Consider the following 121,896-nt stretch of genomic DNA (forward strand, 5'->3'; position numbering starts at 1 on the left):
TTTGGATTTATTCATACATCTTGTTTTTTTATACCAGTCATATCTCAACATTCTTCCATAAAACCCTTGCTTGTCACAAAGAAATACAGCTAAAGAAAAACCAACCAAAATAATGACTTGCATCGACCAGCATTTGTGACATTCCATTACCCATAGTTCCCCACCCCTCTACAAAGAGGCAGGAAGTGTGTTTCATCAGCAGCCTTCTGAAACCAGTATTCCATCATCATATTTAATCTGATTTCAGCTGCCTTTTGGTGCTGTTTTCATTTGCGCTTCTTGTCGTCCTCATAAATATTGTTTCTCTTGGTTCTACTGACTTCAGTCTTCACTTTGTATGTCTTCCCCCCATTTCTCTAAATTTCTCATATTCATCTTTTTAGACGTATCCCATTACGTTCATGTAAGACAAGTTGTTCAGCCATTCCCAAATGAGTCCCCATTTTGTTTCTATTTTATTTCCACCCTCGAAAAAAGGACTTCTGTAACATTTCAGTCAGTTTGTCAAGAAATATTTCTTAAATGGCTTGCTATGAGCCAGACCCTTGTGCTAAGTGTTGGTGGCATGAAGAAAGGTAAAAACCAGTCCCTACCCCTCAAGGAGTTCATGGTCTAAGGGGGAGATAATAGCAAACAACTATGTACAAACAAGATGTAGACAGGACAAACTGGAGATAATCAGTAGAGGAAAGGCATTAAAATGAAGAAGGCTCGGAAAGGCTTCCTATAGAGGTTGATGGGCAGCTGGGTAGCACAAGCGGGTACAGAACCAGGCCTAGAGTCAGGAAGGCCTGAATTGAATTTGGCCTTAGACACTTACTAACTGTGCTACCCTGAGCAAGTCACCTAACCCTGTTGGCCTCAGTTCTCTCCAATGTCAAATGTCTTTGCCAAGGAAAACTCCAAATGGGGACACAGACAGTCAGACTCAACTGAATAATAACAGCAGAAGGTGAGACGCTGGATGGCACTTAGCCATGGAAAACAGGAGGCAGAGTTGATAACAGAGAATTTCATCATAGGTGGATGTTTCTTTTCTGTATTTGACCTCTTGAAATGGGTGTATTGCCTAGTAGTAGGGTGGTTGGTCAAGGGGTATGAACACTGGCTTTTCTCACATAATTCCCCATTGCTTTTTCAGAAAGGTTAGACACATTCACAGCTCCACCAGCAGTGTATGAATGTGCTTATCTTCCTATAAGTCTACCCAACACAGACTTTCCATCTTTTTGTAACTTTGTTCCATTTTAAGTGTATGAAGTAGGGGCAGCTAGGTGGCACAGTGGATAAAGCACTGGCCCTGGATTCAGGATGGACCTGAGTTCAAATCTGGATTCAGACACTTGACACTTACTGTGTGACCTTGGGCAAGTCACTTAACCCCCATTCCCCCCCCCAAAAAAAAAGAAGTGTAATGAAGTAAAATATCAGAGTTATTGTAATTTGCATTTTTCTCATTTGTGATTTGGAAGCATTTTTTCATGGGGTTGTTTGACAATTTGAATTTATTTTGAGAACTGTTCAGATCCTTTGACCAATACTGGGAACACCGCTCCTGTCTCAGTTTCCTCATCTGGAAAGTGAAGCAATTGGACTTAAGGGACCTTTAAAGTCCCTTCGGAATCAAATCCACTACCCTATGAGCCTTTGTGCTTATTTTTCTGCCCTAGATCCCATCCCCTTCCATTGCCTACCAAAATCACAGAATTGGAAGGAACCCCAGGGATAGGTAGCTTGTTGTTGTTCAGTCATTTCAGTGGTTTCCAACTCTTTGTGACCCCATCTGGAATCTCGTTTTTGTTTGTTTTTTGCAGGGCATTGAGGGTTAAGTGACTTGCCCAGGTCACACAGCTATTAAGTATCAAGTGTCTGAGGCCAGATTTGAACTCAGGTCCTCCTGAATCCAGTTCCAGTGCTCTATGCACTGTGCCACCTAGCTGCCCCCTAAATTTTTTCTTATTGCTTTTTTTTTTTTTGGTGAGGCAATTGGGATTAAGTGGACTGGCCCAGGGTCACACAGCTAGTAAGTGTCAAGGGTCTGAGGCTGATTGAACTCAGGTCCTCCTGAATCCAGGGCCAGTGTTCTATCCACTGAGCCACCTAGCTGTCCCCATTTGGGATTCTCTTGGCAGAAGAGACCAGAGTGGTTTGCCATTTTCCTTCTCCAGCTCATTTTACAGATGAGAAAACTGAGGCTATACAGGGTGAAGTGAGCTTGCCCAGAGTCACACAGCTAGGAAGTATTGAGGTCAGATTTAAACTCAGGAAAATGAGTCTTCCTGACTTGAGGGCCAGCACTCTATCCACTGTGCCACCTAGCTGCCCCCATAAGAAGCTTAATTGATCCCAAACCTGAAGAAGAGTTCGTTAACTAGAGGGAGGAGACAAGCATTCTATAAAGCATCCACTATATGCCAAGCTCTTTACAAATATGACTTCATTTGATCCTCACAACAATCCTGGGAGGTAGGTGCTATTATCATCGACATTTTACATTTGATGAAACTGAGGCAAACAGAGGTTGAGTGAATTACCCAGGTCAACAGCTATTAATCATCTGAAGCTGGATTTGAATTCAAGGTCTTCCTGACTCCAAGCCCAATGCTTTATTCACTGGGCCACCTAGCTCCTTCTAGGAGGCAGCACAAAATAGTGAATAAAGTACTGGCCTTGGAATCAGGAGACCCAAGGTTCAAATCCCACCTCTATGATCCTGGGCAGGTCTCAGTTTGCACATCTATAAATAGGAATTATGATAACGCCCATCACATTGGAGTTTTTCTGAAGATCAAATGAGATGATATGTAAAGTGCTTCGATTTAGTAATGCTTAGATAACTGCTGAAATTCATTTTGAATGTTTTAGTTTGAGGCTGCTCTTGTGAATGCCAGTGAATTGAGATCATTTGCTAGTAAATGAACACATTCAAACACACAATCTATATCTAATTAAGTGATGGGTGAGACCTGCCTTTCTCTTAAAATTAGGAACCCTGTACCATTGAAGTTTTTCTCTAATCTTTTCAGTGAATGACTCTGATAAAGTCTGACTGTTATTCAAGATATATAGGGAATTGCCTGCTACACTCTTATAAGAATAAGAGTCATTCCCCACTAGATAAGGGTTTACAGTTTTCAAAAGAAATGCAAGCTATAAGCACATTCAATATATACATTAATATATGTGTATATATATATATATATACTAATTATATATAATATATATATATATAGAGAGAGAGAGAGAGAGAGAGAGAGAGAGAGAGAGAGAGAGAGAGAGAGAGAGAGAGAGAGAGAGAGAGGAAAGACTGGCTCCAAATCAGTAATAATAAGAGAAATGCAGATTGAATGATTTGACCTCACACTCATCAGATAACCCCAGAAGCCAAAAGCCAAAAGTGAAAAATGCCCGATGCTGGAGGGGCTGTGGAAAGACTAGTACATTAATGTATTCTTTTTTTTTTTTTTTTTGGTGAGGCAATTGGGGTTAAGTGACTTGCCCAGGGTCACACAGCTAGTAAGTGTTAAGTGTCTGAGGCCGGATTTGAACTCAGGTACTCCTGAATCTGGTGCTCTATCCACTGCACCACCTAGCTGCCCCCATTAATGTATCCTTGGTGTCATTATATTATAAATTGGCTGAGCTGTTAGAACTGTGACTTTGACATAAAGCTCCCACTCCTGGGAACATACCCCCAAGGAGGTCAAAAACAGAGGGAAAGGGCAGCTAGGTGGCACAGTGGATAAAGCACTGGCCCTGGATTCAGGAGGACCTGAGTTCAAATCCGGCCTCAGACACTTAACACTTACTAGCTGTATGACCCTGGGCAAGTCACTTAACCCCAATTGCCTCACTAAAAAAAAAATAAATAAAAGAAAGAACCAATATGCTTATCCATTTTGCTTGACTGTGCTTTTGTTACAGGGTGTGTTTTCTTGGGAAAAATCAACAAAACATTTAAAAAAGAAAAAAATCACTGTGGTTAGCATTTCAATTTTGAACTGCCCTGAATGTGGACATTGGAGCTTGAGCTAAGTGTAGGAGGGGAGCTGAACTAGATGGAAGGTTGGATATTTACCCATTAATAGAATCAGAGGTTGGGGGGTCTGGGGAAGAGTGGGAGGTAATTAACTTGTGATTACACTCAGGCTGGGTAGCTAGTGGCACCATAGTGCATAGAGCACTGGGCCTGGAGTCAGGAAGACCTGAATTCAAATCTGGCCTCAGACACTTACTAGCTGTGTGACCCTGAGCAAGTCACTTCACCCTGTTTGCCTCAGTTTCCCTGTCTGTCAAAAGAGCTGGGGAGGGAAATGGCAAACCTCTCCAGCATCTCTCCCAAGAAAATCCCAAATGGGGTCATAAAGAATTGGACAAGACTAAACAACAACACTGATTCTGCTTTGACTGAGGCTCCTTTTCCAGTTTTTTCTACTAAGCAGACAGTAGGCTGATTGCTCCTCCATGGCATGTAGAACCAAGGAAGAAATCAGAACACATGAGGATGAAAGGGCTACCCCAGAATACCATCATCCACTGGGACATCCAAGAAAGGAAATGTTATGGCCTGTCCTCTGGGACCTCCCAGACATCATGTCCTGCCATGAAGAGGATTCAACTAAGAAAACTTCACTAACTACAGAGAGCAAAAGGAGCCAAGGATGTGGCTTAAGTTGGCCGTTGCCCCCCGCCCCGGGCAAAGATGACCTCTGTCTCAGGGGTAAGGTCCAGGCTTTAAAAGCCCAAGGGTGGCTTATCTTACTGTGGCCCTAACTACAGCCCAGGAGTCCTGCTGGTCATGCTGAATATTCAATGCAAAACTTGAGAGTTTGTTTAGTTCCTGTGCCCACATTTCGAGCCTTGGTAGAGTGTAGACAGAGCCCTAGGGAACTGGAGTGTGGTCATTTGGGAAGATATAGCTTCAGGACTGGGGAGAAGACTGGAAAACTTCCTACTTCTGGGACCTTGGGCAAGTTTGTTAACTTCCCTGTGCCTCAGTGCCTTAGTACTTCCGTCTGTAAAATGGGAGGGCGGGCGGCAGGGGTTTGGACTAAATGACCTTTTGTGATCCTGCTCAGCCCTCATCTTTCGATACTGCCTCTTTTTTGCTCCCTTCCAGAGGACAGAAGAGGGGGGCAGAGGAAGAAGGGGAAAGGGAAGAAGAAAGAGGAAAATGAAGAAAGAGGAGGAAGAAAAAAGAGGGAGGAGAGGAGAAAAGCAGCAACAGAGAGGAGAGGGAAGGAGAAATTATCATTACCATCATCATCACATCTGGCATTAAATAGGATTTTAAGTACTTTCACCAACAATTCTTTTTTTTTTTTTAAGTGAGGCAATTGAGGTTAAGTGACTTGCCCAGGGTCACACAGCTAGTAAGTGTCAAGTGTCTGAGGCTGGATTTGAACTCAGGTACTCCTGAATCCAGGGCCGGTGCTTTACCACTGTGCCGTCTAGCTGCCCCTATTATATTCATTTTTACAGATGAGGAAACTGAGGCAAACAGAGATTGTGATTTGCCCAGGGTCACTCATCTAGTAATTGAGGCTAGATTTGAACTGAGGTCTATCTGACTCCAGATCCATTGCTCCATCCAATGCGCCACCTAGCACAAAAAGGGGAAGGAAGAGGGAAGATGGAGCATGGAGAAAGGAGAGAAGGATGAAAGGGAGAAGAGGAAGGCTTTACCTCCTACATGAGGTCTTTCTTTTCCTTACACACACAGCTGCTAGTGCTTCCCCTGTGCTGCCCCCAAAAAATTCCTACTTCTACCTCTACAACATATACCAATATACATGTATACGGTGTCTCTCTCACAGAATACATGTCCTTTGAGGGCTAGAACCATTTCATTTTTTCCTTTGACTCTCCAGGGGCCCAGCACATTGCCTGACATATTGGAGGCTATTGTTACTGTTTGTCCTTCATTCTTTTTTTTTAAGGCAATGAGGTTTAAGTGACTTGCCCAGGGACACACAGATAGTAAGTGTCAAGTGTCTGAGGCTGGATTTTAACTCAAGTCCTCTTGGATCTAGGGCTGGTGCTCTATCCACTGCGCCACCTCGCTGCCCCCTTGTCCTTCATTCTTGAAGAGGACTGAGACATCAGGGTGATGTCAATGTCATAACTTGCACTGAATTGCATTTAAATGAGGGAGTGCTGTGAAAAGTCAGTAACCTCACTCTCTCTTCCAGAGCTATCTGGGGTCCAGTGGCAAGATATGTGTGTGTGTGTGTGTGTGTGTGTGTATGTATCAGGACAACTGAAGAGGGCCCTGGATGTTGAAGACAATTAGGGTTTAGTGACTTGTCCAGGGTCACACAGCAAGTAAGTGTCTGAGGTCAGATTTTAACTCAGGTACTCCCAATTTCAGGGCCAGTGCTCTATCCACTATGCCACCTAGCTCCCACTCATATTGGAGCCACTTAAATGGAGGGATTAACGAAAAAAATACATTTCCTAATGCTTAGCACTTATATGCAAAACACTGGGGTTACCAAAAGAAAAACAAGGCAGTGACTGCTTCCATGGAACACCCGTTCTAATAGGAGGAGACAACTCAGAGAGGAGGTTTCATCTCCTAGTTACATGGAAAGGCTCTGGTGTCCTTAGGGTGCAATGACAAAGCAGATGGTAATGCATTTTCTCTAATACCCTTTCCATAGGTAGAATCCTATTGATATCTGCTGTTGAACCATTGGACAGCTCCTAGGCCCTTGTTGGTGGGATCTTTCTATTCTAGGTCCTTAGGAGCTGTGGATGCTAAGGAAATGGGGGCTGCAGAGACAATGGACAGGTTGCGCCTCCCCAAGGGCAGCTTTCCTTGAATGTGACTGTGAGGCCAGGCTGGAGTTGGGACCCAAGGGTGGGGGGGAGGGAAAGGGACAGGATGGGGCTGCTTTAGCCAGGGTTCTTGGGCTCTGGGACTTTGGGATATCTCCACCAGCGACTGAAGGGAGGTGGTGGTCAAGGAGGCTTGACCTGTGTAGCGCATGCCCTCTCCTACTGTGCCTTGTTGCTTCAGCAAGACTGGCTTGCCTGCCTCATGGCAGTTGGTAAGCAGTTGATAGTGGTCAAGATGCTAAGTCCCTTCCCCAGGGATGCTCCCCTGGATGATGGGTTGTGGGGAACTTGTTGGTTGACTTAGATGGAAAATGGGTACGGAGAGGAAAGAGAGAAGGAAGAAGCGGACAGATGCGGGACGATAGAAGAAGTGAAGGAGCAGGGTAGGAGGAGGGGAGACTTGAAAAGGGAGGAGGGGGAAAAGAGGAGAGAGAGGAAGAACAGGATATGGAAGGAACAGGAGGAAGGAGGGAGGGTTAGAAAGGGGAGGAATCCAGAGGGAGTAGAGGGAGGAGGAAAGGGAGGAGGAAGACTGGAAAAGGGAGGAGGGTGTTAAAAGAGACTGAGGAAAGCAGCAGGAGGGAGGGGTAAAAAGGGAAAGAATCCATAGGGAGAAGGGGAGGAAGGAGTGAGGGGAGGCAGGAGGAAGAAGAGGCAGAAGGAGGGAGCAGGAGACAGGATGAAGGAGGAGTACATAGGGGAAGAATCCAGGGGAAGAAATGAAGAGAGATTGAGGGAGCAGGAGATGCGCTTTCCGATCTCGTGCTCTCATTGGCCAATGGTTCCCATGGAAACTGCATGGGCTCCCTTCCCAAGGGAAAAGTAGCGATGCACTGAGGCGCAAGCGCAGTGTAGAGCAGTCGCTCCTGCAATGTCTCGCTGTCCTCACTCCCTTTCCTCGGGAATTAAAGGTTAGAGCGCCCCCCTACACTTCATTGGCCTCCTGTCCTGTTTCTTCCACCACCAACAACCCCCACCCGCTTCATTAGGTTGCTCTCTGAGGGCTTTGCGCCTGCGCGGGAGTGCGGGGGTGGATGCGTGTCCTTAGCGCTAGGGCAGTGTAAGAAGCCAGGGGGGAGCCCTGCGCCTGCGCAAAAAGAGGAAGATGGACCCTCCCACCCCAGGGAGGTAGGGGAGGGAACGGAGGAAGGAGCTCCTGCGCCTGCGCAATAGGTCGGGTCTGTAGTGGCCCAAGACCCACCCCAGGCGGGGGTTCAAGAGAGAAGGGTGAACTTCTGCGCCTGCGCCTGCGAGAGGAGAAGGCGCTGGTGGAGCGCTACCTTGTGCGCCTGCGCTGAGGACCCAGCGAGGGCGGCGTGTGCGTGACCGCGAGGGGGCGACGGGGCGCTAGCCCGGCGGGGCGGGGCGGGGCCGGGCGGGGCGGGCAGGGGGAGGGGCCGGCGGGGTAACTGCGGCGGCGGCGGCGGCGGCGGAGCGGGCGGCCTGGGAGGGAGCTGCTGCTGCAGGAGCGCCCGGAGCCCTGGCCAGGGCGGGGGCCGGTGAGTCACCCCCCAGCGCCCCAAACTCTGGGGGGCACCCCACCACGGACCCCGCGCCCCTCGTGTCCCGAACTGCGGGTGCGCCCCCAGCCATGGGCCCCAGGTCCCGCACCCGTCCCTAGTGCCCCAGACGCTGCTGCTGTACCCCACCATGGCCCCCATGCCCCGCACCCCTAGTGTCCCAAACTCTGGGGTGCACCCCACCGCGGAGCCCATGCCCGCACCCCCTGCAGTGTGGATGCACCCGCCATGGAGTCCAGGCCTTCACACCCCCTGTACCCCACCATGGCCCCCATACCCTGTATACCTTAATGCCCCCAGACACCACCATAGAGCCCATGCCCCCCTAGTACCCCAAACTCTGGGGTGTGCCCCACCCAGCCCCCAAACCCTGTATTCCTACTGCCTAGGACTGGAGGACCCTGCTGCGCCCCCCACCCATAGCCTTCATCACCACCCAAACCCCGGGGGTACATCCCTATCTGTGGCTCCAGGGACCCCATGCACCCTGCCCAGGATGGGGGAGAAGACCCTGCTGCACTCCACCCAAGATCCACATGCCTCACAACCATAGTGCCCAGGACTAGAGGGGACCCCACTGTAGCCTGTACTCCCTAGTGCCCCGGACTGGAGGGATCCCACTATATCCCTACCCATGATCCTCAGGACTCCATACCCCACGTACCTCCCAAATTCTCTATACCCCTTAGTACTCAGGACTGGGGGGACTCCTCTGTACCCCCACTCATAGCCTCCAGGACTCCTCAAACCTTTATACCCCCTAGTGCCCCACACTCTGAGAAGACACCTTCTCCCATGGCCCCCAGGATCCCATGTACTCTGCAACCCTCAGTGCCCAGGATGGGGGGAGAGGACCCCAATGCATCCCTTCCTGTGGCCCCCCAGGACCCCACAAACCCTGTACCCCCCTTAGCACTAAAGACTCTAGGGGTAGACCCTCACCCATGGCTCCCAGGATTCCATACCCCTTGTACCCCTACATTTCCCTAGTGACCACAACCCCAGTATTCACCCCTAACCATAGTCCCTAGAACCCCTGGACACCCTTAGTTCCTAGAAGGGGGGGCCCTGCTGCACTCCCCTCTGCGGTCCCTAGGGAGCTGGGAGCTTGAGGGGGCACAGTAGAGTTTTGGGGATTACAAGGGTGCCCCCTCAAGCTCCCAATCCCCTTTACTCTCCAGCACTCTTCCCACCCTGAGACCTGACTAGAGCTTCCCTTAATACTCAACTCCCCTGATCCCCAGGCCCCCTGCTGGGGTGCCAGCTACAGCACCCCCCCCCCCGTACCCACATTCCCTTAGGAGCCATTCTCCTTCAATCCCAGGACTGCTGCGGTACCAGCTATACCCCACCTTAGTACCTGGTCCCCAAGATACCCTTTAGTTCCCCAGGACCCCCTTCTCAGGTAACCCACTACTTATCCCCCTTAGTTCCCATCTCCTTCCCCTTCCCAGGATTCCTTTTCTGGCATCCTCTACCTCCCGTAGTCCCCAGACCCCTCTCCCCCAGGATCCCTCCTTCATGTTCTTACTGCCCCCCTTATTCCACAGGCCCCTTCCCAATACTGCTATCTCCCCCCACCAGGTTCTCCACACTCCCCTCTTCTCCTGTGCCCTCCAGGGTCCCCCGGGCCCCCCCCCCCCCCCCGCCGGCCGGCCGGCCTCCCACTAGGCTCCCACAGCTCTCTCCTGCACCTCCCCTGGGTCTCAGTTTCCTGATCTTGCCATTCCAGTCTCCCCATGATGCCCCCCAGTCTTCCCCACAGGATCCCCTGTGTCTTCCAGCCTCCCCTCTGCCTTCCCAGCCAGTCTCATGTGACTCAGCCCCATCCCCCCAGGCCTCTTCCCAGTGCCCTCCCGGCCCTGGTCCTTCAGTCTTACTCATTCAATTCAACCATGATCACCCCAGTATTTAAGGCGCAAGATCAGCCCTTTCTTACGGTTCCCCTCCTGTTTCTCCTTGGGTTTTCCCCACCTCCCTCCAGGGCTTGACCAGTCTCTGCCAGAGACTCAACCCCACCCCCCCTCGACCTTCCAGCTCCATTCCCACCTTTGTCCCCAAGTTGTCCCAGTTTCCTCTGCGTGTCCCCACTGTGCCCCCTGATCTTCCCAAGGGTCTCCTGGGGTCCCCTCTGTGCCCTGATCACCCATGCGGGGGAAGGCCCCAGGCATCAGACCTAGTATCCATCCCCTCTATGCCAGGCCCTTTAAGGGCATCTCTGCCCTGGTCCGGAGCAGTGAGGTGCTTCCCCAGCAGCCTCTGCTCATGGCCCCACATGCTGGGGAGCAAGCCCCGAGGAGGGGAGACCGAGGAGGGCTGGACACAGGGTCTGGGCTGCCAGAGAGGTCACATGGGGAAGGGAAGGCGGCCAGATACAGAGGAGGCTGCATGGAGTGGGGAGGGTGGGCTAGTTCATCACCTGTGAATAGGTGCCTCTCCCTCCCATCTTCTGCAGGCTCCCCCCAGTGTCCTGGAGGAGGAAGAGGTGGGGGTGGAGTGGAGGGTAACAGTCAAATGAGAAAGAAGATATCAGCACATGGGCCGAGGAGGGGAATTGTGGGACACGGGGCTTGGGATCTGATTTCAAAGTCGGCTTCAAGGGTGGAGAGATGGTTGGACAAGGGAAGATATAGGGACCATGGTGGGGGGCAGGGGTGGAAATGGTCTGATATCTAGGATGAGGTGATGATCCACTGTCGGGGAACTGGAGGGAACTAGGCAGGGGAAGACAGAATGTGGTGGGGGGAGATCCACAGGGAGCTGGTGGGACACAGAAGGGAGATGACATCATTGGATGGGAAGGGGACACCCAGGGAGGAGGGCTGAGCTGGATGAGGGTGGTCTAGAGCGGAGTGGGGAATGAGATGGACACACTGGAAGATGTTGGGCTGATGAGAAGGGGGATATTGCAAGGGAGGGAAGGGGGCCCGTCAGACATCAGGCCATCCGATGAAGGGAACGGATCCTTCCATTGTGGGATGAAGAGAAGGGGCCCATTAGGTCATAGGGGCTGGAGGTGGCCTCTGCCCCTGGGTCACTCCCTCCTGTGTCTTTTTCCCTGGCAGCCCCCAATGCAGGAAGAGGCCCCAGACCGGGCGGGGGCCCCAGCAGCAGCAGCAGCATGGCAGGCGAGGTGGAGGAGATCACCCGCCTTCGAAAGCCACGCTTCTCCTATGAGGAGAACCAGATCCTGATCCAGGAGGTGCGGGCCAACTATTCCCAGCTCTACGGCACCCAGAGCCGCCGGGTCACGGTGGCTGAGCGCAGGCGGGTGTGGGAGGGCATCGCCGCCAAAATCAACGGTATCACCAGCTGGAAGCGCACGGGCCAGGAAGTGCAGAAGCGGTGGAATGACTTCAAGCGGAGGACCAAGGAGAAGCTAGCCAGGGTCCCCCACTCCACGCAGGGCAGCGGGGTCGGACCTGGAGCCTCAGAAGATGGCTTCTCTGCAGAAGAAGAGACCATCTTTGCCATCCTGGGGCCCGGGGTGATGGGGGGGCCCGAGCTCCATGCTGGCCCCTCGACCTCCTGCCACCCACCTCCCCCGACGGGCCCCTTCCCTCATCGCTACCTGCTGGGGGCAGAGCAGCGCCCGGCTGGTGAGTTAGAGCGGGCGGAAGGGCCGAGCTTCATCGCCCGCATCCTGGCTGATATCTGTCTGGAACGTTAAGCTTTATAATGGGGGGAGAGGTGGGCCCACGTGAATACCCTGGCTAGATGTAGGTGCAGAATCTCACTGGGCCCTCTGAGGCAGGTGAGATCACCACCATTTGACACATGAGGAACCTGAATGCACTGCATTGGAACTCAGGTTTTCTAAGAGTCGAAAGGAGCCATAGAACATGGGATGTCAGAGCTTGGAAGGACCTTGGGATGCAGTGTTCCAATGCAGGTCAGCTGCTTACTTGTCACTTAGATGAAGGGTGGCTAGGTGTCCTAGTGGATAGAGCACTGGGCCTGGAGTTAGGAGGACTTGAGTTCAAATCCAGCCTCAGACTCTTACTAGCTGAGTGACCTTGGTCAAGTCACTTCACCTATTTGCCTCGGTTTCCTCATGTGTCAAATGATCTGGAGAAGGAAATGGCAAACCACTCCAGGATCTTGGCCAAGAAAACCTCAAATGGGGTCACGGAGAGTGGGACACGACTGAACAACAACACCCTCACTTAGATGAGCCCTGTCCCCTCTCAATGGCTCCACATATCAGAGGGTGGGCCACTCTCTAAGGTACCTCCCCCTGCAGAAAGGCCTTAGCTCAGAGCTTATCTTAGAGGTTCCCTAGTCTCCCACAAGTGGGTAGGTTGGAACTCACAGGAGAGCACTGATTGTTGGGATCCCAGGACCCTGGCCCATCAGAGAGGCCTCCCTGTCATATAGCTGAGCCCAGAGAGGGGAGGGAGTTTGCCCACGGTACCACAGTGATTCAGGTGCTTCCCAGTCCTGATACTGGGCAATTCTTCCCCTCACGGGCACTTCCAAGACAAGCCTAAGGGGGCAGCTAGCTGGCACAGTGGATAAAGCACGGGCCCTGGAGTCAGGGGTACCTGAGTTCAAATCCGGCCTCAGACACTTGACACTTACTAGCTGTGTGACCCTGGGCAAGTCACTTAACCCCCATTGCCCCGTAAAAAAAAAAAAATAGGCCTAGGCTTTGGGGTCTGAGGGCTCTGAGCGAGGCAGGAACACCCAATGGCTTTGGCTAAATTAGGTGTCCTTTGCCTTGGACTGGGGTGCCGCACCTCCAGTGGCCTGCTGGGAAGGAGGAGGGGAGTGGGCCCTGGTGATGGGCCAGAGGGGGCTTCAGAAGCCACACCTGGCCAGCTCATTTTAGGAAGGCACTTGCCCCAGGTCGTGCCACAATTCCTCAGCTCACTCGAGGCCTGACGAGAGGTTGTGGGAAAGCAGCGCAGTTCCTGGCACTGTCCATGGTTCACACAACTTTCTTTCTGCAGAAACCTCTGTCCGGAGTAAGGCTTGCAGCAGCCCGGAGCCATCGGCCCGACCTCCCTGCTACCCCTTGGACGGCATTCTCCTTCGTCCCAAAGAACGGGACTCCCCAGCCCCGACTCCTGCCCCCGCCCCAGACCAGGCAGCTCTGCAGATTGTCCGGCTCCCTCGGCTAGCACCGTCGCCACCCCCTCGTCCCCAGTGTCCCGGCCCCTCTCCTTCCAGCCTCCTGCCACCCACCCTAGACCCATCACTGGACTTCCTCCGCGCCCAGCGGGAGACGGCTGAGGCCATCCGTGAATTGGAAGGCACTTTGCGGCAGGGACTGGCCAAGCTGAGTGATGTCCTCAGCGCCCTCCTGCCCCTCTTGGCTGGCCCCGAGCCACCCGTGCCGCTGCCTGCTGCCGGGCTGGCCCCGGCCCACCCCAAGGTGGAGACCTCCCCCGAGCCGGCGGCGTTAGCCGTTGAGGAGGGAGCGGAAGCAGCCATAGTGGGGACCCCCCCAGGGGAGGAGGAGGGCACCCGGCCTCCTCTTCCCAGAGATTCACCTCCCGTGAAGAGGAGAAAAGGTTTCCCAACACGAAAACGGAGGGGAAGGTGGAAGAATATGTGATCTCCGCTGGGGATGAATCCCCAGCCCTTATCCTGCTGCCTGCACCCGGTCTCCCGACACCCCCTGCCCTGCTTGGCCCACTTCAGGGGGGAGGGGATGACTCAACACTGCTTGTAACCGATTCCAGTGGGCTCCAGCCCCTTCAGCTGCTCCATCCCGTCGCTCTCCGGTCCCACCACTCTCTCTGGGGCTGTGCCACCCACAATCCCTGTCTAGTGCCTGATCTTCTTTAGCGTTAGTCACAGGTTTCATAGAATTTGGAGACCGAGTGGACTCTGTAGTCCCTCTAGCCCCGCCCCCTCATTTTAGAGAGGAGGCAGATGAAGCCCAGAGAGATGGAGAACCTTGCCCAAGGGCCCCCCTAGAGTCCAAGTGGCTGCTCAGGCTCCATAGGCAGAGTTCTTTCCCACAATTCCATGCTGCCTCCCCTAGACAGACACAAGCTTCCCCAAGTATCACAGCCTTAGAAGAATCCCTGTCTTTGACACAAAGCCGTCAGTTTAACCTAATTTATTATTGTTCTGTGGGAGGTGGGGTTGGAGGGTGTGTGACCCCCTCATCCACCAGTTGGTACTCCCACCCGCTCCTCCCAGTTTGTGGGGGCCCAGAAGCTAGGTGCTGGCTTCCACCACCACTGTGCCTGGACGGCAGCCGAAGCCCAGGTTCAGAAGCCCACGGGCAAGACATGGGGACAGCAAGACCTCCTAGCACACCAGAGGGGCTGAGGCCCCCAGGGCCTCCGGGCCTCAGGCCTTCCTGCTACCACTCGTGCCCGCCTGCCTCCCCCCCCACGAGAACAAGATATCAATAAACTATTTTTTAATACAGAGCCTGTGCCTGTGGCCTCAGAGGACCTGCAATAACACGACCAGACCAGTGATGCCCTAATGTTTCCAAAGGGCCTTCTGGTCCCTTATGAGGAGCCACGCGTAGCCCTCTTCCCCACACAAGCTTTTATAGGCCGGGGAACGGAAGCGTAGATCGGGGTTGGTCATAGGCTAGAAGCAGCAGTGGCACTATTCGAACCCAGGTCTCCCTGATTGGCATCAGTCACATCCCGGGTTTATGGGACAGCCTAGTTCGAACACTGGTATTTAGGGATCTGGGATGATTCTTGCCCGAGGTTACTCGGCACTTGGGATCGCTGTCTTGTCCAACTGCCTCATTTTCTAAATTAAGAAATGGGCTCAGAGGGGCAGCTAGGTGGCGCAGTGGATAGAGCACCGGCCCTGGAGTCAGGAGTACCTGAGTTCAAATCCGACCTCAGACACTTAACACTTACTAGCTGTGTGACCCTGGGCAAGTCACTTAACCCCAGTTGCCTAAAAAAGAAAAAAGAAATGGGCTCAGAGAGCACGGGGCTGGTGTTTCTCCCTGCGCTCGGAAGGAGGAAAGGGGTGTCGGCTATCGAGTCCTACATGCCGTCTAGTAGTTCACCCGCATTTTACGGAGGAAACTGGGGCCAGTTTAGGAGGCTCGTCCGAGGGGGAAGGGCACGAGCATTTGTTAAGCGCCTACTATATGCCAAGCGCTTGGCATTTACTTGCTCGTTTGATCCAAGGGCACAACGGGGTAAAGAGCCAGCATTTAGATCCAGGTCCTAAACTCCACGCTTTCACGGGAGAGGGAGGCAGGCTTCCAGCTCTCCGGCCTTCTTCGTCTCCTGGGGACGGGCGGGAGGAGAGAGAGGGGCCCTCGCTTTCCTGGTCTGGGGCTAAGAGATTAATCAGCACTCAAGGGGGCAAAGCAGAACTGGAGAGAACAGAATTATGGGTAGGAGGGGAATGGGGGGGGGGGGACAGGAAATCCATCACCTTCCCCTCAAACCACGGAGCATTCTGGGAGTTGTAGTGAGGCTGGCGGGGAAGCCGCGTAGCTGAGAAAATTAACCCGTTAGGGCCTAAGAGGAACTGGAAAGAGTTCCCCAAACCAGGATCCCATAATCTGGAAGGGGAGAGGCTGTCTCAGAGGGACTTGGCACGGACCTGGTCCTCCCCCAGTCCGTGGTCCCACAGGATGATAGAAAGTCAGGACTGGAAAGAACATTGAAGCATCTGGTTTCAAATCTCCCTCTGCGTGACCTTCGGCAGGCACATAACCTCCTTGGGCCTCAGTTTACCCATCTGTAAAATAAGGGAGTTAAGCGTAGATGACCTCCAAGGTCCCTTCCAGCTTTTTGCTCCTAAGGCCAGCCTCCCGCCCACTCACCCCCTTCGCTGTACAGAGGGGGACACGAAGGCTGATGGGGAGGTCACCAGCTCCCGGGATGCAGCCCAGCCCTCGTCCCGAGTGTCCAGCCTCCCGTCTAGCCATCTTTCCAAGACACCACGCCCTTCTGAGTGCCTCCAGGGTCAGGAGGGAGACCTTGGGGCGATTCACGTCCCTTCTCTCTGGCTTTCCCTTCTGGAAAACGAAGGGGCCTGGCTTCCACGAAGGCCAAGGGGTTTCCAGCTCTAAATCCTAGCACCCCTGACCCCCCCACACTCCCCTGCAGGCTCTCCCGGCATGAAGCGGCCCATTCACTAGGGGAATATCCCTACACAGTTCGTTCTCAGGATCTGCGCCCTCCGTTCTACCATTCCTGACCTATCTGGGGCCACGTGCCGGCTGCTCAGACGGGCCTCTACCCTGTCCCGGCCCCCAGGAAACAGCCCAGGGACCGGGTGACCAGGCCAGGGCGGCAGAGAGCGAGGGCTGCGCCGTGCTTGGCTGAGCCTCTCTGCTCTGCACTCCCTCCGCCCGTCCCCGGCTGGGCCGGGGAAAGGGACTACATCCCCCAGAAGGCTTTGCCCGGCTGCGTTATGTAAGTTTCCCTGCGAAGCGGCTGCTGGGGCAGAGGAAGGCGGGCGGCCGCGGCAGCGGAGAGAGCGGACTGCGACGGCCACGGCGGGCTGCAGCGGCGGGTAGGGGCGGCGCCGCAGCGAGGCCCGGCCCGGGCACTGGAACCACCGCGCGCAGGAGCCACGCCAGCGCGGCCCGGAGCCGCCGAGCCTGCCTCCGGAGCGGCGCGGAGCGTTGCGGGGCGGGGCGGGCCCTCCGGACGGACGTAGCGCCCGGGAGCGCCCCCTCCTTGGAGCTGCGCAGCTCTGCGCGAGGGAGGAAGGCGGGACAGCGGGACGGACGGACGGAGGAGGGAGGGAGGGACTGGCCGAGGGAGGGACGGACACAGCAGACGGGCGGCAGCCCTCGGCATCGAGGTGCAGCGGCGGCGGCAGCGGCGGCCACGACCCCGAGCCAACCAGTCGGGCCGTTGGCCTGAGCCCCGGGCGCCATGGCGTCCGTGCAAGCTTCTCGTCGCCAGTGGTGCTACCTGTGCGACCTGCCCAAGATGCCCTGGGCCATGGTGTGGGACTTCAGCGAGGCCGTGTGCAGGGGATGCGTGAACTTCGAGGGCGCCGACCGCATTGAGCTGCTCATCGAAGCGGCCCGGCAGCTCAAGCGGAGCCACTCGCTGCCTGAGGGCCGCTCCCCAGGGCCCCCTGCCCTCAAGCCCCCCTCCACCACCGGCAAGGAGACTGTAGGTGCCCAATCCCAAGACCGCTACGACCGGGCATCGTCGTCGTCCTCCTCCTCGTCATCGTCGTCCATCGCCACTGCTGCAGCCTCCTCCGGGCAGACCTCCCGCATGCCCCTGGCACCGGCCACCCTGGACTTTGGGTTAGGGGCCCGTCTGGCCAACGGAGAAACAGATGGGGCCCGGAGGGCTCTGCTGGGGGCCATGCCTGGCCTGGTCTCTCCTGGGCTGCTAGCAGCTGCCGTGTCTGGGCTGGGCAGCCGGGGGATGGCACTGGGGGCCCGCCCAGGCTTCGGGCCCGATTTCGAGAAGGAGAAGGCAGTGGCCGGGGTTGGTGCTGGGGGGGTTGTGGGCAGCCAGCCTCCGAGGGCAGCAGACTGCCTGGCAGAGCTGAATGAGGCCATGCGTGGCCGAGCGGAGGAGTGGCATGGGCGACCCAAGGCAGTTCGGGACCAGCTGCTGGCGCTTTCGGCCTGTGCCCCTTTCAATGTCAGATTCAAGAAGGACCATGGGTTGGTGGGGCGAGTGTTTGCCTTTGATGCAACTGCCCGCCCCCCAGGCTATGAGTTTGAGCTAAAGCTCTTTACAGAATACCCCTGTGGCTCTGGGAACGTCTATGCTGGCGTCCTAGCCGTGGCCAGACAGATGTTCCATGATGCCCTGCGGGAGCCGGGCAAAGCCCTGGCCTCTTCGGGCTTTAAGTACCTGGAGTATGAAAAGCGGCATGGTTCTGGTGAGTGGCGGCAGTTGGCCGAGCTGCTCACCGACGGTGTCCGCACTTTCCGGGAGCCTGCTCCTGCCGAGGCCCTGCCCCTGCAGTCCCCCGATGGCGCCTCTGCCCGCCCTGCACGGACCCCCGGCCCGGTCCCCCGGAGGCGCAAAGCCTCACCTGAGCCAGAGGGAGAGGCAGCTGGGAAGCTGACCAGTGAGGAGCAGCAGCAGCAGCAGCAACAGCAGCAGCAGCAGCAGCAGCGCCACTGGGGAGCAGCCCCCTATGCGGGTGAGCCAACAGTAGCAGCAGCTGGGGCTCCCTCGCCCATTGCAGCCCTGAAAACAGTGGCTGAGGGGCTAGGTCAGTCTCCCAAGGAGGGAGGTGGGGGGGGCCCCGGGAGGGCTGGAGGAGCCAGTCCAGCGGGTTCATCCCCCGCAGCTCCTCAGAGGCTGGTGGCCCGCAATGGAGAGGCTGAGGGGGAGGCCGGGAGCGGTGGGGTGGCAGGGGCAGGCGGAGGGACCAGTGGGGCTGGGGCTCCCCTGTGCTGCACTCTGTGCCGGGAGAGGCTGGAGGACACCCACTTTGTCCAGTGCCCGTCAGTGCCAGGCCACAAATTCTGCTTCCCCTGTTCGAGGGAGTTTATCAAGACCATGGGCCCTGCTGGTGAGGTCTACTGCCCCAGTGGGGACAAGTGTCCACTAGTGGGGTCCAGCGTGCCCTGGGCCTTCATGCAGGGGGAGATTGCCACCATCCTGGCAGGAGACATCAAGGTGAAGAAGGAGAGGGATCCCTAGGCTTGGCTCTCCCTCCTTCCCACATCCCTTCCTAGGCCCTGGGTTCCTGAGCCTGTAGCCTGCAGCTAAATTATTCCCTCTGAGCGGCCCCTGCCCCCACACCTTGCCCTTACCCACAGCTTTCCTAGAGCTGATTCTGAGGGAGACAGCCTTGAGGACACCCCCAGAGCTCTTAGTCAAGCCCTGCCAAGCTCCTGGTCCCCGGCCCCCAGGCTGAGCTTCCCCAGCACAGGCGCCCCAGCTTTGGGGGGCAGATGGGGCCAGAATACCCCCAAAGCCCAGGGGGGAAACCCTGCTATCTGGCTTGTGAGGACAAAACTCGGGAACTGCTGCCCCCTGATTTCCGATGATGGGAGATGGAGCCAAGGACATCACAGAGCCCGCAACACCTAGGCCCGCTCTCCTGCTCTCTTCTTCGTGCTGAACTTCTTTGCAGTGGGCGACTGCTGTTTGAGGGGACGAGAAGGGCTCAAGTACTGTCCCCAAGCTCAGAGCTGAGGGCCCTGGCCCCTGGATTTCATGGGACCCCAAAGCTCAGAGCTGAACTCAGATGTCTGGGACCCTCACTTTAGACAAAAAAAAAAAACCTAACAAATCTGGAACCATTGCCTCCAATTCCAAGGGGAGAGATGGATTTAAAGAAGTCCCCAAACCCCAGGGCCAGGACCATGGACATACTGGGGGTCCTTGCCCTTCTTTAGCGCTTCCTGGGAACAGTCACCTCTGCTTCGAGGGGGAGACTGCTTCGAGCACACTTCCAAAGCCTAGTGTCAGGGACCCTGGACTCTTGGGTCCCAACTTCAAACAGAGCTTCCCTAGAGCAGTTGATCTCCAAGTGTGACAGGTCCAGGGGTGAATCCCAAGGCCTGTTGGGCACCTTGCTCTTGGAGGCTTTCTGGAACACCCAACCCCCCCCCAACTCCCTCCCACCTCCGTTGGGAGTGTGTGTGTATGTGATGGTTTTAAGGACAGCATTGAAGGCCTCACTCACTGGCTCCTGGTCTTTCTTAAGAGCTTCCCTGAGGGGCAGGGTCTTACCTCCCCATAGGCACCTGGGTGCCCACGCTTCCTCAAGTCTTTCCCCAAATCTGGGGGGTTGGGGTTGATACCAGAGCACTGGTCTTAGCTGGTGGGTCCCCACCCCCCACCCCTGCCCAAGCCCAGTCCCCCATCCTAGGAACAGTCAGCTCACCATCTATGGGGAAAGGTATGGATGGAGCCATAGACTTCCTTTGCTGGGGCCCTCAATACTTGGGGGAGGGGGGAGGGGGAAGAGGGGTAGTTTTGAGGCCTGTGACTCCCCCCACCCCCATAGGGGGGTGTAGTAGTCCCCTCCCCCACTTTAGTGCTTGGCTTTTCTGCTGCTTGTAATGGGGGGGAGGGGGAAAGGGCCCCAATCTGCCCTTTCAGAAAGAACACATCTGGATTAAGATACTCCTTTGGGGGGGGCAGGGGATCCTCCTTCAATAAAGCGAAGTTTTGGGTGTTTTTCCCAGTGGTGCCGAGTCCTCTTTGCGTCTGCTCTTTTATTGTCTTTCTTGGTCCTGCTCCAGAAGGTTTCATTAAGGGGCAGATCCATCTTATCCCTCAGGCCCAGGACATCCAGATGACCCCGCCCCCCCCATGGGGTGTTGGGGTCACACCCTGGCTCACTAGGCCATCCCCTCTTGGGGATCTGTGAAGTCCCAAGGTGCCTCCCAGCCTTAGTATTTTCCATCAAGCACCCTAAAAAAGAGGTTGGCCAAGCCAGGGATCTGCTGGCTGCCTCGTCTGCTAGACCGAGAAAGGCCCTTGTAGCACTGAAGACCAGAGCTTGAAATCCCAACTGTGCCCCTGGCTCCCTGGTGGGTATGAACTTCCGGTTCCTGTTTTGTTCTGTGCAGAGGGTTTCCCAACCTAGGGCATGCTTACCTCCGGAGAGAACAAGAAGTATGTCAGGGGCTTACGGGGAATATTTGGCTTAATAGCTGTGTCATCCTATACTGATCAATTACTCAAGTTCTTAGATACATAAGCAAGAAAAGCTCAAATTTACATCCTTCTATATTTAATAAGGCAGCTGGGTGACTCAGCAGATGGAGCACTGGACTTGGAGTCAGAAAGACCCGAGTTCAAATCTAGCTTCATATGCTTACTAGCCATGCGACCCTGGGCAAGTCACTTAACTTCTGTTTGCCTTGATCCACTGCAGAAAGAAATGGCAAACCACTTCAGAATCCTTGCCAAGAAAACCCAGGAACAGTATGGTCCTCTGGGTCAAGAAGGGACACAACTGAACAACTAAACAACAAAATATTTAATGAGGGATATGGGAAGGCTTGCTGGGAACCAAGGGATACGGAGCAGGGGAATATCCTGACACTCCTGGTAGCTCATAAGGCACTAAGAGTAAGTGAGGCGGGGGACGGCTAGGTGGCGCAGTAGATAAAGCACTGGCCCTGGATTCAGGAGTACCTGAGTTCAAATCCAGCCTCAGACACTTGACACTTACTAGCTGTGTGACCCTGGGCAAGTCACTTAACCCCCATTGCCCCGCAAAAAAAAAAAAAAAAAAGAGTAAGTGAGGCAACTAGTACAGCAATGGGTGAAGCACTAGGCCTGGGGTGGGCAAGTCTTGAGTTCAAATGTGAAGTAGCTATGTCACTCTGGGTAAGTCACTTCACCACTATTTGCCTCAGTTTCCCTATCTGTAAACTGGGGGCAATAATAATAGGCCCTGCTCCCCAGGGTGCCTGTGAGGACCAAATGAAGCATGCAGTGCACTTAGTGGGGTGCTTGGCACACCGTAAGCACTACATCTAGGTGTCAAGTCTTGGCTTTCTCTCCTGGCCCCCGACCCTTTCTCCATCCCATCCTGCCCTGGCTTTGCAGCAGCTGACCCCACCCCTAACTCGCTGCCTGACATTAGGCAAAGCCTTCCTCTTCCTCCTGGACCATCATCATCCACAACTCACCTGGGTGTAGGTGTGCCACCACCCAGGGCTCCACCCCTCTCAGCTGTCTGGTCGGCTCCCATGAGCAGCTGGTTCCCAACTCTCCATCCCAAGCCTTCATCTCCTAAGCCCTGCTGGGCCTGCATCTCACAATGTCTCATGAATGTCCAAAACAATACTCGGCACCGTGGTACAAGTCAGGAAGACCCGAATTCAAATCCAACCAGAGACATTTCCTGGCTGAATGACCCTGGGCAAGTCATTTAACCTTTGGGCCTCAGTTTCTTCAACTGTAAAGTGAGGGTGATAACGATAATAGCACCCATCTCCCAGGGCGGTTGTGAGGTTCAAATGAGATATTTTTCAAACACTGTAGGGACTTAGGGAGGATTTGGGCCTCAAGCCATAGTTCCAAGACCCTTGCTCAACCAATTCCTAAATGCCCTGAATCTGTTGAGGTCTCCAGCATTTTCCCAGCAACCCAAAGAACCATTTGCTCTCTCAATTTGATTATGCCATCCCCGGCCAAGGGTCAGCTCTCAGTCATTCCTTCTCCATTATCTGTCTCACATCTTTACTCACACCCTTCTAGGCCCCCATCCGTAGCCAACCCAGTCATTGCACTGGGGTTCTCTCCTCTTCTGCCGACCAGGCCTCCTTCTGGACACCCAGCTGATATACCTAAAGCAGAAGGCTGGACAGGAAGGACTTTCAAGAAGTTTCAATGGCTCTCAGTTGCTCTCAGCTTTAAATACAAACTCACATGGGGGCAGCTAGGTGGTGCAGTGGATAAAGCACCAGCCCTGGATTGAGGAGGACCTGAGTTCAAATCCAGGCTCAGACACTTGAGACTAGCTGTGTGACCCCGGGCAAGTCGCTTAACCCTCATTGCCCTGCTAAATAAATGAATAAATACAGATTCATCTGATTGCAGGATATTGCCCTTGTTCCTCTATTACATGCTAGCTTAATTGCTCTTTTCTTCAAAGGATATCCCATCATCTCCAGCCTCCCTGCCTTTGCATAAGCTACCCCATATGCCCCTACTGCCAGGCCTGGGATGCTTTCACTCTCCTATCTCCTGGAACCCCTAGCTTCCCTGAAGGCTCTGATCAAATGCACTCCTTCAAAAGGCCTTTCCAGATTCCCACTCGTGTCACTGTGTATTTATTTTATCTGTAAATTCCTTAAGATCAGGACCTGCTCACTCAGCACCTGGCATATATGGTGATTGATTGGACCTCAGTTTCACCCCATAAAATGAAAGGGTTAGACCAAATGACCCATTGTCCCAAGCCTGATTTCTGTGGTCCTGTGGTCACTTCCCAAATCTTGTTCCGTTGGGCCCGTCTCTAGAATCCGCGTCCCCTCCCCATAGTTCATCCTGAGACCGCCAGGTGTCGCTCGAGAGCCACGCGCACCCCCGAAAGAGGCACCGCTGGACTCCAGCCTCCAGGGAAGCCGGGTGTCCTCTCCTATAGTCCCCAACGATCACTGGCTGCAGCTCCCTGGGGATGGGGATGAGGGCGTCTTTCCTCCTGAACTCCGTGGAGATGGGAACCCCGAAAGGGGCACCGTGTGCCTCCAGGGAAGCCGGGTGTCCTCCCCAAGGGACACCGGCCCCAACTCTCTAGGGTCGTGTCTCTTCCTCCTGAACTCGGTGGAGATGGGAAGCCCTTCAGACACCCAGACCCCTAACCTCTGGGAATATCTTTTCATTGCTCAGCCACTGCCTACTCTGTGGACCCTCACGTCCCGTTTGCTAACACCACTGAGGGACAAACGCAGACTTTGCGTCCCCCAACCTAGAGATTCAAGCTTCCTGCCCCTGAGCCCGTGTCCTGGATGGAAGACTGAGACACCGGCTTCCCCTCTACCTAGCCAACCTGAGCCCTGCGTTAAAAGAACACATCTAGCCTCTGAGAGCACCCCTGCCCGGCAACACGTCAAGCAAGGGTTAATCTGGGAAGGATTCCTGGAAAGGGGGAAGGGAGAGGACTGTAGGCAAAAGAGGCCTCAAAGGTAGCCTCGTTCATTTCATGGATGGGGAAACTGAGGCCAGGGCGGACCAGAACTAGCTCGAGGATGAGAAGCTGCAGGCTACTGTATTAGGAACTTGGGCTCTTGGCCCCTTGAGCGGGAGGAGATAAAAAAGAAAGGGGTACTTCCCGAAGTGGGGGAGGGGGCACCCAGGGGTGGGCCGGGCCAGGCTCCCAGCCGTGGCTTCTTATCTTGGCGGCCTTGTCCCGCACCTGCCCCAAGGAACTAATAATTAACCAGGACTTCCTGCTTATGACGTCACAGAGGCGGACAGGCCGAGGGGTGGGGGGGGAGAGGTGGGGCGGGGCCACAGTCTGCTGGTGGACAAGGGGTTAAAGATGGGACACCCCCCCCCGCCAGGAGTCTCACGAACCCAATGGGAAGAAGATGGAGGGTTTAGCCCAGCAAGAAAAAGAACACATAGAGAAAACAAGAGGAGAATCGAATTACAGGCGGGAAGGGACTCGGTGTACCCCACCCCCCAGCCCCACCCCAAAGTCCCGTTCTCCATTCCTCCGGGAAGTTCGATCTCACTTCCCTGAGGCCCCTCCTAGGAATCCTGCCTCCTAGCTGCCTACAACTAGACGTGGTCCCCCTCCCACGTACCTTGGAATCCAAGCCCCACGTAGGGACCACAGACGCTCTACTCCCGAGACCCAGGTCCCCCAGTCACCCTGCACTTAGGTCCCCCACTCCATTCCGTCTACAGGCATCAGTTCTCAGCAGCCCAGGTATCCAGTCTGCTCTGGCAAGGAACCCAGGCATCCAATCCCCACAAACCCAGATGTCTCATTCCTCTGGTTCCCAGAGGCTCACTCCCCCAAAACTGTTCCCAGGCCTCCAACCCCCCCCACTCCCAAGGTGTCTAGGCCCTCTGCTTGGGGACACCCAAGCGTTTGGGGATCTGGCACCGCAGCCCAGGTGCCAGGGCAGGGCTGGGAAACCCGCCCCCTGGACAAACAGGCACAGGCGATAAGGCTAAGGGAAGGTGGGGAACAGTCTGGGGGGGGGGATGGGACTGAAAGGGAGATTTGGGTTTCTAAACCTTCTCGGTTTTGAGAAGGGTGGTGAGGCCTGGGGAGAAGGGGGAGGGGACAGGCATATCCTGCTCCTTTAGGAACAGCTGTCATCCTTGGGGGGGGGGTGTCACACTATCCCTTCCCCCTCTAGAGAACACACCTGATGCATGTTCAGATAGAGCCCCCAGCCTTGTTACCCATTAACCAACCCTGGGCAGGGGGAGGCTAGGAGAGACAGGAAGAGTCAGACCCAGAAATCCCAAGGAACCCAGGGACTGAAAGAGATAGAGTAAAAAAGTCTGAAACACACACACACACACACACACAGAGATACAGACATACACACCACACACTTAGACACACATGTATACTACACACACACTACATCCGCACCACATGCACAGCACACACCCAGACACATGAACATCCACACACCACACACTCTCACACACACACTAAGCACACTCAGACACACCACACAGATACCACACACTCACACAGACACCACACACACACACAATGCCTTCTACCTCCTTTGGGGTACACTAGACTGAGAGAGCCTTCCCAGTCCCTCAGACAAGGACCCCCCCCCACCCTGCCCCACCAGCCTGCCCAAGTAGGTGTAAGTGAATGTTTGTGGACTGAATAGAACACCCGAATGAGTCAGTGAGGCAGATGCAGAGGTAGCTGATGCTGAGATCCGGAGAGGACACACACTAGGGACACGGGTGGGGGGGGGGGGGGAAGGAGGCTGGCGGGCTGAAAAGGAAGCAAGTGCACACCTGAGCCACAGAGACACAGACACAGAAGGGGAGAAATGGCAAAAACACAGGGAGATGGCTCAGAGAGAGGTGCCAGAGCGCTGAGGGCCCCAGGCCAGGCAGAGGATTCTCGGGTCCCTGCCTGGCCCCTGCCTCCCTCAGAAAGAAAAAAGAAAAAATTCCATCAGGACTGGAAAGCTCCACACCCCCGCCCCCTGGCAGCCCCCACCCAGTCCGTGCTGTTGGTGGGTCGCTGGCGTCTGTGCCTGGGCCTGTTCCGGGGGCCTCTGGCCGCCTGGGCCTTACACCGCGGGGCTCACACCTCTGGCCGGCAGGCAGGCGGGGGGACAGGAAGCTGGCAGCCCCACAGGACCGTCTCTGTGCCGGGAGGGAAGAAGGGAGGGCCGCAGAGAGAGGGAGGGAGAGGCCGGGCAGGACGGGCCAGAGGAGGAGAGGAGGACACAAAGGCCCCAGTGTTTGGCCGGGCTGCTGCCGCCGGCCACAGATATATATACCCGGCCCAGAACTTGCGGGAGGGGTGTGGAGGGGAGGGGAGTCTCGGGGAGGCGAGGCGGGCTGGGGACCCCATCCCTGGGGGAGGGAGAATCTGGCCAAGGAAGAGAACCGAAGACCCAGAGACAGAGTCCGAGTCCCAAACAGCCAAGGAGAGGGGGAGGGGGCCCCGATGAAGGGTGTGGGGAGGGCCTTCCCCATCCCAGTCTGGTAGTCCCCAAATCCTTCCGCGAGAGCCAGCTAAGGGGGTCGGGGGAAAGGAGACATGGGGTCAGAAGGCCCTTGGGTGGCCACAGACCCCACGGAGGGTGGGGTGGGGTGGGGGTGTGCGCTGCTAGAGACACACCTCTTCACACATAAAACGTAGCTTTGGAGTCCAGAGCCCTGAGGTCTGCCACTGACAGATGCTGTGGGGCCTTGGACCAGTCCTTTCCCTTCTCTGGGCCCTGTTTCCTCCCTGGGAGTTGGCCTGGAGGAGCGCTAAGGTCCCTGCCTGCTCTCCACTGGGGATCCCCCCAGCTTCCAGGACAGAGGCGCTCCCTGGGCACAGTGGGCCTTTGATGCCCTTGGCCGACTGCGACTGAAGGTACACCTGAAATTCAGACCGCACCTCCCCTTGTCCTCCTGTCTGTGTGGCCATGCATCCCTGTGTCCCGGTGTCCCCCTGGGTCCCTAGCCAGTGTACTTTTCCGCTTTGGGCGTGGGCCTCAGGGCGGGTGGGGGATGGCACGCCAGGCCGGCCCAGTCCAGCCAGACACCCAGCCCCCAGCCGGCTGCCCTGGGCCCCTGGGCCCCGGAGACCCCCAGCTCCTGGGGGTCGCAGCCCTCTGCAGCAGGGCTGATGAGGCTTGGAATCCCCAGCGAGTCCCCGGGGGTCTCGGGCCAGAGCTGGATTGGGCCCCCGCTTCCAGCCCCGGCTTCTTCCTCCTCCCCCCCCCCTCCCCCGGAGGAGGAGGATAAAAAAGACTTTTCAGCTGGAGGCTGCAGCGGCGGCTCCTTCGCTCGCTCGCGTGGAATAATATTTGGGCTGTTGGCCGGGGTGGGGGCCAGATCCGGGGGCCTCTGGGGAGCGGCTAAACCGCAGCCTCCGGCCTCAGCCTCGGCCCCGCCTGGCCCCCGGCCCCCTCGCTCCGGGAGAGACCCCGAGGTCCGCGGAGGGCGGGGGAGGGAGCCCAGGGAGAGACTGAGCCCCTGTCTACTGCTGCTCCCAGTTGTTTTTTCCAGGAAGCCGGAGGAATTCCCCGGGCAGGCTCCGGAGGACGGAGGGACAGACTGGGAGCCAGGCACGGACTGGGAGGCGGGAAGGAAGGGGGGTGGGGTGGGGGAGGAATGAGGATCCAGGACTCTGGAGGGACAGTGGCAGGGCTGGGAAGACAGGAGCCCACAAACACACCGGGAGAGCCCGAGGGTCAGAGAAGAGAAATGGACCCAAGGGGGCTGACTCTCTCTCACTGTCTCTTCCTCTAAGAGGAGGAAGGAGAGGCAGGGATAGAAACAGACACAGGGAGAGATCAGGAAAGCCTGGTGTGTATACACACACACACACACACACACACACACACACACACACACACACAGGGACTAGGATATAGGGTCTGAGACAAAGGGACATGGAACACAGAGAGGTAGAGAAAAATCTACAAAATGTAGTTTTAAAAACAGGTGGAAAGAAATAGTTCTAGTCCTAGAGATTAAAAGGCAGCAACAGGCTGAGACAGACCCAGAAACAGGAAGATGAACATCTGGAGACAGGCAAGGATCTGGAGACAGAGACAGGGATGGGAACAAGTTACACAGAGGAAGAGACAGCTAGGAAGGGAGTGGAGAATACTGGAGACTCCAGGCCCAGAGAACATGTTTTCCCCAAACAGATAGACAGAGGGGCACTCACATGACCACCCTCCCCCAACCAGGATTTGGCTCTCCTCCAGCATGGCCAAGGTTGGGGACCCTCCAGATGTGTGTGTTTGGGGGGGGAGGGTCCTGAGGTAGAGAAACTGCCTCCCCCTCCCTCTTTCCTGAGCCAGACTGGCGCGGGTGGCTCTGGTGAACAAACTGTTCTGGGGTCAGGGACACCAGTGGGGGGAGGTGGGGAGCAAAGGTCAGGCCCTCACCTGCCTTCCCCACCCCCTCCCCAGCTCCAGCACTAGAGGACCCAGAGGTCCAGTACTGCCAAAGCCAAGCCTCTGCACACCTCCCATCACTTTATCAGTGGAAGTCCTAGGGTAGATTGTAGGGTGGAGAGAGCCTCACATTTGAAGTCACAGAGTCATCAGGGCTGGAAGAGACCCCACCACCTCATTTTACAGATGAGAAAACTGAGACCTGGAGGAGAGAGGAAGTGACTTCCCCAAGGTTACCCCAATACTGGGGTGCAAACCTAGGGCCTCTGGCTCCAAATTCAGCATTCTTTAAACTGCATCTTGAGTCCATGGAGCTGACTCAAATTCCCAGTTAAGTCATTTATTAATTGTGTGACCCTGGGCAAGTCATTACTTCTCTGGGTCTCGAACAGAAAATGAAAAGGTTGGATTATGGGCTCTCCAAGGTCCCCTCCACCTCTCACTCCCACCTCCTTGTTATCACCACCATCATCAATATTGCTATTATTTGGGGTCAGGAAGATTAGAGGGTCCATGAACTCCACTGACCAAGAGGGTACCTGGGAATCTGCCCTCTCTCACCAATAACCACAGCTCTGGGGGAAAGAGGGACCCAAGCATCAGAGTTCCTTCCCATCCTGACGCAGGTGAAAAGAGGCAGCCGGGATGCAGGCTGAGAGGGGAGAGAAAAGCTTTAATGTCCAAGCTCAAAAGCCATGGAAAAGGGGTAACCCTTTCCTGGCCACAGTCCCCTCACTACTCTTGACGGCCCAGTTAAGGGAAGGGTTCAAGGGGAGCAGCTCCAACTGAACCCCCAATCTCCACTGACTCTTAAACCAATCACAATTTAGATTATTGTAACATGGAGGGGGAAATGGCAGCCAATGAGATAAACCAAGACACCAACTAAAATGGTGGCCAGAAAGAGGTGAGGATGAGAACCATCATGATGACCGATGGGATCAATTGAAACGCCAGCCAAGACAGCAGTTGTTTCTGACAGACACAGGAGTGGGGCCAGTCCCTGCAGATGATGGCTGCATCTCACCCTGACATCCCAGGCCCACCCCTTCCTCTCCACTCCACTCTCTGTTCCCCATGGCTAGGATGCGTTGAGCAGAGAGCGGGTATACAGGCCCTGGTAGTAGACGCCAGCCTCACCAAGTCCACCCCCGCTCTCTGCCCCATAGGCAGGGAAGCCCACGTCCAGCTTGGGAGCTGCCTGTGGCAGCGGGGTCGGCCCCGCCTGCTCCGACATTAGGTTACTAATAGAGAAGGGGTGGTTGAAGTTATAGGGGACATCCAGCTTCAGCTCCCCAGGGAGCTCCAAGCCAGAAAAATAGGGCCCCCCAGAGGGTGGGGGCGAACTGCAGTTCAGGGTCCCTGCCGTTCCCTCCCCCCCACCCGGGGCCTCTGCCTCCTGAGGAGGGGGCCCAGGTGGTGGAGGTGGGGAGGAAGACAAGGAGGCCGAGGCTGCCCCGGCTGCTCCTCGGCCCCCCGACCCCCCAGCCCCCCCGTCAGCCTTCTTGACCTTCTCCTCCAACTTGAAGCGTTTCTGTCGTCGCAGATAGCAGCCGTTCTCAAACATGTTGCCAGATCCGGGGTGGAGGGCCCAGTAAGAGCCTTTGCCAGGCTTGTCCGGGGAGCGGGCTACCTTGACAAAGCAATCGTTGAAGGAGAGCGAGTGGCGGATGGAGTTTTGCCATCGCTGCTGGTTCTCTCGGTAGTAAGGGAAAAGGTCCATGATCCACTGGTAGATCTCATTCAGGGTGAGCATCTTGCCGGGGGCCTGCTGGATGGCCATGGTGATAAGGGAAATGTAGGAATAGGGGGGTTTGGCATGGGCCAGAGGACGGCGGTACCCGCTCTTCGGGGCCTCCTTCGGCCGGCCCAACACAGGTCCCGGGCCAGAATACCCAGGGCCCCCTCCGCTGCCTCCGCTGGGACCCAGGCCTGGGAACGGAGGCCCCAAGGGCGCTGGGGGCGCTGCTGGGGCCAGGGGACCAGCCGGAAGGGGGGAGGCTGGGAGGCCAGGAGGTGGGTATGGGGGGCTTAGGGGGCTCAGGGTCATGTAGGAGTTGAGTGGGGTCATTGTGCTCATCGGTGTCACTGGTGGGTAGACCTGCAGAGGAACAGGGAGGGAACAGGAGAGAAAGGCTTACGGTGAGTGAAGCACTGGAAGGTGTTCTCTCTATCTCCATGTAGCTGTAGCCAGCTATCTCCTGTCTCTTTCTCATCCATTGTCTCTGTTTAGAATTTCAGAAAAGAGGCTATTTGACCTCTCCCTGTCTCCCTGTCTCCCTGGCCTCATTTCCCTCCCTCCACACCTTTGTCTGCACTGTTTCTGTGTCTGGTCTGCCCCGCCTGCCTCCCCCTTCCTCCACCTCTCTCTCTCCTCCCCATCTCTCACTCTCCCCCTATGTCTATCTCTTTTCCCTTTGCCTGTCTCCTCCACTGTCTGTTTCCCTCTGGGTGGGTGGGGATGTCTCAGCTGGGAAGGCGCTGGGCTCCTATATCCAGGATGGAGGAGCAGGGATGATTCCAAGGTGTGTGTGTGTGGGGGGGGGGGGCGGCCACAATAGTCAATGCTTTGGGATGCACAGGGTGGCACTTCGGTGAGGAAGAGTACAGGGGCCAAAGTCCTCTAGACTTTAACCTCCACAACTCCCAAATTCACCATCAGTTCTGGGACTCAGTCGGTCTCCACCCCATTCCAGGTGAGGCAGAACCAGCAGTCCTGCCCCATCTAGCCTTGAACCACCCCGCTCCCCTAATCCTTTAGGCTTTCTCACGCCCCAGGGCTGAGAGATGAACCCCTGGTGTCCGGGTCTGAGCCGGATCTCTCTCCCAGGGTGGGGCACTGGGGGAGGGGCTTGGGAAGGGGGACCCACCCTCCTCACAGGCCGGAACTTCTTCCTGCTCCTCTCTCTGAGGGCTGGGGCAGGGAGAAGGAAGAAGAGGCCTGAACCTACGGGTCATCGTCGGGGTTCTTGAGAGCTCTGGAGGAAAAAGGGACCTAGCTGACTCATAGATCCTCAGGGCTGAGTTTAAGAGAACAGTTTGAGGAAGGGGAAACTGAGGCCCAGGGAGGGAAAGCTCATAAGAGATGGATTTAGAGCTGGGAGAGACTTTAGTGGGCATCTAGTAAAACCTCTTATTTTTTACAGAAGAGGAAACTGAGGTTCCAAGAAGTCACTTGAGCAGGGTCAGGTGGGACAGGGCTCATGCTATTTGAGCCCAGGTCCCTACTGCACCCCCCCTTTTCCTTGTGGGGAGAGGAGGCATGGTGGTTCTGACATGGATGAGGACCATGGGTTCTCTGTTCTCTACCACCTAAGTGCAGAAATGTGTGCATGCCTGGAGGGGCACCTGAGCAGCCAGTGGATATGGGTGCCCAATCACTCATGAAGAGAGGGGCTGGGTTGTCATGACAACAGCATCCCAGTCCAAAGACTTAGGGGTGAAATCCTGGCTCTTCTAATTGTTGGCTGCATGTCCTTGGGCAGATCATTTAATCTCTCTGGGCCTCAGTTTCCCCACTTTTTCCTACTGGGGTTTGATTTTCAGGGACCTAGTTTCACAACCTTGGAGCCACCTTTGACTCTCAATCAGATACCAGGTCTTGTTGATTCTGCTCAAAAAACATCTCGTGTCACACAGCCACTATCCACTCCCCTCCTCACACATTTTCAGTGGTTCCCTATTCCCTCTAGGATCAAACACAGATTCCTCAGCCTGGCATTGAAAGCCCTCCACCACCTGGCTGCTTTTTACCTTTCCAATCTAATTTCCTCGAAGTCCCCTCCACAAATTCTCTGTTCTAATACTAGGGAGCTGTGGCTATCTCTCATACCCAGAAACCTTTCCCTGCTCTCTTCCTCCATTCTGAAGATACTGCCTCCTATGAGAAACCCTTTCTAAGAAGCTCCTTGAGAACAAGGGGCGGTTTTGATGTTTTCATCTTTATGTTCCCAGCAAACTGGTACACAGTAGGTGCTTAATTATTGCTGGATGAAGTGGATTGAATCAGTGCTTCTGACTGTTGGCGATCATTGGATTAATTCACGTTGCCTTGTATATATTTGGAATCTAAGAGCTTGTGTGTATATCACCCTCAATAGAATGTAAGCTCCCGGAGGGGCAAGGACTGTTTTGTTTCTGTTTTTTTTTGTTTCCTGAGGAACTATTATTGCCTGGCACAAAGTAGGAACTTAATAATTGTTGGTTGGATTTAAGTTGTAAAATAAAAAAGATCGGTCTAGACCTGGAGTTCTTGTGTCATGGACCTAGGTGTATGCTGGAGCCAGCTCTAACCAGCATCCAAGAGCTGATTGTCAGTTTCAGGGGTGAACACATACTCCAGAATCAGAAAATGCTACAAATCAAGGATTGATTTATTGTTTTCATGATTGTTTAGACTTAAGAAAGTGATAGAGAAAATAATAATGAAGATTAAGCGTATCCTGAATATACACATGTATGTGTATATGTATGTATGTGTGAGAAATACATATGGAAATATATACATGTATATCTGTATGGAAAGCTGGTAGTAAAACATTTACCATCACATCCTGCATTGATCTCTTTGGCTGTCTGGTGAAACCTGTGGGCCCCTTATGGGAATCATGTTTTTAAATAACTAAAGGAAATTCTAAATTTCAATTAAAGATGAGTAAAAATGAAGGTGTCTTTTTAAATTTAACCATCCAAGTTAATCTATCCATGAAACCCTTTGGGGGTGCACAGGCACCCATATTAAGAACTTCTGGTATAGATGATAAGTAAGGTCCTTTTCATAAGAATGGTCCATGATTCTAAGTGTTCTATCACTGTAGCAAGTCATTCCTTTTCCTCTTCAACTCTAAAAAATACAGTTGGACCCTTGAAACCCCATTCCAGCTCAAGATCTCATACCTTCCATTGTCCTATCATGCTTTGTCACCTTGTGTAAGTCCCTCCTGGGCTAAGTGACTCTTTCCTCATCTGAAAGATGAGGGTGTTGGCCTTAATGAAGGGCCCTCTAACTCTTGAGCCAAAAAAATGTTTTCATTAGATCACAGCCTCATCCTATGGGAGAGAATACAGAGACTGGGTGCTTCTGCCCCTTGGGCAGGTGAGGATGAATCTTCCATCTTACCCAGACTCCCACTTATACCCCGACCTGACAGGTACAGTTAGGTACCCAGCTCAGAACTGTTAAGCCTGTGTCCCTCCAGGTCCCATAGCGTCCTCCCAAACAAAGCACAGTTGGAAACACAAACACCTTCCCCAACCCTCCCTCCTCCCTCTGCCCTCAAGCCAGTAGATGGTCACTGGAGGTGGGGGACCTCAGGAGAGATGCCTCCCTGTCTGCCCTCTTCCTCCCCAGCTTGGTACAGTAGAAAGAACCCTGGGCAGGGATTCAGGCTGGCCTCACTTTGTAGCCTAAGGTAATCTCCTTTCCTCTCTTTCTCAACCAGTTTCCCCATCTGTGAAATGGGAAGGTAGAGCAGACTAAGCGGTTTCTCTAGAAATGTCTCCTGGGTCCCTTCCAGCTCTGACCTCCTACGGTGTATCTTACCTTCTATGTTCTAAGGGCTATTCTAGCTGACCCAACTCAGCTCTGGCATTCTAAATTCTAGGCATGGTGTAATCACCTAACTGCTTTCTGCCTCAGTTTCCTCATCTGTAAAATAAGTGGATGACTTATTACAGATACCTTATAGCTTTAAAATCTATGATCCTATGATTCTCAAGGGGCCCTCCCATTCTCAGTTCTAAGGTCCAGTTCAGATCGGACATTCTGTGTTCTAAGCTCCCTCCCTAGCATGATATTCTCTGTTTTCTGTTCTAAGTTACCTCCCAGCTTTGACCTGCTCTGTTCTCAGAATGGGAGGCCCAGGTGCTGGGCAAGCAGTGGGGGTGGGGGGTGTTTGTCCAGCTCGGGCGGGTCCCTAGGTCGATAAGGGGCCAGATAAGGGCCCCTATCCCCACCCCCTCTGCGCCACATTGCTGGAGCCCAGGTGTGGCCTACCCTATCCTAGTCTGGCCTGGCGGTCCGGAGCCCAACCCAGCCAAGTCTGGGCAGCTGAGAGCCAGATACACCCCTTCTCCCCACCCCCCCTCACCAGGTCAGGTCTTCCTAGGGTCTCCCCAGTAAGAGTCCTGGCTTTGGGTCACAAACTATGTCCTCTCTGGGTGACAGCCTTGAGGTTCCTTCCAAATATGAGCTTCTGTGGTTATCCTGAACCCCCTCCCCCCATCCAGGACATTATGTCCTCTCTGGGTCCTTGATCTACTCCAAATTATCTCCCCAAAGCTCTATCCAAAATAATACCCCCCTAGATAATATCCTTTGTTCCCCCAAAAAACTGTATCCTCCCTCACAATGCCGCAATAGTACCTTCTCAATACATGACCCTTCCAGTAAAGTCTGCCTTAAACTGGCCCCCAAACTGACCATACTACCTCAAATTCTGTCCTTCTAAGACATCTTCTAAACTTTGTGCTTCTTTCCAAACTGCTTCCCCTGGGTGGCATTGCTGGGCCTTATCCCCCCCAAACCGTGGCTTCCTCAAATAGTATCTCTTCAAAATATGACACCATCCAGCAATCTCTCCTAGATGAATCCTTTCCATCCCCTAAGTCCTCAAACTTTCCCCCCAAAATACTCCTGATGATTTCTGTCCACTGTCCAAACTCTGTTCCCCTAAACCGAGTAGCATTCCCTTATCTTCACGTCTCTCCCAGTTGTGGTCACCCCAGAAAAGAAGGGACCTGTCTCCCATAAACCAAATCCCCCAATGATATCGTCTCTAGATCAATCCATGAAGCCCCCAAATAGCACCATCTCTCTGGTGATCCCCAACAAGAGGATCCCCTGAGATCCATACATCTCACTGTTTTCTCCTCAACCACATCCCCTGTTCATTCGTATAGCTTAGATCCTTCCTTACATTTTGTCCCTGAAGCAGGCTCCCCTCAGCTCCATATCCCTCTAAACTGTGATTCCCCAAACCATTTTCTCCTAGGGAGCACTCCTAAGAAAACATCCCTATGATAACGTCTCCCCAAATTCTATTTCTCATCAATATCTTCTCAGGTTCCTGTTTCCCCAAGCTATAGCTTCCTCAAAACTCTGATTTCCCTAAATTACAACTTCCCAAGAATATTAACCCTCTTGCAAAAATAATAATAATAATAATAATAAAAATAAATAAAAACACCAAATCCCTTAGAATAGTGGTTCTTGAACTTTTTGGTCTCCAGACATCTTTACACCCTGAAAAATTATTGAGGACCCCCCACAAAGAGCTTTTATTCATGTAGGTCATATCTTTCTACCAATATTTACCATATTAGAAATGAGAAGATCTTAACATCGTTTAAAAATATTTTTAAACTTATGGACCCAGACTCCCTGTCCTGAAGACCCTCAGGGGTCCCTGGACCACATTTTGAGAATCATTGCCTTGGAGGGTAAAGTTTAAATTCAAAATGCATTCTAGAGTTCATTCCCAAGCTCCCTCCCCACAACAGTATCCCTTTGGACCTGTGTCCCCCTAACGACACTTTACATGTGGAATTTATCCCTTGAAATCTGTATCCCAAACTGTCTACCCCAATTCCGACACTTCATGAAGTATCCCCTCAATTCTATGTCAATTGCTGCCCCACCACTACACACCCTCAGAAGGGATCTATTCAAAAAACTTCTTTCCCCGAACTACCTTGCCTATTTCCTAAAGCGTAAAGATCCTAAAAGGAGAAGGGGAAGGGGATGGGGAAGGGGAAGAGGAAGGGGATAGGGATAGAGAGGGGAAGGGAAAAGGGGAGGGGAAGGGGAAATGGAAGGGGGAGGAAAAGGCGAAGGGAAAAGGGAAGCTTCCTGTTCCACCTCCTTACTCCCCTTTGCTAACGTTAACTCCCAGGGAAAGGGAGGAAGACCTAGTCTCCTGAACACCCTGAGCTCCAGGGAAGGCGACTCCCGGTCCCACTCCCGGTTCCCCTCCCCCACCGCTGACGGCAGGGGAAGAAGGATCAGGGAACTTGTCTCCTTCATACTTATCAAGTTGAAAAGTTTAGAACTAAGCACAAGCTCCCAGCCACGTTCCAACTCTGAACCTTAGGGAACAGATGGGGGGTTGGGGAGCGCAATACCTGGGACTCCTGTGAAAGGAGAGCCAGCCTGCAGGCACCAGATGCTGGGATATTCCCACCAAAGGCCAAGGGGGAGTCCTCCTCCTTCAGGCTGGGCACCCGCCCCCCCTCCAGCCACAGGGGCCGCCCAGAAAAAAAATCAATAACACAGCGGGCTTTCATTGGGAGCCACCCTCCTGCTCAGCCCCCTCCATCCCTGCCTGACGATTGGGGCTTGGCTCAGCTTTTCCAACATCCCCCCCCCCATACACACACACATATACCACCTTAGCCTCCCTTTTCCCTTGGGAAGGAAGACCCCCACATCCTGACTCCAGCCCTCTTCCCTCCTCCAGGCCTCTCTCCTGAACTGGAGAGCTGGCCATCGGAGTCCCCCTCCTCACAGATGTATAAACATCCGCTCCCACTTTTCGAGATCGGTGTCCCTTGATCCAGATGTCTCAAACGCCAAGCCCCCCCTTCCACCAACCTCGCTGACCTGTTCCCCGTGGCTCCAAGCGAGCCCTTCTCATTCCAAAGCCCTTTAGATCAGAGACTCTGGCTTCCAAGCGTCTTGTACCCATTGAGGTTGGTTCTCCAGGTGAGCAGCCCAGGCCCCGAGCTTTGCCTGGTCCCTAGCCTCTGGGGCCCAGAGCCCCATCTGACTCCCTCCCTTACATCTCACCATCTCACTCTCCTACCAGAGGGAACTGAGAGTCCAGGTTCACCCACTAGTAGCATAAGCAAGACATGAGGGACCCACGTCTGCCCCACCCCAGGCCCCTGGTTCTCCCCATCCCTCACTACTCTCCTTCCAATTGAGGGACCCAATAATCCCACCTACCCACCAGACCCTTCCAGGAAGAAATCAACCCACTAATTTTGTTTTTGATCCCCTTCCTTGTGGCAGGCAGGATAGGAGTTAGACTTTGGGAAGAATGTCCAGGCTGGAATGTGCAGGCCAGAATCGGAGGCTGGATGGGACTGGGATGACTCCTCTCCCCACTGGGGCTGCCTCCCAAGTAAGACGTTCTGAATAGGTTCTTGAGAACAGATAGGGATGGGGGAAGGAGGGACGCCTCGAAGCCTCGGATCGCTAAGTACCATTATGTCATGGAAGGCGCAGAGACCCTACCTATCTGGGCTCCCTGCTGTCTGTATCTGTAGCCTCCCCCTTCCCCCCCCCCCCCCATCCCCCGGGCTCTGCTCTCTACCTGTCTCTCAGCCCTCTCTGTGGATGTCACTTTCCTCAGGTCTGAGCCCCGAATTCTGAAGTCTCCCTGAAGCCTCTGCTCCCTCAGCCCCATTACTCTGTTCTCCAGGCACCCCCCCCCATTTCATCCCCGAAATCCCTAAGACCAGCTGTCCAAGATTAAGTGAGAACATTTGTAAAGCGCCTAGAGCTGTGTCTGGCACACAGTCGGCAGTTAATAAATGCTTGTGCTTCCCTTCCCTCTCTCCCCGCCGGTGATCTCCGATCACTCCTCGTGGCTGGTCAGTCCAGGTCTCTGGATCCCTAGCCCCGGCCCCCGCCTCCCCACCCACCGGGCTCCCACCTCTGAAGCCTCTGGAAAGTAGCTCCATTCGCTCAGCTCGTGCGCCTCCATCTTCACGGAGGGGGCGGCGCCCAGCATCCCCCGGGGGGCGGCTTCGGGCAAGCCCACCCCCCGCACCACCGGACCTCAGAGCCCCCGGGGGTCTGGGTCTGTGCCTGTGCCGGGGATCTCAAAGCGCAGAGGCTTTGGGTGTGCGCGCCACGCTGCGCTGCCTGCCTGGCCGGCGCCGGCCCGCGCGCTCCCCCGGACTTTATAGCCAGGTAGCCTCCGCCCCCGGCGGGGCTCGGCCCGGCTCATTCCCTCCCCACCTCTACCCCCCGGGGAGGGGGGGGTGAAGCGGGGGGGATGCTGCAGGGCTCAGCGCGCCCCCTGCGGGCCGGTGCGGGCGAACCCAGGTGTCCGGGTTTCCCACCTAGGAGCCGTGGGGAAATTAGCCCAGGCGTCCGGCACCCAGCAGGAGCCCTCTGGTGGCCGCGCAGGGTTGGGTCGCGTGGAAGAGGAAGGAAAGTTACGGAACCACTCTAGGTAGAAGTAGAAGTGGAATAAGCCTCACCAACTCCCTCATTTTATAAATGAGGAAAGTGAGGCCCGGGGAAGCTTGCCCAAGGTCCCCCGGTCAATGGCACCAGCTCCAGCTCGCTGTCCGTGGCACGCACCCAGGGACCAGAAGATTCCCTTGTGCAATTCTCTTGTGCACTCCTGTCTTGGGGCATCCCAGAATCCCACACATACTGAGTTGGAAACGGGCTGTTGTACCGAGCCCCTAAGTCTGGCAGGCAGGAAAAAGGGGGGGGGTTAGGCGTATCCAAAGTCAGGGATCCTAGAAAAACAGCATACCAAAGGTGCAGACTCAGAAACAGGGATGGGGGCTCAGACAAGGTTGGAGGTTTGAACTTTCATGCCTTTTTTTTTTCCTTTTCATGCCTTTTACATCTGCTCTACAAGGGCTTAGCCTCCTGAACCCTGTCCCTGAACCCTGAATTCCCCCGTTCCTGAACGGGCCATCTTCTCTTTTCTCTTCACGACCTCATCAGCTACTATCATCTCTGTGCTGAGAGATGACGCTCAAATCTCCATATGCAGCCTTCATCTCTCTCCTGAGTTCCACTTCCAGCTGCCTCATTGGACATCTCCTCCTAGATGTCCTATAGCCACCCTTTATTTTTTAATTTTTCAAAAGAATTTTTTTTTTTGCACGGCAATAAGGGTTAAGTGACTTGCCCAGGGTCACACAGCTAGTAAGTGTCAAGTGTCTCAGGCCGGATTTGAACTCAGGTCTTCCTGAATTCTGGGCCAGTGCTTTATCCACTACGCCACCTAGCTGCCTCCACCCTTTATTTTTTTTAAGTAATAAACATTTTCATTTATGGTTTGGAGTTCCAATTTTTATCCCTCCCTCTCCTCCCCCCTCCCTGAGGCAGCAATCAATCAGATATGGGTTATACATGTGCGATTATGTAAAACATAATTATCATATTAGTCATTTTGTACAAGAAAACTTGAATAAAAGAAAAAACGAAAGAAAGGGAAAAATAGCATGCTTCAGTCTGTTCCATCAATATCAGTTCTTTCTTCAGAGGTGGATAGTATGTTTCATCAATAGTCCTTTGGGATTGTCTTGGATCGTTGTATTGCTGAGAACAATTAAGTCATTCACAGTTCTTCATCAAACTATTGCTATCCTGTCTCTGTGCACGACATTGTCTTGGTTCTGCTCACTTCACTATACACCAGTTCATATAAGTCTTTCCAGGTTATTCTGAAATCATCCTGCTTATAATTTCTTCTAGCACAATAATATTCCATCACCATCATATACCACAGCTCATTTAGCCATTCCCCAATGGATGGGTGTCCCTTTGATTTCCAATTATTAACCACCACAAAAAAGAGCTGCTAGAAATCTTTCTGTACAAATAGGGCTTTCTCTTAGGGGGCAGTCAGTTGATGCAGTGGATAAAGCACCAGCCCTGGATTCAGGAGGACCTGATTTCAAATCCTGCCTCAGACGCTTGACACTTACTAGCTGTGTGACCCTGGGCAAGTCACTTAACCCTCATTGCCCCACAAAAAAATAATTAATTAAAAAAGAACAAATAGAGCTTTCTTTCTTTTTGCTATAGCCACCATTTAAATGTTCCCTACAATATTCCCAACTGGGACTCATTTTCTTCTCCCTAATCCACCAGTCTTCCTAACTTGTATGTTTCTATAAAGGTTACTGACACCATCTTGACCAGTCATTCTCCCTCACCCCCATATCCAGTCAGCTGTGTTGGCCGGTCTATTCTATTTCATTTGTCCCCTTCTCTCCACTCACACACCCACCACCCCACCACCCCAGTTCAAACCCTCCTCACCTCTCCTTTGGATTACTCAAGAGCTTCCTTGTTCTCCAGGCATCTCCCTTAAGCAATTCACACATCATATGGCTGCCAAATTGATATTCCCAAGGAGCAGAGTTAATTGTGTCACCCCCTTGTTCAAGAAGCCTGTCTCTAGGATAAATTAAAATTCTCTTATTAGGTTTTTTTTTCCTTTTTTGTGGGGCAATGAGGGTTAAATGACTTGCCCAAGGTCACACAGCTAGTAAGTGTCAAGTGTCTCAGGTTACATTTGAACTCAGGTCCTCCTGAATTCAGGGCCAGTGCTTTATCCACTGCACCACCTAGCTTTCCCCCTCCCCGGTTACTTTTGAGGTCACCACCATCTCCTGTTCACCCACGGCTCACAACTTCAGTGTTATTCTTGACTCTTCATTCACTCCTTTTTTTTGTTTTTTGTTTTGGCAAGGCAATTGGGGTTAAGTGACTTGCCCAGGGTCACACAGCTAGTAAGTGTCAAGTGTCTGAATCTGGATTTGAACTCAGGTCCTCCTGACTCCAGGGCTGGTGCTCTATCCACTGCGCCACCTAGCTGCCCCTCTTCATTCACTCCTAACCTGTAAATACAACCCATTGTCAAATCTTATATTTCTATCACCCATCACAATATCCGTCCAATAACATCGATTCCTCATTGCCCCCCCCCAAAAAAAAAGCAAAAAACAAGAGCAAATATATAATCATCAGGCATTCCAAGTTCTCCATAACTTGTACCCTTCCTGCCTTTCCAGGCTTCTGATACTCAGTTCTTCTCCATGGACTTCCCAACACTGGTTTCCTTGAAATTCCCAGCACCATGTTCCTTTTCACGGCTACGTGCTCTGTGTCCAATGGGTTCTCCTTTCTCACTTCCACCTTCTGGCTTTCCTACTCAGATCCAATCCCACCTTCTGCTAAGAGGCCATGGCTGGTCTGTGCCCCCTTTACCACCCATACCTTACATCAGAGGTTATCTCCAATCTATACGGTAATAGAGCGACCACAACTTTCTAGTTGTGTGACCCTGGGCAAGTCACTTCACCCTGTTTGCCTCAGTGCCCTCATCTGTCAAATAAGCTGGAGAAGGAAATGGCCAATCCCACCAGAATCTTTGCCAAGAAAAACCCAAATAGGGTCATGCAGAGTCGGACATGACTAAAACGACTGAACCACAACAAAAGAGGGACCGCGCTTAGGTCTGCACTTTCTGCTGGATTGGACAGAGCATTCACAGACTTTTTTTCCCTGGTTCCAATCCAACATGTGGAGGCCTTTTTCTGCCCATGAATGGCTGAATGTAGTTGCTCCTCTATGATGTCAAAAAGTCTTTCAATTAACTTCAGTCCCTGTAGAACTGATGATTCACAAGGTGCTGAACCGGAATTAAGTATACACACAAAAGGTAACATCCGCCTCTACCTTGCTCTCTTTTCCTTCCCGGCAGTGAGGGGGGATTATTTGGAGCCGCCAGGTTGGGGAGGGGCAGCTGGTCACACCTTACTTGGCACGTGTCCATGATCTTATGACATGTCTATTTCTTTTTTTATTCTTTCTGGATCTTGGGTGAACTCGTGTTCCAGGATGGGAGTTCCCGGCTGATCTGATAAATTTAGGAATTCCAGAGGTCACACTGAAGGTCCTGTAAGGTGACCCACAGTGGTAGCAGTAAGCACCAGAATTAGTAAGTTATAGTTTACTCATTGATAACTGTGAGCACATTGGTGGGGGTTCAGGAGCTACAATAACAGACACCCTGACTTCTCAAAATGATCCCTAGGTCCCTGAGGGAAATAGTCATTTCCATCTGGGGTCTCAACTTGCCAGTGGCAATGGGAGTAGCCCCAGAGTGCGTGCTATATAAGTGAATATAAGCTATATTAAAAGTCAATACAGGGGGGCGGCTAGGTGGCGCAGTGGATAAAGCACCAGCCTTGGATTCAGGAGGACCTGAGTTCAAATCCGGCCTCAGACACTTGACACTTACTAGCTGCGTGACCCTGGGCAAGTCACTTAACCCCCGTTGCCCAGCCACAAAAAAAAAAAAAAGTCAATACAAAATAATCAGGGGAGAGAAACCAGGGGCAGCCCTTGGGGAAGGGGTCATGGGAGGCTTCATGGGAGGCTTCATGTAGGAGGTGGCATGAGCTGAGCATGGGAGGGAACTAGAGATTCTATGACACAGGAATAAGGATGGACTGCATCACTGGCATGAGGGACCAGAGATGAAATATCCTTCATGAGGAACGACAGTGGATTGTTTAATCCATCTACCTTTTTAAAAAAAATTTTTAATTTTTTTTGCGGGGCAATGGGGGTTAAGTGACTTGCCCAGGGTCACACAGCTAGTTAAATGTTAAGTGTCTGAGGCCCGATTTGAACTCAGGTACTCCTGAATCCAGGGCCAGTGCTTTATCCACTGAACCACCTAGCTGCCCCCTAATCCATCTACCTTTAAAGTGACAACAAATTTCTGTTTTCTTCCATTTCTGTCTCCAGTATTGCTTTTTTCTGAATTAGGATGTTTTTTTGTCTCATGTGTCCTATTTCACCTCCCACCTCCATACCTTTGCATGTAGTTGGACCACACTCACTCCTCCCTTCTCCCTCTTCCCTCAAGGCACAATTCAGGTGTCACCTCCTACATGAAGCACTGTCTGATACCTCCAGTTATCAACATTCTCTTCCTCTTGAAATCACTTGGCGCCATTTACTAATTTGTGTGTCTAGTATCCCTTTACCCCAAGCAGAACGTGAGGTATGTGAGAGAGAACTATTTAATCTTTGTCACCTTATAAATCTTGGATTGAATGGGAAAACTGGGATGGGTACTCGGAGAAAGAGATGAGGAAACTGGAGACAGATACAAGACATCAGAGATAGAGATGTGGGCTTAGGGTCAGAGAAGGGGGCTCACAGACAGAAGCTCAGAGACAGAAAGAGAAATTCCTAGATTGGAAGGAGTCCTTACACACAGGGAGAGAAACAGGGGTTAGAAGACAAAGGAGGAAAGATGGTAATGGGGTGGAATCTTAGATATAGGTATGGACATTTGGAGATGGAGATGGGGTTTCAGTGACATGGGCTCAGGGTCAGAAATTGGGAGTCTGCAGTAAGAGATTGAATTTAGCTTAGAAATGGGGCCTAGGGGAGCAGCTAGATGGCGCAACAGATAAAGCACCGGCCCTGGATTCAGGAGGACCTGAGTTCAAATCTGGCCTCAGACAGTTGACACTTACTAGCTGCGTGACCCTGGGCAAGTCACTTAACCCTCCTTGCCCTGCAAAAACAAAACTAAACTAAAAAACAAAGAAATGGGGGCTGAGACTCAGAAACAGTTAGGTTACCCCAGCGATGGAAACTCAGAGATGGAGATGAAAGTCCAGATATGGGAATGGGGACTCTGAAGTGAGGATGGGGGCTCAGTTATAGAAACAGGCCCTCAGAAACAGGAATGAGGATGAGAGTTGGGAGCATAAACTCAGAGGCAGAGGTGTAGAATTCATGGATGGGGGTTGGGGCAGAGGTTCAGAGAGAGGTTTGGGTCAAAATAATTTGAGAGATGGTTCAGTAAATTTCTAGATAGAGCCTCAGAGGGAAAGATCAGGACTCAGGAGTAGGAATGAGGGGTCAGAGATGGGGATGGAGCTCAGAAAGAGATTCGGGCTCAGAAATTCAAACGGGGACTTTTGTATTAGCCTTGTCTTACTTCTGATTTCTCTTTTCATGGTGACAAAATCCTAAAAGCACAGATTTGCCTAGGCTACTCCCCTACTCAAGAATCTTCAATGGCTCCCTCTTACTTCTAACAACATACAAACTCCTCAGCTCAGCACATTCACAATCTAAATGCAGCCCACCTTTCCAGACTTTTCTTCACATTACTCCCTGTCAGTTATTCTCCGTTCCAACCAGACTGGCTCATTTACTACTCCCCCTCTCACCTCTGGGGCCTTTGCAGTGAGAATGCGGCATTCCTGGGGCAGAGAGCATGCCATGCCTGAAACAGACTCCCTCTTCACCTCACATAAATTCCTTTCTAAGCTTTGTGACTCTGGGCAAATCATGTCATCTCTGATTACCTCAGTTTCCTTCACCAGTAAAAGGGAATAATAACAGCTCTTATCTCCCAGGATTGTTGGGAGGAGCAAATGAGGTAATATGTGTAAAGCACAGGTCCTGACATACAATAGTTGCTTAATCGATGCTTATTCCCTCATCCTTTCAAGGCCCAGCTCAGATAAATGCTTTGCTTGGCCCCACCTCGCTCTGTACTCAAAGTACTTTTTTTGGTCTGGTTCAGTGCTTTCCTTTAGGTCAGGACTCTTTCAACTTTCTTCACTCTCTACCCCAGATATATAAGTATATAAAATAGGTAGATGTAACCTTTTATTGTTGCCAGATTTTTCACGACCCCCCACATTGTTACATGACCCGAAGTTTAAGAAGCTAGGCTCTGGGCATAGAATTCCAGGTTGGGGAATCCCTTCCCCTGATGTATATCTGCAACTTGCCTGTAACTATTATTTTTGTATTTCCTGGGAGCACTGAACAGTTAAGTCCTTTGCCTTTGCTGAAGCTGCTAGCATATATGTCAGAGGTAGGAACCCCGGCATTCCCGAGAGCAAAGGTGGCGGTGCCATCCTGCATCTCCCTGAAAATCCATCCATTGTAATCGCGGCCAATAGTTGAAGTTTCCCAAGCCCTTCTCCTATCTTCTCTCATTTGTTCTTTCCAACATCCCTGTGATGTGGGTCCCATTTTACAGATGAGGAGACTGAGGCTGGGAGAGGCCTTGTAAAGGGTCACTCAGCCAGGAAGTGTGTGAGAAGGCCTGTGAACCCACATCTTCCCCATTGCCAAGTCTATTTCCCTATGAACTAACATCATGCTGCAACCCTCTTAGAATATAGACTTCTTGAGGGCAGAGACTGTCATTTTTCTTTCTGTATCTCCAGCTCCTAGAAAAGGGTCTTTTAATCAGCAAGAGGGCAGGGCCTGGAGTCAAGAAGACTCATCAAATCAGGCCTCAGACACTGACTAGCTGTGTGATCCTGGACAAGTCACTTCACTGCTGTCTGCCTCGGTTTCTTCAACTGTAAAATGATGATAACTATAGGAAATATCTCAAAGTAGGGGTCAGATGAGAAATGTGCAAAGGACTTGGCACAGTGCCCAGCACATAGTAGGCACTTTAAAAGTGCTTCCTCCTTTCCCCTTTACCCTCACTGGAAGCAGCGCTGGCTTTACAAAGGCCCTGAGTTCACATACTCCCTCCCTCTGCCACTTAATCCTTGCAGGACCCTCTTCTGTCTGTATCTAGTCCCAGTGCCTGGGGCATGGGAATGACCACCAGAGGGGTTCATGGTCATCTGAGGCCTTTGTGAACTGTCTCCCCCCATCAGAAGCCAATCAAAAAGCATTAAAAATTCCCCACCCACAAGGAAGAGCCTCATCTTTCCCCCCTCCCAAGAAAAACAAAACCCCTCAACAAATAGGGAGGGTAGAGCAAAAGGAATTCCCCTCATCTGTGCCGAGCCCCCCTTCTTCCCTGATGGGCATGGCTTGTGGGCCATCAGCACTTATTAAGTACCTGTATGGGGCAGCTAGGTGGCGCAGTGGACAGAGCACCGGCCCTGGAGTCAGGAGTACCTGAGTTCAAATCCGGCCTCAGACACTTAACACTGACTAGCTGTGTGACCCTGGGCAAGTCACTTAACCCAATTGCCTCACCAAAAAAAAAAAAAGTACCTGCTGTGTAGGCCTGGGAATTCTGAGTAAAATTAGCTCCTGCATTGGGGGGGCGCTACACATAATAGTAAATAACTGGGGGCAAGGGCAAAAGGCTGGCTAGCAGGGAGTAGTCCCGAGCTCTCTAAGGCCAGGGTGGTGAGGGAGTGCACTGAGGGCGCTGGGCACAGCCTGGAAGGGAGAAGCGCGGGCCAAGGACGAGGCATGAGTGGGACGGTTTGGCCATCATAACGAGTCTGTGGAAGGGGATGAACTCGGGCTGACGGGCTGGCATGGGGCCGGGAAGGCCTCTAAGACGTCACTGTCATCATATCCAGCGGCCCTGGGGAGCCATCGCGGGTTAGGGAGCACGGGAGTGAGCCGCTCGGGCTCGCGCTTTGGGAAAATCCCTTTATGGGCGGGAGGAGGGAGGAGCGGTCCGGGACGGCCGCGGACGGCTCCCCGCCTCCCGCCCTTTCCCAGGGCCCGGCTCTCTCCCGCCTCAGATTCCCCGCCTCCCTGACAGCAGCTGCCACGAGGAGGACAGGAGCGCCACCCCCAGGCTCTCTTCCGCCCCATCGCCCTCCTTCCGGAGAACCCTCGGAACGGGGAGAACTACATTTCCCACAATCCTCCGAGAGCGCTCCGGAGCTCCTCGGCGCAGTGGCTACGTTTTCGTAGAGCCGCCTTCCGGCCTTGGGGCGTCAGGAGCGAGTCTCCCTGGGAGAGGAGGCTTCCCTGGACTCCATTTCCCGGCGTTCCTAGTCCTTTCCCTGCCTCCGTTTCCTCCTTGGGGGCGCGCACCCTTCCGAAAACTCCATTTCCCGGCGGGCCTCGCGGAGGCGCGCTTGCGCAGAAAGGCATCGGCAGTCGGCCCGAAGATGGCGGCGGCTGTGAGGAGGAGGCGCTGCCGAGGGCGGCGTGAGGGGGAAGGAGGAAAAGAGAGGGGGAGAGGACAGGGGGCGAAGAGGGAGAGTAGAAGAGGAAGGGAGGAGGGCGGCCGCCGCAGGACTCGGACCCCTGGGGGAAAGGAAACCATGACGGGGGGGGGGGGCGCAGAACCTTGTGGAGGAGGAGCTCATGGGGAAGAGGGGAGCAATGGACGAGACCATCATGCGTGGGGGGGGGAGCGAAGGGACAGAACACTGCGAGGGGGCAGAATATGTGTGTGTGAATCCCAAGGAGGATGGAACCCTGGGCAGGCAGAGACCATTAGAGAGAGGGGCGCGATGGGAGAGACCATCATGCGGGCGGGGCGGGGGAGGGCGCGGAATGCTAGTGAACCCTGATGAGAGACCATGGAGGTGGGGCATATCAGGCAGATCGAACACGGAGGGAGAGGGGGATATGAGAACTCTGGCAACGATGGGAGAGACCATCGTTCGTGGGGAGGAATGCGTGAGTGGAACCTGAGCAGAGGCTGTGGGGGAATGGAAACACAGGACTGGTGTGTGAGTGTGTGTGAGAGAGAGAGAGAGAACCATGAGGACAGACCCTGGGGTGGTAGAGGCCCCTGGGGAGAAGAAAATCCTGGGGAGGAAGGGAGTTTGGGGAGAATGGGGGGGGGGAGAGATGAGAATCCCTGGGTGGTAGAGACCACTGGGGAGAATGGGGGTGGGAGAAGAAAACCCTGGGGTGGTAGAAACCATGGGGAGAATGGGGGAGAGAACCTGGGGTAGTACAAACCATTGGGGAGAACGGGGGAGAGAAGAGAAGGGTGGTAAAGACCATTGGGAGAATGGGGTAGGAAGAAATTCCTTGGGAGGTAGAAACCACTGGGGAGAATGGAGGGGAGAGAATCCTTGGGGAGAATGGGGGGGGGGACTCTGGGGTGGTAGAGACCATTAGGGTAGGGGAATATGATACTGGAGAGGAAGAGACCATTAGGGAGGATGGGGGGACTAGTGAGGAGGGGACAACTTTGGAGTAGAAGAGCCCATTTGGGAAATTGGAAGGGGAGAACCCATGGGTAGCAGAAATCATTGGAGAGAGTAGGGGGAGGATGGGGGAGGTGGGGTGAAGATGCAGATGCCATTGGGGGGGAGCCTTGGAAGACTCGGTTGTGGGGGGCAGGGGGTGGATTGGGAATGAAGGCAGAGGGAGATGGAGAGAACACCCTGAGGAGGAGGGGACCATTTTGTTAGACTGTCAGAGAGCACTCTGGGGGAGCACTATTGTGGGGATAACCCTAGGGGATAGAGAACTTGAGGTCAGGGAGAGAGAGGGCCCTTGGGGAGGGGCAAGAGGTGTTAGAGATCTATGGTGGGGGGGGGGAAGGGAAGAAGCATTTAATGGGGAGGGCCCTGAGAGCCTAAGTGGGGTGACCCTGGGAAAGTCACTGAATCTTCTTCAGCCTCACTTTTCTCATTTATGAAATGGGGATCATAGTGCCCATAGCCCCCACCTCCTAGGGTGGTTGTGAGGACCACATGAGATAATATATGTAAATTTGCAAAGGCTTTAGATGGCAGCCATTACTAGGTTTTGGAGGAGGAAAAAGGGAGACACTGTTGGAGGGAAGATCAGGCCCTAGAGTGGGGAGAGATGGAGAAGTCAGGAAGGATCATGGTGGGCAGGTGGGTGGGACCTTTTATAAAATGGTTCAGTCGCCAGTTCAGTGACCACTATGTGCCCAATGCTTTAGGTTACACAGGTGAAAGAGACCCTGTTCTGCAGGTAGCTTAGGGTGCCCACTGCCCAGCAGCTCCATAAAGACTGCAACAGGATTAGTGTTGGAGGGATGGAGTGGGAAGGGATCAGAAGAGGGGGACAGGATGGTCTTCGAGGTCCCTTTGCAGCTCTCCATTCTCTGGAAAGCTTTAAAGTGCTTTGTACATGGGAGCACTGTTGTTCCTCTGAGGGACTTTCCAGCTCTGAATTTGGACCTTCTGAGGGTTCTTCTAGTCTTGATGTCCAGGGAAACTAGGGGAGGCTGGTCTTGGCTAGCAATCCGTCCTCTCAGATGGGAGGGCAGCAATGGAGCAGTCTGTTGTCCCCAAGCCTGTGGAGAAGGGAAACAAATGAGGTCATCGATTTAGTGTATGTTTCAAGGCCTTGACTTGGCCATGGGCCTCTGATTTGTCCTCTGAGTCCCATGGGACCAAGAGATTCCTACCTCCCCACCCCCCCACCCCCAAGCTGAAAGAGAGCAGCTCAGGCAGTCCCAGACTCCTCTGAGCTCCCAGGCAAGCAGCCCATTCTGGAAATTTGGCTTGAGAACCCTTCTTCCTAGATTCATGGAGTCTCAGTTGTCTGGGCCAACTCCTCCTAGAGGCCCCAGAGAGAATAGTGGGAAGCATCTTAGATTTGGGGTCTGAGGACTTGGTTTGAATCCTGGCTCAGCCACTCACTCCACTGTGCAGAGGCAGCTGTGGGCCTGGAGTCAAGAGGATCTGAGTTAAAATTCAGCCTTATGCTTACTGTGTGACCCTGGGCAAGTCACCTAACTTCTGTTTGCCTCAGTTTCCTTAACTAGAATGGGGATGGTAACAGCACCTCCCTCTCAAGGACCAAATGAGATCATTTATGTAAAAGTTGGCATAGAATGAGTGTTAGTAAACACTTATTCCTACCATAGCCTTCTGTCCACTATTTCAAGAGGTTATCACCCACCACCCACCCCCTCCAGTGACCAGGATCTTATCACCAGCCTTTTGGACTGGGCCTCCGGGCCAAGGCAACAAGTAGGGTTCAAGGACTTCCTCTGAGACAGACTCTGGTCAAGTCCCCTCATTTCTCAGTGGCCTAAGCCCCTCTAAATTAAGAGTTGCCAAGAAAATGCTGACCTACAAACATTGGTGGGGAGACTCTCCATGAAGGGGCTCCCTCCCTCTTTCTCAGCCACCCTAATAGTGCTGAGTTTTTCTTTAGCTTGAGCCAAATCGGCCTCTGCAGCTTTTCTCTTGTTCTCCACAATAGGCCCTTAGGGAAGTGTGAGGATGTTGGGGGCCCAGTACTTTGGGAGGCCACCCTGGCCTCCCCCGATAGACAAAAACAGGATCTGGCTTGGGGGGCTGTGGGCCTCCTGAAGTTCACTGACGTTGGCCCCAGAGTCCAGGGTGGAGGCCTAATGTTCTTGGTTAGGTTCGTGGGGTCATAGATTTAGAGCTGGGGGGAGGGGGGAGCTTGGAAGGCCATCTAGGCTCATCCCCTCCTTTTAAAGGTGAGGGACCAGGCCCAAGGTGACTGAGGGGAAAGGGCAGGATTTGAACCCAGGGCCTCTGACTAAATCCAAAACCACATTGCACCTTGCTGGCTGTGCAGGATGTTTGATAAGATCTGACAGATGTGTCAGAATTACAACTGGCTTAAAGATGGACTGATGAATTGCAAAGGCCTGAATCCAGGGAATCCCGGCTCTTTTGCTTCAGAGGGCTGGCCGGGAAGTACTGCTTTGGCCAGCTACTGGGCGACCTTTCCCCTGCTCTGAAATGCAGGCAGTCCTAAGGAAGGTCTTCCTTGAGGCTTTCTGGCCTCATAGATGGGGGGAGAGGGAGAGAACAGAAAGACCGGGATTCCTCAGGCCAGTCAGTTCCCCCTCAGTCCGATTCTCAGCTTTGATAACAGGAGTTTCCTTCCTGACCTAAAATGGGGAAGACCCGAGTTCAAATCCTTCTTCTGGCACTTAGCAGTTGGGCAACTCTGAGCAGGTCAATTGACCCCCTTATGCTTCTGTTTTTTAATCTGTAAAGTGTAGCTAATAGGACTCAGATGAGACCATCTCTGTAAAGGGCTTTGCCGATCGATCTTCTGGGGTCATGAGGTGGGGGAGGGGTGCGCTGTGGGGGCTGAGATTTGGCCGTTCCCATCTCACTGGGCTGAGAAGGAAGTGCTGGGTCCACCTGACCTAGAGAGGGCAGTAGTTACTCATCCTGGCCAGTGTTCTCTCCCCCTCCCCCGCCAGGGCTGAGCCAACAAAGCTGTCAGGCAGAGTTTAGAAAGGTGGGGGGAGGGCAGAGGGCGAGCCCTGCCCAATCCCCAGAGCCCCCTGCCCTTCTTCCCTTCAGGGAGAGGACCTGACTGGAGCCGTGGCCAGCGGGAGCGGGAGTGGGGACAGCGTCACCCGTAGGAGCGTGGCCTCCCAGTTCTTCACTCAGGAGGAGGGCAGTGGCGCTGATGGCATGACTACTTCAGAGAGGGTGAGAACTTGGCCAAGGCCACAGAGGAGGCACCCTGGAGGTGTAGGGTTAGATGGGGTGGGAGTGGGGGCCAGCCCCAGGTCCTGAGGAGACTAGCCCGATGACTCTGTAATCCCACTGTGGAAGGGCACGGGGGCGGGGCACAGGGCTAGGAAAGGGTGGGTGTTTGGGTAAGAGTCTAGAGGAGGAATAGCAAGAGCTGAACAGTGAGGGACAGGGATGGGGTCTGGCCTCTGGGAGGTCCCAGCTTTTCCCCCTTTGCTTGGCAGGTGGTAGATCTTCTGAACCAGGCAGCCCTGATTGCAAACGATTCAAAGATCACAGTGCTCAAACAGGTGAAGGTGGGACCGGGCAGCTGGAGGGGCTGGCTAAGGCCTGGAAGGTGCCTGGCCCAGGCGAGTGGCAGCCTTGCCTGGGAGCCAGAGGTCTGGAAAGGGGCCCAAGCCAGGTGTTGGGTCGGGCAGAAGAGAAGGGAGGCGCTATCATGGGAAAGGGGGGCAGGCTTTCTTCCGGCTCCTGGAGGCCATGCATTCCAGATGTGGGGTGTTGAGGACGCAGCCCACTGCCCTTCTGCACTCATCTCAGCGGTACAAGTTTCCCACCACATCCATCCTCAGCCCTCCTCTCTGCAATTCTCCCTGCACCTGGTTCTGCCCTCCGGGGTCAGGAATACAAGTCAGATTTTCCACAGGACAGCTGAGTCACCGGCCTTGGTTTCCTTATATGTAAAGTGAGGGACTGCACCAGCTGGTCATCCAGTTTCTCTGTTCTTTGTTCAGAGGTGGCACCTAGGGTGCTGTGAAGAAAGTTCTAGACAGTTCTAGGCTGGTACATGGGGCCACAGGGCGCAGACCATGCCATTTGGCCCCATTTTATCTTCCTCTTGGTTCCCTTCTCCTGCATAGGTCCAGGAGCTGATCATAAATAAGGACCCCACCCTGCTGGATAACTTTCTGGATGTGAGTGAATTCTGCCCAGGGCTTTGGGGGAGGGGGCTGAGCTGGGCCTGACCAGGCCCTTGACACTCCTGCCCTTCTTCCTAGGAGATCATCGCCTTCCAGGCAGACAAGTCCATCGAGGTGCGCAAGTTTGTCATCGGCTTCATCGAGGAGGCCTGGTACGGCTGCTGGACCCTGGGCCCCCACCCCTTCCCTCTGCCCATTGGGCAGACCAGCCCCCTCTGCCCCAGTCCCCCCGGCTGCCCCTGACCTCAGGCATGCCCCCCGTCCCATAATCCCTTGCAGCAAACGGGACATCGAGCTGCTGCTGAAGCTCATCGCCAACCTGAACATGCTGTTGCGGGACGAGAGTGTGAACGTGGTGAAGAAGGCCATCCTGACCATGACCCAGCTCTACAAGGTTGCCCTGCAGGTGAGGCCGCGTCCCTGGCCAGCGGGGGTCTCCTCCGGACCCCTTAGAGTGGAAGCTCCTCGGGGCAGGGCCTGCCTTTGCTTCTTTGGATTCCCAGCCCTTGGCACACAGGAAGCGCTTAATAAATGCTTGTTGACTGATTCCTGGGCTGAGTGAGTCTTGGCTGAGGCAATGGGGAGCCAGAGGAGCTGGATTCCAATCCTGGCTTGGCTGGTCATGGCCCGTGGGGCCTGTAGGAAGGCTCTTTACTTCCAGCCTCTTTAAGGCTTGGCTTTTATGTCTGCTCAGTAGAGGGCAGAGTAGGGCGATCTCTCTGCTAGAAGCTGCCCTCCTGACAGCTGGGATGGCAAAGGACAGGGAGGGCCTGCCTTCCTAGGGTGGGCCAGCCTGGAGGAGCAGTGGGAGGGGGACGTAGGAGACCCGGTGAGCAGACAGCCACCAAAGCACCGGAGCGGAGGCAGCCTCAAGGGTCAGAGAGAAGACACTGCCGACCTGGGGTGCCGAGACGGGGACTGAGCAGGAGCCAGAGCTGAGAAGACGGCCCACGAGAGGCAGCTCCGGCTGAGCCCTGGCTCTGCCCCGACGACGCAGCCGTGGGCTAGACGCTCCCCCTCTCTCTGGGTCTCCGTTTCCTCTCTGTAAAATGAAGACATTGGACTAAATCCTCTAAGGGCCCTTCCAGCTTCAAACTCTAGGGTCCTCGGGGGCATCCGACCCCCGCTAAGGACAAGGGGTGACACTAGCGGGGGGTGATGTGACTGGGAAATGAGAAGTCCTCCCCTCCAGCAGCCCAGACCAGTGGGAGCAGGGAAGGACTGAGGGGAGTCGGGATGGGATCCTCTCAGCTGAGGTTGGGTTGGACAATGTCCATGGTGTGAAGAGAGAAAATGGGAAATAAGCTGGAAGGTTATGCCCAGTCAGATTGTCCAGGGCCTCGAAAGACAAGCTGAAGACAATGGGGAATGGGTTGAGGAGAGAGCTGGGCCCTTGGGAGCCAGGCTGACCCCCGATCTCTCCCCCTAATGCTGGCCCAGTGGATGGTGAAGTCCAAGATCATCAGCGAGCTGCAGGAAGCCTGCTGGGACATGATGTCTGCCATGGCAACCGACATCATCCTCCTGCTGGACTCAGACAATGACGGCATCCGCACCCACGCCATCAAGTTTGTGGAGGGCCTCATCGTCACTCTGTCCCCCCGGATGGCAGACTCGGAGGTGCCTCGTCGGCAGAAGCACGACATCAGCCTGGACCGCATCCCCCGGGACCATCCCTACATCAACTACAGTGAGGGGCTGCAGGGGGGTGGGGGGGGCCACTAAGGAGCAAGTCCTTCCCCTCAAGGGCCTCCTTGCAGCTGGGACTCCCATGCCCCTGTTCTACTCCCTCACAGCTTCACAGGATCTGAGTCACAGGGTTGTTGCCCACATCCCGGGCAGAGGATGGGGGCCCCTTGCTTCCTTCATGCTCGATGATGGCCTTCCATGAGCGTGGCTCAAGATGGCACTGACTCATGCTGAAAATCAGTGGGCTGGGTGGGCTGATCCATTCTTAGTTCCCAGGCTCTGGACCCCATAGCCATCTTGAGGGAGTGGCCCAGGGTGGAGGGCTGAACTTGTCCCCCTCCTCCTCGATCAGATTTACTCTGGGAGGAGGGAAAGGCGGCCCTGGAGCAGTTGCTGAAGTTCATGGTGCACCCAGCAATCTCCTCCATCAACCTGACCACTGCCCTGGGCTCCCTGGCCAACATCGCCCGTCAACGGCCCATGTTCATGTCGGAGGTGATCCAGGCCTACGAGACCCTGCATGGTGAGTGACGGCTTGTCCGGTCCCAGCTCCATCGCTCACCTGGGCCAGGCCAGCCTATGATCTCTCCGTCTGTCTGGTGTCCACTCCCCTCTTCCTCTCTCATTGCACCTTATCACCTCCCTAGTCTTAGCTTGGAGTGGTCTGGGATGCCTTGGTGGCGGAGTTAGAGCTTTGTAGGTAGATTATGGTGCACCACAATGCCGATGGGAGTCAGGGGCCGTCCTGGGCAGAAGCTGGGGAAGGGCGGTGGTATAGCACAGGGGGCTTTAGGGAGGAGATGACCTTTGGGTTGAGCTTTTAAAAGTACATAGGGCGGGCAGCTAGGTGTGCAGTGGATAAAGGTCCTGGATTCAGGAGGACCTGAGTTCAAATCTGGCCTCAGACACTTGACACTTATTAGCTGTGTGACCCTGGGCAAGTCACTTAACCCCCATTGCCTGCAAAAACAAAGTACATAAGAATTTAATGGGCAAAGAGGAGGGAGCAGGAAAAGGCATCAAGGAAGGGAAGGCCGGGTCACGTGGAGGGGCTCCAAGATGATCTTGTTTGACTGGACAGGAGCTTGTGGGGACTGGCACCTGGCTCAGGAGTTTGAACTCAGCTCCCCAGGCCACGTCTGTGCACCCGTTATCACCGTGGTGATGTGTGTGGAATGTGATTGGCGAGGAGGGTCCGAGGGGGAAGGGCAACGGTGCAGGGAGGGAGGGGGCTGTGTTAGGGAGGGGCCTCAGGGAGATGCTGATGAGGCCTCCGGCCAGACTAGCTGTACTTGGGCCCCATGGGAACGGAGAACTGGGGAGGGCGCACGTTGGCAAGGAAGATTCAAGGACTGACTCTGTGGCCAGTTAGACGTCGGTGGGGGGATATTAGAAGGTGCTGGGCCCGAGTCCCTGGGATCAGATGGGGCCAGTGACTGACATACAGGCCCCGTCCTCCCCTTCTTTGCTTTTCTCCTGCCTTCCTCTGGCTTTCTGGCTGCATGAGAGACGCAGGCTGAGGCCTGAGAGGGCAGGAACGTCCATGGCCCTCTCCCCTCACTCCCTCCCATTTTGGGGACAGAACTTTGGTCACAGGGTTGAGACTGCGAGAGGGTCGTGGGTGTGGCTCCTTCAGGCTGCACGGATCCTCCCTTCTCTTCTCTGTGAAAGGAGGGGACCCGATGATGTCGCGGAATATTGTGGTGTTCTGAGTCCTGGGGCGCAGGCCGGAGGGACCTGGCCAGCCTCAGGGCTCCCTGAGGTCACGTGGGTCTCGTCCCTCCCGCAGCCAACCTGCCGCCCACCCTGGCCAAGTCGCAGGTGAGCAGCGTGCGGAAGAACCTGAAACTCCACCTGCTGAGTGTGCTCAAGCACCCAGCGTCCTGTGAGTTCCAGGCCCAGATCACCACACTGCTGGTAGACCTGGGCACTCCGCAGACCGAGATCGCCAGGAACATGCCTACGGGTAGAGAGCCCCGGCGGCGGCAGCGGGACGACCCTGACTCAGCCCTCAAGAAGATGAAGCTGGGTGAGTGAGCCCAGAGGCGGCTCTGGGACCCGGGGGCCTCGGAGGCTCGGGGTGGCCGCTAACTTCCCAGCGTGACGCTGGCTGTGGGCCTCAGAGGAGAGGCGTGCCTTCAGGCTTAGGGGGAGGAGGGCTTCCCATGTCTGTTGTCCTGGTCTGACCACTTAGAGGAAGACCGGAGCAGATGAGAATGAGTGGAAGGAGCTAAGAATATTCAGACTGGAGAAGAAAAGATTCTGGCAGGGGAGGGGAGTGACTTGTCAGACAGCTGCAGCTCAACCCTGTGGAAGGGCTGCGGGTCCTGTTTGGCTCTAGAAGGCAGAATCGGAAGCAGGCGGTATTCAAAGATGAAAAGAGGCCTATTTAGGTGCGCTCCTACCCTGAGCGCTAACCAGAGCTGGGCCAAGCGGCCTTGAGATGAGGGGTGGGAGCTCCCTTCCTGAGACGCTGGAGACCCGAGGGTCGGGTATATGGGAAGGAGGGTTCCTGTTCAGTAGGGGCTAGCCTGGCAAGGCTGCTGAGCCAACCTTGAGGCTCAAAGGATGAGGAGAAGGGGCCCTGGGGGATTGTGACTCGCTGGTGAAGAAGAGAGGGGACTGAGCTGGGAAGGGCACCGCCTAGGGCCCAGGCCCATGCGCAGTGCTGGACTGGTTGCTGGGACACGCCGGTCACTCACACCTCCTCCCCTTGGGGCCTGGCTCCAGTCCTGGGACTCGCCCGTCCAAGACCAGGTTTCCTCTTTTGTAGCCTGCCGGTCAGATGCTTGAGAGCAGTTACCTAGAACAGGCTTATAGACCATGAGAAAAGGCCGAGGGCACAATGGCATCAGTAATAAGGCACGTGTTTGCTCGGGGCCTCCCCGGTTCCCTTTGCACGCACGGTACCAGAGAGCTCACTGCCCATGGGGCGGAAGAGTCGAGGCCAAGCCGGGACTTCTCTTGGGGAATCATGGGACTCGAGGGCCTGCCGGCACCTCTCAGACCACCTGAACCTTGGGAGTCCCCCACCTCCAAGGGCAGGCAGGGCTGTGCCCACTTCTGGTCCTCGGGAGGCTTTCCCAAGCAAAGAAATGTAACGCTGAGCCAAGATCCGCCTCTCCCTGGGGTCTGGGTCTGCCTTCCAGGGCCAGACAGAACATACGGGGTCCCCCTTCACTACGAGAGGTTTGCTCTGAGGTGCCCCGTGGCGCTCTCCCCTCACTTGAGGCTTGAGGAGAAGAGTGTCGGCCAGAGAGAGGGACCCTGGCAGGGGCCGGGCCCAGGGCGCCGGCCCCCGCCTTCTACTGTTCTGTCTACCTCACAGGCTATTGTGAGGTAGTGAGGACGTGCCCAAGGAATGCGGCTTCCTGTGTCTCCCCTTCTCCCGCAGAGCCTGCCCTAGGTGAGGATGACGAGGACAAAGACATGGAGCCCGGCCCCTCAGGGACCTCGAAGGCCTCAGCCCAGAGCGGGGCCCAGTCGGACACCGACATCACTGCGGAATTCTTGCAGCCTCTGCTGACGCCTGACAACGTGGCCAACCTGGTGTGTGGCCGGGCCGGGGCAGCCGCCGCTCTCGTGGGGAGGGGCTCCTCGTCCTACCCCGGGGGCCAGTCAGAGGGAGCAGGCTCTGGTTCCCACGGTGGCCTGAGCCCGTCTTTGCCTCTCCTAGCGCAGCGTCCTCAGGAGTGGGGACGCGAGCTGCCCGCCAGGTCTTCTTGGGCCAGATATCCCTGCACTGGACACCCATTCGCAAATCCAGTGCCGTCCGCCGTAGCGCCTTCCCAGGGGGCAGTGTGTGTGCTGTCTCAGATGGCACCGCCCTGGGTTCAAGTCCTGCCTCTGTCGGCCTCGTTCAAGGCCACGTCCTCAGGGAGGAGCAGGGGCAATATTTAAAACCAGGCTTTCTTCACCCCTTTTCTTGGGGCTCCCCCTCCCCCTCAGTCCTTGGTGACCAGCGGGCCAGGGCCTGGGGTTCCCCTGCCTGCCCGGCAGGGAGAGGAAAGCATCCTGGCCAAGTGACTACGAACCAGACGCTTTCCTTTTTCTGTTAACCCTCCCCCTGCCTGCGTCGGGGCTCCCGTGAGGACGGCATTCTCCTGGGGCGTGACTGTGGATGGAGGAAGCTGAGGAGTCCGAGGCCCTGACCCTGCTCTGTCCCCCCAGGTGCTCATCAGCATGGTGTACTTGCCTGAGGCCATGCCGGCCTCCTTCCAGGCCATCTACACGCCGGTGGAGTCGGCTGGCACGGATGCCCAGATCAAGCACCTGGCCCGCCTCATGGCCACTCAGATGACTGCAGCTGGCCTAGGCCCAGGTAGGCTTGGGGTTGGGGGGAGGGGCCCAGTGCTCAAGGGGATGGGGATGGGGGAGCACCAAAGAGACCTCGGCGGCTGCAAAGGAAGGCACCTGTAAAGCCCTCTTGGGCCCAGGATCAGAGCTGAGAGGAAGATTCTCGGGGGACCAGAAGCTAACTGTGAGGCTGTGGTGGAAAAGATCTGAGGTGCCAGGGGCCACGGGTCAGTGAGGAAATGAGAGAGCTTTTGCCTTGGGGAGACATGCTCAGTGGTCATGTTTGGCCCCAGAGCTCAGAGCTGGACCCTGGCTTTGGGGCAGGGCCCAAGTGACAGGTTTCAGGGAGAGGAGGTAGCAAAGGCCTTCCCGGCAGTGGCATGAGGGGCCCCTTCAGCCCAGGCCAGGGGTCCTGCCAGGGGGCCTCTGACCTCAGCCCTTCAGGGGGAGCCTGAAGGGTGATGGGGGATAGTCAGAAGTACGGCAAGGCCAGGGCCAGGATTTAATGCAGCAGACACTCAGAGGAGCTGGTGTGGAGCCAGAGGCCTGGATTAAACCCACCGGCACCTCCCTCGGGCAAGCCCTAACCTAACCTGCCCTCAGTTTCCTTCCCTGCCACATGGGAGCATTAGCCACCTCTAAGGTCTTTTCATGTGCTTCCATGAAACCCTTCCCTGTGCCCAGAGTGGCGGAGCCTGTACCACCCAAGCCAGCCTTTCTGCCCCCTAACGCAGTCTGATGGGGAAGTGAGATAGGGTCACAGAGGAAGGGAAGCCCACCTGAGAGGCTGACTGTGGGCAAGTCACCCGCTCTGCATGGCCATCTGTCTGTACCCAGTATCTGATACGAGTCAGCATGGGCTGGACTTGTGAGGAACCCCACCCTCACCCCCCTAGCACAGAGTTCTGGGCTTTGCATACAGCAGGTGCTGCATAAATGGTGGTGAATGGAGAAGTGCCTGAGTTCCCATGAGGCTGAGCTCTCATTTGCCGGGGGGCTGATCAGAGAGGCTGATGGGAGGGGGTAGCTTTGGAATGGGCTTGATACAGGCCCTTGTAGGTGGAGAAGGGAGGGGGCGGCATGAGACACCAACAGCCAGAGGGATAGGGCCCAGGAAGCAAGGACATGCCAGGGAAAGGAGCAGGTGCCTCACATCCACATATAAAGCGTGTTGTGTGTTCAGGGTAGGGGAGATGAGCTACCCCCCTGGAGCGCACAGGGCTTTGCATATAGTAAGAGCTCATAGCATATCCTGGTCAGGTTGGTGAGGAGGGGCCAAGACATGACCTCAGATCGCTCCCATCCCCGGTGGAAGCGGAGCCAGGTGCCACGTGAGGAGGGCACTGTGGCCGTGGCGCGGGACATAGTGTTTGGGCTGGGTCCACCCAAGCTGCCTGGTTTGCCAGGGAGGCCTGTTGGTACAGGGCCTCAAGTGGCACCAGGGAGCCACGGATGATGTTGGAGTAAAAGCTTCAGCACTGTAAGTGGGAAGCCAAGGAACCGGCGCTTCCTGTAGCGGGGAGGCGTCGGGGATCTGTGGGCTGTGAATGAGGGGAATGGGGGGCAGGCCCTCAACAGGCCTCCTCTCTTGCTTCCCCAAGGGGTGGAGCAGACGAAGCATTCGAAGGAGGAACCGAAGGAGGAGAAGATGGCAAAGCCCGAAAGCGTTCTCATCAAGCGACGCGTGTCTGCGCTGGGGCAGGGCCAGGCCATTTCTGTGGTGGGGGCCCTGAGCCCCGTGTGCACCCTGGAGGAAGAGGCCCCGCAGGCCAAGCGGAGGCCCGAGCCCATCATCCCCGCCACGCAGCCCCGGTGAGTCCTCGGCCTGAGCTTGGGGACACCCAGGCTCCCGGTCTGGGAGGCGATCGGGGGCTCCCCTGCCCGTGACAGCCCATCCTCTGGGAGAGGCTGTTGGGGTGACCCCGTGGCACCTGGAGGGATGGGCCCCTAACTTACAGACAAGGAGACGGAGGCCCCACCAGCCTGGGCAGCACATCTAGCTGCAGCCCCCCCTCCCCCATTGATTCGATCTGGATTCGGACCAGGAAGGGCCTAGAGCAGGGTGAGGAACAGGGAGACTTGGGGCTGGAAACGGGCTCCACCGCTAGGGAATCAGGATAAGATGGAGGCAGGTATGGGAAGTGGGGACGTGGGTGATGAGGCCGTGACAGGGAGGGGAGGAGTCGGCGGCAGCAAGTTTTACCTGGAGGTGGGCTGGGAGAAGGATGAGGGGAATGGGTTGGAGGGATAGAGACTAGGAAAGGAGCCGATAGAGGGAAGACTGGGGCTGGGAGGGGGGTAGTCTGCAAGAGAAGCGGGGAGGGGACCAAGGGTCTGTGAGGAATGGGTGACTTCGGTCATCAAAGAGCAGAGGAGCACAGCTCGGGGTCTTGGAGAGGGGAGAAGATGAGGCCCCCACAGAACGCCCTTTCTCATTCCACGCCCCCTCTTGCCCCTCTGCTATCATGAGGCGGTCCTGAGGAGGCTGAGTTTGATGGGGGATTCTGGGAGCAAGCTGGAGGGACCCCTCCAGGAAGGACGTACTGAATCCCCGCTAGAGGCCCCGGGAGATCCTCAGGGCTCCGAGTGGAACTGCCTCTGTCTTCCTTGTTCCAGGCTGGCGGGCGTGGGCGGGCGCAAGAAGATCTTTCGCCTGAGTGATGTGGTGAAACCCATGACAGACGCCCAGATTGAGAGCATGAAGCTGGGGGCCGTGAGACGTATCCTGAGGGCTGAGAAGTCTGTGGCCTGTAGCGGGGCGGCCCAGGTACAAGATGAGCTCCTCCTGCCCCCTTACCCCTTCTTACGTGCAGGTGGGATTTGGAGGTAGAGGGCCTGCTTCTGCCTTTTCTCAGCTGGATGGCGTGGGCAAGCTTTAGGATCGGCCTCCTTGGGCCTCAGCTTCCCCACTGGTCAAAGTAAGCCCGTTGTACCAAGTTCCATTCTCACTTTGAGTCCTACACACAGACACCAGTCCTCTGCCTTCCCTCCCCTGCCCCCTCTGTCCTCCTCCCCTCTGGATCACCTTCCTCCAGACTCCTGTCCTTCGGGAGACCTTCCCAGACCCCCCTCCCCGCACCTTGTCTGCACATCCGCCCCCTCGAGCTGGGCTGAGGCTGCTCTTCTCCCCTGGGGACTGGCCCCGTCCCCTTCCTAGACTGTGCTCTCTGAGGCAGACACCTCTGTGTCTGCTCAGAGCACCCCAGCTCGGTAGGCTCTCGGCAGCGGCTTCTGCCCGGGCCCTGTGGATTTGGAGATTCGTTTCCTGGCATCCTGGAGCATGCTCGTGAATCTCCTCCCCCCCAGCCCACCCCCGTACGTGGGCTTCCGTCCTCTGCTGAAGGTGGGGGCGCCGTTCTGCCTGTCAGCCACTCTTGTTACTGGGAGGTATTTCCTTACCTCCAGCCCGAGTCTGTGTTTGCAGAAACCAGCCTCTTTCATTGGACCCCTCAGGATACCTGAGGACGGCTGTCCTGTCCTCCCATCAAGTCTGTCTCAGGCAGAGGCAGATGAAACAGGTCCGGTTCATTCCTTGGGCTGAACCTCACATAGCGCCGTCCTCCCCCAAGGGAAGCCAGGGCCAACAGTAGGTACATCAGGACTGTCTCCTCCCCAGGCCTGGACCCTGTGGCTCAGAATGCAGCCCAAGACCACACCTCAGTGACTCCTTTAGCTTATAGTCCACGCAAACCCCATCTTTTAAATAACGATGATAATATAATTAGCATTTATATAGCACTTTAAGGTTTGAAAAGCACTTTACAAACATTTCATTTAATCCTCACAAACCCCCCTGGGAGGTAGGTGCTATTACCATCCCCACTGTACAGATGAGGAAATGGAGGCAAGTAGAGAGTAAGAGACTTGTCCAGGGTCACACAGCTAGGAAGTGTCAAGTGTCTGAGGCCCGATTTGAATTCAGGTCCTCCTGACTCCAGGCCCAGGGCTTACCCTTTCCCCATCTTAAATTGGTAAAGTAGATTTTTTAAAACCCAAGTGTCAGACTTTGTCTTTAGCTCCATTAAATTTCATTTCATTATATCTGACCCAAAATTCTGGCCCGTCAAGATCACTCTGGATTTCATCTGTCGTTTCTGGACCCTGTTTTTGTGTCCTCTGCAATTCTTAGAAGCATTTGGGGTCTCTGTCTTTATCCATGTCATTGATAAGCCTGTGAAACCACCCTGAGGCCCGTGCATGGCTCCCTGGGCCCTTGACCAGAACCTCCCTCTATGCTGACCTGGCCTCAGGGAACTATTCTTTGAGATATGCCATCTAGCCAGTCCTGAATGCACTTTCTTGGACTGTTAGCTGTCCAGAACCTCTGTCTTGTCCCCAGGGAGAGCTCGCCAGACTGTCAAGTGCTCACCTAGAGCCCCAGGTAACCTACGAGCTACCCAGTGAGCGGCCCTGTCCAGACAGGGAAGGAGCGATGAATCTTTGTTCTCATGTTTTCCTTTTCCAGCTCGTCACTGACCATCTCTTTAATAATAAAACCAAAGTCAGACTCCTTGGCCTATAAGAGGTGGTAGACTCCTCTCATCCCTTTTTTTGGAAAGCCGTTTGCAGTCCTGTGCCACGGCTCTGGGATCTTTCAGGGACCACTGCCAACGGCTCACCGGGCACATGTGCCAGTTTTCCAATTGGTCTGGACCTGGTGACTTGAATTTTCAAGAGCAGCTAGGTGTTCTCCTCCTCTCCCCCTCTTAACTTTATTTTTTATTTTAAATCTAAACACCTCAAAAATGAGCATTTCTGTGTATAAAGAGAACACAAAAAGAGGATTGTATATGAAACCAGGAATTTCCATTGCCTTTTTTTTTTTTTTTTTTAGTTTATAATAAATTTCACACCTTATTTCAAAACTGTCTTGCTTGTCTGTGCTTCCTTCTGTGTCCTGCTTGTCTGGGCTTCCTTCTGAACTTTTCTTTTCTTCTGTACCTTTTCAAAATTAAAAAAAGAAAAAAAGGTTTTCATGGCCTTTTTGTGGTGGGCATCATTATAGATAATCCTCTCCCTCCCACTGAAAACCAACCAAAGACAGTAAATACAGTAAGGTACAGTCCAGTGGACTGAACCCCCCTGCGGCTGGTTGTGCCCCTTTCTGCACTTGGAGTCTCTCTGTCCCTTCTCGCTTAGGAAGTGGGGAACAGGCCTCACCTGCAGCTGACTGGTCGCTGTATTGACCAGAAGTACAAAATCTTTCTGAGTTTTTTTTACCCTTTTATTGTCCGTGTATAAATTGTTTTCCTGGACCTGCTGATGTCACAGCTTCGGCCCATCCTGCCTGAGATTCTCCAAAATTATATCTTTCACCATTTCTTATGATGTATATTTTTTCATTACATTTGGACGCCAAGATTTGTTCAGTCATTCCCTATTGGACGGGCACCCCTCAGCCCTGCCTTAGTTTCTAGGTCTCGCTTTTTTGTGCCTTCCTGTCCCGGGCGGCGATCTCTCCCGCTCTGCCCTTCCTTATCTGGGGTGTCTACTCCCTGCTTATCAGATCCTGTCCAGCCCAAAGCTCATTCCCTGGCGTCTGGCTGTGTGCCTCCCCGGTGGGACGCGAGGCCGAGCCGCCGCTCGCTGTGAGCCCTGGGCGTGAGGGGGCCCGGGCCCGGCCTGGAAGAACAGTTCCGCCAGGGAGGCCCCGGACGAGGGCCCGTATGGGACATCTCACCAGCCACCCTTCTCCCCTAAGGTCCGAGTGAAGATCCTCGCCAGGCTGGTGACTCAGTTCGAGGTGGGGCTGAAGGAGGAGGTCCTCACCTTCATTCTGGAAGACATCCGGGGCCGCCTGGACCTGGCTTTCGCCTGGCTGTACCAGGAGTACAACGCCTATCTGGCCGCTGGGCCCACGGGGACCCTGGACAAGTATGACGAGTGCCTCATCCGCCTGCTCTCCGGCCTGCAAGAAAAGCCGGACCAGAAGGACGGGTGCGTGGGCCCATCCCCGGCAGCCGGCCTTCGGCCGGGCCTTTGTCTCTGCCCCGTTGGGACCTCACAAAGCCTGGGAGATGAGGAGGAGGAGATGGCGCCCCCTTTTCCAGGGCTTCCAGGCTTAGCAAGTGCTTTCTTTGCCCACAGCCCCCTGGGGAGGCAGGTGGCGCGCACGGGCCGAGCACTGAGGTTTCCTCCTTGGGAGGCGGGCGGGTGGGCCTCCCCCCTTTACAACCTAGCAAATGGGCTCAGAGGCACACGGCCAGTCAGTGGCAGGGCCGTCGGGCCAGATCTGATTCGTGGCTCTACATCCAGTGCCCCCTTAAAGCCAGTCCTGCCCTGGAGTTGGTGGTCCTGCAGGGCAGAAGGCACAGAGATCATGATAGCTTGTAATGGAGCCCAAGGGCATCCACCTGGGCATGGTGGGAGACTGAAGGCTGGCAGCATGCAAGGCATTGGGAAGGCTGGTGATAAGCCGGGGTGGAGCTGGCAGGGAAAACTGGCCAAGAAGGGGAGGGAGGGTCCCCTGGCAGAGGGCACGGCATGAGGAGTGGCATGAAGGAGGTGGGGCAGGACAGCGGGGGCTGAGAATGGAGCCCATTTGGCCGGGGAGAACTGACCCTGCCCTCCCTGGACAAGGACACAGTTAACTCGAACACCCAGAAAGACACAATCGTCCCTGTGCTGGAGCTTGGCTCTGGAGTCCCAGAACCCAAATCCCCCTTCAGACTCTTCCTCCTTGTGTGACCTTGGGCCTCAGTTTCCTTACCTGTAAAGTGAAGGGTCCGCCTTAGCTAGCCTCTGAGGTCCTTTCCAGCTCGAGGCCTGCGATCCCGAGGACGTAGGAGAGGGACGTTACTAGCTGTGTTACCCTGGGCAACTCACTTAACCCTTGTTGCCTCAACAAACAATTCCTGCCATAGGAGAGGGGCAGATGGAATGTGGGGGGTTCAGAGGAGTCAGGAGCTTTGCTGCCTGAGGAGGGAAGACCTCGAGCATGGGGTAGAAGAGTCTGGATCTCTGGGGTAGCTGTGGGCAGCTGCCCAAGAGTCCTTTGCCTGTTGGTTGAGTCCCGAAAGGCAGCAGGGCCTGGGCGTCCACTTGGCAACAGTCTGTTTCCTCTTCCCTCCAGAATCTTCACCAAAGTGGTGTTGGAGGCCCCACTGATCACAGAGAGTGCCCTGGAAGTGGTTCGGAAATACTGTGAGGATGAGGTGAGAGGACTGGGGACATCCCGCCACACTGGCAGTGCCCATGGAGCGTGGGGGGCAGGAGGGGCACTGGTGAGAAGCGCAGTCCAAAGGAGGAGGGCGGGGCCTATCCGGGGGCTCCTGGTCTGGGAGCAAGGAGGCGGGGTCCCAGCTACATAGAACAGGGGCCATTCTCCTTTTCTCTTTCCTCCCCTCCATCTGTGGAGCCGGTCAGTGAGAGGCCATGGCATGGGTGGAGGTGGGAGGGTGTGAGCTATTGGGGGCAGGGGCAGGGAGGAAGAAGATCTGACCCTGGGGGTCAGGGATGAGTCTGGTGGCCTCCTCCCCTAGAGCCGCACCTACCTGGGTATGTCGACCCTCCGTGACCTGATCTTTAAGCGCCCGGCGCGTCAGTTCCAGTACCTCCACGTCCTTCTGGACCTCAGCTCCCATGAGAAGGACAAGGTAGCCCCATGCCTCAGACCATCTGGGGAAAGGTCCTAGCCCCTCCGACCCTCTGTGCCCCAGTGTCTCCTTTGGTCAAGTGAGGAAGACCCCGAAGGTGCTTCTTCCAGGCCTGTGGGGGAAGTGACTTTGTTAGCCTCGGAGCACCACCCAAGGAAGTGCCGGGGCAGGAGGGTCCTCCCCAGGGTCCCTCCGTCCCTTAGTCTGTCTCGACCCCCACCCCGGCCCCAGTTCACCTCTTCTCCTTGTTCTTTATCTGCACCCAGGCCATGGGTGACTTGTGGGCCCCTCGTCTTTCAGCTCATCTCCCAGCGCTCCCCCATGGGGTGGGGCGAGGACAGGGGTCCAGGGCGGTTGGGTCACCTCTGTGCCCTCCCACCAGGTGCGCTCACAGGCCCTGCTCTTCATTAAACGCATGTATGAGAAAGAGCAGCTTCGGGCCTACGTGGAGAAGTTCGCCCTCAACTACCTGCAGCTTCTCGTCCACCCCAACCCGCCCTCCGTGCTCTTTGGGGCGGACAAGGATACAGGTGAGAACGACGGAGGAGCCCTGCTGGGCCTCCTGGGAGGGTGCTGATCCCTGCCCTGTCCTGCCCCTGCTCCCCCAGTGCAGACCCTTCCCTGATGACAGCCTCCCTCTGCTTCCACTTCCTCACCTCCTCCCCCTTGCTAGCGTTCTCCCAATGCCCCATCCCTCGGAGGGGCCTGCAGCTTGCCGGGCCTGAAGCAGCCCCCTCTCTCTGGCAGAGGTGGCAGCCCCGTGGACAGAGGAGACAGTAAAGCAGTGTCTCTACCTCTACCTGGCCCTGCTGCCCCAGAACCACAAGCTGATTCACGAGCTGGCGGCCGTCTACACCGAAGCGATCGCCGACATCAAGCGGACCGTGTTACGGGTCATCGAGCAGCCGGTGAGAAGGGGCCCGGGCTTGTGGCTGGCACCTCCCTGGCTCCACACGCTCCCATCCCCAGACTAAGGACAAGCGCCCTCATGGGCCCTCCGGAGTCTCTAGCTCCAAAGCCCATGCCCACTCCCGAACTCTTTCCGGACTCCTCCCTGGGGCAGCCTCCCCCTAGGACCTCAGCCTTCTCACTCCTCCGCTCTCCAGATCCGAGGGATGGGCATGAACTCCCCAGAGCTGCTCCTGCTGGTGGAAAACTGCCCCAAGGGTGCTGAGACCCTGGTCACCCGATGCCTGCACAGCCTCACAGACAAAGGTAACCTGCCTCCTCTAGAAGGGACCCGTAAGGTCACAGCAGTGGTCAGAAAGCGCTTATGAGGTGCTCCCTGGAGCACCGTCCAATACACATCAGTATGGGGGGGGCATCAGGTGCTCCCTGGAGCACCGTCCAATACACATCAGTGTTGGGGGGCATCGGAGGATGACCCAACTGCATCATAACCAAGAGCAATCGGAGGAGCAGGGAGGGTCTGAGTTAGGCTTGAAGGGCCCGGGAGAAGATGCTTCAGCAGGCGGAGGTGGAGGTGCCACCCCTGCCTTCACAAAACAGGCTGGGAGGGCAGAAGCTTAGGCCCTGGGGTCACCGCCATAGGCAGAGTGATCACGGAGCTTGCCGGTCAGCGAAGGCTTCATGGAGGGGGCAGTATTACATTTGGGTTGAGATGATGGTGGGGGTGGCAGCAAGAAGAAACAGAATGAGGCTCGGCACATCGCGTAGATAGGAGCATGACCAGACGGGGCACAGCTCAGAGCCTTGAAGGCAGAGTCGGCAGGCAGCGGGGAGCCATTCCGAGCTCTTGAAGCAAGGAGAGATGTGCTCAGAGCAGTGTGTCGTCTGGAAGATGGCTTTGAGAGGGGCTGGACTAGAGACCGATGCAGGGGTCTGGACAAGCTGAGACAGGGGCTGCCCTCGGGGAGGCGGGGAGGCAGGAGCTGGAGGAGACAGAGGCACTGTGGGGGGCCTGGCAGCAGCGGGACACTCTTTCCATTAGTGCAGGCAGTCCGACTCACCCCAGCTTGGGCATGGTCCAGCAGCCGTGTTTTGCATTTGGAGACTGAGGCCTTGCGAGACATGACTCACCCAGGGCCTTCTTCCTCTCACACTTTCTCCCCCCGTGTGCCTGTGTCCGCAGTGCCCCCCTCCCCAGAGTTGGTGAAACGTGTGCGAGACCTGTACCACAAACGGCTGCCGGACGTCAGGTTCCTCATTCCAGTGCTTAACGGCCTAGAGAAGGTAGGGGCTGGGCCCGGCCTTTGTTCCCAGGCTCTCCCGTCCAAGGTGGAGTTGGGTAGTGAGAGGCTGGGCTGGGGATCGCCAGCTCTCTCGGGGACACTGCCCCACTACCTGCCTCTGTACCCACCTCACCTGACCCTTCACCTGGGCTGAGCAGGGGCGTCTGGGCGGCCGGCTGAGGGGAAGCTGTCTGTGGGCCTGGGGTCGGCTGGGGAGGGAGGGCAGTGGGGATGAGGATGGAGGAGGGCAGAGCTGCTGAGGAGAGCCTCAGGAGAGGGGCTCTAAGTGAGGCACAACCCCACCAGGGCTGGAGCAGTCTTGGGGTCATGCAGGCTGCCCAGAGGCGCCCTCGCCCCTCCTCCTGGAGTAGGGGAGGGAGGAGGGAGCCGCTCCTTGTCGACCCCCTGCCCCTTCCTCTCTGCAGAAGGAAGTGATTCAGGCCTTACCCAAACTCATCAAACTGAACCCCATTGTGGTGAAGGAGGTCTTCAACCGCCTGCTGGGCACTCAGCACGGTAAGAGCCCTGCCCGGCCCTCCCAGCAAGCCAAAGCCCAGGCTCCCAGCACTCTGAGGGCCTTGTAGTGGTGACCTTGGCTGAGTCAGAGCCTGGGGCTGAGGGGGAAAGGGATCTTGGAGATCTTTTCATTCAGTCCTCTCAGCTTACAGGAAACTGAGGCCAACATCACTCAGCCCAAGGACCTGCATGAGCAAGAACTCAAAGCCAGGTCCAGGGAGGGCATCTCTGACTGTAGGACGTGGCCTCCTGCGGCTCTTAAGAGCCCAATTGGTGGGAGCCCCACTGGGTTTGTCTTGGACTGTGTGTGTATCCAGGGCAGGAGGCAGCACCCCGTCATGGAGAGACTAGTCGATTACAAGGCCTTTCCTGCCCTCAGTCTTAGCATCTTGGTCAAATGGATGATTTTTTTCTTCCACCTCAGTGTGGAGTGTGAGGGGAGGCAGAACCCTTGTAACAAATCCCCACAGTGTTTCATTCAGCCCATTTGGACCATCCCTTCTCTGGCAGGAGGTAGGTGGCATTTGTCATCATCCATCTTCTGGGATCACAGTTGGTTATGGTCTTGATCTGAGTTGTCTTCCAAGGTTGTTTTACAGTATTTTTGTTGTAAAAAGTGCCTTCCTGCTTCTGCTCCCTCTACTCTGGATCGTTTATACAAGTCTTCCAGGATTCTCTGAACTCTCTCCCTTCACCGTTTCTTCCAGTACAGTAGTAGTATTCCATCCCATTCAAATGCCATAACTTGTTCAGCTGTGGATGGGAAACCTTTAGTTTCCATTTCTTTGTCACCACAAAAAGAGCTTCGCTAAATATCATAGGCCATAAATATATAATATCTCCTACAAACATTATTTTAAAACACATTTTTTCATGCAAACAAGTCCTTTTCTCTTTGATCTCTCGGAGGCACAGTTTAGTAACTTTGGCCTGGTTCCAAATTACTTTCTTTTTTTTTTTTAAATAAGTATATAGGTGGTATTCTCTTTTTTTTGTTTTTGTTTTTGTTTTTGTGGGGCAATGGGGGTTAAGTGACTTGCCCAGGGTCACACAGCCAGTACGTATCAAGTGTCTGAGGCCAGATTTGAACTCAGGAACTCCTGAATCCAGGGCCGGTGCTTTATCCACTGCGCCACCTAGCCGCCCCCTATAGGTGGTATTCTCACTGTTCGTGGGGTTTTTTTTTTTAATGTATTTTTGGTTTTGGTTTTGTTTTTGTGGGGCAATGGGGGTTAAGTGACTTGCCCAAGGTCACACAGCTAGTAAGTGTCAAGTGTCTGAGGCCAGATTTGAACTCAGGTACTCCTGAATCCAGGGCCAGTGCTTTATCCACTGCACCATCTAGCTGCCCCCAAATTACTTTCTAGAATGACTAACCCCATTCCCTCGTCCCCCAGAAATTTATTTCCTTTAAAAACTGCCTGTTCATGAGGGCAGGTAGGTGGTAACAGTGGATAGAGCACCAGCCCTGGAGTCAGGAGGACCTGAGTTCAAATCCGGCCTCAGACACTTGACACTTACTAGCTGTGTGACCCTGGGCAAGTCACTTAACCATGATTGCCTTGCCAAAAAAACAAAAAACAACCCTGCCTGTTCAGAGCCATTCCTCAATTGATAAATGATCAAAAGATAGGAAGAGTTTTCAGATAAAATACTCAAAGCTATCTATAGCCATATGAAAAAAAAATGCCCCAACTCACTATTGATTAGAAAGATGCAAGTCAAAACAATTCTGGGGTACTACCTCATATCTATTAGATTGGATAATAGGACAGCAGAGAAAAATGACAGATATTGTAGGGGATATCGGGAAAATGAGACATTAATGCACTGTTGGTGAAGTTGTAAACTGATTCAAACATTCTGTAGAGCAATTTGAAACTATGGCCAAAGGGCTATAAAACCAGGCATCCTCTTTGACCTAGTAGTACCACTACTAGGTCGCTGTTCAAAAAGGGGTGAAAAACAAAGTTAAAGGACCTATATATACAAAAAATATTTATGGCTGCCCTTTTCTGGTGCAAAGAATTTGAAATTGAGGAGATACCCATCAATCGGGGAATGGCTGTGAGATGAGATGAGATGATGGAACACTATTGTGCTATAAGAAGTAATGAGGGGCAGCTAGGTGGCGCAGTGGATAAAGCACTGGCCCTGGATTCAGGAGGACCTGAGTTCAAATCCAGCCTCAGACACTTAACATTTACTAACTGTGTGTCCCTGGGCAAGTCACTTAACCCTCATTGCCCCACAAAAAAAAGAAAGAAAGAAAGGAAAAAATGAAGTAATGAGCAGGATGCTCTCAGAAAAACCTAGAAAGACTTACATGAGCTGATGCAAAGTGCAATGTACTGTATACAAAGTAACAACAAAATTATAAGATGATCAGCTGTGAGTGACTTAGCTATTCTCGGCAACACAGTGATCCCAGACAGCTCTGAAAGACATATGAAAAATGTGATCCATCCTCAGAAAGAACTGACGGGGTCTGAATACAGATTGAAGCATTAAAAAACAACTGCCTGGGAGGCAGCTAGGTGGCACAGTGGATAAAGCACCAGCCCTGGATTCAGGAGGACCTGAGTTCAAATCCAGACTCAGATACTTGACACTTACTAGCTGTGTGACCCTGGGCAAGTCACTTAACCCCCAATGCCCCACAAAAAAACCAACAACAACAAAAAACGACTGCCTGTTCATCTCCTTTGACCATTTCTCAATTAAAGAATGGTTCTTATTGTAAATTTGGATGGGATCCTACCTTATCTTGGAAATGAGAACGTTATTAGAAGCTTTCTGCAAAGATGTTTCCCCTTTTAACTATTTCCTTTCTAATCTTAGTTGCATTCGACTTCCTAAATTTTATATAATCAAAATTGTCCAAAATATTTTCTCTTCTGGGATTCTCTGCCCTTTGTTTGGGTCTCCCAGAATCCTAGGATCTGAAATCCCTTCCTCCCTCCAAGCATCAGCTTCCTTCTGTGGAATGGGGCCAGTCATATTGGTGCAACCACCCCCAACACCGGGGGAGGGCACTGCTCTGTAATCCTAAGGGTATCAAATGAGCTAAGAGGCGGTTCTCTGACCATCACTGTGGGCCCTCACCTTCCTGCCTTCCTCCTAGGTGAGGGGAACTCAGCAGTGTCGCCCCTGAATCCTGGGGAGCTGCTCATCGCCCTGCACAACATTGATTCCGTCAAGTGTGACATGAAGTCCATCATTAAGGGTTAGCGGTGGCTCCTGTTCCCTCCTCCCTCCTTCTGGCACAGCCTTGGGGTGGGGGAAGGCGAAGGCCATGGCTGGGTCGGGGGAAGATCCTGAGGGGATTCCAGGGCTCCTGAGGTGGGTGGGCCGCTGGGGGTGACGGCCTTTCCTGCCCCACAGCCACAAACCTGTGCTTCGCCGAGCGCAATGTCTACACCTCGGAGGTGCTGGCCGTGGTCATGCAGCAGCTGATGGAGCAGAGCCCCCTCCCCATGCTGCTCATGCGCACTGTCATCCAGTCCCTCACCATGTATCCCAGGCTTGGTGGCTTTGTCATGAACATCCTTTCCCGGCTCATCATGAAGCAGGTGACGGGCAGTGTGAGGGCAAGAGCTGTGGGCCTGGCCTGCCCTGGTTCTGGGAAGAACTCTGTGGCTCAGGGGTGGAGGGAGGGGCAAAATGGGCCCAGAGAGGAGATGGGGGGCTTGCCAGGCCAAACACTGGGTCACTGCCGAGCTGGGGTTTGGTGCTGGTGCCACGCTCTGCCCATCAGCCAGGGCAGGCTTGAGGGCTTGTCCTCTTTCTCCCCACACTTCCTGAGCCTCTGTGAGACAGAAGGGCCCCTGGATTGTTCATCAGGGACCTTTCTTGTTCTGGGGCTCCATGGTACCATCCTTCCGTCCTTTTGTCTCTTTAGGATCTTGGGCAAGTGAGACTCGCCCCCGCCCCTCTGTCCCTTGGTCTGTAATAGAGGGACCCTCCAAAGGCAGCTCCCGATGAAAAACAAAAAGAGTCAGGGGTTAACAGTGGCTTGTTGGGCGTCCTCCCAGTGAGGTCACGCTCTGGGGGCTGGGCCTGTAGGGAACCGTGGGGGGGGGGGGCCCTGACCTGTAGGCTTTGGAAGCTGAGGGTGAACCCCAGTTTGAATATGGCTTGGCCACTTTGCACTTGGTCTTCCTTTCTCCCTCTCTGGCTCCTAATTTCTTTGTTTATAAATTGGGGGCTGGGGCAGTGGGGAGGGTGGATCTGATGATCTCTCAGGTGCCTCCCAGCTCTGATACACTTGATTCTCCTGTCCGGCCCGGCCACAGGTGTGGAAATACCCCAAGGTATGGGAAGGCTTCATCAAGTGCTGTCAGCGGACCAAGCCCCAGAGTTTCCAGGTGATCCTGCAGCTGCCCCCCCAGCAACTGAGTGCTGTCTTCGACAAGTGCCCTGAGCTCCGAGAACCCCTCCTGGCCCATGTCCGTTCTTTTACCCCACACCAGGTACCCCTGATGGGGAAATGGGACAGAAAATGTGGGGCTGCAGGCTTTGCTGGGCAGGCCTGGGAGCTTTGTCGGGGAGAGCAGCAGTCTGGGTTTTGTCGGGGGGGGGGGGGAAGGGAGGGGCTTCCTGTGCCCACCCGGAAGGAGCCCTGGGGAGACGACTAGGCCGGTCCGTCCATGAGGCGTGAGCTCGGCCAGGAGCTGCTCCTGGGCTGGGCCCAAAGGCAGCCATCCCAGGATGCCCGTGGTGCTCTCCCTCTGGACCCTCGTCCCTGACGTGACCCTGCTCTCTCACATCCCCACCCTCAGCAAGCCCACATCCCCAACTCCATCATGGCCATCCTGGAAGCCAGCAGCAAGCAAGATTCGGAAGTCAAAGAGCCGATGCCGGCATCTCTGGAGGAGGTGAGAGCTTAGCAGAGTGGGGGACCGAGGGGGCGTCTCCTGGAAGGGGATGGAGATGGTGGAGCTAAAGACGTGGTTGGGCATACACCCTTTAAGGCTTCCTGCCACCTTCCCCCCCACCTCCCCAGGTCTGGCTGGGCTCCTCTCCAGTGGGCTCCTCTCCACTACTCCCCTGGGGCCCCTGAACCTGAGGCTGTGGCCTCTGCATCCTCCATCCCCATGGTAGCTCAGCCGACTCCCAGAATCCATGCCACAAACATCCCGGGTCCTCCCACGGCCCAGATAAGGACACCGAGGCTCCGAGGAGGGAAGGGGCTTTGGCCCAGGTCTTGTGACCCCAGTCCCCAGCTTTCCTCCCTGCCTGGCCCCGAGAAGCCTCTAAGGCCACAGGGTGCACCCAGTGCGGCCTTGGAGCAATGCTGGGGGCTTTCAGCTGTTGCCCTCCCTGCCCAGGAGGACCTTGATACTCTGGCCCAGGCCCCGCGCCCAGCCCAGGACCTCATAGCCCTGCGCCTAGCCCAGGAGAAAGCCCTGAAGCGCCAACTGGAGGAGGAGCAGAAGATGAAGCCGCTACTGCCCTCGGCCTCCTCGGCCCGAGCAGGTCCCCCCCCCTCAGAGGAGGCCATGGATTTTCGGGAGGAGGGGACCGAGGGCGAGGCCCCCAACATCTTCATCAGTATGGAGGAGGATGGGGGGCTGACAGAGGCCACCCTGCTGGACTCGAGCCAGGAGGGGCCCCTACCTGAGAAGGTAGGGCGTTCCCCTTCCTCTTCCCCTCCACAGCCAAAGCAGAAGGCAAGTCAGTAATTGCTCACCAGCTCTTTCCTGGGTACCACTGACAAGCTCAGGAAGCCTCCAGGAAGCTTTCAGGGAAGGAGGTGTGGGACCCCTGAAGGATGGAGGAGAAAGAAGCTCAGAGGAGAGAATCCGAGGGCTGAGGGGGGCCCGGGGCTTCCTGGTGGAGGTGGGCCTCGGGGCGTGTGTGTGGGAGCCAAGCCAGGAGCCCGAGACCACCGTGTTCAGGGCACTCCGCTTAGCAGGGGCGGGGGTCGGAGCTGAGGCTGGCTGGGGGGTGGCACCGGCAGACCTTCTCTCCCTGTCATTTCCTCTAACTTCTCCACCTCCCCCATCAGGAGGAGCCGGCAGGGGTCCCTTCCAAAGAGGACCGGAGCCCGCAGCCTCCAGGCCCTGCCCGGGAGGAGGCTGCCCCAGTGCCCAGCCCAGAGGAGGAAGGGGGGGAGGAGGCTTCGGAGACCAAGATGGACAGCTGACGGACCATGGGGAGGGGGTGGGACAAGGGACGGGGAGGGAGAGATGGGGTCATTCCTTTGCAATAAAGAGACCTGTCTGGTCGCTGCTGTGTCTGTGTGCTGCTTTGCAAAGCTCTCTCCGGCCTCTGGACCCCCTCAGCGTCACCTCCTTTCTGCTTCTCTTAGCCCTTCAGCTGGAGGACATTGGCCTGATGGGGCCTTCCAGCAATGAACTGCACTGCCAAGTGGGCTTCCTGGTCCCCGAGACCATTCCGGGTTAGAATGGAGACCGCTAGAAGGCAGGGCTATGATTTTTGTTCAGTTCCCCCGGGACCGGTACACAGTAGGCGCTTAATAAGTGAGCGCTGCACTGGATTGGTGCACCTCATCCCGCGGGCAGTTTCTGCCTAAGGGCCTCCCTCGAGCCGCCCGCCCCGCCCCTCCGCCCTGCTCTCTTTGAGCCCGAGCCCCCGTGCCTGGTACGCGCAGGAGTCCGTGCGCCTGCGTCGCCCTAGCATCACCAGGTTGCTGTGCCCAAGGTCCCGCGCTCACGGGGTTGGTAACAGTTGCCCTTGGAGACTGGACGCTCTCGGCTCCGAGCATCTGTTCTCTCCATCCTTGGGAAGAGTTGAGCAGGGCCAACCATGGAAGAACAGCAGCCTCAGGATGAGGAAAAGAGCCAGTCCCGCAGGCAGAGCCAGTCCCGCAGACAGAGCCAGGAGAAGCGGGAGGCGGAGGAGAGGCGGGTGTCGCAGGAGGCATTGGAGAGGAGGGAGACGCAGGAGGCGGAGGAGAGGAGGGAGGCGCAGGAGGCGCAGGAGAGGCGGCCTAGCACTTTGTCCCAGAGGCCCTCGCTGCCCCGGCTACCCGATATTTCAGCCCGCGGGTCCAGAATCAGCATGGGGGCGCCTATGTCCCAAACCCACCTCGGCTCAGCACTGTCCCAAATCAGCCTGCCGCGGGGCTCTATGGCCAGCCTGCGGCCGCCGCCTGAAGATGAAGGGGAGGGCGAGCCTCCCATGGAGAGCGCAGAGGCCGAGGCCGAGGCTGAGTCCGAGGCCGAGTCGCAGGGCCTGATTAACCTGGTGGGTGTGGCTCCGAGCCACATCAGCATGCCAGAGACCTATGCCCCGGTGGACGGGGCTCAGTTTGGCCTCTTTCAGCCGGCGGAACTCCGCACCAGCACCATGTTTCAGCCCGAACCCATGCTGTCCTCCAGCAGTTTTCTGCAGGATGAGGAGGAGGGGCCTCACGGCCCCTACGCCATGGACGATCCGCGGTTTAGGGGCTCCCACATGGAACCCGGCTTCGGGCCCTTCGACTACGAGCTGCCCGAGCCTGAGCCCCGAGAACTCATGATCCAGAATGCCAAGGCCTACCTGCTGAAGACCAGCGTCAAGTGTGACCTCAGCTTGTGAGATGTGGGCAGCCCCGGGCCCTGCCCCGCCCTCCCCCTCCCATCGGACCCAATGGGGACCAGGCCCGAGGCAGGGAGGTTCGGGATGGCAGTTGTCCAAGGTCACACAATCTAGGGATGCAGTGGTCAGGACTCGGGCCTGGAGACCCTCAGAGAAGCAGTGGGTACAAGAGAAAAATCGGTCCCCACACTTCCCAGTTGTTGAACCACGGGAAAGCACCCCCTCCCACATACCAGAGTTTCTTCGTCTGTCCAAGGATTGTTGTTGGAAACTATTTGTTGTCCCAAAAGGTATAGAAGGGGCAGCTAGGTAGCCCAGTGGATAGAGCACCTGCTCTGGAGTCAGGAGTACCTGAGTTCAAATCCAGCCTCAGACACTTAACACTTACTAGCTGTGTGACCCTGGGCAAGTCGCTTAACCCCAATTGCCTCACTAAAAAACCAAACAAACAAAAACAAACCAAAAGGTATAGAAAGGAACGTGATCTTGGTGCCCAAGACTTGAGGCTAAGACAGTCCTTAGAGACCATTGGTTAGAATACAAGGCAGAGAGAGAAACGGAGGCCCATGACCTTCCCCTTCACTCCACCCACATGGAGCCCACCAAGCCCTGATTTCATCACCAGCTGAGTGTCTACAGTACAGAACTCTGAAATTCCCCTTTGTGGCCATAAGCTCTCGTAGCTTCAGGCACCTTGCTCTTCACCCTTCGTGAACTTCCTCCTGCCCTAACCGCCTGGCACACCACCTTCCCCCCAAGCCACCGCACCCACTCTGATCGCCCCTTTTTCCCTTCCTAATATTGCTCCTCTATCTGCTTCTACTATCCCCTCCCTGTGTATCATTCACCTTGTCCTGTTACCACACCCTGACCTTGGGTCACCCCCACCAACCACCTTTCCCCCTCCTATTCTCTTGCTGGAAAAAGGAACTGACAAGCCATCAGAAACCCACCTGGGTCAGTGCATGTTATCCAACCTCCAATGGGCCTTCCCTGATGCCGGGGAATCCTTTTATTCTCTCCTAATTAATTTTTTTTTTTTGGAGCAATGAGGGTAAAGTGACTTGCCCAGGGTCACACAGCTAGAAAGTGTCAAGTATCTGAGGCTGATTTGAACTCAGGTCCTCCTGAATCCAGGGCCGGTGCTTTATCCACCTAGCTGCCCCCTCTAATTAATTTTCTATCCTGCTCCCCACACTGGCTGTTCCAAACCTTCCCACACGCTTCCCACACCATCTATTCTCTCCCTTATCAGAGAACCTGAGAAAATAGAGGCCGTTGTACATGATGAGCTCCCCTTTCTCCCCTATTCCTTGACATCACCCTTCCCCGATCATTTTTCCCTCCTTTGCCCATTTCTGAAGAAGCAATCCTTGTGAAAGACCTTTATACTTGATCCCATTCTCTTCCATAGCCCGGGCAGCTCACCCCCTCAAACCCTTCTCCCCCACCAATTTTCAATTTGTCCCCATTTACTGGTTCCTTCACTGTTACCTACAAACATAGCCAGGTTTAAAAACAAAACAGAACACCTTTCCCAAGATAACCTATATTCCCCTTGCATAGTCCAAATTCTTGGAAAAAAAATCTGTCTCCGTTTTCTCTTCCCATTTCCTAGGTCATCCCTTTGCAATCTGACTTCCAATTTCACCACTTAAATGGGGAGGACTTCTCTTTCCATGGTTACCAATGATCCCTTAATTGCTCCTTTGAATAAATACTGCTCACCCCCTCTCCTCTGAGATACTCTCCTCTCCCCTGGGTTTTTTGGGGATTTGGGGGGAGGGTTGTGGGGCAATGAGGGTTAAGTGACTTGCCCAGGATCACACAGCTAGTAAGTGTCAAGTGTCTGAGGTCAGATTTGAGCTCAGGTCCTTCTGAATCCAGGGCCGGTGCTTTATCCACTGCGACACCTAGCTGCCCCTCCCCTGGGTTTTTAAAACTGTTCTCTCTTCCTGTCCCAGTTGTGGGGCTGCCTGAAGGATCTATCCTGCGCCCTTGTTGTACATCACTTAGGGACCTCCTCAGCTCCTCTGGGCTCGGTTATCATCTGTATCCAGATGATTCCCACATGGCTCTCTTCATCCCGAAACTCTCTGCTGAACTAGCCTATTGCTAACTGCCTCTTGGACATCTCAAACTGGATGTGTGGTAGGCATCTCCCACGCAGACTTCCAAAGTGGAATCCCCTCCCCATTCTCATTCTCGTTTTCCTCATTTTGTTGGGGGCACCACCATCCTTCCAGGAGCCAGAATTCATGATCCCAGCATCCTGCTGGGTTCTGCACTCTCCCTTGCTCCCCATAGGCAATCTCTAGGTCTTAGTGAATCGACTCCCACGATGATTCACCCATCTATCTATCCCCTTCTCTCTATACGACCACTACTCCGGTTCAGTCTCTTCTCACCTGTTGCCCAGATTCTTGTTAACAACCTCCTGTTGGATTCCCAAATTCTGGCCTTTCTCTTTCCCTATCTCTACTCCATGAAGCTTCCAAAACACTCTAAAGCAGGTGTCACTCACCTGTTCAAGAAATCTCCATGGCTCCCTATTACTCCTAGGGTCAAATACATTTGGCATGTCAAGCCCTTCGTGATGTAGTTCTTGTCCAGCTTCTCAGCCATACAGAACATTTCTCTTTGGTTCACTCAACATTCACTTCGATTCAACAAGCATCTACTATGTGATTTGTCAGCCATTAACAAGGATGCATCCCCATACTAGCTAACCCCCAAACACGGAGCTCCGAGCCTTTGCATCATCTATCCACCTCCTCAAATTATCCTGTAGATCTTTTCACATGCCTCATTCCCCTCCCCCCAGTAGAACATAAACTCTCAAGGACAGGCACTGGCATAGGCCAGCACCTAGCAGAATGCCTTGCACACAGAAAGGGCTTAATAAATGCTTCTTCAAAGGGGCTGGATTAGAAAGGAAGTGGCCAGGTGACCCAGTGAGTGAGAGGGTGAGCCAGGTGTCCTGCCTTCCTGCCTATGGATCTTTCTACCATTCCCTGGGAAGACTATTCTGTCTGTGCTTTAAAACGCTTTCCTAGTCGTCGAGGTTTAGTGTTGAGGACACCTTATGTGAAGGCAAGGGACCTGCATTTGGATCCTGGCTTTGCTGCTGAGAGTTGCGTGGCCTTGGGCAAGTCCCTTCCCCTTGCCTCAGTTTCCCCATCTGTGACATGATGGGGTTGTGCTCTGTCTGAGGGCCTTACAATCTCACTATAGCCCAACAAGGGAAGCATAAGGAAGGAGGGGTTGTCTTGAGCCCATCTTGCAAAGGGCAGGGGGGTGGGGTGGGGCGGGAAGGGCTTGTTAGGGAGGATTTGGGGGCAGGGATAGAACTTGAGTCTGATAACTCTTCTCATTCTGGGAAGCCCCCAGTCTAGTCAGGAGAACAGAACTGTCCTCTCCCCTCCTTTCCCCTCCCTTCCTCTCCCCATCTCTCCTCTCTACTCTCCTCCCCTCCTCTCTTCTCCCCTCCTTTCCTCTCCCCTCCTCTCCTCTCTCTCCTCTCTTCCCGCCTCTCCTCCCCTCCCCCTCTCTATCTCTGTCTTTCTCTGTCTCTATCTCTTTCTGTCTCTCTGACTCTGCCTCTCTCTCTATCCCTATCTCTCGGTCTCTGTCTCTCTGTCTCTTTCTTTTTCTGTCTTTCTGTCTGTCTGTCTCTCCTCTCTTCTCTTTTCTCTTTTTCTGTGTATCTGTCTCTATCACTGTCTCTGTCTCTGTCTCTCTTGATCAGGGAAAGCCTTCTTGCAGAGATCAGGGACAAGGCAGCTGAGCCCTAAAGCACAGGGAGGAAACCCAGGTTCTGTGAGGCCTCTTCATGCATTGAAGGGAATAACGGGGGCAGGATGGTGTGGGAAAGCATTTTGGGTGTCCAGAATAGCCTGGGCAAAGGCTTGGAAGTGAGAAAGAGCCTAGCATTTAAAAGGTTGGCAAAAGCCGATTTTAGCTTTACAAGATGCATGAGGCGGGCATGTTATTCCTCAACCCTAAATTAAGGTGTCTTTGGCTTTTGCTCTTACCTTCCTGTGGGACCTTGAGCAAATCCAAATGTCAATGGGGCATGGGGGAGTACCCTGCTCAATATGTGCTGGAACTGAAGTCAAAGAGCCTGGCTTGGAATCTGGGCTTTGCTGCTTCTACTGTGTGGCCTTGGGCATGTCCCTTAATGTAAAGGGCTGGACCAGAGCTGATCTCTGGGATCCTTTCTGACGCTGAGCCTCTTATCCTCTGCTAGTCTAAGATTCCCCAGGTCCTAGTCTGATGGGGTAGAAGGATCACATAGGGCATTGGGGTAAAGAAATCAGGGCTAGGATGTGGAGGCTTCAAATAGCAGGCTAAGGAGTCTGGACTGGGTCCCATAGGCCACAGGGAGCCAGGAAGGACCCCCGAGCAAGGGAGGGATGAGATGACCCCACACACACTCACACACACAGACACGCACTTACTTCTACCTCTGCCCCCTGACCACAGCCCTGCCTCCCTTTCCCTGAGCCTACTTTGGGGAAGGGGGAGCCTAGCCATTTGCTCTCAGAGCCCCCGTCCTTGCAGGTATGAGCACCTGGTGAACTTGCTGACCAAGATCCTGAATGAGCGGCCAGAGGACCCCCTGGCCATCTTGGAGTCCTTGAACCGGACGGTCCAGCAGGAATGGTTCCACAAGAAGCTGGATACCCTGCGTGATGACCCCGAGATGCAGCCCACCTATGAGATGGCTGAGAAGCAGAAGATCCTGTTCCTCCGAGGGGCAGGAGAGGGTGAGCAGGAGATGGAAGAGGAGGTGGTAAGTCCGAAGCCCCATCCCTAGCCTCTTCGGCATCCCAACTGTCCAAAGACTTGGTGTCTCCCGCCAGGGACGGGGCAAGGGGCCACGAAGGCCACATTTGGGATAGGGCAGCTGAGACCTTACACACGCACACACACACACACACACACACACACACACACACACAAATGCACAATACACATACAGAGTCTTAGGACTCAAAACTCAGAGCTCATCCAGTCCGACCTTTTCCTTTTACACATGTGGAAACTGAGGGCCAAAGGTGCTCTGTGATTTGCCCAAGCTTATCCGGGAAGTGACAGAAGCAAGATTCCAAATCCAGGGTCCTTACCACCATCCAAATATCTCAAGTGAGATATCTGTAAGGCATTTACTGCAGAATCTCACATACAGTAGGTATTATATAAATGCTTATTCCCTTCCCTGAATATAGGAATTCCACCAATTTACTTTGGGCAAGTCACATCTCTTCTCTGACACCCTCTTGCCCCTGAAGTCTTCTCAGTTGTAGAATGAAGGGGGTAGCCTAGAGCACGTTGAGTATTTCATTGTTACCGGTTGAAAATCTTCCCAGCTCTGACATTCCAAGGTTCTTCCAGTCTTGACATTCCATTTTTAAGTTCTGAAATTAAGGAGAAACCATTTAAGACTAGGGGGGAGAAGGGCAGCTAGATGGTGCAGTGGATAAAGCACCGGCCCTGGATTCAGAAGTACCTGAGTTCAAATCCGGCCTCAGACACTAGGCATTTACTAGCTGTATGACCCTGGGTGAGTCACTTAACCCCCATTGCCCCACTAAAGAAAAAAAAAAAGACTGGGGGGAGAGTAAAACAAACAAACGAACCCCCCCCTTTCTGAACCACTTTATTTTTTGTTTGTTTTTGGTGAGGCAATTGGGGTTAAGTGACTTGCCCAAGGTCACACAGCTAGTAAGTGTCAAGTGTCTGAGGCTGGATTTGAACTCAGGTCCTCCCGACTCCAGGGCTGGTGCTCTATCCACTGCGCCGCCTAGATGCCCCTCAACCTCTTTCTTTCTTTCTTTCTTTCTTTCTTTCTTTCTTTCTTTCTTTCTTTCTTTGTTTATTTGTTTATTTGTTTATTTATTTATGGCAACGGGGGTTAAGTGACTTGCCCAGGGTCACACAGCTAGTAAGTGTCAAGTGTCTGAGGCCGGATTTGAACTCAGGTCCTCCTGAATCCTGGGCCGGTGCTTTAACCACTGCGCCATCTAGCTGCCCCCGTACTTTATTTTTAATAATATTTTATTTTTCCCTAATTACATGTAAAAACAATTTTTAACATTCATTTTTTAAAATTTGAATTCCAAATTTCCTCCCTCCCTTTTCCCTTCCTGAAATGGTAAGAAATGTTATATAGGTTATACATATGCAATCATAGAAAACATATTTACATATTAGTCATGTTGTGAAAGAAGACACAAGCATAATAACAATAATAATGGAAAAAAGTATGCTTTGATTGGCATTCCACCTCCATCAGTTCTTTCCCTGAAGGTGGATAGCATTTTTCATCATAAGTCCTTTGGAATTGTCTTTTATCATTATATTGCTGAGAAGAACCAAGTCATTCACAGCTGATCATCCTACTAAACCCTGATGACTATTGCTACTATGTACATCGTTCTGGTTCTGCTCACTTCACTTTGCATCAGTTCGTGTAGGTCTTTCCAGTTTTTTCTAAACTCATCCTGCTCATCATTTCTTGTAGCACAATAGTATTCCATCAGTCATATACCACAACTTGCTCAGCCATTCCCCAGTTGATGGGCATCCTTTCAATTTTCAATTCTTGGTCACCACAAAAAGAGCTGCTGGAAATATTTTTGTACAAACTTCCCCCCTCCCCTTTAAAAAATATATTTCTGGGGGCAGCTAGGTGGCGCAATGGATAGAGCACCGGCCCTGGAGTCAGGAGTACCTGAGTTCAAATCCAGCCTCAGACACTTAACACTTACTAGCTGTGTGACCCTGGGCAAGTCACTTAACCCCAATTGCCTCACTAAAAAAACAAAACAAAACAAAATATTTCTTTAAAAATTGGGATATAGACCTAGTAGTGCTATTGCTGGGTCAAAGGGTATGCATGTTTTTTATAGCCCTTTGGGCATAGTTCCAAATTGTTCTCCAGAATGGTTGAATCAGTTCACAACTCCACCAATAGTGCATTAGTGTCCCAATTTTCCCACTTCCCCTCCAACACTTATCATTTTCCTTTTCTGTCATATTAGCCAATCTGATAGGTGTGAGGTAGTACCTCAGAGTTGTTTTAATTTGTATTTCTCTCATTAAGAGTGATTTAAGGGGCAGCTAGGTGGCACAGTGGATAAATCACTGGCCCTGGATTCAGGGCGACCCGAGTTTAAATCCAGCCTCAGATACCTGACATTTACTAGCTGTGTGACCCTGGTCAAGTCACTTAGCCCTCATTGACCCCCACAAAAAATAAATAACCCTTTGTAGCAAATAGACACAGTCAAGCAGAAAGAAATCCACCTGGTGACCGTGGATACAGATGCCAGTGTCTTTTTGACCCTTGAGGCCACCCTGGGGCAGAAGATAGATCCTTGGGAGACCCGGCTGGTCAACGCCTTCCTTAGAGCTCTCAGGGCTTCCCACGATTGTTGTTGTTGTTGTTGTTGTACACATTGTTCTTGTAGTTTTGCTCCCTTGCCTTGCCTGCAATTCATTCTTCCCAACTTTCTCTGAAATCACCTCTTTTGTTATTTCTTGTGGCCCAGGAATATCGCCACATTCATCTACCACAACCTTTCCAGTGTCTTAAGACCCAGTCTCAGGGGGCAGCTAGGTGGCACAGGGGATAAAGCACTGGCCTTGGATTCAGGAGAACCTGAGTTCAAATCTGGTCTCAGACACTTGACACTTACTAGCTGTGTGACCCTGGGCAAGTCACTTAATCCTCATTGCCCTGCAACAACAACAACAACAAAAAAAAGATCCAGTCTCAGGTGCCTTAAGCCTTGGCGCTTCACCAACTCCCACCCCCCTCCTTCACCATCAAGGACTTTGTTTAACTAATGACTGTTACCTCCTTGGTATTATCCTTTTGTTGAGGGCATTCGCCTTCAGGTACAGGTCTGGCTCGCTGATATCTGAGCTACTGAGAGGTTATGAATATGGGATTCCAGCTGGGATGATCCCTATTCCATTTCTAAGGGCCCTCCCAGCTCTGACATCCCCAGTTCTAAGGGCCCTCCCAGCTCTGACATCCCCAGTTCTAAGGGCCCTCCCAGCTCTGACATCCCCTGTTCTAAGGGCCCTCCCAACTCTGACATCCCCTGTTCTGAGGCCCCTCCAGCTCTGACATCCCCTGTTCTAAGGGCCCTCCCAGCTCTGACATCCCCTGTTCTAAGGGCCCTCCCAGCTCTGACATCCCCTGTTCTAAGGGCCCTCCCAGCTCCAACATCCCCTGTTCTGAGGCTCCTCCAGTTCGGACCTTCCTTGTTCTGAGGCCCCTCCCATTCTGACATCCCCTGTTCTAAGGGCCCTCCCAGCTCTGACATCCCCTGTTCTAAGGTCTCCCTCCAGCTCCCACACTCTACAGTCCCTTCTCCACTGAAGATTCTGTGTCCTGAGGCCCTTCCAGCCCGGACATTCTCTGATCCTTCACGGTCAGTGCTCTGTGCCAGCCTTCTCTTTCTCTGCACAGCAAGTCCAGTTTGGATAACGTCTACGAGTTCCTTCCAATGAATCCACAAACATTTTACACGTCCCTTCTCTCTGCGCTAGGCACGGGGGAGCTAGAGGGTTAGGAGGCGGGTCAGTCCAGGCAGGAGCAAAGCTGGGCACCCTCCCCACGCACGCTCCACCCCCAGAGTGGGAGAGCTGAAGCTGGAGTCTCAGGACGCGGGTTTGACGCCAGCCAGCTGTGTGTCCTTGGGCCATCCACCTTTTCCTCTGGCGGCGACTCCCCTGTAAACGGGCGGGGAGGGGGCGAGATCGGACCTGGCGATCTCTCGGGCGCCCCTCCCCCTCAGCCATCCTGCGAGCGGGAGCTGAGCTCTCGGTTGTCCCCCATCCTTCCCCTCTCACAGACGGAGATCCCGGTGCCCAACATCATCGAGTCGGGCTTCTACTTCGAGCAGGCGGGAGTAGGGCTGAACTCGGACGAGACCTTCCGCATCTTCCTGTCCCTCAAGCAGCTGGTGGAGCAGCAGCCCATCCAGACATGCCGCTTCTGGGGCAAGATCTTGGGCCTCGAGCGCAACTACCTGGTGGCCGAGGTGGAGTTCCGCGAAGGCGAGGAGGAGGAGGAAGAGGAGGAGGCCGAGGAGCTGGTGGAGGGAGCGGGCGAGGGGGTGGAGGGCCGGGGCGAGGAGGAGGGCGAGGAGGATGAGGAGAAGGAGGTGGACGAGCCGCCCAAGTCCACGTGGAAGCCGCCGCCCGTGATTCCCCGGGAGGACAGCCGCACCGGGGCCAACAAGTATCTCTACTTCGTGTGCAACGAGCCGGGGCGCACTTGGACCAAGCTGCCCCACGTCACGCCCGCGCAGATCGTCAACGCGCGCAAAATCAAGAAATTCTTTAGCGGCCACCTGGAGAGGCCCATCGTCAGCTACCCGCCCTTCCCCGGCACCGAGGCCAACTACCTGCGGGCGCAGATCGCGCGCATCTCGGCGGGTACCCAGATCAGCCCGCTCGGCTTCTACCAGTTCGGGGAGGAGGAGGGTGACGAAGAGGAGGAGGGCGGCGCCGGGCGCGACAGCTACGAGGAGAACCCGGACTTCGAGGGCATCCCCGTGGGAGAGCTCGTGGACTCGCTGGCCAACTGGGTGCACCACACCCAGCACATCCTGCCCCAGGTAGGACGGGGCCAGGCGGGGAGGAGGGGGGAGCCGGGAGACCACCCCGCGGCCCACCTCTCCAAGGAGGCGGGTCCCGGCCCTTAAGTGAGTGGCCCGGATCGGATCATCGAGGAAAAGCGCTTTGCCGCTTTAAGGAGCCGTGGAAATCTAGCCCTTGTTATTGCTATTATTGCCCCAAAGCACACAGGGAGTAATTGGTGGTGCTGCTGCTCGTGCTGGTGGTGGTGGCGGCAGCAGCGTAGTAGTGTTTCCATGAGCTTTAGGGTTAGCAAAGTGCTTTATATATATCCTTTGATTTTTCACAATAATGCCCCGAGGTAGATGCTAATATAACCCTCATATTACAAATGGGGAAACCGAGGCTGGGAGTGGTTAAGTCACTTGCCCAGGCTCACTCTGAGGAAGGATTAGACCTCACTGTTGTCCCCCCTGGCAGATATTTACTTTGCTAGGAAGTAGCAAAGGTGATATTTGAACTGGGAATCTCTGACTTCCAATCCAGTGGCTTCTTCGCTGCACCAGGGAGAGCTCTGGGCCCATAGCTTTAGAGCTGAAAGGATGGCACAGGAAAGGAGGGGTGTGGGGCAGGGGAGGCCCATGGGGAACATGATACCTGGTCCTCTGGACCTTCCCAGAAGGCTCCTCCTGGGCAGTACAGAACCCCAGTGCTTCCCACCCCTGACCTCCTAGGGATCTGAGGGCTTTCAGGCCCTGACCCAGTGCTGGGCCTCCTCAGGGCCGCTGTACCTGGGTGAATCCCAACCAAAAGTCTGAGGAGGAAGAGGAGCTAGGGGAGGAAGAGGAGAAGGCAGATGAACCGGAGGAGGTGGAACAGGAAATCGGACCCCCTCTCCTGACACCACTGTCTGAAGATGCAGGTACTGAGTGAGGTTGCCTCCCACCCGCCCCAGCAGCACCCCCAACCTCTGACTCCAGACTCCTGCCCCCCCATCACCATCTCTTTATCCTTCCCTCTCACCTTGTCCCACTTCCTCCAGGAAGCCCTCCCTGCTATCTCCAGACCACAAGAACCCCAGAATGATCCAGGAATATAAATATCTTCTCTGGGTGGGAAGGAAGGTAGAATGGAGGAGGGGGGAAAATTCTCCCTAACTGAAGGTCAGGAGGTTCCCCATGAGCCAAGAAGGTGTCATTTTTCTGGGTGTCTCAATTCAATAAGCATTTCTTCAGCCCTTCAGCCCTTGTGTTGGTGATAGGGATACAAAAATATGAGTTCCTGCTCTCAAAAACCCGCAGTCTAATGGGAAGGAGGATAAATGAGTGTCACAAATAAATGTCAGAAAGTACTTGCCACCCTTCTCCCCTCCCCCTTTTACAAGGACATGTGGCACCTGGGTGGGGAGGGGCTGGAATAGCTCCCTGGGAATAATGTGTGCATGCGACACCCAGGTGGAACATTAGGCTCTCTACACAAGCTCACTCCCACTCACCTGCAGATCTCCACAGTATTTGTGATATAGTAATAGCTAGCGAAGCTCTTTAAGTTGTGTGAAATGCTTTATAAATATCATCTCATTTGATCCTCAAAACAACCCTGGGCAAGAGGTACTATTATTATCCCTATTTTACAGATGAGGAAACTGAGGCAAAGAGCGATTAAGTGATTTTCCCAGAGTCATGCAGCTTAGGGCGTGTCTGAGGTCAGATTTTCATGCAGGTCTCACCTTTGAGCTCCTGCTGTGCAGGTTCAAACCAGTTAGGTCATCCCTGGTGCCTTCCCAGATTCCTGTCTTACCTTGGGCTATGTATTAATCCTCTTTATTTTTTATTTTATTTTATTTTATTTTTTGCAGGGCAATGAGGGTTAAGTAACTTGTCCAGGGTCATACAGCTAGTAAGTATCAAGTGTCTGAGGCAGGATTTGAACTCAGGTGCTTCTGAATCCAGTGCCGGTGCTTTATCCACTGAGCCACCTAGCTGTCCCCTTAATTCTCTTAAAAAGAATAATTTACTGGGCTATCGTGAAGAAAATTCTTTGTCAGGTATAAGGTACTATATAAAGGTTATCTATTACTGTTGTTGCAATAATTAACCTCTTGGGTTTATTGTAAGGAACTCTCTCTTTAAAGTACTATATAAATGTAGTGTACTATTTTTTTTTTTTTTTAGTGAGGCAATGGGGGTTAAGTGACTTGCCCAGGGTCACACAGCTAGTAAGTGTTAAGTGTCTGAGGCTGGATTTGAACTCAGGTCCTCCTGACTCCAGGGCCGGTGCTCTATCCACTGCGCCACCTAGCTGCCCCAATGTAGTGTACTATTAAAAAAAAAAAAATGATGAGCAGATTGCTATCAGAAAGACCTGGAAGGACCTGCATGAGCTGAGGCAAAGCGAAATGTACTGTGTACAAAATAACAGCAATACTGTGAGATGATCTACTGTGAATGACTTGGTTATTTTCAGCAATGCGATGATCCAAGACAACTCTGAAGATCTTATGAAAAAGAGAGGGAACTGATGGTATCTGAATACAGATTGAAGCATAATTTTTTTGCTGGTTTCTTTATCTGAAGTTTTGTTCTTGTCTGTTTTCTCTCACAACCTGGCTAATGTGGGAATGTTTTGCATGGTTGCTCATGTATAGCTTATATTGAATTGCTTGAGTTCTTGGTGGGTTGGGGTGGGGAAGGGGGGAGGAAGAGAATTTGGAACACAAGGTTTTAAAAAAATTGATATCAAAATTTGTATTTTACTTGTAATTTGGGAAAACATAAAATTAATTAAGAGTTAAAAAAAGAGTAATTTATCAGTGGGGCTCAGTGCTCCCATTTCTTCCCATGAGACCAATAAAGTGAATTCAGCATGAGACCAATAGGGTGAATTCACTGAACTGGACATCTAGATTAAATGGAATTTTAAATTGAAAAACAAATGTGACAATGTTGGCTTTAAACTCCTAAGTAGTAACCTCACTACTCCTAGTGGCATCTGAAACTTTAACTCCCCCAAACTTTTCTCCTGAATCTGTTTTTCATTTTATTCTTTTTCCCAAATAACAAATATTTATCTTCTCTTCCTGCTCCCTCAACCCTCTCTGCATAAGAGGGGGGAAAGGAAAGAAAAACCTTGTAATAAATATAGATAGCCAAACAAAGAAGATTCCCTCATTTGTCACTTCCAAAAATATGTGTCTCATTCTGCAGCCGAAATCCATCCCCTCTCTGTCAGAAAATGGGTACCACACTTCATCTTCAGACCTTTGAAATCATCATTTCTCATAGCACTAACCAGAGTTTTAGAGTCTCTCAAAGCTGTTTTCTCTATAATGCTATTGTTACTGCAGAAATCCTTCTCCAGGTACTGATTACTTCTCTCTGCATCAGTTCATAAAGTTCTTTCCAGGTTTCTCTGAAACTATTTAGTCATTTCTTATGGTGCAATAATATTCCACTACATCCATGTACCATAATTTGTTTAGCCATCCCCCAGTTGATGGTCACCCACTTAGTTTCTAGTTCATTTTTCCCCCTCAGGACTATACATATTATTTATTTATTTATTTATTTTTAGTGAGGCAATTGGGGTTAAGTGACTTGCCCAGGGTCACACATCTAGTAAGTGTTAAGTGTCTGAGGCCAGATTTGAACTTGGGTACTTCTGAATCCAGGGGTGGTACTCTATCCATTGTGCCACCTAGCTGCCCCTAGTTCATTCTTACTGTTAAAAGAGCTACTATAAATATTTTGTATACGTGTATATATGGTGTATAAATGGGGTTCCTTTTGTTTGTACATTGTCTCCCTGGTTAGACTGGGAACCCCTTGAGATCAGAGACTGTCTTTTGCATTTGTTTGTATCCCCATTGCTTAGAGCCTGGCAAACAGTAGGCATTTAATAAATGCTTGTTAACTCATTGGCAAAAGATATATGCTTAGTAGTGGTATTGATGGATTTTCCCATAGGTTTCAAAGGGTTTTGTTTTGTGTGTGTGTGTTTTTTTAAAGGAAAATGCTTTCAGTATGTTGGTTTCAAACTCAAGAAGAGAAAGGGGAGAAAACTGTCTCCCCAGACTCTAGCTCTCCCTGGAGCTGTCCCCCAGCATGGCCAATGGCTGGCAGCATGTGTGATCCCTGACCACTTGGGCTCTCTTCTCCTGGTGTCCTCCCCATCCCCTTCCTCCTAAGGGTTCCAGTCAAACCAAAACAAAGCAACAGGGACAAGGTCATTTGCAATGTTAACAAGTAAACATGGCTCTCCCTTGGACTTTAACAAGTATAGACTAAGACCTATGGCACAGTTCCTAGAGGTCTCATACAGAAACCTCCCTGGCTCCTCTCTGACCCCTCTTCAGTCCATCCTCCATACAGCTTTATTGTTGTTCAGTTATGTCTGACTCTTTTTATAGATGAGGAAACTGAGGCAAACAGGGTGGAGTGACTTGCCCAGGGTCACACAGCTAGTAAGCATCTGGGGTCAGATTTGAACTCAGGAAGATGAGTCTTCCTAACTCCACAGCCGGTCCTACCTAGCTGTCAAAGTGATATTTCTAAAGCTCAGGTCTGACAAAATCACTCCACCCCCAAGATGTTCCAGGGCCTCCCTCTTGTCTCTATGATCAAACACACACCCTCCCGTTTGGCATTTATAGCCCTTCAGGCCTCCTTTTCTCCACTTATTACACATTGCTCTCCTTCCTGAACCCCACAATCCTGCCAAACTGGCTGCCTCCCATCTCCTGTCATATGCCTTTACACACCTTGAATGTTCTTCTTCACCTCAGCCTCTTCACTTTCATAGTTTCTGTCAAAGCTCAGCCCCAAGCATTTCCTTGGATGGTTTGAGCTGGGACGTGATTGATTTAGATGTTAGTGCCTAACTTACCCCTCCCCCATCACCTTGTATTTTCTTTTTCGTGGTGGTTATTGTTCTATCCTTCAAAAATTTTTTAAAATAATATTTTCCCAATTACATGTTAAAACTTTTTTTTTGTTTGTTTGTTTGCGGGGCAGTGGGGGTTAAGTGACTTGCCCAGGGTCACACAGCCAGTAAGTGTCAAGTGTCTGAGGCCGGATTTGAACTCAGGAACTCCTGAATCCAGGGCCGGTGCTTTATCCACTGCACCACCTAGCCTCCTGTTAAAACATTTTTTAACATTTTAGAAAAAGTTTCAGTTCCAAATTCTATCCTTGCCTCCCTTCTTCCTCTCCCCCCTCCCTGAAATGGTAAGCAATCTGATATAGTTTATGCACCTGTTATCATGTAAAACATTTCCATATTAGTCATTTTGTACAAGAATATTTGAATTTTTAAAAAAGAAAAAGAAAGAAGGAAGGAAGGAAGGAAAGAAAGAAAGAAAGAAAAGAAAGAGAAAGAAAGCATGTTTCAGTCTGTATCAAGACAGTATCAGTTCTTTCTCTGAAGGCAGTTAACATGCTTCATCATGAGTCTCTTGCGATTGTCTTGGATTGTTGTATTGCTGAGAATAGCTAAGTCATTCACAATTCTTCATCAAACAATATTGCTGTCACTGTGTGCAAGTTTCTCCTGGTTCTGCTCACTTCACTTTTCATCAGTTCATGTAAGTCTTTATAGGTTTTTCTGAAATCATCCTGCTTGTTATTTCTTTTGCACAAAAGTATTCCATCACAATTGTACACTAGTACTCGTTCAGTCATTCCCCAATTGATGGACATCCTCTCCATTTCCAATTCTTACCCATCACAAAAAGAGCTGCTGTAAATATTTTTGTACAAATAGGTCCCCCCTTTTCGGATGTCTTTAGGGTATAGACACAGTGGTACTGCTGGATCAAAGGGCATGCACAATTTTATTGCCTTTTGGGGATAGTTGCAAATTGTTTTGTTGAATGATTGGATCAGTTTATAACTCCTCCAACACTGTATTTGTGTCCCAGTTTTCCCACATACCCTCCAACATTTATCATTTTCCTTTTTTATCATATTAGCCAATCTGATAGACAGTGCCTCAGAGTTGTTTTAATTTGCATTTCTCTAATTAATGGTGATTTAGAGCATTTTTTGGTATGACTATAGATAGCTTTGAATTCTTCAGAAAACTGCTTGTGCATATCCTTTAACCGTTTATCAATTGAGAATGACTTGTATTTTTATAAATTTGACTCAGTTCTCTAGATATTTGAAAAATCAGACCTTCAATCAGAGATGCTTATTGCAAAAATTTTCCCCCACTTTTCTGCTTTCCTTTTAATTTTGGTTGCATTGGTTTGGTTCTTGCAAAAATTTCTTAATTTTATATAGTTAAAATTATCTATTTTACACTTTGTAGTGATCACCTTGTATTTTCTTTGTATATACATTGAGAATATTCTATGTGTATGTGAAACAGAGGCATCCCTGGTGGAGTGGGCAGAGAGGCCAACTCTCTCAGAGCCAGGTTCAAGTCTTGCCTATAAGGTATAGTGACTATTACCCTGGGTAGGTCTCTCAACCTCTCTAGACCCTGGACAGATACTGAGTCTATAATTAAAGATGAGGAGCAAAACTGAATTACTGAAGGGAGTTTCCTCACCTGGGAACCCTCTATGCCAGTGAAATCACAGCTCCAGTCCCTATCCCTAGATTTTGCAAATACTAATATGTGTACAAGTTATATTCCCCACCAGAATGTAAACTGCTTTGTAGGCCACTCTCCTTCTTGATACTCTCTTTTATCTAGTTTTTAGGACACCCCCTCTTGTCTGTCTGTCTGTCCGTCTGTCTCCTGGCTCTCCTCCTTCCTCTCTGACCTCTCCTTCTCTGTCTCCTTTGCTGGCTCCTCCTCCAGATCACACCCTCTGACCCTAGGCACCCCCTTGTGGTTCTGTCCCAGGCCCTCTTCTCTTCTCCCTCCATTCTACTTCCCTGGATGATCTCATTAGCTTCCATGGATTTAATGACCATTTCTATGCTGATGATTCTCAAATCTGCCTCTCCTACCCCAAACTCTCTGCTCACCTCCAATCTCCAATCTCCAGATGCCCTTCAGACATCTTGGGCTGACTGTCCGTAAACGTCTCAACGCTCTCACCCTCAATGTGTCCAATTACTGTAGACAGTGACACCATCTTCCCAGTCCCTCAGGCCCACAACCCAGGAGTCCTCACTCTTCCTCATCCCCCATAGCCAAGCTTTTGCCAAGGCCTGGTGCTGTCCCCTCTGCAGCATCTCTCTCATACGCCCCCTTCTCTTCTCAGACACTGGTGTGGCTCCTGCTTGCTTCATGCCTGGCCTGTTGTAATAGCTGATGGGGGAGAAGGGTTCTGCCTTCCATAAGTGTCCCCCCAATTCACTCCATCCTCCACTTAGCCACTAAAGTGATTTTCCTAAAACACAGATCTGTTTATGTCGCGCGCGCGCACGTACACACGCACGCGCACACACACACACACACACACACACACACACACCACTCAATAAGCTCAAGTGTCGTCCTAGCACCTCTGGGATCCAATACGAAATACTCCATTGGGCATTCCAACCCCTTCCTAACCTAGCCCAGCCCACACCTTTCCAATTTTCTCACACCTTACTCTCTGACACTTTGCTTCAATGACTCTGGCCTACTGGCTGTCTGATGAACAAGACCCTGTATCTCTCTGCATTCTCTCTGGCTCCTCCCTTCCCTCCCCAACTTTCTTGTAGCCCCTTGACAGAACCTGGTCCAGAATAGTAGGTCCCCTCGATGCTTCCTCCATCTTTTGTCTTTTTTTTTTTTTTTTAAGTGGGGCAATGAGGGTTAAGTGACTTGCCCACAGTATCATACAGTTAGTAAGTGTCAAGTGTCTGAGGCCGGATTTGAACTCAGGTCCTCCTGAATCCAGGGCTGGTGTTTTATCCACTGTGCCACCTAGCTGCCTCCTCTTCCATCTTTTGAAAGATGAAATTATCAATAGGGGTCGGGAAAGGTGGACTTTATACAAGACACCTACTTTGTACCAGGGGCCCAGAGGTCAAACCTCTACTCAGGGTGCAATCTCTACCACGGCCACCAGGTGGCATGCTGAGATAAGCTGCTCCACCTCTCTCCTCTGCCAGGTAAGAGCAGGTATGGGCAAGTCAGAAAAGCTTTGTACGTCTGTAAATGGGAACTGGCCTGGCTCCCACAACTCTCCCCTTTTCAGAGAGAGGTTGAGGGAGAGACACAGAGACCGACACAGAGAAAGACAGGGAGAGAGAATTTACTAGCTGCTTAGTGTGTGATAGACATTGTGTAAAGAGCTGGGTCTACAGATGTAAGCATGCTCGCTTCTGCCTCCATGAGTCTGCATTCTTTTGGAGGACACACATGTATGTAGGATTAGAGATCAGGACCAGACCCATAATTTCCTTGGTATGGGGAACTCCTGGGTGAAACAATCCCCTCTCTCAATACAGGTTGGAACCTCCTCTTTAAGAGACTAAGGGGTGGGGCAGCTAGGTGGTGCAGTAGCTAGAGTACCAGCCCTAGATTCAGGAGTACCTGAGTTCAAATCCAGCCTCAGACACTTAACACTTAACTAGCTGTGTGACCCTGGGCAAGTCACTTAACCCTCACTGCCCTGCAAAAAAAAAAAAGAAAGAAAGAAACTAAGAGGCAGATAGGTGGTGCAGTAGATATAGCACTGGCCCTGGATTCAGGAGGACCTGAGTTCAAATCTAACTTCAGACGCTTGAAATTTACTAGCTGTGTGACCCTGGTCAAGTCACTTAACCTCAATTGCCTCACACATACACACAAAAGAGACATGCACACAAAAGAGACTAAGTAAGAATTTTAGAGTTACCTAGGGCACTCACAGGTGGAATGACTTGCCCAGGGTCACACAGCAAGGGCCAGAATCCACATCTTTCTGGCTGCTGGGCCAACTCTCTTCACTTTGCTATGCTGACTTTCTTAATCCATAAATTTCAATATATATTAAATAATTTCCATGGGCCATCTCTAGTATGCCGGGGCGGGGGGGGGGGGAGGAGGAGATGTAAAGAAGGACAGCATTCTAAGCATGGGGGGCAAATTGTGCAAAGGGCAAAGGCACCGAGGTGGGACACAGAAAGGAGGCCACTTTGGCCATAAAGTAAAGTACATGGAGAAGAATCAAGTGAAAGGAAAGTTAATGCCCATGGGTGGTCTGGACCCAGGTGGTGAAGGGCTATACAAAAAAGCAAACGTGAGGCTTTCTATTTTACCCTAAAGGTAATGGGGAGCCAAGAAAGCCTCTTGAGTAGGGGAGTGGCTCTGTAAAACCTGTGATTTAGGAACATCAATTTGCCCCGCTGTGTGGAGGATGAATTGTAGAGGGGAGAAGCTGGAGGTAGAGAGACCAGGTAGGATTATTTTTTTGTTTTGGGGTTTTTTTTGGGGGGGGTGAGGCAATTGGGGTTAAGTGACTTGCCCAGGGTCATACAGCTAGTAAGTGTCAAGTGTCCAAGGCCAGATTTTGAACTCAGGTCTTCCTGACTCCAGGGCCGGGGCTCTATCCACTGCGCCACCTAGCTGCCCCACCAGGTAGGATTATTGAAGCTACAGGAACTGATGAGATCACCTAGAAAGAATGTGGAGGGAAAAGAGGTCCCAGCATAGAGCCCTGGGCTATATACCTACCCTATAGCGAGGTGGGATACGAATGATGATACAGCAAAGGAGACCAAGAAGAGGAATGATCAGAATCGGGAGAGATGAATGCCGTGAAAACCCTAGAAGTCAAGGCATTTATTAAAGCACCTACTATGTGCTGGGCATGTTGTAGGGAGAGGCCAACACGCTCACATCCTGTAGGGAAGTCAGGAAGCATGAGGTCCCGGGCTTTGACGGTTCTAGTGTTGAACCTTGAAGACGACAACTTCGATGCAGAAATGAGATGAGGAGACTGATTGCGGGCGTTGACGAGGTAACAGGCAGAAACAGCTTTTTCTAGGAGCTTGGCAGGGAAAGGGAGGAGGAACCACAGGGTGAGCGCTTGAGGGCGTGCGAGCTCCAAGTGAAGAATGGCAGCGATCTGGACATGTTTGGAAGCGGGAGGAATGAAGCCGGTGGGTGAAGGAGGGTGAGGGGCTTTCGAGTCAGGAAGGAGCGGGGTGGGGCTGACGGGATGGGATCAGGGCGCTAAACAGAGGGGCTGGCATTTGCCAGAAGCGCCATTTTTTCCTCAGAGATCGGAGCAAAGCGTCAAGAAGGGAGAAGAGGGAGCTCCTAGCGGGCAACCTCCTTTCTTTCCCAAGTGACATATGAGTTGAGGTCCCCAGCTGAGAGGGATTGGATTAGTGTTCCTCTCACTAAGAGAATCAAAAGGAATAGGGGCGGGGGCAGCTAGGTGGTGCAGTGGATAGAGCAGCAGCCCTGGATTCAGGAGGACCTGAGTTCAAAAGTGGCCTCAGACACTTGACACTTACTAGCCGTGTGACCCTGGGCAAGTCACTTAACCCTCATTGCCCTGCCAAAAAAACAGAGAATCAAAAGGAATAAAAATAAAGTGCAGAGTAGCAAGGAAGGCTACTCTTGGGTCTGAAACATTACTCCCTAGACCTTTTCCTACAGTGAAAACAAAATTAGCCATGTCAATTTAACTTCTCTGTGCATCGGTTTTCCAATCTGTAATCTGTAAGACTTTATGGTCTTTGAACACTCCAATCTAAGACTCTACAGCTTTAAAACTCCCTAGCAGCAACTTCCCCAACACTTTTAGGTCAGCATGAAAGCTCCATTTCTCCCCCACCCATCCTCCCCTTCCTAGTTCTTCACAGATGTGCCCATAGACTATATGGGAGACAGGGGAGAGATGACCCCTCCAGCATTTTGAGCTCAAAAGTGAAGGATGTGGGGGGCAGCTAGGTGGCGCTGCAGTGGATAGAGCACCGGCCCTGAATTCAGGAGTACCTGAGTTCAAATTCGGCTCAGACACTTGATACTTACTAGCTGTATGACCCTGGGCAAGTCACTTAACCCCCATTGCCCTGCAAAAAAAAACCCCAAAAAAACAAAAGTGAAGGATGTGGAGTGGTTTCTGCCTTGACTCACTATATTCACCAGCATCTGGCTTGAGCTCCTCCCTGGCTCTTCAGTTCAGTGTCCTTGTCAGCAGCTCAGAATTAGGGTTACTGGTGTGCTGAATTCCCCACAAGCTGGTCCCTACAGGACTTTAAAACACCTTGTCAGTGTCTCTGGTGTGTATCTCATGCACCATCTTAGGGACATCTACTAGTGTCTCTTTCATTTCCTGGGGTGGGGTGGGGGTTCATTGTTATTGATTTTTTGTTGGGGGGGGGGAATGAGGGTTAAGTGACTCGCCCAGGGTCACACAGCTAGTCAGTATCAAATGTCTGAGGATGGATTAGAACTCAGGTCCTCCTGAATCCAGGGCTAGTGCTCTATCCACTGTGCCACCTAGCTGCCCTTTCATTAATATTGATATATATATATATATTTATTTTAGGCAATGGGGGTTAAGTGACTTGCCCAGGGTCACACAGCTAGTAAGTGTCAAGTGTCTGAGGCCGGATTTGAACTCAGGTCCTCCTGAATCCTGGGCCGGTGCTTTAACCACTGCGCCCCCTAGCTGCCCCCAATATTGATTTTTTTATACCATCACTTTCTATTAGATCTCTCACTACTACCCTATCCAGAGAGCCATCCATTGTAACAAAGAAGAAAAAATAGAGGAAAAAAGGCAGTTCTGGAGAACTGGCACATCAACTGAGTCTGCCTGTAAATGTAGCGTTGCATACCTATAGTCCCACCTGGCATCAGGCAGGGAGATTCTATCTTAAATGGCCCCATCAAAGTGTGACATCAGAACAACCTTAGGCAAGCGTTTTGTGTTGCTTGCCCCAGGGCAGTTCACCCAGATACTTTCTGCTTTCTTTGGGCACCTAGAGATAACAGGAGAGTACAGAGGAAAGAGAAAACCTGGATGAACAGGGACAGGGAGGGAGGATGCATATTCCTTCCCCAACCCCAGTGAAAGATTTCACAGTCCCAGCAAAATCCCTTGAGGTATACCTGAACACCTGCAAGTGTGCATCATAAACATAATGTAAACAACAGGATTCAACCCATTTGAAGTAATTATTCTAACATCACAGGTAATTATGCTAGGGTACCATTTACACAACATCCATACTCTTTTCACGCAGTAAACAGCGCTATAAAAAGCACCTTTTGACAGAGCAACTTCAGTGCAAATGTCTAAGTTACTTGCAAAACTGCATTTGGATGTGAAGCAATTGCAAGTTGGTGCATAAGGCAATAAACCTAAGACAGCAAAAAGGAAAAAAATGCATAGCTAATGATCACATGAGACTGTAGTACATGCATTCCATTAATTCAAAAGCAAACAGAAACCATCAATGTAACCTTTGCCTAACCTTCAACCTTATCTTTTCTGAGTCATTCTTTAGCTCAGGGTCCAAAGTGATGATAACTGGAGGAGAAAAAGAGGAAAGAAGGGAGGGAAGGAGGGAGGGGGGAGAGAGAGACAGACAGAGAAACAGAGAAAGAGACAGAGAGGATGGAGGAGGGAGGGAGGGGAATAGAGGAGAGGAAGAGAGATGATGATGGTGGTGGTGGTGGTGGTGATGGCTGGCAGAGCATGGCTGATGGTTGCCAAGCTCTTCCCTCTTTACTTAGTTTCGAGGATGTGTATGCTCACATTGGGCAAGATGTCACAGGAAGGCAAGGGTAACTCAGAGGGTGCATGTTCTAGAGCAAGAAGCTGCATATTAGGAGGAAGTAAATGAAATCCAGATGTTGGCATCCAGAATTGAGTTTTATACTCTGTGCTTTCCCATACTTGAGAGTCTTCCTATCTGCCCTTTGGGACCAATGGATGCTACAGTCTGAATGAGGCTCTGGGCTCACAGTTTTTCATTATTATCCTAATGATTCTTGACCTTTTCCTCCAGATGAATTCCATTATTATTTTTTTCTAGCTCTATAAAATAATCCTGTAGTTTAATTGGCATGATACTGAATAAGTAAATTAATTTTGGTAGTATTGACATTTTTATTACAGTAGCTCAAATTATCTGTGAGCAATTAATATTTCTCCAATTATATGTCTTTTAAAAAAATAGTATTTAGGTGATACCATGAGGCAGTTGTGATGAAGTGGATAGAGTACTAGACCTGAAGTCAGGAAGATCTGAGTTCAGCCTCAGACATTCACTAGCAGTGTGATTTGGGGCAAGTCACTTAACCTCTGTTTGTTTTAGTTTCCTCAACTGTAAAATGGGGTTAACAGGGGGCAGCTAGGTGGTGCAGTGGATAGAGCACCGGCCCTGGAGTCAGGAGTATCCGAGTTCAAATCCGGCCTCAGAAACTTACCACTTACTAGCTGTGTGACCCTGGGCAAGTCACTTAACCCCAATTGCCTCACTAAAAAAAAAAATGGGGTTAACAGCACCTACATCCCAGGGTTGTTTTGAGTTTATAATGAGATAATATTTGTAAAATGCTTGGCACATAGTATATTCTATATAAATGCTAGCTCATCATCGTCGTCAATAGGCAACATTTATATACAATACTTGAAGATTTGCAAAGTGCTTTATGTGTTACCTCATTTGATCCCCGATAACAACTCTGTGAGGTAGATGGTATGGTTATCTTCATTTTACAAATGGGGAAATGGAGACCAAGAGATAGTAACTAGCCCATGATGACATAGCCAAGTCCAGTACTCTATCCACTGTGCCACCTAGCTGTTTTTCCTTTTTCTTTTTTTTTTTTTTTTGGTGAGGCAATTGGGGTTAAGTGACTTGCCCAGGGTCACACAGCTAGTAAGTGTTAAGTGTCCAAGGTCAGATTTGAACTCAGGTCCTCCTGAATCCAGGGCCGGTGCTCTATCCACTGTGCCACCTAGCTGCCCACACCTAGCTGTTTTTAATGTCTGCAAAGAGTGTTTTGCACTTGGATTTATATAGTTCCTAGGTATATCTTGGTAGATAGACTCCCAAATATTTTACACCTTCTGTAGTTATTCTGGCGTTTTTGTTGTTGTTGTTGTTGTTTTGGGTTTTTTTTTGGGGGGGGGGGTTGCAGGGCAATGGGGGTTAAGTGACTTGCCCAGGGTCACACAGCTAGTAAGTGTCCTCCTGAATCCAGGGCTGGTGCTTTATCCCCTGCACCACCTAGCTGCCCCTGTAGTTATTCTGAATGAAATTTCTCTTTTCAGCTTTTCCTGATGGGTTTTGTGGATTTATTTTATATCCTGCAACTTTGCTGAATTTATTCCTTCAGTTTTTTTTAGTTGACTCTTTAGGTTTGTTTTAAGTAAACCATCATATCATCTACAAAAAGTGATAATCTTGTTTCCTCTTTGCCTACGTTTACTTCCTCAATTTCTCTTTTTGTCTTATTTCTATAACTGGCATTTCTAGAACTAGTTTAAATAGTAGTGGTGATAATGGGCATCCTTGCTTTACCCCTGATCAACCTCTAACTTTTCTCCATTACATGTGTTTGCTCTTGGTTTTAGGTAGACAATAGTTGTATTAAGGAAACGTCCATTTATTCCTATACTTGCTTGTGTGTGTGTGTGTTTTGTTTGTTTGTTTTTGGGGTTAAGTGACTTGCCCAGGATCACACAGCTAGTAAGTGTCAAGCATCTGAGATCAGATTTGAACTTAGATCCTCCTGAATCCAAGGCCAGTGCTTTATCCACTGCACTGCCCCACTTTTATTTAAATCCACTTAGCTGCCCCACTTTTATTTAAACAGTTTACATTGATTTTCATAGGTATATTAGTCTATAATTTTCTTTCTCTGCTGAATCTGACTAAGATGGGGTGAACTGGCCCATGTTGGAAATTGAGCAGGTCAAAGGTTACTTGCCATTTGTAGAAGTGGACCCATGAGTGATGGCTACACTTCCAGATAGGGCATGAGAGTGAAACCCAGTCTCAAAAAAAAATTTTCCCCAGAATATAGACTTTGTTGCTTAGTTGGAGGTTTTTGATGTGGTGTTGCTAAAATTTTTTTAGTTTCGTGCCCAATTCATGGATTTATTCTTTCTCTTGTTTGTTGATCATAATTGCTACCCATGCCCTTGTGAGTTCAACTGAAGCATACTAGATTTTGCTCCAGATCCTTATTTTAACTGTAAATGAATCTTTTTGTTTCAACTGTTGGATTCTGTTTTCTAGCCCATTCTATTACACATTTCCTTCTTATGGATGATTTAGTTCCATTCACCTTCATGGTTGTGCATATTAATTATATATTTCCTTCACTTTTTCCTCTCTTTGCTTCCACTCTCCTTTCTTCACTAATAAGAAAAAGTTGGTTAAAAAATATTGTTTGCCTGACACTCTTAATCTATATATGAAACAGCTGGTTCTGCTTTGTTGCAGTTCTTCTCTTCTCTTTAACCCATCCCAGTCTCAGGTTTTAACTCTCTCTTCTTTTTCTTTCAATCATCCCCTCTCTTTAACGTTACCCTCTGCAACAATGGCATTTATTTTGTTTAAGACCATTCTGTTGCCAATCCTATATATCTTCTTAAATTTCTATTTCTTCCTTCTTTGTTCCTGTCCACTTCTATTTCTCTTGTAAATTAATGTTTTTCTCTAGCATATTTTTTATTTTTAATGTCTTTTCCTCTCATTAAATATTTCCCAATTATCTTTAAAAATGTTTTAAACAGGGGTGGCTAGGTGGTGCAGTGGATAAAGCACCGGCCCTGAATTCAGGAGTTCCTGAGTTCAAATCTGGCCTCAGACACTTGACACTAGCTGTGTGACCCTGAGCAAGTCACTTAACCCCATTGCCCCATAAAAAAAAAATGTTTTAAACATTTGTTTCTAAAACGTTGAGTTCCAAATTCTCTCCCTCCCTCTCACCCCTCTCCCATGCCTTGAGAAGGTCAACACTGAGATATCAATTATCCACACTGAGATATCAATTATCCATGTGAGGGGCAACTAGGTGGTGCAGTGGATAAAGCACCGGCCCTGGATTCAGTAGTACCTGAGTTCAAATACGGCCTCAGATACTTGATACTTAACTAGCTGTGTGACCTTGGGCAAGTCACTTAACCCCAATTGCCTCACCAAAAAAACCCAAAAACAAATTATACATGTGAAGTCGTGCAAAGCACATTTTCATATTAAATGTTTTGTAAAAGAAAACACACATACACAAAATCCAGAAAAATAAGCAAAGTGAAAAAAGTATCCTTTAATCTGTACTCAGAGTTCATCAGTTGTCTTTCTGGAGATAGACAGCATTTTCATCATGGGTCCTTTAGATCATTGTCTTAATCAGAGCAGCCAAGCTTTTCACAGTTGATCATCTTTACAACATTGCTGTTACTGTGTACAATGTTCTTCCCTGCTCACTTGACTTTGCATCAGTTCATATCATAATTTCTATTTTTCTTTTTTCTTTTTTTTTTTAGTGAGGCAATTGGGGTTAAGTGACTTGCCCAGGGTCACACAGCTAGTAAGTGTCAAGTGTCTGAGACTGGATTTGAACTCAGGTCCTCCTGACTCCAGGGCCGGTGCTTTATCCACTGTGCCACCTAGCTGCCCCCCTCCCCCCAGCATTTTTACTGTCTGTCTCCCATGCCTGGAATTCTTTCCCTCTGTCTCTGCCTTCCAGTTTCCCTTGATTCCTTTAAGTCCCAACTAAGATCCCAGCTTCTACAGAAAGTCTTCTCCAACCCTTCTTAATTCTAATACCATCCCTATGTTAATTATCTCCTCTTCATCCTGCATGTAGCTTGCTTTGTATATGTTTGTGTTTTCTCCCCCATTAGATCATGGGCTCCTTGATGAGAGGGACCACCTTTTATATTTCTTTGTATTTCTGGCACATAGCACAGTGCCTAGCATATAGTAGGCACTTCACAAATGCTCACCAATGGACATTTTTTCTCTTCTCACCCATCCACTAACTCCCTCTTCTCAGGAGATTGTTCCTGAAACTCATTTCTGTTTCTTCGAAGTTTATTTTAACTTCCTGCTCACCTTGTCTTTAGAGCTGATTTGAATATCATTGTGGTTAACCACTGATTACTGATTTATGTGATGTATTACTCAAATGCATCTGAGAAAGATATTATAGGAGAAAGCCAGGGAGAGGGAAAGAGAAAAAAAAATTTCACAACTGCAATCTGTATTTGCTAGGGCAGGTTTCCAGCCTGGCAGCTCAGTGATGAGGGAATTATTGATTCAATTTCACAATTTCCCAGAGCCAGGAGAACTGAGTCGAATCTTTCTAGGCAAAACGAGTCAGCAGTTTTGCTGGTAGGAAGGCTTTCTTGAGGGGTTTAAGGAGACTACCTCAACAACTTCTTTCCATGGCCCCTTTGAAAGGAACCCCCCCCAAACAGAGTTGAGGGAGTAGCCTGACCCACAAAAATGGAGACCAGTGAGAGGAACAACCCATCTACCACCCCAAGCAAAACCACAGTGTCACCAGATCACTAAATATGACAGGATTTTCTTTTTTATTGTGACCTGTGCTAATGCCTTATGACTTGTAAGCTTTATTATGATTATTATAACTGGTAAGTTAATTATAATGGAGCGCCTCACGTCTCGGGGATTTCCTAACTCAATCTTGACCCTTTATGTTTATCTAATATATAAAAAATCAGTCTGCTTTCCTGCTGTACCTGCAGACCACAGTATCTTTCCACCTGACCTGCCTCTGAAACCTCAATGTCTCATTTCCCCCCATTAGAATGTAAGCACTTTGAAAACAGGGTCTGGCTCCATTTTTAAAAAATTTGTACCACATAGTGCTTTGCACACACATAGTAGGCACTTAATAGATGTTTGTCTTTCCATTCATTTGTTCATTCAATCAACTTTTTTTTTTGCAGGGCAATGAGGGTTAAGTGACTTGCCCAAGGTCACACAGCTAGTGTCAAGTGTCTGAGGCTGGATTGGAACTCAGGTCCTCCTGAATCCAGGGCTGGTGCTCTATCCACTGCACCACCTAGCTGCCCCTCAATCAACTTTTAATAACTTTTTGCTTTAGTAAACTTGACAAAATTAAAAGAAAACGCTTGAGTTCCCCCTCAGAATATTTTGTCCACTTCTTTCCCCAAACCTCTTTGTACAGGCTCCTGCCTGTGAGGCTAATCCTAACCCAGGGTGTCAAAGGGACAGTTATGAAGTACAAGGCCCCAGTCCCCATTGTAGGTCATGGAAAAGAGTCATCTGCTGACCCTAGGGTCAGCTATGTTAAAGAGAAATAGGGGAAAGGCAAGGAGGTGAGGGTCCTTGCCTCCTCACCAGCCTGAAGAGTCAAGGAAGTGAACCAGTGTCCTTCTCTGGTCCCATTAGCTCCTTTCATCTCTAGCCTCGGGTATGCCTGGTACCCCAGTGGCTTTACTGGTTCCACATAGTTTTCATCACCAGCAGATGATGACTCAGACACCAGCAGTGGCTGAGAGTCTACATGACCCCTTGGAGGCTGTCCATCACATTTTCTTTTTTCCCTCGGTCTAAAGGGAAGGGAAGCTAATAAGAAATCAATCTCTCTCTCTCTCTCTCTCTCTCTCTCTCTCTCTCTCTCTCTCTCTCTCTCTCTCTCTCTCTCTCACATCTTGCTCATCATTTCTTATATCCCCATAACATTCTATCACATACATACACCAAACTTGTTCAGCCATTCCCCAACTGATAAACATTCCCTCAATTTCCAATTCTTTGTCACCAAAAAATTGCTGCTACAAATATTTTTGTACAAATAGGCCTTTTCCCCTTTTACTTGATCTCTTTGGGATACAGACCTAGTAGTACTATTCCTGGGTCAGAGGGTATGCACAGTTTTATAGACCTCTGGGCATAGTTGCAAATTGTTCTCCAGAATGGTTGGCCCAATTCACAACTTCACCAACAATGCATTAGTGTCCCAATTTTCCCACATCCCCTCCACCATTTGTCATTTTCTTTTTCTTTTTTTCTTTTTGTTTTTTTTTTCTCATTTTCTTTTTCTGTCATGTTTGCCAATTTAATAGGCATGGGGGGGGCAGCTAGGTGGTGCAGTGGATAGAGCACCGGCTCTGGATTCAGGAGGCCCTGAGTTCAAATCCAGCCTCAGACACTTAACACACTAGCTGTGTGACCCTGGGCAAGTCACTTAACCCCAACTGCCTCACCAAAAAAAAAAAAAAAAAAGAGTATCTGAGTTCAAATCCGGCCTAGGACACTTGACACTTACTAGCTGTGTGAACCTGGGCAAGTCACTTAATCCCAATTGCCTCACCAAAAAAAAAAAAATAATAATAAAAAATAGGCATGGGGTGGTAGCTCAGAGTTGTTTTAATTTGCATTTCTCTAATCAATAGTGACTTAGAGCATTTTTCATATGACTATAGCTTATTGTCTAATAACTCTGTTCATATCTTTTGACAATTTATCAATTAGGGAATGGCTCCTATTTTTTTTTAGAAATTTACGCCAGTGCTCTATATATTTGAGAAATAAGGCTTTTATTAGAGATATCTGCTGTAAAATTATGATTACTGTTATTTCCCCCATTTTTATTCTTCTCTCTTTCTCCTTTCATCCTATCATAAAAAGTGTTTTGTTTCTATCATCTCCCTCAATCTGCCCTCCCTTCTGTCACCCCCCCCCTTACTCTTCTCCTCCTACTTTCCTGTATAGTAAGATAGATTTCTTTTTTTTTGTTGTTTTGGTTTTTTGTTTTTGTTTTGTTTGCGGGGCGACGGGGGTTAAGTGACTTGCCCAGGGTCACACAGCTTAGTAAGTGTCAAGTGTCTGAGGCCGGATTTGAACTCAGGTACTCCTGAATACAGGGCAGGTGCTTTATCCACTGCGCCACCTAGCCGCCCCCAAGATAGATTTCTATACCCAACTGAGTGTGTATGTTATTCCCTCTTTGAGCCAATTCTAATGAGAATAAGGTTCAAGTACTGTCCACCACCACTGCATCCTTCCATTCACTGTAAAAGCTGTTTCAGGCCTCTTTTACGTGAGATAATTTATCCCATTCTATCTCTCACTTTCCCCTTCTCCCAGTGAATGTCCCTTTCTCATGCCTTCATTTTATTTGTTTAGATATCATTCCATCACAGTCAACTCACACCAATGCCTTCTGTCTACACACACACACACACACACACACACACACACACACACACACACACACACACACCTTTCTAACTGCCCTAATAATGAAAAAGTTCTTGGGAGTTACAAGTATCATCTTTCATTGTAGGAATATAAGCAGTTTCACCTTATTGAATCCATTATGATTTCTTTTTCCTGTTTACCTTTTTTATGCTTCTCTTGAGTCTTATTTTAGAAATTCAAATTTTCTATTCAGTTGTGGTCTTTTCATCAGGAATGCTTGAAAGTCTACTATTTCATTAAATGTCTATTTTTTAGCTGAGTAATACTCAGTTTTGCTGGGTAGGTGATTCTTGTAATCCTAGCTCCTTCTGAAATATCATATTCTAAGCCTTCTGATCCTTTAATGTAGAAGCTGCTAAATCCTGTGTAATCCTGACAGTGGCTCCATGATATTTGAATTATTTCTTCCTAGCGGTCTGCAATATTTTTGCCTTGACCTGGGAGTTCTGGAAATTGGTTATAATATTCCTGGGAGTTTTCATTTTGGGATCGCTTTTAGGAAGTGATCAGTGGACTGTTTCCATTTCTATTTTACCCTCTGGTTCTAGAATATCAGGGCATTTTTCTTTAATAATTTCTTTCTTTCTTTTTTTTTTTTTTTTTTGGCAGGGCAATGGGGCTTAAGTGACTTGCCCAAGGTCACACAGCTAGTAAGTGTCAAGTGTCTGAGGCCAGATTTGAACTCAGGTCCTCCTGACTCCAGGGCCGATGCTTTATCCACTGTGCCACCTAGCTGCCCCAAATAATTTCTTAAAAGATGATGTCTATGCTCTTTTTTTTGATCATGGCTTTTAGGTAGCTCAATGATTCTTAAATGATCTCTTCTGGATCTATTTTCTAGGCCACTTATTTTTCCAATGAGATAATTCAAGTTTTCTTCTTCTTTTTTCTTCTTTTGATTTTGTTTGATTTTTGATGTCTCATAGAGTCATTAGCTTCCAATTCCAACTCTAATTTTTGTTGTTTTTTTTTTTTTAGTGCACTTTTATACCTCCTTTTCCATGTAGCCAATTCTGCTTGTTAAGGATTTCTTCCTAGATTTTTGTGCCTCTTTTACCATTTGGTCTATTCTGTTTTTAAGGTGGTATTTTATTCAGTATTTTTTTTTTTTGCTCCTTTACCAAGCTGTTGACTTTTTTTTCCATTATTTAGAACATTAGCCTCATTTCTTTTAACAATTTTTCCTTTACTTACCTTACTTAGTTTTTAAATTCCTTTTATTTATTTATTTATTTTTTTTGGTGAGGCAATTGGGGTTAAGTGATTTGTCCAGGGTCACACAGCTAGTAAGTGTCAATGTTCTGAGGTCGGATTTGAACTCAGGTCCTCCTGACTCCAGGGCCGGTGCTCTATCCACTGCGCCACCTAGCTGCCCCTTAAATTCCTTTTTTGAGCTCTTCTAGGAATTCTTTTTGAGCCTCAGACCAATTCAATTTTTTCTTTGAGCCTTTGGATATAGCAGTTTCTACTTTGTTGTCTTCTCCCGAGTTTGTGTTTTGATCTTCCCTGTCACCATAGTAATTCTCTAAAGTCATATTCTTTTGTTGTTGTTTGTTCATTTTTCTAGCCTGTTTCTTGACTTTTAACTTTATATTAAAATTGGGCTCTGCTCCTAGGGTGGAGGGGGTACCATTCCAAACTTTAGGGTTTTTTGCAGCTGTTTTCAGAGCTAGATCTGGGGGTCTGCAAGTTTTCAGTTCCTCTAAGGTGGTATGCTCTAAGGAGAGGTGTGGTCACTGTTATTCTTCCTTCTGCTCTGTTCTGTGAGTGACCACCAGCACCTTTTTCCACCCTGGAACTGCAACCAGGATCCATGCTTGTGTGTCCATAAGCCCCTGTGTGCTAGTCTCCTCCTTGCCCTGGGACTGTGACCCAGATCCAAGTGTGGGCAATGCTACAGAGTCCTGCACCCAGTGCCAGCAAAAGGACCCCTCTAATCTCCTTTTGAGAAGCGGTCTGACCCACCCCCTCACCATCTGTGGGCTGAGCTGCTCAATGAGCTCTGCCACTCTAGATTTCATTTTGAGACATTATTTAAAGTTGTATGGAGGGGTGTTTGGGAGAGCTCAGGCAAGTCCTTGCCTTTTCTTTGCCATCTTGGCTCTTCCTCTCCAATGTCCCTATTTTGATATTCATGGTTTATTCCTAAAATTAAAAGTCTTCCGTATGTTTCCATTCTGAACATTATGGCATATTATGTCTCTATAAAGTTTTGATTTTTCCATCACGTTCAGATTCTTATCAAAATCATACCCAGTTAGGGGCAGCTAGATGGCGCAGTGGATAGAGCACCAGCCCTGGAGTCAGGAGGACCTGAGTTCAAATCTGGCCTCAGACACTTAACACTTACTAGCTGTGTGAACCTGGGCAAGTCACTTAACCCCAACTGCCTCACTAAAAAAAATATATATATATATATATATATATATATATACCCAGCAAAGCAGTAATTAGCACTTGGCAATAATATAATGACAACAACAAAATAATAATAGTTGAAACTTTATAGCACCTTGAGATTTTCAAAGTACTTTTCTTAATATTAACTCATTTGAACCTCAATCAACCCTAGGAGATAGGGGTTATTATTATCTTCATGATACAGAAGAATATAGAATGATACAAGAACTTGAGATACCACTTGAATGGTGTCCCCTCTGGTACTGGGTAGGTCTGTACTCTCATAATGCACAGGCCCCCCACTAGCATGGGCATCTACTAAGATGGGACTCCTTCCCCTTTCCAAAACATAAACAATAGGGTCAGGGATAGGCACTGAGCCTGTGCTTTCACTATTACAGGGAGCTCCCTCTACTAATGTAGGCTGCAGTCTTCTCAGTACCTTATATAGTCTCAGAGAGTTGCCTAGATCACAATGACTCACCCAGGGTGTCACAGCCAGCATGTGCCACAGGCAAGATTTGAACCCAGGTCTTCCTGACTTTCAAGCTAGCTCTCCAGGAAGCACCTGCTTTGGGCTGACACAAAGAGGCAGAGACAGGGCTAGAATAGCTACTCAGAGTATGGCCTCAGCAGAAGATGACTCGACAGGCTGCAGCTGCTGCAGGTGCCCCAACCTCCCTGAGCTGAGCCTGCCCTGATGCCCTCTGCATATGCAAGAGCAGGAACAGCCTGGCTGTAGCTTCTGCCTTTTCCTAGTGGGGCCCTCAAGCCCTAGTTCTGCCTGGTCTCATAGAATGGAAGATGGAGAGACCTCAGGGGTCATCTGCTCCAGCATCCTCGATTTACAGGTGAGGCAACTGTCACCAAGATAAGGGACTTGCCCAGAGTCACACAGCCTGTAACTATCAGAGGCCATATGTGAACCCAGGTCTTCCCAACCCCAGATTAATGAGGGATCATTCACTGTAGTAATCACTGTCCTCACTGAACTTCCATTCTTCTAGGAGATGCATCCTCTAAACAGATCAATAAAAGCCACCTTCTGCACTTGACTGGGTATGGGCTTGGAGGCAGAAGGTGAAGGGGCACTCAGGAAAGGAATGTGGCATTGCTGGCCTAGACTGCCACACCTTTCCTCTCTCCTTCAGGCAGTTCCTATTTCCTAGGCCCTGCGGTCAGCGCCAAGCCTTTTACAGGCATGGATTGGAGGAAGGAATGAGGAGTGAGTGGGGCCATATGTCCAGGGAGTGCCCGCCTTGCCTCAGACTGAAAAAATGGTGTTCTGTCTCATTTTTTAGCCCAGAGCAAGGGAAAGAAAAAGTCCTGGTTTGATTTAGCTCTGCCTTTGGGGAAGTATATAAAATTATGAGTCATAGAAACCACAAGATTCTCTCACTTTGTAACTAGCCAGGAGCAAGATGGTCACTTTGGGGGCCTGGCACACAACACCCGGTCCTTCCTGTATCTTTGGATATCAATACCTGAGCCTATTCCTCCCTATTGCCGTCCATCCTATTCACACAAATAAGGCAGCATATGGTGCACAGCAGTTGGATTATCTTGTTTATCTCACTGGCAAAAGGAATTAAAAATACTTAACCAGAAATCAAACAGGTACTTGGCAGAACAGAATAAGCTTTGGAATCAGTCTTGGTTTGGGAGAAGCGGGGAGACCTTGCTTTAGAGTTGGATACCGGGGCAGCTAGGTGGTGAAGTGGATAAAGCATTGGCCCTGGATTCAGGAGGACCTGAGTTCAAATCCGGCCTCAGACGCTTGACTAGCTGTGTGACTCTGGGTGAGTCACTTAACCCCAATTGTCTTACCAAAAAAACAAACAAACAATCGAATAGAGTTTGATACTAATTCTCCTAGCCAGGGAGGACTGGGGGCTAGAGCACTGGGCCTGGAATGAGGAAGACCTGAGCTCAAATTCAGCCACAAATACTTCCAAGGTGTTATGACCCCAGCTGGAGATGTCATTTCACCTCTGTCTGCCTCACTTTCCTCAGCTGCAAAATGGAAATAAGAACAGCACCAACTTCCCGGAGTTGTTGTGATGAATGAGATGACATTCGTAAAAAGCACAGACGTGGTGGCTCGGCAGCCGAAGTTCCTAGAGAGCATCGGTGCTTGTGGCATTGTCTTCTTACCAGGCAGGGCTTTGTACACAGTAGGCACTTAGTCACTGTTGGTGGGATGGAGTTGATTGGCAGCATCAAAAGCTGTTGAGGTGTCAAGAAAGATGGGAGGTGAGAAAGGTGATGGGACTCGGCAGCTCAGAGACAACCAGTAGAGGGAATTAACTGGGAGGGAACAATTCCTCTTTAGGGGGAGATTAGAAGTCCGACTTTCCTGAAAAGAGAAGTAGGGATGGGGGGTGGGGGTGAATCTTGTTGTCCTTGCTGTTTTTAAGGCCCGGGAGGCCTTTGAAGAGGACAGGCAGGGAAAGATCCAGAAGATGGGGGATGGGGGAGAGGGGAATGACCGAAAGATCATGGAGGCGATGGGGGGCAGCATCAAGGACACATGTTGAGGGGTTCTCCTTGGCTAGGGGGAGACTGCCAGATGATCAGCTCGGGTGACTTGGAAGATGATGGTCCTAGGTAGGAGCTGAGGGAACAGCAGGTTTCCTTAGGCAGGGAGGTGATGAATGCTGTCCTCTACACTGTGGAGTTTGAAATGCCAACTGCACTTCCGACAGGCAGCTGAATGTGCTAAACCGGGGATGGGGCAGAAGCTGGAGGGTGGAGATAGAGATCTGGGGAGTCCTCTGCAGGAGCAAGAGCTGGGGCTAGGGGAGGGAGTGGGGCTTAGAAGGGAGACTGTGGAGAGGGAGGAGAACCAAGCCACGGAGGACAGTTCCCTCAGGACTCAATGCTGTGGACAGCAGGCGCAGGAAGGTTCCCAGGCCAGGAGGCTTCTGCATCTTTTCCATCTCACCCAAGGCAGGAGGGCTAAGGGGGGTTGGGAAGATGGGAGAGGAAGGGAAGGAGCAGCCCAGCCCTTCTTCCGGCCTGACCCCTTCTTCATCTCCACGCCCTGCCAGAAATCCTGCAGTTGGCCCCCTGGACAGCACGGCTTTCCTGCAACCTCTGCCCTCAGTACTCCGTGGCTGTGATGCGCTCCAACCTGTGGCCAGGGGCCTATGCTTATGCCACGGGCAGGTAAGGTGTGGAGGCGGAGGCTGGGCAAGCGCCTGCCCTGGGGGAGGGGGAAAGAGGGAGGGGAGGGATGAGGGGAATGGGGGGAATGGGGGGAATAGTGGGGAATGGGGGGTGCTGGTGTTCAGAGACTTCTCCAGACGACGGAGTGCAGAACCATTGACTTACTCTGGGGTCTTTGACTAACATTTTCCCCTCTCTGGGACACAGTTTTCTCCTATGAATAAGGAATGGGCTCAACCAGGCAGTCTTTTAAGGTTCCTTAGGTTCTGTAGTGCCAAAGTTCTTTGAGAGCTGGGAGGACCTGGGCTTACTGGTGGACACTGGGAGTCAGTGCCAATCTTAGAGCAATTTAAAGAGAAACATGGACTATTAGACTTGGAAATATTGGAGTTGGGAAGGCCTTTAGGACATGGAATGTCTGAGCTGGGAGGGACCTTAGAACAGGAAATGTCAGAGCTGGAAGGGCTCTTAGAACAGGGAAGGTCAGAGCTGGGAGGGCCCTTAGAACAGGGAATGTCAGGGCTGGTAAGGCTTTAGAACAGGGAACACAGCAGAGGAGAGTCAGAGGAAAGGTTCACAAAGGAGTCCTGCCTCAGTGGATCTTGAAGAGCTGGAGAGGGTCTTCAAGACATTAAGAACACTGTGAGGGGGCAGCTAGGTGGTGCAGTGGATAAAGCACCGGCCCTGGATTCAGGAGGACCTGAGTTCAAATCCAGCCTCAGACACTTGACACTGTGTAACCCTGGGCAAGTTATATAACCCTCATTGCCCCACACAAAAAAACACCACCAAAAAACAAAAACAAAACAAACAAAAGAACTCAGAGTAGGAGTGAGGTGCAGCAGAAAGGACGCTTACTTCGGAGTCGGTTTCAAAACTTAACCATCCTACTGACCACTGCTAGGTCACCTTAGGCATGGCCCTTTTCTAGGTTCCAGTCTTATGGGATCATAGATCTCTGAGGCAACTGGTGGTCCAGTGGATGGAGCCTCATTTATTTCCTGTGTTACCCTGGGCAAGTCACTTACTGCCTGCCTCAGTTTCTTCCTCTGTCAAATGGGGATAATACCAACATCCTGGAGTTGTTGGAAGGATCAAACAAGATCATATTTGTACAGTTCTCTGCAAACTCTAAAGCCTGAATAAATGGTGGCTATCATTACTTCTTTCGGGAGGGAGGCAGTTGGGGTTAACTAACTCACCCAGGGTCACACTATAAGTGTCTGAGGTTGAATTTGAACTCAGGTCCTCCTGACTCTGGGCCAGTGGCTATCCAGTGTGCCACCTAGCTTCTGCTAGCTATCTTTATTATGAGAGGCAGAAGGCTACTTAAAGACAATGGAGCCCTCTCATTTCACTGATGAAGAAACCAGGGCCCAGGGAGGGACAGTAACACAGCTGGTAACAGAGCAAGATCCCTTGGCTTTCTTTCCATTACACCATACTTTATTCCTGGGTGGAATGAGAGGTTTGGACTATATAATGTCCAAGGACCCTTGGGGTCCTGCGATCCAAAGAATCACAGACCCATGGAAAGTGTCCTCCTTTACCCCTTCCCAGGAAATTTGAGAACATCTACATTGGCTGGGGCCACAAGTACAGCCAGGAGAACTTCAACCCCACGCTGCCCCCCGCGGTGCAGATGGAGTACGTCACTGGGCCTGAGACTATGGAAATGGCCGACCCCACGGTGGAAGAGGAGCAGGCCTTGAAGGCTGCCCAGGAGCAGGCCCTGGCGGCAGCTGAGGAGGAAGAGGAGGAAGAGGACGAGGAAGATGAAGACGCTGATGACTAAGGGGAGGGGGATTTCTTACCTTGTGAATATTGATTTACTTAGAGAATTATTTATTTTCTACTTTGGAGAAGGGTGGGGTGTTTTCCTTTAAAAATACCATTCCTCTCCTAGAGCTGGCCTGTTTCTAACGCCATCCTTCTGCTTAGGGACCTTCCTTGGCTTCTCACAACCCCTGAAATCACATCTAGAGGCACATCCGTGTCTTCAGGGTCCGGTCCCCTGGGCCCTCATTCCACCGCCTCTAGAAAGCGCGTCCTAGGACCCTTCCGTCCCACAAGCATCATCCCCGTGGAAGGTGGGAAGAGCGCCCCGCCTCCCCATCGCTAGGGAAGCGGCGCGGTTGCTAGGGATCCGCCCACTCCCTACTCCCTCATCTCTGAGGTCCCGCCCCCTCGGTCGGATCCAATCATAGTTCGGTTACCGTGGCAACAACTCCACCCACTCCACGCCTCTCTCTGCGTCCTAAACGACGTCAAGCCTCCGAAATGCGAGGCCGTTGCTTTGGTGATGGTCCTTCCTATCACCTAGCCTAAGCCTCCAAGTGTTGCCCTGGCAACGACTTTTTCTTTCTTCTCTGTTCCAAGCCCCTTGCTTCTTCTCCGAATGGGCAACCAGTTACCAAGACAACAGTTGCTGGTTCCCCGCCTCCCCCCCCCGACCCGTTTAAGCGGCGCCACGCCCCTAAGTTTTCCCCCAATCAGGGTTTCATTGTCCCGACGACGCCTTCAGCGGCCTCTAGGTGAAGCCCCGCCCACTTACCCATCTACTTCAATCAATCCACCGGAAGCTGCGCCTTTCCCCCAACCGGGAGGCCGTTGCCCGGGTGACGCCCCGCCCTTTCCGGCAGGAGGCGGGGGCTCGGGCGGAAGCGGCGTCGGGAGCAGCGGGCAGGGGGCGCGGGGGCGGGGGCGCGCGGAGGGGCGGAGGGGCGCCAGGCCCAAGATGGCGGCGGGCGCGGAGGGCGGTGCGGGCGCGGGGGCCCTGGGCGACTGCGCCGAGATCAAGTCGCAGTTCCGGACGCGCGAGGGCTTCTACAAGCTGTTGCCCGGCGCCGAGGGCGCGGCCCGGCGGGCGGGTCCGGCCCCGGCCCCCGGCCCGGCCTCCGCCGCCTCTTGTGCGGCCCCGACCGCGGCCCCGGGCCCAGCCCCCGGCCCGGCCTCCGCCGCCCCGGGCTCCGCCGCCGCCGCCGCCGCGGCCGGGGCCGGGGCCCCCTCCCCGCCCGGGCCGGGACCCGCGCTGCCCGCCGTGCGTCTGAGCCTCGTGCGCCTGGGCGAGCCCGACCCCGCCGCCGCCTCCGGGGAGCCCGCCGGGCCGCCCCCGGCCGCCGGCGATCGCGTTTGCTTCAACCTGGGCCGAGAGCTCTATTTCTACCCGGGAGGCTCCGGGCGCCGAGGCAGCCACAGGGTGAGCGACGGAGGGGGAAGGGATAGAATTGGGGGGAGGGGAGGGGAGGGGAGAGAATAGAGGGGGGAGGATAGAGAGAGGGGGAGGGGAGAGAATAGAGGAGGGAGATTGGAGGGGAGGATGGAGGATGGAGGAGGAAGGATGGCAGGGGGAGAGGGGAGGGCGAGTAGGGATTTGTATCAGAAGTACTGAGAATCTCAGGGTGTTGGCAGGGGGGACCTGGGGTCATCTAGAGGACTTGGAATATTGACACTGAGAAAATGCGCTGCTCCTGAGCAGAAGCCTCAGGGTTCCGAATGGTAGGGTTGAAGAACATTAGAACATGCGAACATTGTAATAAAAGCCAGCGCAGATGTAGCTCTCCAAGCTCTTTGCAAGAATTACCTCATTTGACCACCCGGGGACTGTTGCAGGGCAGGTGAATTCCTCAGGCTCCCACAGCTTTGCACTAAGGTCCTCCAGACTCTAGGCCCAGGGCTCTAGCCACGGCATAGAATGTCCAGGCTGGGAGGATCCTTCTAACAAAAAAGGTAGCCCAGGGCAGGGAAGGGGTGAGGCCTGGAGGTAGATGGGGCTGGACAGGAGGACGGAGACGAAGGAGTAGGCTGCTGCTGTCCTGTGTGCTGCTGGGACAGAGGAACAGCATTCCCCCTGCTAGAAAGGAGGGGCTGGGCAGGGATTGGAAGAGGTCAGTCTGGGGGGATGAGGGGGCTCTGCCTTGACTCAGGGTCCGCTTTTGTCAGGGAACAGAGAATTTCTGTAGCCTCTGAGCAGGCAGGGACCTTAGAGACAACCGGGGCCAACTTCCTCATTGACTCTGGCCTCCTCCACTGCCACAGGTAGTAAGTGGTCTTGCGCTGGGCCAAGCCGAGGCTGCTGCCTCTCCTGTGGGAGTTCAGTGATGGGAGATGGGCAGGGAGAGGCCCGAGAGTGGACACGAAGGCTTCGATGGCCCACCGAGGAGGGGAGTGCAGGGAGGGCGAGAGAGACTTGGAGCCCTCCGGGGATGGCTGAGAGCTGCAGCCCTTTAGAGGGACCACATGGGCCAGGGAGCTGGGGTCCTACAGGCCCGGCGGCTGGCAGAACCTGGGGGGGTGAGGAAGGAGAAGGGGGGCGAGGGGAACTCGGAGCTGTGAGCCTGGGGACCTCAGCAGGAATCCAGGCTTGGGGGCTGGGCCAGAGGCCTAGCGAGGCACAGCAAATAACCTGCAAGCCCAAGCCCCTTGTCCTTTTCACAGTGCAGCCTCCAGTGTGGGGGCTCAATCCAGCCCCCAGCATTCACTGGGAGCCTGCCAGGCCCTGTGCTAGGCACTGGGGAGGAGGGACACAGATGAAACGCTCCAGGAGCTTACATGCACTCAGAGATAACTGACCCTCAGAGAAGCAGCTTCTGAATAAATGCAGGGTATGGGGTGGGGGGCGGGGCAGTACTAGCCACCTGACAGATCCAGACAGGCCCCTTACCAGAAGGAAATGTCTGAGTTGAGCCTTGAAGGCACCTTGGAGAGGCCCTGGCATGCAGGGCTGGGCCCTGAGCCTGTGGGCTGGGCCAGAGGAGTGTGGGGCTGAGTTGACCGCAGAAGGCAGCTGGAGGGTGAGCCTGCAGAAGGAGCCCGGACCCAATGTGAGGCTGCGTCCTCCCCTCTCTGCACTGCTGAGGAATTCTCAGGCCTGTTCATGCCTTAGCTGGTGTGGTAATGCACTATTTCCCGGTCTGGGGTTTCACTCACCAGGCTTCTTTCCCTCCCTGTCTTCCCTCCCCCAACAAAAGTCCATCGATCTCAACAAGCCCATTGACAAGCGGATCTACAAGGGCACCCAGCCTACTTGTCATGACTTCAACCAGTACACTGCAGCCACCGAGACCATCTCCCTGCTGGTGGGCTTCTCAGCGGGCCAAGTGCAGTACCTGGACCTGATTAAAAAGGACACCAGCAAGCTCTTCAATGAGGAGGTAACTTCCTGGGTCCCAAGGCCACAAGAGTCAAGGGAAGCATAGTGGAGCCTGGATGGGGTAGGGAAGAGCTGTCCATGGAGGGAGTAGAAAGACAGCCATGATTTAATATGCCCTCAGAACTGGGAGGGCCCTGAGAACAGGGACTGTCAGAGCCGAGAGGGATATTAGAACAGGGGACGTGAGGCCTGGGAGGTCTGTAGAACATGCAATATCAGAGCTGGGAGGGACTCTAGAACAGGGGATGTGAGAGCTGGGAAGGCCCTTAGAACAGGGAATGTCAGGACTAGGAGGGCCCTGAGAACAGGGGATGTCAGAGCTGGGAGGGGCCTTAGGATGTCAGAATGTTCCATGCTCTCTGATTTTACTCATTAGAGAAACTGAGGAGAAAGGAGTTACCCAGTAAGAAATGTTGGTGTTTATCCTTGCAGATTATGTTCATATGCATTATCTCCTGTGATCCTGACATTATTCCAGGAAGTGAGGCCAGTCAGAGACCTTCATCCCTTTTTTTTTTTTTTTTTTTTGCTGGGCAATGAGCGTTAAGTGACTTGCCCAGGGTCTCACAGCTAGTAAGCGTCAAGTGTCTGAGACCAGATTTGAACTCAGGTACTCCTGAATCCAGGGCCGATGCTTTATCCACTGTGCCACCTAGCTGCCCCCCTTCATCCCTTTTTGACAGAGGTGGCACCTGAAGCCCAGAGAGAAAGACCTTGCCCAAATACACAGATAGTGCCAGGGCTAGAACCCAGGTCATCTGCTTGCCAGCTCCCCAGGTCATGGCCAGAGGGCAGACTTAGGGGGACAGATGTGGTCTGGCCCTTAGAGTTAGCCCAGCCCATCCAGCCTGAGGCCCAGAGAGAAGGAGAGTCAGAAGAATAGCCAGGGTAGGGGGCAGCTAGGTGGTAAAGCATCCCGGCAAGTCACTTAACCGTCATTGCCCTGCCAAAAAAAAAAAAAAAAGGAACAGCCAGGGTGACTGTGGGAGGGACCAGGAGGAGGAGGGGCAGGGTCATCAGAAAGATGGACAGGCGGGCCCTGCAGTGCAGGCAATGAAGGCACAGTGTAGTTGCCTCTCATGCCTCAGTTCCCTCATCTGTCTAGTGGGGAAAACCTGGCGTTTGGAGCTCAGTCCAAACGACCCTCTCCAAACTCGCTCTCTGCGCTGGGCCTGTAAGGACCAGCACTATACAGATGGGCACATTGAGGCCCAGAGAGGGGCAGGAACTTCTTCCACAGTCCCATGCCTCATGGGCAGCAGAGCCAGGCCTTAGGCCTTAGGCCTTGAACCTCATATCTAGGGCTCTCCCCACGAGCATGCTAACGGCCCTCCCATGTCCCTCTGCTTCTCTCCTCAGAGGCTGATTGACAAGACCAAGGTGACCCATCTGAAGTGGCTGCCTGAGTCAGAAAGCCTGTTCCTGGCCTCCCACGCCAGTGGCCACCTTTACCTGTACGATGTAGCTCGCCCCTGTGGCCCTGCCCCGCCCCAGTACAGCCTGCTCAAGCAGGGTGAGGGCTTCGCCGTCTACACTGCCAAGGGCAAGGCGCCCCGAAACCCACTGGCGAAGTGGGCTGTGGGCGAGGGCCCCCTGAACGAGTTTGCCTTCTCCCCAGACGGGCGTCACCTGGCCTGCGTGAGCCAGGATGGCTGCTTGCGCGTCTTCCACTTTGATTCCATGCTCCTCCGGGGGCTCATGAAGAGCTACTTTGGCGGCCTACTTTGCGTGTGCTGGAGCCCCGATGGGCGCTACGTGGTGACCGGGGGCGAGGACGACTTGGTCACCGTGTGGTCCTTCACAGAGGCCCGGGTGGTGGCCAGAGGCCACGGCCACAAGTCCTGGGTCAATGCCGTGGCTTTCGATCCATACACCACAAGGAGTGAGGAAGAGCCGGAGGAGGAGGGGACGACTAGCGGGAGCGAGCGGGAGGCGGGCTCCTTGCCCCGGCTGCCTCCACCAGCCGTCACCTACCGCTTTGGCTCGGCGGGCCAGGACACACAGTTCTGCCTGTGGGACCTGACGGAGGATGTACTCTACCCGCGGCCTCCGCTGGCCCGACCCCGGGCCCTGGCCGGCAGCACGGAGGCCGCACCTGTCACCCCGGGACCCCTGCCCCGATCCCTGTCGCGCTCCAACAGCCTCCCCCACCCGGCAGTGAGTGGCAAGGGGGCCGGGACAGGTACCGGTGGCGTGACGGAGCCCGGGACCCCTTTCAGCATCGGCAAGTTCGCCACGCTGACCCTCCAGGAGCGTCGAGACAAAGGCACTGACAAAGAGCACAAACGGTACCACAGCCTGGGCAATATCAGCCGGGGTGGCAGTGGCAGCGGCAGCAGCGGAGACAAGCTGGGCGGGCCGGCCCCCCGCGGCCGCCTGGACCCGGCCAAGGTGCTGGGCACAGCCCTGTGCCCTCGAATCCACGAGGTGCCCCTGCTGGAGCCCCTGGTGTGTAAGAAGATTGCCCAGGAGCGCCTCACCGTCCTCCTCTTCTTGGAGGATTGCATCATCACCGCCTGTCAGGAGGGTCTCATCTGCACCTGGGCCCGGCCTGGCAAAGCTGTGAGTACCCCGGGGGCCGCAGGGGAGCCCCCCTTGGCCCCAGAGTCAGGACAGGCGCCTGCCTCCTCTCCCTCTGGCCTTTGGTCTGCGGACTGAGTGCTTGGAGAATCTGGGGGGGAGGGGAGGGGGGAGGTCAAGAAGCTGTAGAAATAATCATCACATGTTGGAGCTTCCTAGTCGTGGAACGCCGCAATCTGCAGAGAAGAGGTATTCCAACCTTGAAATGTCAGAAAACTGGGTGGCAGGTCCTGGCCTTGTGTATTGCAGCCAGTGTGGCCTGTAGGAGGAGGGGAGGGGGCTACCTAGAGAGTGTGGTGGAGAGGGACCTGCTGAAAACCCCAGCTCCAGCACTGACTCACCAACTCACTGAGTCTGTTAATGTCTCTGAGCCTCAGTTTCTTCATCTGTAAAATAGGGGTATTGGAACTCCATTCTTCACAGTATGGTGGTTGAGGAAAGCCCATTAACCTCTAGCAGTATTTGAATGTGAGCTGCTGTTGTTTTAGAATGTCAGCTTCTTAAAATAATTGTCAGAACCTTGGAGTCACGGAAGTGGAAATTCTAAAAATTGAGGGGTGGGCCCAGGGCACGTGCACACGGGCCTATAACCCAGCAGTTCTCCAGGGCAGGACCGCACATGGCAGAAAATCTCTGAACAGGGAGCGCTGGCACGAGAGACCAGAGCTGGAAAGGGAGGGGCCTGAACCCTCATAGAGAACTCAGAAAAGAGCTGTGTGGCTGGGCAGGGGCACCTCCCCCTGGGGGTGGGGGGGTCTTGGATGGCCTCATTGCCCGGTCCTGGCCCTTTCAGCCCATGTGCCCTTGTTCCGGCTTCCTTGCAGGGCCTCTCCTCCCAGCCTGCCAACTCCCCCAGTGGCACCGTGGTGTGAAGCTTGTGGATTCAGCCGCTCCCGCCTCTCAGCTTCCTGGTCCGTGTCCTGTCTGGTCCATCCTAATCCCCCTTAATGTATTAACAAGACTAACAGTGGACAGAGTCCTTGTCTAGTCCTCTGCCTCCCTCGGGCCTTGCACAAGGCCAGGGATGCCCCTGGCCCGGCCCGTGGAATGTGAGGCCCAGTGTTCTTCCCCGCTTGTAAAGCCCCCCTCCAAGACGGTCAGTGTTCCCCCTCGCTCCCCTGCATGTGATGGCAGCCAGCCAGACCGCCCCTCCCCTTCCACATGGGCTCTTTGCACTGATCCCCCTCTGGCAGGGACGGCCCCTGAAGAGTGTTATAAATTATGGCGACCCCATGTCTCTGCCTCCCCCCACACCTTTCCACCTCTTATTTATAGTAAAAGCTCCTTCTTTTTACAGTCTGGGCTGTTGGCCTCTGTTCTGTCTTGGGGATGGGGACTGAGTGGGTGGGTTCATCCAGGGCTGTGCAAGAGCACTCCCACCCCTTTACAAGTGAGGACACTGAGGCTGGCTCCTCACACAGCCGCCGCAGTGCTGACCCACCAGGGCCTGAGCTCGACCCCCCCACTCCCATTGTGTCCCCTGGTGACCAGGGTGGGCCCTTCCAGCCCAGGCCTGTCTGAGGCTTCATTCATCCCCAGGGGATCTGGTGGGGGGGGGGGGTGGTGAAAGGTGGGACCACAAGACTGTCTGCACTTGAGGACTCGGGTGCTACCCATCATCTGTTTGAAATGTCCAGTTGGGGGCTTGGGCTGTAGTGGTGGGAGAGGGGCTGAGGAAAGCCTTAGGTCTGGGACTCTTCTCCATATGGGAAATCACTGAAGGTGTGGTCAACTGTTCATTCAGTAAGCATTTATTAAGCTCCAACTGTGTGCTGGGCACCCAGCTAAAGTGCTGGGGATACAGAGAAAGGGCAACGACTGTCCATGCCCTCAGCAAAGGACTGAGGAGCCTCCAGAGCACAGCAGTGTAGGGAGGAGGCAGGAAAAGGCCTAGGACGGACCACTGGGGGACACTTGTGCTTCCGTGGGCACGGCAGGGGTGAAGAGCCTGCAGGAACCACCTGCCACGGGAGGAGCAAGAGCTGTGTCACAAAAGCTGGAGAGAAGAGTAACAACTGGTTGGCACTCAGAGAGGCCGAGAGGAGACTGTCTGACCTGCCCTTGGAGAGCAGCTTCAGGGAGGGAGCTGAGGGGGAGAGGAGCAGCAGCAACAAATGTGGTGTAGGCAGTGGCAGAGGAGAGGCTGGGTCCTGGGAGGTTTCTGTTTTAAGGATGGTCTCTCTGGGGCAGCTGGGCGGTGCAGTGGATAAAGCACTGACCCTGGATTCAGGAGGACCTGAGTTCAAATCCGGCCTCAGACACTTAACACTTACTAGCTCTGTGACCCTGGGCAAGTCACTTAACCCTCATTGGTCCGCAAAAAAAAAAAAAAGAGAGAATGGTCCTCCCCCCTTGACAGTGCCCCCTCCCCTTCCAGCTCCTTGAGATGGAGAGAATAGACCCCAGAGGAATGAACAGAAGGCTAGATGGGGCTAAGCAAGCTTTTGCTGCCTTGATTATGCATTCTTTAGAGGGTTTTGTTTCCCTCCAGCTTGGGGGGGGGTGGGGGGAATAGATTTTTGTTCATTAACAAAAGAATGTCAAAAGTGCAGAGGAACCTTAGAACCAAGACTTTCAGAGCTGAAAGGCAGGTTGGATGGCAGCTGGGCTAATTCTCCTTACCTGACAATTGGGGAAACTAAGGTCCAGAGAGGAACAGTAACCTGGACAAGGCCACAGATCAGTGACCTCCTTTAAACTCTGCCACCAGAGATGGCCTCATCTAACACCCACCCCACACAGTTGGTCAAGGGAAGTATGGGGGGGGGGGAATAACAACAAGTTATTCCCCCCTCCCCATCTCTTTCCAGACTTCCTCTCCTCACCCAGCCCCACTTAACCACCTCTTCCTCTCCCCCTGCCCCGCCACCAGGTCAGCTTTTC

General features: G+C 52.6%; 6 protein-coding genes and 1 long non-coding RNA gene across 14 annotated transcripts; 5 read left to right on the forward strand and 2 right to left on the reverse strand.

Moving 5' to 3' along the window:
- Window positions 1-7,144: 7,144 nt before the first annotated feature.
- On the forward strand, window positions 7,145-14,832 carry LOC122748228 (Myb related transcription factor, partner of profilin). Its single transcript, XM_043993901.1, has 5 exons — window positions 7,145-7,223; window positions 8,047-8,123; window positions 8,192-8,339; window positions 11,426-11,959; window positions 13,313-14,832. The coding sequence occupies exons 1-5, from the start codon at window positions 7,145-7,147 to the stop codon at window positions 13,918-13,920; spliced, it is 1,446 nt and encodes a 481-aa protein (XP_043849836.1). The 3' UTR covers window positions 13,921-14,832.
- A 1,926-nt stretch (window positions 14,833-16,758) lies between these two features.
- IRF2BP1 (interferon regulatory factor 2 binding protein 1) lies at window positions 16,759-20,431 on the forward strand. The gene has a single exon (XM_043995948.1). The coding sequence runs from the start codon at window positions 17,192-17,194 to the stop codon at window positions 18,938-18,940; it is 1,749 nt and encodes a 582-aa protein (XP_043851883.1). The 5' UTR covers window positions 16,759-17,191; the 3' UTR covers window positions 18,941-20,431.
- Window positions 20,432-28,982: 8,551 nt separating this feature from the next.
- On the reverse strand, window positions 28,983-38,197 carry FOXA3 (forkhead box A3). Its single transcript, XM_043995782.1, has 2 exons — window positions 37,986-38,197; window positions 28,983-30,430 (listed from the first exon to the last, which is right to left on the reverse strand). The coding sequence occupies exons 1-2, from the start codon at window positions 38,061-38,063 to the stop codon at window positions 29,411-29,413; spliced, it is 1,098 nt and encodes a 365-aa protein (XP_043851717.1). The 5' UTR covers window positions 38,064-38,197; the 3' UTR covers window positions 28,983-29,410.
- Window positions 38,198-46,823: 8,626 nt separating this feature from the next.
- SYMPK (symplekin scaffold protein) lies at window positions 46,824-74,624 on the forward strand. Of its 7 annotated transcripts, none has more exons than XM_043990472.1 (27): window positions 46,824-46,968; window positions 51,082-51,213; window positions 51,483-51,548; window positions 52,119-52,172; window positions 52,257-52,330; window positions 52,458-52,584; window positions 53,619-53,868; window positions 54,220-54,390; window positions 55,657-55,896; window positions 57,262-57,416; window positions 58,038-58,188; window positions 59,765-59,975; window positions 60,780-60,930; window positions 63,865-64,100; window positions 65,236-65,317; window positions 65,645-65,758; window positions 66,141-66,288; window positions 66,506-66,666; window positions 66,865-66,973; window positions 67,851-67,951; window positions 68,376-68,466; window positions 71,591-71,692; window positions 71,851-72,038; window positions 72,762-72,938; window positions 73,248-73,343; window positions 73,797-74,138; window positions 74,477-74,624. In XM_043990472.1, exons 1-27 carry the CDS (start codon window positions 46,957-46,959, stop codon window positions 74,612-74,614), a joined length of 3,879 nt encoding a protein of 1,292 aa, XP_043846407.1. In that variant the 5' UTR covers window positions 46,824-46,956; the 3' UTR covers window positions 74,615-74,624. The 7 variants fall into 7 exon arrangements, with proteins under 7 accessions (XP_043846407.1, XP_043846409.1, XP_043846406.1 ...); XM_043990474.1 differs by having other exon boundaries at window positions 46,930-46,996; XM_043990471.1 differs by lacking the exon at window positions 46,824-46,968 and adding an exon at window positions 47,158-47,473.
- Window positions 63,949-65,769, reverse strand: LOC122745291. The gene is made up of 3 exons (XR_006355451.1): window positions 65,657-65,769; window positions 64,873-65,284; window positions 63,949-64,071 (listed from the first exon to the last, which is right to left on the reverse strand). It is a non-coding gene; the product is annotated as an uncharacterized LOC122745291 (long non-coding RNA).
- A 613-nt stretch (window positions 74,625-75,237) lies between the features above and the next one.
- On the forward strand, window positions 75,238-113,258 carry RSPH6A (radial spoke head 6 homolog A). Its single transcript, XM_043993902.1, has 7 exons — window positions 75,238-75,293; window positions 75,393-76,007; window positions 80,575-80,806; window positions 84,882-85,649; window positions 86,389-86,530; window positions 111,164-111,281; window positions 112,842-113,258. Exons 1-7 carry the CDS (start codon window positions 75,238-75,240, stop codon window positions 113,074-113,076), a joined length of 2,166 nt encoding a protein of 721 aa, XP_043849837.1. The 3' UTR covers window positions 113,077-113,258.
- Window positions 113,259-114,001: 743 nt separating this feature from the next.
- DMWD (DM1 locus, WD repeat containing) lies at window positions 114,002-120,309 on the forward strand. Of its 2 annotated transcripts, XM_043990479.1 has the most exons (4): window positions 114,002-114,480; window positions 116,252-116,434; window positions 117,793-118,995; window positions 119,838-120,309. In XM_043990479.1, exons 1-4 carry the CDS (start codon window positions 114,019-114,021, stop codon window positions 119,883-119,885), a joined length of 1,896 nt encoding a protein of 631 aa, XP_043846414.1. In that variant the 5' UTR covers window positions 114,002-114,018; the 3' UTR covers window positions 119,886-120,309. The 2 variants fall into 2 exon arrangements, with proteins under 2 accessions (XP_043846414.1, XP_043846413.1); XM_043990478.1 differs by having other exon boundaries at window positions 117,793-120,309.
- The last annotated feature ends 1,587 nt before the right edge of the window (window positions 120,310-121,896 follow it).

This window comes from Dromiciops gliroides, chromosome 3, assembly GCF_019393635.1.
Source record: "Dromiciops gliroides isolate mDroGli1 chromosome 3, mDroGli1.pri, whole genome shotgun sequence".
Lineage (NCBI taxonomy): Eukaryota > Metazoa > Chordata > Mammalia > Microbiotheria > Microbiotheriidae > Dromiciops > Dromiciops gliroides.

What these genes read in the sequence shown, in the direction of transcription:
- LOC122748228 (XM_043993901.1), top strand. Translation starts at nt 7,145, where the DNA reads ATGGAAAATGGGTACGGAGAGGAAAGAGAGAAGGAAGAAGCGGACAGA. An exon ending in AGAAGAAGTGAAGGAGCAGG is followed by an intron (nt 7,224 to 8,046) that starts GTAGGAGGAGGG and finishes GACCCACCCCAG; the next exon opens with GCGGGGGTTCAAGAGAGAAG. An exon ending in CCTGGCCAGGGCGGGGGCCG is followed by an intron (nt 8,340 to 11,425) that starts GTGAGTCACCCC and finishes TTTCCCTGGCAG; the next exon opens with CCCCCAATGCAGGAAGAGGC.
- IRF2BP1 (XM_043995948.1), top strand. Translation starts at nt 17,192, where the DNA reads ATGGCGTCCGTGCAAGCTTCTCGTCGCCAGTGGTGCTACCTGTGCGAC.
- FOXA3 (XM_043995782.1), bottom strand. Translation starts at nt 38,063, where the DNA reads ATGCTGGGCGCCGCCCCCTCCGTGAAGATGGAGGCGCACGAGCTGAGC. An exon ending in ACTTTCCAGAGGCTTCAGAG is followed by an intron (nt 30,431 to 37,985) that starts GTGGGAGCCCGG and finishes GTTCCTCTGCAG; the next exon opens with GTCTACCCACCAGTGACACC.
- SYMPK (XM_043990471.1), top strand. Translation starts at nt 47,174, where the DNA reads ATGGACGAGACCATCATGCGTGGGGGGGGGAGCGAAGGGACAGAACAC. An exon ending in TCGTTCGTGGGGAGGAATGC is followed by an intron (nt 47,474 to 51,081) that starts GTGAGTGGAACC and finishes TCTTCCCTTCAG; the next exon opens with GGAGAGGACCTGACTGGAGC. An exon ending in TGCCGGCATCTCTGGAGGAG is followed by an intron (nt 73,344 to 73,796) that starts GTGAGAGCTTAG and finishes CTCCCTGCCCAG; the next exon opens with GAGGACCTTGATACTCTGGC.
- RSPH6A (XM_043993902.1), top strand. Translation starts at nt 75,238, where the DNA reads ATGGAAGAACAGCAGCCTCAGGATGAGGAAAAGAGCCAGTCCCGCAGG. An exon ending in CAGTCCCGCAGGCAGAGCCA is followed by an intron (nt 75,294 to 75,392) that starts GTCCCGCAGACA and finishes GGAGGAGAGGAG; the next exon opens with GGAGGCGCAGGAGGCGCAGG. An exon ending in ACCACTGTCTGAAGATGCAG is followed by an intron (nt 86,531 to 111,163) that starts GTACTGAGTGAG and finishes ACGCCCTGCCAG; the next exon opens with AAATCCTGCAGTTGGCCCCC.
- DMWD (XM_043990478.1), top strand. Translation starts at nt 114,019, where the DNA reads ATGGCGGCGGGCGCGGAGGGCGGTGCGGGCGCGGGGGCCCTGGGCGAC. An exon ending in GGCGCCGAGGCAGCCACAGG is followed by an intron (nt 114,481 to 116,251) that starts GTGAGCGACGGA and finishes CCCCAACAAAAG; the next exon opens with TCCATCGATCTCAACAAGCC. An exon ending in GCAAGCTCTTCAATGAGGAG is followed by an intron (nt 116,435 to 117,792) that starts GTAACTTCCTGG and finishes TTCTCTCCTCAG; the next exon opens with AGGCTGATTGACAAGACCAA.